The 119624-nt window shown below is 40.6% G+C and overlaps 1 protein-coding gene across 6 annotated transcripts; it reads left to right on the forward strand.

The window, feature by feature from the left end:
- Positions 1-15546: 15546 nt before the first annotated feature.
- On the forward strand, positions 15547-108570 carry PEX5L (peroxisomal biogenesis factor 5 like). Of its 6 annotated transcripts, none has more exons than XM_088523879.1 (14): positions 15547-15726; positions 73257-73361; positions 85128-85239; positions 87985-88194; positions 89514-89637; positions 90764-90860; positions 96897-96992; positions 102793-102909; positions 103970-104113; positions 104969-105039; positions 106248-106445; positions 106830-106995; positions 107319-107476; positions 108315-108570. In XM_088523879.1, the coding sequence occupies exons 1-14, from the start codon at positions 15706-15708 to the stop codon at positions 108517-108519; spliced, it is 1824 nt and encodes a 607-aa protein (XP_088380005.1). In that variant the 5' UTR covers positions 15547-15705; the 3' UTR covers positions 108520-108570. The 6 variants fall into 6 exon arrangements, with proteins under 6 accessions (XP_088380005.1, XP_088380009.1, XP_088380006.1 ...); XM_088523880.1 differs by lacking the exon at positions 15547-15726 and adding an exon at positions 46789-46904; XM_088523882.1 differs by lacking the exon at positions 15547-15726 and adding an exon at positions 71458-71506.
- Positions 108571-119624: the final 11054 nt, after the last annotated feature.

A 119624-nucleotide genomic window follows, 5' to 3' on the forward strand; every position in this document is an offset into this window, starting at 1 on the left:
ACAGACTTTATTAGGAAGGAACTTGCCTAGATCAAGCTACTCCCTAATTAGCCGCTATAATGTTCCTTGGACCCTTTGCCAAACCATCCAATAGAGCATTTTCAGATCCACTATACTGGACTGAAGAAAACACTAATGGGCTCTAGGCTGACAGCTCTTTACGTACCTTTTTTTCTCTTAATGTTGATAACAATAACATTTGCACTTTCTTAATGCAAGCCTGCCATATCCTGTTCCTGACACAGGGTGCCTTCAGTCTCTATGCTTCTCCATAAAAAATTAAGCAGTGAGGCAGATTAGAAAATAGACCTAATCATTCAAAGTAACACCTTCATTAATTGTTTTAGTCACAGCCTTCATAGAGCAACAGTCTATGAAACCTACTAGAACTTTTATGCTAGTAAGAGCAAGCTTCATAGTCTCTTTCCAGATTTTCTTTAGTTCAGAGCTATGATATTATTAGCTGTTTCCTACTGCACTTTTCAGCTGTACTGTCCTGTGTTCCCTGTCATGATCCTGTTACTCGCACTGCTTCATCTCTAATTCTCTTCCCAGCATTCATGGTCGAACTCTTCTCTCTCCTTATCCAAAATTGCTGCATGGCTCCTACTGTTTGTGGAGTGCTGAGTTACAATAGTGAATTAGCTTTCACCAAGATTCATGTTCATTTCTATTTGCTTGAAATAACAGGACTATCACTTAGCTTTGCTCTTGCGTTTCTCGTATCAAGGAGAACAATCTTCCATCAACAACATGGCTTCTTCTGCAAGTCTAGCCTTTTCCTATGAAGGACATCTATTTTCTTCCTAGATATTTAACAATCAGCTTCACTTTAAATGCACAAATATCTTCCAGTGTTTACACCTAAAAAGCACTTCCATACTGTATTCTAAGAGGTGTGTATAGGAAGCCCCTTTGGTTTGAGATTTCAGGTTGGAGACTCATTTAATTCCCTTCCTAGCTACTTTCAAAAGAAACCTCCCATAAGAAGGGAAGATTAGTTACTCTCTGCAACGCAAAATGAGATCATATAAAAACTGCTAGCTTTGATTTCATTAATTTATGTGGCCCTGCACTGTAAGAAAGAGAATAACACAAGAAACTTATTAAACAGCTACATAAGAAAAATCAGTCTTTTGGTTAAAATTGTTCTTAAGTCGCTTACCAATTTGGTTTAACTTGCTGTTTATATTTTTATTACTCATTCCTCTCACAGGCCAATGATCCCCCTGTCACAGCAAGCTAGGGGCTTGGCCTCGGCTCTGAGCCTAGGCAGGACTCACCCTTTTCCTGAACACCAGAAAAACAGACAAAGAGGACAGCCCTTCATCTCACCACCCAACTCAAATCTATTTTCTCCCTGGAACACACATACAGCTATTTTGGTAACAGTTCGGGGGCTGTAAAGCATAAAGGGCAAACTTGTCCATGACTGAGATGCTGTCACAGTGCCTCTTGCTAATTAGGCCTTCGCTGGATCACCAGCACATCCCGATGGCTCCTTTCAGCTTTCCTGCCGTCCCAGGTATTCTCTTTCTTTTTGGGATCTCCTGACAACTTTCCCAATACTGAGGAGAGCCAGAGGTCTGGCACTCATTATATGATTAAAAGTAGATGAGAACCAGGCAAATGATGACTGCAGATCAGCCACATGGCAGTACAGGCCGTGCGGCGCCGCTCATCTCTAGGAGCCTTCAGGAGCCTCCTGGCAGAGGCCGCCGCTGTCAGGGCACTCGCACGGCCGAGGAGCCGCGCGCGCCCAGCCTGGGCGGGAGGCCATGAAAGCCCTGGACATCCCCCTGCTCAAAGCTTTCACGGGCAGCGAGAGAAGAAGAAACCATCTTGATTGGGAATATCGATTATTTGAGGGAAAAAAACCACCCGATTCCTGCCTGGAATGGCGCTTTCCTAAAGCCCTGTCGAACACCCCTTTCTATTCCTCTGTACGCAGACAACCTCTTCATTATTTCTTACGCACTGCTCCAGTCGTCTGTTCTGCTCTTTCTCATTTTAATCCTCACTGAAGGGACTCAGCTAATAATTGCAAAAAATTTACTGTGCTGAAAATTGTTTCTGAATCATTGGAGTTGTCAGTCACTGAGCAAAGCCATTACCTGGAAGCACTTTGCATGGAGCAAGGCAGTTCTCTACCACTCACAGGGACTGGTCTGAGATAAACAGAGTCAATTCCTCGGCAATACTCTTAAAGCCACTGTTCTAAAAGTTGTATAGAGAGCTTCCACAGGAGGAAAAAAAAAAAAAAAAAAGAGGAAGGGTATCTTCTCCCCATTACAGGCTTTTATCAACATCAGATCCTTCAGGGTGTCTGCAGCCAGGATCCATTTGCAAGTACCCAACAGTTCTGGGGAAAGCTGCTACATACACCCTGATGGGTTTAACGGGGTAGATTGGCCTATAAATACGTACAAAACTTTGTCATTAAAATTAAATGAATTATCATTTCTCTATAAACACATATACACACACACACATATACACACATATCTCCTCAAGGGACATCCTTCTGTACATGGAATACATGTGTCACTGGCCTTTGAAGATAAATTTCTCAAGTAGCAGCTGGATGCAGCAAAATAATAAAATAATAAATAAAGGATGTATGTGAAGATCGCTTGAGACAACTAAGGTAGGTGCTATTGACAGAGCAGGCAGCCAAATTCATACTATTAAGAACTGTTACGTTATTTTTCTAAAACACAGAAAAATAAGCAGTGCAGAGAAGCCGGTCACAGGGTATCTATGTAGGTGTCTTCCTCCTGGGACCAAGCGCAGTCTGGAAATCAGGGCTGGGCTTGGAAGAACAAACTGGGTTTCCTATAGCGAAGGGATTATACAAGTATCCGGGTTTCCTCCTTACCGCATTATAATCTGATATGGAAAGTACATATTACCTACAGTGATATGTAAGGTCATGCACAGGTACAATCAGCTCTTCAGGTTATATGAAATATTCACAGAAAAAAATCTGAAAACTTTCAAACTGGCAGGCTTTGATTCTCGTCTTACAGTTGCCATATAAGGTGCAAACCCCATAAGGAATCTTGGTCTTGGTGAAGGAAAAAAGTAAAGTCCTCAAAACACAAGAATTATGTGGGGTTTTTTTCCCCCAAATTGCTTTTTACTTGATCAGTTGTTATATTTTTCCTCATTCCCTTCTTTCTAACTGTATTTTTTTTTGCCAAATCCTAACATTTTGCACCATAATTGTATCTTTTTTAAAACTAATTTTGCAACATTAGAGGGGCTGTTGCAACCTGTCCAAACTGCAAAGCTGAAGGATGAATTCAAATTAAAGCTCATGTCAAGTAAACCTGGTACTACAGTTTATATTTCGCAAAGCATCTCTTGTTCTCTTTTTATTACATGGCTCCTCAGCAGTATTTTTATCGTTTATTATTTAAAGAGTGCCACAGGTTCACCATTGTTGACAAAGGAGCAAATACTTGAGCTGCCTGCACAGAGAAACCTGGAATCTATGATCCAAAAGGTGTGTGTGGAATTCAGGCTTTGAAGCCTTCATGAATGTTACGTTGCAGAATAGAAACACTAACAGACTGTCACTGCTGACCAAGTCAGCTTAAGAGGCCTCATTTGCTGCTGGAAACCTCTAAATCCACTTTTCCTCCCCATTATTTCAGTACAGTGCAGCTGATGTTCACACTGCTATGCATTTATAATGCCTTTGTGGGAGCTGATGCTGATCTGCCCTTATAGCTGTTCACAGAAGCATGAATAGATAGAGAGCATGAAGCACAAGCATAAGAGAGTTATATTGAAAACATTAATTTCTTCTGTTCCTTTAAGGTGAAGTTCACCAGAACATACTGGATATATGACTTAAAAGGTCTGTAGGATTGTAAACATTACTTATAGATCCATAAATATAAGTTACTCATTCACTCCATTTCCTAGTGCCAGAAACATAATTAAATGCAAGTCAATAACCTTTCTTACTATTCCCTGATATGCCAATGAAATGCCTGAAAAAGTCAATAAAATGCAGAACAAGATATTGAACTTTGATTTTTCATCCAACGACCAGTTCATCCTGCACCAACAAAAGTTAAAACCATCTGACTCTCTGAACTGCCTTGGCCTCTGCGTGAGCATTTCAGACCCTCAGCAACGCCGGGTCTCCTGACTGCCCAGAGACACCGTTGCGAACACACAAAGCACGTGGGAACTTATTCAGAGTTTGAGTATTGGGTGCTTGATTTCCTGAACATTAAAATAGCCAGTCAAGTGACTCTCATTATAGCACTACTAGAGTCACAAGCATATAGGACCATAAGTAGAGCCAGCTTGCTTTTTTAATCAGACCAAACAGAATAGCTGGAAGAAAAACAGCTCATCAAACCCACAAGTGTTACCAGGGGGAGGAGGAGGGAAAGCTGCCAATCTGCCCCCAGAAACCACCAAAAAAGAAAGGGAAGCTGCGAGGAGAAGGGCAGAACTCAGCCGGACAAGTGGAAAGAAATTACCCTGGTGACAGTGTTTGGCTCCGGAGAAAATCCAAAGCTGAAGAAATACTGGAATATTGGATATAGTTCCTTCTTCTTGATACTCTTCTCACTTGGACATGGGAAAAGCACATGGCTGAGCCTAGACTAGTACAGTAACAAAATGGTGCAGGACACACAAATTGGTGGAGCAATGCAATCGACTTAAACTTGAGACCAAAAGAAGCTCCATTAAGTCTCTACAAGACTTGCAGTTGAATGAGGAAAAATACCTTTGGTGAGAAGCAAGGCATGTTTCTGCTGCTGGCTCCTCATCTTTGCATTTGTAAGCATGAGAGAAACAAAAACTTTCCACTCTCCAGTTTGGGAAACCTAGTTACAGACCAGAAACCCATTACACTAATCCATATATAAAACCCAAAATGAACAACAACAAAAAAAAGGCCACAGGAGGTAACAATCTAGATTCAATCTCTCTCTGTTTATGTGTTTATAGTAGCCAGGAAAGAGCTAATCATCCTTCAAATGAACAATTTCAAACAAGAGCTCAGTGGCTACAGGATGGCCAAGTGAGAATTGGTTGTAATTAGTGATTGCCGGAGGTGATTGCTCACTTCCCTGACCTGAGGAGATGGAGCTTCACCTGCAGCTAGCGCTGGATTGACGTTTCTGGGCTAGCACCAACACTTCCCTGACTCCCTTTGGAAGCTGAAAACCAAATGATCTCATATTTTAGAGAAAAGAAGACATCAGGATCAGAGTTGTCAGTACTTCAAAGTTTTCTCTCCACCTCATTTTAGTTTTCTCTGAGCTTTGGTACATTCCTCAGTGGAGTGAGGATGACAATTGTGACCTGTATCATCATGATATTTCAAGCCTAAATTCATTAATATCTGTGAAGTGTTTTGGCAAGGCTTAGAAAAAAATAATACATTGCAGAAACAGAAAACACTTCTGCTACATTAATTAATTGAAAAGTGAGACCTTTACAGAACAGTAACTCATGCTTTGGAGGGATTACATGTATCTTTTTAACCAGTAAATATTTTGATGTCTGGACACATTTTCTTTTATTTAGTGCAACTGAGACACATGTAAAAGCATAATGAGTGTATGGTCCCAACACAGCTCCTCAAAACATTGATTTAACTTGCCTTATTTCTTCAGCTTTACAGCTGAAATTACACAGCCCTCCTGGGAAGGAATAACTCATACGTTGCCTTTTATCCTAAGGAAGTGCTGTGAAAAATTACACATGGATTATACCAAAGAATTATGAGTTGAGCTTCACAGTCTTACAGCTCCCACTAACTTCCCAACAGGTTGCAAGGGATAACTGGGGGAGGCAACAGGAGTGCTGAGTGCATGGGAAGGAGCCAGAATTAAGGTGGGCAGAATATAACTATTTAAATTGAAATTTATACAAGATAGCAGAGCTAACATGCCAGTAATGTAAGAAAAGTGAGATGCAGGTACAGTACATATTTTGATCACTATAAACTCATTTCCCAATTCTCATAGGGTGGTAGCACTATCTGTTACCATGAAAAGAATTGTGAAGTTTTAATTGAGCACATTAAGGTCTCTTTCTCCATAACGTGAGCAGACACTTCAGCAATACACAGTCTAAATTGGTTCTCTGAATACCTAGCAGAAACTCTGCAAACTGCAATCTAGTTTGACTCGGTTTTGGAACCGAAGCTTGCAGGAGCAGAGCCTGAACAGCAACGTGCGTGTTTGAACTCAGGACGTGGCACCCAGGCTGGAACATGGGAAACAGCCCAAATCGGCTCATGGGAAGGAGACCCCATGTGAGGGCAGATACACACCAGGCAGGGCTTCTCCGGCAGCTGAAACATCACACCTCTGAAGAGCAAGAGCATCTTGTGTTGACAGTCGCTCCCTACTTCAGAGAAGAATCAGACTTTTGAGAGCTTCCAGGATAGAATGACTGGACACCGACTTTTCTCCAAATCTCTATCTATGCATTTGGTTACAGGGTGAAGTGAGATGATAAGCAGTAATTGAACTACATGGGAAAGCATTAAAAAATTAAGCAGTTCCCTCCTCCTTGTGCCTATGAAGTACTTTTTTTTTTCCCAAAGTGCAAATTATCTACATGTCTTCAAGACTCAAAATATCAGTAATGTTTTTGTTCTTCATCTATTGCACACGACAGGGGTTATTTCTCCAGGAACTTGCCTAACCTCAGCAATCTCTGAGCATGCACCGCATCTTTCTCTTCTCTTCTTTCTTCTCTGCCCTGTGAAAGGCCTCACAAGCTCCCTGTATTCTCCTCCATAAATAAGCAAACACACATCTACCACCAGCGATGTCTTAATCACTGGTACTTTCTGGAGGAAAGTTTCAGCATCTGCTGTGTCTTAATTAGAGCATCTCAAGGGACACCAGCCTCCTTTAACACTACTTAGGAAAGCTTTTCCTGTTACTAATTCTTTGGATCACCCCAAATTGCCGAAACACAGCAGGTGAAATTCGCGCCCGCGCACTGAAGCAGCACAACGACCTTCAGGTCAGGCGTACCCAGCTTACAGCATGAGAGGTAAATACCCTCTGCAAAAAAGGCAAATTCCTCCTAGAACGAGGTGGAGTTATTCAATAGATAGTAGGTCCTTGGCAGGTACAAACTATCACAACTCTGTTGTCGTGGAGCTGGGGGAATTTGCCCCTGCTGAGGATCTGCTCCAGGATTTTGCAGCTTTCATTGCTGTGTGCAAATCGGAGGAGTGAAAGGTTGCCTATCATGAGGAAAGCAAGCGTTTGTTTGCATTTATGACTGTTTTATAAGGGACTCTGTTTATCCTTTTATTTTTTTTTCCTAGTCACATCTGTTCCTGCTACTTGCTGAATCTGAAAACCACTATTAAAATGATTTGTCACTGACAGCCTTTATCACTTCATACTGGCCCTGTGACACATTGAGCTAATGCAGGATGTGTCCTCTGTACCAAGACACAACTGAGAAAATAGAAGTCAGGACATTGAGTTAGTGACAACTTCAGGAGCAGCAATGCAAGGAGAACATTAGAAGACACAAGTTCCTGGACTAAATTCTCTGTTTTCATGACTATGTAACAGTCTCTGAGGATGCAAGAAAGTGTTTCTGCCTGAAAATGGTGCAAAAGAGTTACGGAGAAACAGTAATTCACCTGCCAAGGGAAAGTGAACGGTGAAATCTTCTAACAGTTCGAAATAAAACCTTTGAAATGCTCTCCTTTAAAGTTTTATTTTTATACTTTATTCAGTTGCACAACTCTGAAGAATCACTTTGATATAGTTGGAATAAGGAGCCGGCTCTTACAGTTTCTGGGTGAGACTTGCAGAAGCATCGAGAAATTTCTGAGCACAAATCCCAGAAATTTCTTGTGCTCAGAGATTTCTGCTCAGAATTCATGTTCAGAAATTTCTGAACACAAATCCCACAGCTTTCTGACTAAACTAGAGTTAGGATATAAAGCATTTTTCCTCTATATGGACTAAGAATTAACAGCCCCATTACAAATACGTTGCTAACCCTTAAATCAGGAACCTGAAATATAAGTAATTTGTGAGTGATAGAGGAGCTAGAGGAAAGATTCAGCAGAATTGATTTGTGCTGGACTAGCCCTGTATGCTGGGTATCAGACTGAATGTGCTATTTAAAAATTATTTCCTGCTATTATTCACCGCAAGCCGTTCTAGGAGGGCAGGAGAAGAGCGGAGCTGCAGCGAGTACATTCACACAACTCGTGATCCTGCAGCGTTTCCCTTGGCGGGTGCCCGTCACCACCTGTGCCGGGCTGAAACGAGGCCCCGTCGCCTCAGGAGCTGGGGGCCGCGCGGCCTCCTCTGCGCGGCCCTCTTGCCTGCTCCGAGGCACTGCACAACGTACACGTCCCTCCACGTGACACTGCAGCAAGCACAAGAGCAAGTGACTCAAAGAGTGAGACTGAATCACTCAGAGATCAGCCCGGTTGGACTCGAGAACTTAAGAGCACCTCTTAGACGCAGGTACCTGAGCAAGGACACCAGGACTTGACCTACTGAGCTGGTCAGACAGGCTCGTGCTCAGGATTTCTCTTTCCTTTCATGTCGCCCTTTCCGTGGTGCACACGCTTTGGGTATCAGCAGCCAGTTCCTGCTCCTTGTGACAGGAACATGTTGACCCACACAGAGGGTCAACAGACCAAAAAAAGAAGGATTCATCATTATTATTTGTTTTACAGGCTGCATCCAGATACATACTATGTAAATCAAAATCTGAAACACAAACTTCCTGTTCAGTAGAAAAAAAAAAAAAAACACTTTGGGAGCTAGTGCAGCTTTAGAGGGCAAAAGATTTAAAGAAAAAAGGGTTGATGCTGATAAGGGTGCTGAGCAGAGCACGTTCTCCCGCGGACATGAAACCTGGGGGAAATTAGCTCAGAACAACCCTCCCAGCACGGCTGCCATGGGGGCAGTTTCACCCCTGCTGCACTTGCCCAAATTAAAAATCAAACTTTCCAGCTGCTCCTGGGCAAGGTGAGCAAGTGGGAAAAGAAGCTTCCTTTAATCTTCCACACTGAGCATGGAAGCAGGATTCATACACATGCGTGAACACACACATTTTAAAGAAACATAAGAAATCTCAGCTTTTCTGTTATTTGTAGGAAGCTATTTGATGTAATGGACAACACATCAGCCTGGGGATCCATAAAAGCAGGTTCTACCTAATGAGCCAGCATCCTATTAGGCAGCCTTCAATAAATCAATTTAGAGATTGTAAAAAACACTAAGTATAGTGATCACTGTCAGTTCTAGCACAAATATGGGATTTCTCTAAATCAATTCCTACTTCAAGTAGAGCATATTTTTCAGAAAAACAAACAATCTCAATTCTGAAATGTCCAGAGAATCCACAATAATCCTTTAAGAGCAATATGAATGTTTTATTACCTTCGCTGTGAAAACGTGCACCTAAAGTCCACAGGTGACTAGCTGCAGCTTTCAGCCATTTTGTTGCAGTATCACTGCTCTATTTATTTTCTACTACGAGTTTCCTGTGGCCTGTGTAAATGCAGCCCATGGTAAAGTCATCTCTGGTTAGGTTAAAGAGGTTGAGGCCCTTGAGCATCCTGCTGCTCAGTGTGTCCAATCCATTAACTGCTCTCTAAACCTTCACCAACTCTATTGCCTTTTCAGTCGCAAATTTGAATGTCACCTAGTTGGGTATTCAAGAAGTTATCACACCACTATTGATACAGAGGTTACATAATTTTACTATTCCTGCTTGAACTCCTGAAGAGTTCCTCCCTTCATATATTTAGGCCTTTGGCCACTATGTGTTACCTCAGTCGATTACCTATCACAACATCCCACCCTGCAAACTTCATCTGAATTATTTGTTTCTAAACATATATGGTTTTATCTTGAGTGGTACTGAAAAAAAATCATGATTTCTGGTTCACTCGATAAGCTACCTCTGTTTCTAAAGGGTCAGACTTTATGTCATCTCCATAAATTTACCATTAATGGCTTTATAATATCTTTTGTGTCTTTAAATAAAAAAGGAAACAGAGTACAGCCTAATAATTCCTATGGGATCCCATTAGATAATGATTCCCAGTTGGCATTTTAAGAGCATCAGATAAGCAGTTTTATGTCTTTTTAATGTGTTGCCCAGCTGATTTTGCATCATTCTCATTTCTTAATCAAAGATTGTGTGGTACCATAATGAATGGCTGAAGAAAGTCCATTACATCAGCACTACAACATTCATCGAGCAAACCTGATATATCAAAAGAAAGCTATTGAGTTACTCTGACAAGATATATTATCCATAAACCAAAGAGAACTGCCATGAATTACATTATTCGTAATTATTATTTTACTAATAAAGTCCCATATCAGTCTTCCATTATTTTGCCAAGGATTGGCATCAGGCTGGAAGGCCTATCATTACTAAGCCATCCCATTTAAAATTCTGGCACAGAATTTGCTTTCCCAGTGCTGTATCTATTAATGAAAAATAACATTAACAGTCCAGAGACATTCTTAAATGGTTCCTTGAAAACTCCCCGATGAACCTTATTGGAACTGCTGATCATAAAATGTCTTAACTTCCGCAGTGGCTGTTCAACAGCCTTCAGAGTTACCGATTAAATCAAAGTCCTTTTCCAATCTCTACCTCTACCCATAGAAAATGGAAATAACAGCTCTTACTCATGTGATGCTTTGAGATCAATAGCTTAAAAACCATTTATGACAGTCGGATATTTTAATTTTTTAACTGCTATGTGTTGTTATACCTCCCCAGTGGTTAAGAATATTCATACTTTAATAAAAATACTTCTGCTTAAGCAAATATATAGTTTCTTTTATACTGAGCAGGGCTGGAGGCACAAAGTACTCCTGCACCTTCTTCATGCTGGCCAGCCATAGAGCAACACTAAGTGTTTCACTGCCAGGAAATCCCTTATGTAACTGTGCAGAGTCACTTTAAATAGATGCTTCACTGAATCCAGTAAATTCTCAGGGTTTGTCAAGCACAACAAATGGAGATGTGGCTAATGTAATAAGAGGAAAATGTATCATCTGTATAATCAGTAATCACAAGTGGATAAAATCTAATTAAACAGCAAGACTTTCCAGTTTGAGTATTTTCAGATAAGCATTTTTGCATTCAACAAAAGAATTATCAGAAGAAAAGCCCTCGGAACCATCCTATCATTTGAGGTCTAACATATTTTAGGTGCTGCCTTTACAAGACATTTTAAGCAATATTAAATAATTTACACCAGAGTTTCATTAACTCTTTAAGGAAATCTCAAAAGAAAAGCAGCATGGATCCTGGCAGACATTTGGCCACGCAAGCCAGGAGCTCAAAGTAGGTAAATCCTGCATATTTTAGGCAGCTTCTAAAGCAATTTTTGGAGGATTTCTCCCCTTTTCTTTTGTTAGGATTTGCTTGGAGAGATACATGAGCAGATAACAATGATTTGTGCCCTCCGTCGAGTACGCCAGCTCTTGCAGCCCTCACTGCCTCTGAACTAGTACAATTTTCTGCAAAAAGGCACATGGGCCAGTGAGAGGCCGCTGCCCCCAGGTGAGTCAAAACCTGAAATCTGCAGCTGGGGGGCATGGGCTGAGGGGCTGAGGATTAATTTAGGACAGTGTACTGCTCCAATTTGGGATTCATTGCAGTATGTGGAGCCTCTCAACACCTCCTTTACATGCATTCCCTAAACACGTTTAACACACATATAAATAGTGGTAACACATGACTTACCACATACAAATAGTGGTAACATGTAAGAGCAACATATACTGATGATGAAATACTGATATGATGAAACTGATACTGATGATGAAACGAGCACCTTCATTGACCTGGAGTTGTAAAGTTGATACCTTATAACTGCAATTAGAAAGCAAGGAGTAAAGTGTAATTAAAATCTATCAAGCTAACAATCAATTCTTAGTTAAGAATTAATTCACAGTTAAATTAATATTAATAACCTTTAAAACTATAATTGATGATTCAGTTCAATTTCTGCAGCTTCCTTGGTTATGAGAATAAACTGGGTTATTTTCAGCAGTTAATCCCCAATCAGTGTTACTTCCATGTTTTCAAAAATTATGCCAATTATTTTCAGTAAGCAGAAAATAATATTAAATAATGAAAATATTTATTAGTATTAATGGTTTTAAAGAGATCTTTCTTAATAAAATGCTTGTATTAGGCCTAAGAGAACCCCAAGAGTTTCCATTTCTGCAAACTACTTATCTCCATGGATACATGAGCTCATAGACTATGTTTTATATACAGTATATACACCAGAACATGAATCTGCTATCAAATGAAACAGCCAATTTGCGTCTTTATGAACAAACATGATGTTTGCGACATAATCCAAGCTGAGGCCCAGATTGAGACAAGTCTCCTGTTAGGGAAGGGCACTTAAATAGGTGTTTCATGTTGAGTATGTATTTGCTCTCCTGACTTGCACTGTGCAGGTCTGTTTATCATTGCATGATTTCCCTAACGAAAATCATGGCTTGCCAATGCCATGTGGTTTCTTGGCATAGAAACCATGGACTTTGTTTATTCTGAACATTTTGTATATGAATTCTAGGATAACTACTATTCATTTGGAGTCTATATCTCATGCAGTTGGAGCCTCAGCAACTTAAAACTATTGATTACATTTGAAGGATGGCATAAATATTAGAAAAGCCTAAGGAATCAAATATCCAACTCCACTGAAAATCAATAGGCCTTTCGATGGGAACTAAATGACAGATTTTTGACAGTAACTAACTAGGTCACCAGCTTGCTACCAGAACCTCAAAAAACACCTTGTATTTCTGAAAATGCCCCAAAACTCCATTAACAGCTCTAGGCTTCCTAATAATCTTAATAGCCCCATAAGTGCTTCTGAAATCAAATTCTGAGCATTTATTTGTGAAATAAAGGATTTCTATTTGACTTTTTGCAGAATTTCCCCTGGCAATTTAATATTAATTAAAATCTGTTGAGCCATATGGTGACTCTTCTTTTTCTTACCAAACATTATGACTTTCACATTTTTTATCGTGACTTTTCCCATTTTTGCAATAACAAACAACCAGGCTCAGACAGCTCCTAGCACAGACATCACTGAGTCAAACAATAATGCAGCCACACAGGCAGACCAGAAATGATCACCATAGCAAAACATTTTTAAAACATTTTAGGCACACGAACCTTCTGTGGTTATATTCCCCATCCCAAAATGGAGCTTTATATTCACTTCTAGAGTACAGCCATAAGCAGTGTGGACTCTGGCACTCACCTTTATCTAAGCTGCACAAAATCTGCCTTTAAATTTAATTATATTTATATTTACATTTCAAAATGGCATGCTAATACTTGCTGCCCTCCCTGTCCATCATGCGTTTTTATAATGGACTTTACAACTAAACAACAGATATCACGCCCTGAGCCCCAGCTGGAAACAAGACGAAGGCAGAAACCATCTTGCTGAAGCTTCCCCTAGCAAAAAGCTGGAGCAACAGCACGTTTAAATTTGGGGAAGCGCAACACAGTGGGATGTGTGTGTGTGTGGTTTGCACTGAGAGATATTTAAAGAGCAGCTCCCCAAGAAGAGCAGCTCCTCTGCCACCCCTCTGCCTTGGCCTGCACCTCCCTCGCCTGCTTCGCCAGCCTCCGCGCCGAGCGGTGCCAAGGGATTTAGCCCCTGCTCAAGAGAAAGGCAAAAGCTGGACGTACCTGGTCTTAACGGGGTCTGCCAGCTCCTGCCAAGCTGTGGCACCAGCATGCTGCTGTATCAACAAAGGGAGAAATAAATGCACCTGTTTCTGTTGGACGAAGAAAAATACCTTTTGCAGCCAATGCTATACTGCAAAATCTCAGATCCAGCATTTCCAAGTCCTACCAGCTCACAGATAGCATGGCATGAATTCCTGTACTAGCAGGTCTTGTATTTTATGATATGTAGTGCACAGCAGACCTGCACAGATCCAAGCTAGAATCAGCTCAGCCTTTCTTGACACTTGGCCTTAAATGCAAGTTGTGTGATCTAAACAGTAAATAAGTGCTGCTGCTTCTACCCTGAAGGAAAAAAACAATCCTAGTATAAATGCCTAGCTATATATAAAAAAAAATAGATACTGCTACATACTGGCACTGACAAATTTACCCCAGCTTCCCCATGGAGGGGGAAAAAAAAAAGCACTGTACTTAAAAAAAGAATAAATTTTCACATGCCTCAAAATGATTCAACTCCTATAGAAAACTTGTGCAGTATCCCAGGGAAAAAAACGTACTCTGGATCTATTTGAGCAAGTGTGGGAAAGCGAAAGGCTGAGTCCACTAACAGCCTCGGTGCCTAACGCACCTGTGCTCGACAAAGAGCAAGGCATCACGGACCCCGGTTTAAACAGAGATCCACATTTAAGATGCCCCTTTTGTCACCTATATCTAAGTTTTCTTCCAAATGGCACACAAAAGTAGCCACATCTTTACATCTGAAAATTCTGTACTCATATTTTGCATTTTAAGTGAACCACTATATTGCAACCTCACTCTGTACCAGTGCAGCCAACTTCAGCACCACTCCAGCAGAGATTCACAGGGGGAAGTGTCTAACACATACGGATGCATCTAAAGAAGCTTTTGAGGTCCCCAGCTCTTAGCTGAGGTTTTCAAAGTGGCTTTAGCCCCCAGAACCACTTCTTCAGTGCTTCCTTTTATCAATGGCAGGTGCCTAAATGCTCCAAATAGCAAAGTTCCAAATACCTCAGTGAGCTGGATGAAAGACAACTGCAACTTTTGCTGCGTATCTAAAGAATAAAACTCTCATCTTTGAGTGAAAAAAAAAGGCTAAATATGCCTGGTACCCCTACTGAAAGACTTCTCAAACTCGTGCGCTGCAGCCCCTCCTTTCCCCTTTTAGCAGAACACTTCGAAACGGCACATTTAGACTGCTGCTTTCAGAGTTATCGTGATCCTAACGGTTTAGGGGCAAGAAACGCGTTTGCTGCTGTTCCGGCGCTGGGTGCCGTGCTCGGTCACAGGCACCGTGAAGTTTTGCGCAGCTTAGAAGCAAAGCCGGGAGCCTGGCGCTAGGACAGGGAACACGGAACTGGGGCGCGGGGTTTGCGGGGACACCGCAGGCGCCGCCGCTCTCTCCGGCCGGGCCGGATTAGGACCCAGGGGCGCTGAACGCCCCCCAACCCCGGGACCCCGCGGCGGCTCCGCCCGGCGGCCGCAGCGCCCCGGAGCCCGCGCGGCCGCGGCTGCCGCTGCGCGGGGAAGGCCGGGGGGAGGCGGCGAGCGGCTCGCGCGGCCGCCGGGCCGGGCCCGGCCCGAGGCCCCCGGGCGGCCCCGCTCCGCCCCGCGGCGCTCCCGGCCGCGCCGCCTCCCCCCGCGCCGCCGGCGCCGCTCGCAGCGCCGCATTAAAAGGAGGGCGAGCGGCGGCGAGCGGAGCCCAGCGGAGCGCAGGGCAGCGAGGGGAAGGGAAGGGAAGGAGGCGGCGGCGGCAGCAGCAGCAGCAGCAGCAGCAGCAGCAGCAGCCGCAGCGCGTGTGGGAGCCGCGCGGCAGCTCCCAGGACACACGGCTGCGCCCGCTGCAAAAATAGCTCCCCGCGCTGCCTTTCCCTGCTTCCTTTTTTATTTTTTTCCCCTTCCTCGCTCGCTCCTCGCCGCCGCCCCGGTCCGCGCAGCGCAGCCCGCAGCCGCAGCATGTACCAGGGCCACATGCAGGTAAGCCCGGGCCCCGCGGCCCGAGCGCGCGGTGAGGGGCGCGGGGCCGCGCGCAACAAGTGGCCGCGCTGCGAGCACGGGGGCTGCCCCGGGCGCCCCGCGAGGAGCGCGACGGGGGCTCCGCGACTCCGCAACTCGCGCAAGTTGCGCGGGGCCGTGCCCGCGGGCTGGGCGAGGAGCTCCGTGAGGACAAGGGTTTTTACGGCGTGTTTTAAGTGACATATGTCGCTCTGGGCGCAGCCCGTCGTGTATGTCAAGTGAAGGGCAAACTGTAAGGGGGAACACGGAGCACTCGGCGTTGCAAAATCCCTAAAAAAAAATCCTGCCCCGCTATGTGCAGTGTGCTGGGTGTAGAGGGGACAGGTTGCGATTTTGCCCCCAGCGTGGGCTGAGGATTCATTTTGCAGAGCCCCGGAATGACTTTGTGAAATGAATCTCAAATAAGCGCCCAGCGACCACCGGGCTCGGGGTAGGAATCTTGCCTCCCCATGCTGCTGGTCCTCATCACCGTAGCAGCAAATGCCTTTGCCGGATAAAAAGCTGCCACTGCTGTGGACGTGATGCCTTTAACCTTGACTCCCGCTCCCCTTCGCGTGGCTCTTCCTTAGAAAGCCAAGTGTGTTTGGAAGGAGGAGGAGGAGGTGCTGGAGGGGAGTTAAGGTTTGCACGGATCTCTCCCGTTCCTTTCTTTGCTTTTGGACCCAATCTGGCTTGGTGCTCCCTGCCAGCAATGACCGAGTGCTTTGGGCACGTACCGTGGCACAGCCCGGCGTGCGGCGCTTGCGAGCGCTCGGGCTGTTTACGCAGAACCCGCCGTTGGGGCAAGTGGCACCTGACCGCTTGTGCTGGCGCGATTCCACCCTTAAAACCAGCACTTAAAAACCTGCTGACCCGTCACCAGGGCTGTTAAAGTTAAGGCAGTGACAGCCCCGGGGCTGTGCACAGGATGCACAAGCCTGGCCAGGGCTCTGATTCAGCACCGGCTTCTCGGAGCTGAACCGGCTTCTCCTGCCCCTGTGCGTAGTCTGATCTCAACGCCGATAAACAGCATCTCATGGCACTGCTTGAGAGGAGACAGCAAGCAGCTCTGAACAAGAGAAGGAATCAGTGAAAGGAGTACAGAGATCGCTCCCTAATTATGATAATTAAAGTGTTCGTGTCTGACAGGAAAACAAGCATGTAACTGTTGTCACTGACTTGGGTGTTAGGAGATGCGTATTGATACCCTTCACACAGCACAAGTTCTTTGCCACTAGTTACATCACAAGGCTTCAAGTGATGCGTAACCCTTTTTAAAGGGAAGTGTAAGAGAGTGCTGAGTTGTAAGCTACTGTTAGTAAAAGATCGGATTTTTAGCAAATGACTCATATTTGAAATTAAATTTGTGGTAGAAAGATCAGTTCAAAACATACCAAGATGTTACTACTGGTGTTCTTTAAAATTTCTTATAAAATACATCTTTCTAGACCACACGTAATCTAGTTCCAATCACATTTACGTAAAAGTTTGCTAAATTGCAATACTCTTCAGTGCACCTGTCACAATCAAAAAAAAAAAAACTGACTTAATCAGCTGAACTTTTAAATGTATTTCTGTTCTAACAGGAGGCATTTTTGTTCTTCAGACAACTGAAAAAAAGCCTAAAGCATCACAGAAATGTTGATGTTTACTATATCCTTAATTAGAGTATTTGAGTCACACAAAAAGGGCAAATTACTTTTCAATGAAATACTCTAATATAATGTTTATTAAACCATCCTGGAGTACAAACTATCACAGGCTACAAGCACAGTACCACACCACACGCCAGGAGCAATGGAGACTCATGCTAAGCATTACAGACCTGCTCCGAATAGCTCTGTGACATATGTTAAGACTTAGCGACCAACTGGAGGGAAACTACTTGCAATTTCCTGCCAATCTTACCTCTCTCTAAAGACACTAAAAGCAGCTGCCCCTGTTTGTCAAGCAAAACCTGCTTTGTTTTCATAGGTATAACTAAAATCTGCAGAAATATTTCTTCGGTGCCATTACTTTAGAAGATGTTTACTGAGGCAAGGTTTTATTAATGACCTGCCGCAACTCACCCAGTAGAGGGGAGACGTTTGAAGGAGCACAACGTTAATGGCTTTAACATTTTAATGAATGTAATTAGGCAATCTGAGAACTTACCCATCTTGGCCAGGCATCAGCAGTCCGGGCTTCGGTGGGCATTCTCCGACTGAGCTCAATAAATCCTGCAAGAGTAGAAGAAACACACTTGGTGTTTAGGCCCTGTTGATGGCACTCAAAGTGCTTCCCTGTATCAGGCCTTACGAGCACCTCCTGTTAAGCCCGAGCTTATAGCACACATCCTACTTTATTTTTTTGAACCCCAGAAAAGCATGTAGTTTATTCCGAGCACCAAGCTTTTAGAGTTCCCTCTTGATGTTTTGCAAATGACTGCTCCCAACACAGAAATACTAAAATTCCCCAGCTAAAATTCCAACAACTATAAGGTTGTGCTTTACAGTACTGAACCAGTGCCAGGTTCAGCCACTATCTTTACATTTCCAGCACCGTTCTGTGAGACCAGCTTTGTGTTGCTTGTGCGCTGTACATCTTTATATAAAATAATTGGGGAAAGGCAAAACAGTCCTCAGGAGAGGCAGGACAGGAATGGGGTGCAACGCAGCACAGCGCTGCAGAAGTTTCTTCCAGTATGGCAGAAATACTGGTTCCAAATGCTGAGATGGCCAGGCGAAGGAGACGGGGTGCAGAGCAGTGTGAGCTGCTTCCTATCTTCTGTGAGGAAACAGTAGTAGGTCAGATGGAAGCGGCACAGGAGTTGAATTCATCCCACAGCCACTGTTCTCAAATGTCTACCATTTTAACAACCAACCACAAGCTGCTTCAGAGGTTTTTTCCAGTGTAGGATGTACCTGGAATCAGTCCTTCTAATGTGGAGACATTGACTTTATGAGAGTTTTATGGTGGCAGGTAAGTTTTAACTATAGAACGGGATTTTCGGCAGTATTCTGCCTCCCATTTAAATCTGTTAGAGAAAAAAAAAAAACTGACTTAATATAGAATAGAAGTAACTGAGTAATCCTTTGAAAAATCCTTGCCTTGGAGTCAGCTTTCTCCAACAGAAATGCTTGAACGGGAAGAGGTGCTTTGCCAAATATTGGTATGGGGATTTACGTGTGGCCGTGTCGTGTTGGGAGATGTCTTAATTCAGAGCAAGCAGAAATCCTGACCGCAGCGGCTATCAGATCCTCTGGCACTTTTTTGGTAAAAACAGGCTTATTAGTCACGATGCCTTGGCCAAATTCCAGATCAGATAGCTACAGGCTCCTAAACTTTTAACTGCACACTTCGTGCCCTTAACCACTGTGTTGTGGATTGCTAAAGATATTTAACATTCTGTTATGGGCATTTCACCTGCAAGTGAAATAATCCATGTTGCTCATGACTGTCCCAGTCTTCAAACACACACGTATGTGATCTCAGGGGGTCTAGAACAGGAATAATTCCGTGCACATGAAAATTCCTGCAAACCCCAAAGGCATCGCATGTTTTGCTAGGCCTGAAAAGCATTGGTAAATATTTTAAAAGTTCTGAAAAGCATTTTTGCCCTGATTTTTCCAGCGCTTAAGACACAGCTACTGTACTGGGAAAAGTGAAGCAGAATTGCCTCAAGATTAGCTGCTGCTGCACGCTGCATCCTATTAAAAATACTGCATCAGTGTTGGTTACACTAGTACTTAAAATACATAAAAAGCAAGCTATTAATCAATTATGACTACAGAATCGGAATCTCTCAGCTATGCATTTTAGCCGTGAGTAAAATGCCCTTTAATGAATAGGCGCAACACAAAACTGAATTGAATGTTAAACTGCATCTTTGTTCAGCTGTTAAGATCAAAAAAAAGTTAGTAACGCTGAGGTGCAAAATTCTCAAAAACTGGGCACCTCGCTGGAATGTTATTGGCTCCGCAGTGATGCTGGTGAATCACTGCTCCCAACCTTGCTGAAATGCCAATATGACAAACTGATAATTTTCATTATTACAAACATTTTCCAAAACTACTCACAATACCAGGGCCCCATATACGGCGGTACATTTTCCTTTTAGTTTTGTTCTTTTTCACTAGCTGCTTTTAGAAGTTTTGAGAAGCAGCTTATGAACTGCTTATAAGTGAAACAAGCTAAAAATAATGAGCTTGTTTTCACTGAAGAAATTCACTCAAAGAAAGTAGGTGAGCAACTGCTCTCGGCTAAGCAGCACACTGCGAGTGTACAATTTGTGAGGCTTTGCAATGCTGCTATAGACCAGCGTTTCTTGTTTTTATAAGGACCTAGGAGAAAATCTTGTGAAGGCTCAGAAACTGTCAGCAGCCAGCACATTTTTGCTGGATCTGAATTAAGAGCAATTCTTACTAAATAAATTAAATGCATTCAAAACAAAGGAATACAACAGGAAGAAAAAAAATAGCAACCCAGCAGTTTGATTCCCATGCTTAACTTTCACTTTTACTCCAGAAATCACACCTTGTTTTTTAAAGCCACCATTACTTTCACAATTTATGTCAATGTGCTGCAGCAGTAGTTCTTTAAACTAGACATCTAGGAACCTGGATTTTACCTCTAGCTCCATCATACAGCTAGACTAAGCTCAGTCATCTTTTCGTGTGTCCATTTTGCTTTGCGTACCTTGTCCACGCTGATTACCTGCCATGTCTGCTGTGCTTCAATAGTAGCTAATTTTGTAATCATATTCTCAATGTCATAAAATGCACCCACACAATTACTAAAATCAAGGTTTGATGATCAACAGTGAGTTGAGTGTTTACCTGGCAGTGTTCAGGTAAAACTACACAACTGCTTTGATTTTTTTCAGGTTCAAGCTTTGAATTTTTAAACTCTGATTTATTAATGTGGTCTTTATCTATATGCACAGATATTCTTGTCACATACAGTGATATCAACTGCCCATACATCAGGGCTGCCTGCTGTTATATAACTGACAGTCAGAATGAGCAGGGTTCGTGTTTGCATGTCTGTAATATATTGCTCTGCACACGTGTCTATTTCAGAGAGTCAGTCTATTTTTATTATTTAGCTGACACATCACATATTTCAAAACTAATTAGTTTAATAGGGCCTGCTGTTAATGTAACAGAGGGAGGCAAAGTGCTAAGTCCAAAGGCTTAGAATGGAAAAATCTAAGTGAAACTGCTTGTGCAAAGGATGGAGGCCAGAAGCAGGGAGGAAAAAAAAAAAAGCACTGAAACTAGATTAGGACAAAATATCCAAACAGGTCAAGGTGCATGAATGGAAGGTGTAGGGAAGATAACAACTTCCAGAAATTTAGAGTTCACTTAAGGACATGAAGTCTTCAAAAACATTCATCTTCAGAAGACAGTACATAATTTATAAAAATATTGTGTCTAAGCAAGCCCAGTCTCCTGAAACTTTAACCATGGTTTTCAATGCCTAAAACAGATCTAACTGCTTAAGACAAACTAATTTAATCTGCTACTGTTTTTGCAATAGTTAGTAAAGAAAATGGCTGAAATGTTAGGTTATTACCTAGAATGAATCTGAGTAGTTTGTTTTTCTTACATACCTAGCCCAGGGGCATCCACTAATTATTTGTATCAGAGAATATAAGCCTGCACTTTCTGAAAGTGCAAATTTTGCCTCTTTTGAAAAGAGCTGATACTGCAAACCAGACAGAAGTAGTTGTCTTCCAGATCAGGTGTCACGACATGTAAACTAGGAGGTGACTTTTATCATTGTCTGCTAACATTACTAACCAAATGCCTGGGGATCACAAAGACCATACTCAGCAAATTCTCCAACCAAGCTACAGTTGTGAGCACTGTGATATTTCATTGCTGTTCTTCTCAGACTTAAGAAATTCTGAGTCATTAGTACATGAGTTTCAGTTTGAACAGTTTATCTGCATATAAATAAAGTCTAAATATTAAGCATTCAAAACATTATACTGATGGGGAAAAAAAACCCTTATCTCATCATAAGCTGATGAGACTTTAATGAGGCAAAGAGACATTAGCTGCCACTGCATGTGATTTTTCCAAAGTTTGTATATTAGTCACATCTTACTATTACAGCAGTTGCTTCCAAACTTTGTTTAAACCTTCATTGGGTTGGTACATTAGATTTAAGTCCCCGGTTTGCTTCCTCCTCCTCTCTATGTCCCAATAAGACACTCAGAGTTGTCCTATTCGTTTCTTCTCTCCCTTTGTCCTAGTTGCTCATTTTCTCCTCTTTGCCCACTTTCAAGGGCTCTTCCCTAGGGGTCTGGCCTCCTGACATGTCTGCAGCCCAGTTCCCTGTAAGGTGCTCATGGCAGGGCAGCAGCTCCCCCAAGACATCACTGCACCCTGGGTACAAAGAGGGCATCATCAGGTTGCAAAGGCAAAAACAATCCACCCTGAAGTCCACTGTCACAAGCAGGAAGGAGCAAACTGAGCACTGAGGACTTTGCTGCCAGCAGCCCTCTGCCCACAAACTAAATCTGAACTAGGAGGCAAGAAAAGACCAACGAGAGGAAAGTAGCTGGCTTTAAAAGAGTCTACCTATAACCACTACAGCATGTTTGTAGGGTGGATCAGTGTCCACGAGTTCTCTTTTCTCATATGCTTGTCTCTAAATAACAAGCCCCAGACAAAAATCCCACACTACAGCCCGTTGACTTGCTGTGGAAAACATGGGAACACTTTGCTACTTCATGTCCACTTGGTCATCTGTTACCTTCCAGCTGCTCTTCACTTCCTGTCAGTCTTTCTTGTCCTAGCATGACAGCTGAATATAAAACAGCCTTCCTGATAAGTATCTTTGGGCACCATCGTTCAATTAGCACACAAAGTAACAGCTATACTCCTAGAGGCTGTCAGTATGATAACACAAACATATGTTGTATGTTGAATGAACTCAGACATGCAGTTCTTCTTGCCTATGTTAAGAATTTCTTTTCTGTTACAATCCGCAGAAAAGAACTATAAGTATTTTCATCCACTGACATTTCAAAACAACTTTAGGATGTATCTAACATCCTAACATTTATTTTAGGACTAGCCAAAATTTTCTTTGTAATTTTTTTTTACTGTCAATATTCTGGCTTCATACACTAGTATTCAAAAGCTGAAGCCTTTAACATTTTCCTTACCTGTCACACATTACTTAACTGAACACGTAGAAGTCATTGCCGTGAACAGATTAGCCGTGAACAACAGCAGAGCCAGCTGTGTCTTCATTTACATGAGTGAAACTGATGCAAATACAAGCATAATTGGTTTCCAAGCTTTTCACATTAATCCCTGCCTTCCTAATATCACCGAGTCAGTCCCAAAGTTACAGTGTCAAGTAGTGACTGCAGCATGTCCTGAACAGGGAGAGAAAAGCTGGTACTAATTGCATTTTCTAATCCAACATTATCTAAGTGGTGCTTGAATCAAGACAAAGGTTCAGGAACTCTTACCAAGTGCTCATGAAAAGCCAACTGAGAAATAATACTGTCTGTTTAGGCCCACCCTGGAATATAGAGTCCATCTCTCTCAAGAAGATATGAATAACACGGAGAATATTAGAGTTCAAGTTCACTGAATTTACTGTGTTCAATGTAACAAACATAAACATAGGAATAAGCAAAGACTATGATAAATCAAAGCTTTAGTATTTGAGGATATTAGGCAACATTGATAGAAAACATCACATTTTGACATGATGGTAATCTGCCAGCACCTTTGAAACTCTTCGGGAGAATCCTGTAATAGAAAGTTCTGAAAAAACTCAGTAATGATCTTACTCAAAAGAACAGATGAATATTATTTAAGTAAAGCAGGAGAATTGTCTTAGCCTCCACTACGACCTTGAGCACCACAGTAATAGAAATGATTCACAAAATAATGAGTGTAGCACAATATGTGTCTCATTGAAGTGAGAAGTTATTTCTACTGTCATTCACTGAAATTTAACAGGGAGGATAAATTTCCAGTTACAGGCTTCAAATGTAGATGCTGTTTACCATCCAACACTCCTTCCAACAACCAGGACAATTTTAAGGCTGTGAAGAAGAAATACAAGGAAGAATGACCAAGAAGTTACAAACACTTCTTGAAATAAAAATAACAGGAGGTTAGATAAGAGTCATTTTATCTCTAGGTTGCTGGTCAAAAGAAAGCAGGTAAATGGTGCTTGATTGCACCAGATGATGAAGGAAGGGCAGAGGAATGGGTGCGAGAAGGAAGGAAGGGCTGGTATTCTGGGCAACAGAATGCACTGTTCATGTTAGCAGAGCACTTAATGGGGCCAGCACATGCATAATGGAGCATACACTGAAAAGGGTGCAGGAACTTATCTGAAGCTCTGCAACAAAACAGCAGACTCAAATTATTGAAGACAGCTGGGGACTGTATGGAAGCTTAGTGGAAGAACCCTGGAGAACTCAGAATTAAGTATATGTGCTGCTGAGGAGAGACAGAAAGTCAACGATGCCAAGGTGCTGTCTATCACTGACGCATTAACTAGAAAGAAATAAAAAATGTGAACACTGATAATGGTAATGGAGGCAACATCAGTCTGGAGAAGGAACAGCAAATAAGTACTGGTGGAGTAATGTTAGACATCTGCTAAGTGAACAGTTTTGGCTATAGTTAGAGCTTTCCATAATGTAATTGTTAGGATTTCCCACATGTACATTAAGGAACAAATGACACCAACAGTGTTAAGACTCACGTATTCATGGATGTGAAATCAGATTTATCTTCGGATTGCCATAGAAGAAATGGTTTTGTATTAGCCTCAGACCTGGTAAACAGTAAAATATTAGAGAAGTGATGATGATTGACTTGATTGGTTATAAGTTGATCCTGTTCATATTAAATGCAAAATTAAATAAAAATGGTCTGTAAGCCAGGTTATTTTGCCTGCATCAGCGAAACATTTTGATAAAGTCAGGGAAGACATAACTGAAGACAACTGGAATGTGGGAGGTATGGAATTTCTCCAGGTCAGAGATGTAGGAGTATTAGAAACCTGCAGCTCAGGCAAGTGGCTGGGAACTGTGAAAGAAGCTTCAGAGCTAATAATCTCAATTATTAAGATGCTAAGACATCATCAGCACTGGTGATGATCATGATGACCATACAGGGAAAACTGTACTTCAAGATGGAACAATACCAATACAATGAAGTGTAAACAGTACGAGGTGAGTTTGAGCACCACAAACAACAAAAGAAGTTCACCCAAGGCTGTAAACTATTACTCAGAAGTGATTAGGAAGACCTAGACATACAAGATGACTATAAGCTATTAATATGATACAGACAGATGCAGTTCCAGTTCTAGCAGAGGTATTTCCAGAAGAGTCAGGAAAGCATCAATGCCAGTTTACAATACGTGAGCAGATTTTCAACCAGGCACCCTGTATTCTGTGTTCTTGACAGATCTGATCAAGAGAGCCACAGAAACGGGTCCAAAGAAGGATAATGGAGGGGAAGGAGAATCCATCTTATCAGAAGACCAAAAATTTTGGCTTATTTCATTTAGCAAAATGAGGGCTCAGCGGGAGCATAATCACAGCATGTAAATGCATCAGGGAGATAAACACCAGATAGGGAAAAACCTAAATTAGCTAAGGACAAAATTGGCATAAGAACAAATGGATGTTAACTGGCTGTGAATAAATTTAGGTTGGAAATTAGAAGAAGGTTTCTAATCATTACAGCAATCAAGTTTTGCTATAGCCTTCCAACTAGGATGGTGGAGGCAGAAAAACCTAATTACTTTAAAGATGAAGCACAATCAATTTATGGAAGAGTTTGTAGGACATACTGCCTATAAGAGCAGAGGACCGAAACTCAGTCACCAGCAACACCCGCTTTTTCTCCTGAAACTCCTCTGACTGCAGCAGAAGCAGACCTGACTCCTGCTCAGTAACAGGAAAATGCTCAGCTGCAAGAAGTCGGAAATCTTCCCCCTTTGGTTGTGGAGGGCTTGATGTGCTTCCCAGCTGCTGTAACCTCCTGCTCAGAGCCCACCATAGGAGCTGACAGATGGGTCCCAAGTCTCCTCCCATGGCCCCAGTCCAACGTCACGGACTACGTGGTGCTCCTGTGCCTACCCGCCGAGCCGAGCTCCCGGCTGAACGCTCTCAGCTGGCTCCCTAAAGCCTCGAGGCTCCCACTCGGCTGAATTGATGGCTTTGCTGCACGTAAAACGTTATTAACCAGAGGAAATGTATTTGCCCCTCACAGCTAAACTCAATGATTCACACTCAAAACACTGAAGCTTTTCCCCATCTGGTATTCTTGTTCCAGCAAGCAGGCACTGAGGGTCTGAAATCAGCAACTATTTTAATATTGCATAACAGTAAGCACAAGCTGATTTTAATAACAGCCAACCTACATGTGCATGAGCACCTAAACCAGAAGCCATTGGCATCAGCAGGGATATTTTCAGTGACCTGGGGAGAGGTAGGATAGGGAGGATTAGGAGAGCTCGTTCTCCCCGCTGTCACCACCTTCTGCCTCCGGAGGCTCCGAAGCCTCAGAAATGCAATGTTAATAGTAACAGTAGATGCTGCTTGTAAGTGTATTCCAGGAGCATCTCCCGGAACACAGGCCCCTTCTCACTGCAGCTGCCCTAGTAAAAATGGGAACTTAAATTCCTGCTCTGACACTTGTTTGCCCTTGTTTTCAGGGTACACCTAAGAGGAGCTAAAATTACCAAGCAAGCAAACAGCTGTAAAAAGTAAATGGAACTGAGGAGAGGAGACTTTATCTCTTGGAGTAAAGAGTCAATTCATGGCTTTGTATAAACAATGGGAGAGGAGCAACTAAACCGTCATCATAATAGCTTCAAGCTCTAAATAATTGTGTTTATGTTTATGTTCTTAAGTAAGAGAACTCTGTCCTTATCAGGGAAAATCTACTGAACTCACTTTGAACTGTTCTCTTTGAAGTGATCACAAAACCATGTCTTCAAGTCAGCTCCATTTCCCTTCTGATATGGTGAGTCAGAAACGGATTTGGGCTTCATAAATCAGGTTTCTAATTCAGGTTCATAAAACTACTCCAGGGCCTCATCACTCAGATCATGACAACTGCAATTTGCCTCCCTTCATGTATCAGACAGATGTTCCTCCTCACTCCACCACAGCTGGAGAAGAGCATTATACCCTTGCCAATCTCGAATGCTAGCAGTTGCTGTGAGCATCCTTCTGGTACCTGTATTTCAGAAATTCAGGAGCCAAGCCAGGAAAGATTTTCTAGATAGATGAGAACACTGGCTAATGGCTAGTCAAAAATGTACAAAAACATATTGCTAAATTTATGTAGCAAGGAAACAGGAGGGTAATTTGATAACTTAATTTCCTCACTTCCTACCTGTACACAAGAAACTAACAGTTATTTGCAAAGTATTTTTTGCTTTGGTTCGGACATTTGATCAGGTACTGATGAAGCACATACACGAGCCTAGTATGAATTGGTGAAAGAACAATTCTGAATTAAGTGTTTTATAGTTGTCTAAGAGAAGCAAAATTTTACTGCCCTTTACTCAATCATAGTTCAATAAATATCAGAAATAAAGTTTGAACTAAAATTCCAAGGAACTGAGTCAGCCTCATTAATCATTAGGAAGCAGCTGTGCATTCAGGTTGTTGCATACGTATTTTGTGTATTTGGGGAATAGCTAAAGCTTCAAGACAAGATTTTATGTAAATGCACAAATGAGAGTATTTTCCTTATTGCACACAAATGCACTAAATTGTGCTCCGCATCAGGCATGATTAACAGAATGAGGAGCAGAACTACTATGTACCAAGAGATGGCTATTGACTAGAAAACTGAATATATGAAGACATCGTTTGTCAAGTGGCTAGAATACATGTACATAATGTGCCCACTGAACAGTTTCAATTAGCTGAAAATTTGCAAATGGAAAATACAGGAATAATGAGTTTTCTATTGACTTTTGCATGGCTCCATTCTTAATGTAATGGAATGCTTGGCTTACACTAATACATATTTAAGTAATCAACTTTTTTTTTGGACTAGCCATCGCAAATGAGTTAAGCATCTGTATGATGCTTCAGAGATATCACTGCAGACAGACATCCTTTGATTTCTAGTCTTTATTCCTAGATCATCAGTTATAAAAATGAAACTCCTACCTAGCATTTCAGCAGCCAAGAAAGCTTCAGCTGCATAATCTTTTGGCCAGTGGTCAGCAGAGAGTGCAAAAGGAACACATTTACACACCTCTGCAAGCGGAAAATTAGAGCTATCACTGATAGTCATATAACGAATTATGGTTTACCTTTTATTTTGAAATCAAAGACATGATGGCTGGAATACCATTCCCACTTCAGCTGACAGCTAAATATATACCTACCAAACATCTGCTCACACTTTACAGAGTACTCTGATAAGTTTACTAGTCAAAGAGAATTATGCTTCTATATTTTTGTCATGCTCTCTTTCTTGATTCTTGATAAGTGACACTTCTTGAAATGCAATAGGAACACTACTTAGAAGTCCATCTCCACTCATCCTTAGTTTTTCGTTAAATCTTTTAATCCTTTCCATAAAGCACAAAATAAATATATTGCAGAAAGCAAATAAATTCTGTTCTCACTTATATTTGCATGTTCTCACTAAATAATAAGTGAAACTGTCATTTGGTATATACAGTTACCAGGTGTTTCTCTCTGGCAAGTTTTGGGCAATCCATCAGCATTTGTGTTGATGGGTTGTAAAATAACTGAGAAGAAAAATTCTGAATCATATATGAGAATCATATTATTCAAATATTAATTCAAAACAAGGCAGAAATCTATGACAAATTTTATGTCATCTTTTTATTAATACTTATTACTGCACGGGATCATGGCACCAGCTACTCATGTACTGCAAGATGCCTTTGAAAACAGTGCTGTCCTGTGAATGCCTCGTCTCCCTCAGTGAAATCCTGGTCTCAACAAAATCCGTGACAAACATACCATTAACTTCAATTGAAAGTGGCATTTTATATGGAGTATGTTGCAGTAGGAGATATTGCTTCATAGGCTCAAAATAACATAACCCTTAAAAGGGATATCTTAATTTTGTGACGACAGAGAAATAATTAGTATATAACTTGGCTAAATTTTGCTTCAGGGATTCATACCTGTATGCACCACATTTATACAAAATGCATTATCTACTTTTTGCATAAACAGCTGAAAGATTAAACTGCGTATTACATAATTTGAGGAGTATTAAATATGATCTATTCTATCTGTAAGAGAAGCAGGTGCCATTATTTTTAGGTCATTTCTCCCAATAGGTTAGTTGAGAAATATACTCAACCTCTGTTAGACAGTTTCAGGGAAACTGTTGTTAATAGGGCTTGGCAAAAGAAGCGCTGGGCTCAGATCTGGGGAGAGAGAGAGACATTTGGAGACTGAGCACAATCGTCTGTGTGGGAATAGAGGGATTCCCTTACCTGAGAGCTCCGCACTGGGGAAAGGTACTAAGCAGGACAGTTAGGGAAGCTGGAGTCTCTTTTGCCAGCAAAGATGAACTTCTTCCAGGTGCAAACGTGCCAGGTCTTAAGTTCTTCAACAAGTTGATTTTTTATTCTGATAACATTGAAAAGTCATCTTCAAAATCGTCTCCAGATTTGCATCTCATCTTTTTACCAGATTTCATATCAAAGTAATAGTGTAACAGCATGTTACAGAAGGCAGTCCCTTTCACTTAGCTGAATTCGTGCCAGAAGAGACTAGATGGATAATGGCAACCCAACGACCAGCAGCTGCATTCAAAGTGTGCACATCTGGCCAAGGAAATTTAACACTTCTTTCTGGGACACTGCTGATAAGAAGTAGTATAGAAACAGATGAGCATGACCATAACAGAGAACCATGAATGGGTAACTAAAAACTAAAACAACAACAGAACTACAAAACAGGAAAAAAAAAAAAAAAAAAAAAAAAAAAAAAGCATAGAAATGGTCTGGGATGAATACACAGAAAATTGGCTTTTGATTTGCACAGATCAATTTGCTGCACATATACATTCTGGCAAATTATACGGTCTTGCAGGAATAGGCTAGCATTTCTCAGTGCATTTTGAAAGTCTTGTTTACCTGTAGTTTACAGTGAAAGTTTTTTTTCCCTCATTTTTCATATATCATACAGAAAAATAGCAATGTAATGCAACAGATACACCTTGTACTTTTCTCAGATGGGATGCCCTGGTCTCATGATGACTCCTCTAAGGCTAATAACATATCATTTGATAATTTTAAGAGCATAAGGAACAAACTATTCCTGACACTGGGGCAACCGGGTGTAAAAAAATACAACTACTGTCCCAGTATATTTTCAAATGGACTTTCAAGATACAGAAAAGGTAGGAAATGAAAGAGTTTATCCAAGGGTGTAGATCCAGTGTGAAGGCATCTGAGAGAAGTGCAGGCAATGAGTGTGCTGTGAGAAATGACAGGAAATCATTGCAAGTGTGAAAGGAAAAGGCTGTTAATACAGAAATTAGGAGCCCTATTAAAGCATCTGGAAATTATGAAGACGAGAATGCATCAAATGCATCTACCTAGTCCATATAGCCATACCTGATGAAAGGGACAAAAGCCTTAAAAAAAGGCATTTTATAGATGACTAAGATGTCTCTGTCTCTAATTCAGGTAAACCACGTTAATAAACACTGGAGTTTAAGAATAAAATGTTTACATCACAAATGTTTACAATTATGGCTACTTTGCTGCGGTGTAAAAATGCCCAACTAGTGACCTATGGCACAGACAGCCCTACCACTAGAGCACGGCATAGGATGGCCCCAGGAGGAGGATGGCCCAGGTGTCCCAAATTTCACTGAGGTCCCCAGCAGCCTGGACAACTTGCGCCATTAACAGCATGAATCTCAGCCTGCCCTGTGGATAGGTGAGGAGAACATCCACACTGTCTTTCACCCTCACTCTGGAGCTATGCAAGGAAAAACAGTGTAAAAGAAGCCCACTGCTAAGGGCCTTAACTTTTACTTCAGGTTGCTCTTTGCAAATTCAAAGGCACCACTTGGTTGTTAGACCACAGAAGCCGCAGTCCTGAGCTGGCAGGAGCTCAGGCCAGCTCCCCAGGGGAGATCAGTCACCAGCCTCTCAGAAGAAAGGAGAAGGGAGATAATGGGGACCTCAGTTCCCTAGAGGTTCTTGGGGAGGAGGAGGAAGGAGCCCTATTCCCCCCATATGCTGCACTGCTCTTAGAGCTCTTAGCACTAATGATCATATCAAAAAGTTGTCCGTAGAAAAGCTTAGAGATGTAAAATAAAATAAAACTAGACAGATTCTGATACAAATGGAAGAGCCCACTGCAAGGTGCTGAGCTGGACCCTCACTGAGATTTGCACAGAGCCCTCAGAGTTGAAGGGGTGACTGGAAGAGAACCTAATGCAAGAAATAGCAGCTAAATAGCGCATGCCATGAAGTGATACGGAGACGTCATTTAGCAATAAAAGCAAAAGGCCTTTTTCACCAAATGCTGAAATACAGAACATACAGATATTATCCAGAAACCATTAAAGTCAATAATTTTAAAAGAAAACTGCATAGTTTTTAGAGAGGAAAAAAAAATAAAGATCAGAGGGCACTGCTGCCAGCTAGGTTTTTGTTAATTTTTCATGTGAATTTATTGCATAGGTAAGTGATTGAATTAGTAGCACTGACAGGAACCCAGGCGCAGTAAAAGCTTCCTGCTCCTGCCCCACGCTGCCAAAGCAGCACCGACCATTAGCAGGGCGGCCGCGGAGGCCGGAGCGCTGCTCGGCCGGGCCGCAGAGCGCCCTGCGACGGCGCCGAGGCGGCCGGGGCCGCGCGGGGCCGGCGCGAGCGGGAGACCGCGGCGCTCGCCCGGATTAATGACTGCGCTTGGACTCTGCTGCCGGGCTCCGGGGAGGACAGGCCAGTGCGGGATAATATCATGCTACCAAAATACTGCAAGGTAAGTTTGCAGGGAGGTGCGGGGGGGAAGAATGCTGGAAGGATTTTTGTGTTTTGCAGTTAAAAAAAAAAATAAAATAGAGCAAATCAGAAAGAGCCTGCTTGCAGAAAAGTCTGTAGAAAAGATACAGAAATTAGTATGATTTCCTGCCTTAGAGAAAATAGGGGCATTTCCAGAGGCTGAGCAGTGGCATCCTGTTCTCCTAGGACATCACGGAGGGACAGATGCTCCCGAGCAGTGAGGAGTCCGGAGCAAACCAGGGGAATGTAAAGTGCTCACCTACCAATTTAAGCCTGCAAGTCTATTGCCAAACATTACCTTCCAAAAGGACTGCAGGTGTTACGGCTGCCCTGAAGTCCTTAGGGAGATTCCCAATATTTTGGAGCCCTCTCCTTTCTCCCCGCTGCGTTAACCTCTGGACCGCATCGGTGTTTGAATCCGCATAGAGAAACTGTCTGGACAGACACTAATGCTGCTGCCGGGCAGGGCGAGCTGAACTGCGCATAGCGCCAGGCACTGCATGTTGCGTGGATTCTGTAAGGAACCTCGGAGCCAAGAATAGACACAAATCTAAAAAAAAAATTTCAGATGCATTATGAATGTGCAGAGCAGCATGCACGGGAAAATAGTTCATTGCTGCTAGGAACTTCATTCCTGTAGGGCCAGGTTGTGAGAACCTGCAAGAATGAAACATAGCCTGATTCTAAGGGTGACAGTGCTGGATTCAATGGCACTAGCGGTGGCATGGCGTGTTCCTTGGAGCAAGATCCACAAACCAGCCATCGGCCACCGCTTCCTGGTCACTTCTTGTGGTTGATTCTCTGGAGCAAATGTGTTTTTTTCAGTTTTGAAACTTTTGCTTGTTATAGAAAAAAAAAATAGCTGAGTATTCGCCTTTTCACACCATTCCTTCTCCTGGAAGGCATTTCTTCCTAAGTGAATCATCTTGCATGTAGAGGAGGGAAAGAATTACTGTTCTCTGAAGAGCCGGGGATAGAGCTTCACTAAATGCCTTCTTTCTTAGTAGGTCTAGACAGTCTCCTTTTAAATTTGATTTAGATATCATTTGTAATTCATTTGAACAATTTTAGTCACTTAGTAAAGTTATTTCAATATTTTCCTTTCTATTGAATGCTATTGCACTGCTGCAAGCAAGGCATTTTGTCTGATGAATTTCCACATTGATGTTCCTGAGAGACAGCACAAAACACAAAAGACCCCAAAATTACCTTCTAATGCAATTTAACAATAGCTGCAAGGAAAACAAGGAAAGGATACTTGCCTGAGAACCTCAGACTTCTGGAAACATGAAAAATGAAGTTGATACCCAGAAATTTTAGCTAGTTTATGTTTTCACATATGGACAAATGATACATGAGAGACTGAAGACTAACTGTGCAGAAGCTCCCATTGAGCAGTGACACTGAACCAACAACAAAACTCGTGTCAATTTTAATGAACTGGGATGGAGAGATTATGTGCATATATATATATATGTATGATAAAACTATCTGTTTTTAATGAGCAGAAGTTTGAAGTAAAAGGAGCATGTTTACTCCAGCAAACCAGCACACACTGAGGTGCTCAATTAATACTGAAAATCACAAATATTTGTGGTATTTAGGCCATATATAATATTACAAAAAAAAAAAGGCAGATTTTACAGTCCATAAGAACTGAAAGATAAACAGAAGATCTGTTTATTGTTATCTCATATGCACTGCAAAAAAAAATACAGGCTAATAAACTTCTTATTCTATCTTCAAAACTGTAGCTTAGATGAGAATCCTCTGCAAAAGGATCTAATTGCAGCTCTAAGGTTCAAGTGATGGAAAATCTGCTGCCACCTGCTCAAGCAGCTCCTATAGCGATTCTCCAGGACTCAAATGATTCCTAGCCAGTTGTAGCAACACATTATATCATTTCTTTCATAGCATACAAAATGAGTGAGAAAATATTTTATAAAATATTGTAAAACAGATAACTTTAGAACTGTGAAATAAGCTGCATTATAAGAAAAATGTTTAACTTAGATTTATAGGGCTGGGATGTGGCCCTAACTCAGGCAGCACCAGTGTGCGTAGGTCCTCAGAATGGTCAGGGAGGAATTTTCTCTGTTATCTTCTTCCCAGCACAATATTTCAGTTCACTTCCAGGAGTCCAGAGCAGCAGCTGGAGCAATGTGAGGAACAGCAGCTCCAGCTGCATGGATGCTGCGTGGCCCACACAGCTCCCTGCCACACGTGGCACAGAACGATGTTACCGCCTCCCTCTGCCTGAGCTTTCCGCTGCCTTTGGAGGAACAAGGATTTCAACTCTAGTGTTGTAGGGAGAAATTGCGATGAACTTTTAGAGGAAGGTTGGGCCTCTGAACAGGAGTCCTGCTTTGCAGAGTGAACTTCGAATCTATTTGCAAACATATATGTCAGAATTGCCTATTTCTGCACATTGTAGTCAGCAAAATGTGGTCTCCCTGCTCCTTGGAGGTTTAGTCAGATATCTATTTTAGAATTTTCTTACAAAGTTCCTGGCAAGAAGAGATATTTTTATAGTCCAATTAACAATATAGGAGTAACAGTCTCTTAGCCTGAAAAAGTTCCTCACTACCAATAATTTGGACAAGACTACAGGTAAACAGCTTTTCCCTTCCTCCTGCATGAAGGGAAACAAAATTATTTGTCTGCTGGAAAAATAGAAGAAACATTTTCACCCACACTGAAAAAAAGGCAAAGGAATCTGAACTCGACAGTAAAAGAAATATGTTAGTGTATGTTCAAATTTGGGAGAAAAACTTAATCAATATTTAAAGACATAAATGGACTATGGCTGGAGACAATCTTATAATCAAGAGAACCATATAAGCCAAGGAAAGATCAGAGGAAAACTGAAACGAGGCATTGAGTTGTGCTGGTAAATTGGAGAGCAATAAGGCCAGGTCTGAATAATGAATGTTTCAAACCAACTGCTAACCCCTTCCTTCCCGGGGAAGGCTCCGTGCAAAGCAGCCTCTCCCTGCGCCTTGCCGTGCCTCAGCTACCATGACCAAGGCAGCACTGAGCTGATCAAACCAAGCCACGCTTTCCAGTTACCTCCACGGGGTTCGTTTCTGTGCCCGTCACTTGAGGAAGACAGAAATTTCTCCATCTGTTTAACAGTAGTCATTTCTGGGGAAATAGCACCAAAATGAAGTGCGCTGCTTTGGAAACGTACTCTGTAAGGCGGGACAGGAATGAAATGACTTTGTTGGCAAAATAGAGTACCAAGTGCTCAAACCTTTTCCAGATCTAGTCAGACAGGGAACCAGAGAATCTTAAGTATATGCATATGTATTTTCAAAAGTAGGATATGTTATTTCATTTACAGAAAATATATGAAATCATTCATTCAAACCAAAGTTCAGCTACTATATATTTTTAATGCTGGATGAGGATTGAAGAGCTGTTTTCACTGTTCCCACGGGACAAGACAAAGACAACAAAACTCTCTGTAGGGACTAGGTGGCTCAGTCATCTTGTTTATGAAGCAAAGGCTATGCGTTTTATTTAGTAGAGCCTCAGCAGACTGAAACAGTGCAATGAATCCCTACCTGGATGTTGTCAGCCCTACTTAGCTAAAATATCTCCTCGCCTTCAATTTCTAACATTTTGGCCAATTATCCTTTATCTCCCAAGTACTTTAATCGTATTTATCCCGCAGCAAAAGTTGATACTTAATAAATCGCTGGCAATATTATGTGCCTGTACCTTTCCCTTCCTCTGCTTGCAGCTGTATTTACTCAAAACAAAGCTATTCAAACAAGCTTTAATCAAGCCATATCATTCTACAGCCCTGCATTTGTGCAAATCCACCTAATTCTCTTTAATTGGGAACAGCAGCAGCAGAGTCCAAGACTAGCAGGGCACTTGGCTTGGTTTGTTGTGATGAGGCACAATTAGCTGACTGTCACAATTAACTGACTTTAAAGCCACCGGCGTCCCCAAGTGCTTAGCAAAAGACGCACTTCTTTCTTCTGTGCTTGTCTAGGCACTGCTTAGAAAATTACATGGTATCTCCTGAAATATTAAAGCCCTGAGTTGCCTCTCTTGCCATGGCATGGCTGCAAATACACAGATAACTGTGATTTTCTAGAAAAGGAATAATTATTTGGTTGTTCAGCTACCAAAGTTCACATACATTCGGAACCTGAGGTGGCACAGGGAGGATTGCAGCGATCCCCTCCTCTGTTTTGGGCATCCTCTCTTCAGGGAATTGTAGCTTCTCTCTTGAAAATGCTCTTGTTTTTTCTATCTTGCTCTTCATTAGCTCCTTGCTGAAGCAGAGCATCATTTTGCTTTGTCTGTGAAGCACCCAGCCTTGGCTGACACCTGTTTTTGGTGATGGTTGTGCTGTGCTCCTACAGGAGCAGGAACAGCAGCCGAGAGGGACTCGCAGCTCCTCAGGAGGCTCCGCAACTGCTTCTCGTCATGGCCACAGGGGCTGAGATCGGGGCCTTTTCATAACAAACGACTGCTGGCAGTTATAGAAAAATTTCAGTTATTAACTCTGATTTTTCATACTTCAGCATGATTTAGGATATAAGTGGAATGCTTAATATTTATGCTTAGGAGATATACATATAAAAATCCTGAATAGACTTTTATCTTTGAAAATTATGGGGAAAAAAAAAAAAAATCAGAGAAGAGCATCCAGTCAGCTCATTCCAAACAAAACAAAACGAAATGTTCAAAAATCTTCTCAAGACAAGGTTGGATTTCTCGGAAGAAAGTGACTTTTAGAAAGCCAAGCAATCTTGACAGAAAAGTATCAAGAGATGGAAAAGCTCCTGCATTCCCCAGGGTATTCACAGTCAGGCAGTGAGCAGCAGTTACTCAAACATACACGGTAGATTTTCACAACTGTTACTGCTTTGTCTAATCACTGTTTTTCTTAATTGCGTAAACCCAGCTCTAACTTCATGGTAATAATTACTCTGGAAGAAACTTCTTACAGTCAGGAGAACAAAAAGGCATGTTGCTTTAAACTCTCCAAGTGAAAATGTATTATTAGAAATTATAACATGCACAGAATGCAAATCTGTGCAGAATTATCTGAAAATGAGCAGTCAGCAAAGGGCACGTAGACACTGCTGATGTCTCTGGGAGATGTTTGTGCTGTCTTAACCATTCTCAGCACTTTCCTATGTCAAAGAAATAAATCATGCTAACTGAAAAAATTCTCAGGCAATCTAATGCTTGTGGCATATTTGCAACTAGGAATTTGTTCCACATATCTTCTTCCAGCCCAGAATACAGTGAAGGTATATGCCTCATCTGGAAAGCCCAAATATGATGCAAGCATTATGGATTTAAGACAATGAATGTTTACAAAATGCATGTAGGTATTTGATTATTTTTATAAAAACGGATGGCATTTGTCTCTTAATATCTGCTTAAACTATACTAGTCAAAGACACTTGTTCTTACTCAAGATTAATTTATCTTTTCCATGCCAAAGTCCTGCTCTAAAGGCTTATAAGGGATAAACCATTTGGGATGCCTTCCTTAGGTGAGTGAATTTGACTCTCGTTAAACAGACAAGTCTAGCATCAACACACTCACCTTCTAGCAGCTGTCTGAGGGTCCAGTCTCTGGATCATAGGGAATACACAACTCCCAAAGCTGGTCCCAGGTCTGCTTCCTATCGCTGAAAGTGGTTGTGTTCTTTACATGCTGACACCATAAAATAACGTAACCATGTAACTACTCCAACACGGAGCATGACATCAGATTTGTCACCGCAAGCCAGAATGTCCATCAATTTGAGTTGCTTGTTCCCTCAAAGAGTCATTTACTGCAGCTCACAGAGCTGCTGATTTAATATTTATGCAAAGTCACAGTGCTATTGCACTGGGCCGTATATGAGAGAGACCCTTGGTAAAGATGACTCACATCCAAAGAGTGAATCCCTGCAAAATCCTGAGAATATACAGGAAAATGTGTATACACTTTTGTCATAAGACAAAATCAGACATAAAAGTTGCTTTTGAAAGCCCCCACAAGTGCTATTTTTGACGGCCTGCATGAACTCCAGAGGCTGCCACCCCTGTTATCGTCTAAACTGGCAGCTTTCGTGATGCCCTAGATGCGTCGGGCACTTCCCATCGGGGCAGCGTTGGAGGGCGTAGGAAAGGGCAGGATTCTTGCCCTTCGGAACTTCTAGTAGGTACCATATGTGCTGCCACACGCCAAGAACGGCTCTGCCTGGTTCTATACAGGGCGCAGCAGCTCAGCCTGGGCACAGCAAGCTGACAACAAGCCAAGTGCAGAATCTTAGCACTGATCAAGAGCATACACAGCAACTCGGATGCGTCCAGGCTGTGTGACAGGGCGCAAGAAAACGCAAAGGGAAGTCCTTTCTGTTGGTTTTCCCCTGTCCCCTTGGGGAAGATTGTCTGGATATATTGAAACACAGTCACCGAACTGCAGTGGCTCAATTACAGTTTTCTCTCCAGCACAATTCACCGGCAGATTTCTAAATTGGAAGTGCAGTACAAATCCAATTGGCTTCCAAATTGGTCTCCTTGGTAAAGCAATGAAAGATCTCGGACGCCACATCACTGTTTAACCTAGACCTTACACAACCATGTCACCGAGAGCTCCCGTCTTTCCAAACTATGAATGCCGTAATTAGTATTAGCTTAAATTATTTATGATGCCATAGAATCCGATCAAAATTAGTGCTATTTGATCACTTGGTTTTGATCAGAAACTTTTGGGAAAGGAAAAAAAATAAACAAATGAAAGGAAATTCACTTTGATCAGAACTCATTTCGCATAATCCTGATTACAGGATTTGATCAGAAATTGCAGACTGTAGCAGTGGTGACTGCCATCCACAGCAAATCATTAAGTAACACAAGCAAAAAGATAAAAATCACATTAAATCTTAAAATTTTAGAAGTATTTAGGACATAGAGTGTTTTACCAGCCCTTTCGCCCTTGGAGTTATGTTGATTTTATTATTCCTGTCATGTTCTGCCTGTTTAATTGGATAATAAGTGCAGTTCTATCATTGCCTTGTAAGTAGGCACAAGCACCGACGTGTTTCTGCGAAGCGCTCCCTCTGCCTCGCTCACGCTCAATGTGCAGCAGACGATGGCAAGTGGCTTCATGAGTGCTAATTATAAACGAATGAGCAAAACAGAAGGTGAATTAATGAGAAACTTAATATAAGGCCATCAAATTGCTGCTGCTAGTAACAGGGAGGATTAAAAGTTGACCGTAAAATAGCTTAATGCTTGTTCTCCTGGCCTCTCCTACAGTCTCTATCCATGCTCCATCTTCTTCCTTCTTTCCTTGCTCATGGGAATAAAATAATAGGCAGTAGAGAGGAATGAGTTATTTGAGTACAGGATACCAGTAGGTAGAGCTTTCAGAACTCAGTGTGCCTTTATTTATGCCACAGAGGGACTCCAAAAAGAGATTTCAAATAGGTCTTTTTTTATATGTTATCATTATGCCCTAGCAGAAGATCCACGGAATGTTAGTTATGGGAAACTCTGAAGACACAATTTTCATGGAGAATAATCCTCCTACTGTATACCTGGGCTGTGTGTGTGTGTGTGTGGCTGACACCATCTCAGCTTGTGTTTTCCCCTCTCAAGCTCATTCCACCTCACAAAACTTGCATATTTCAGGAGAAAAATGAGCATGCAGAAGACCACAGTCTTCTAGCAGCAATGCAAGTGTTCTGTCTCTCAGGAAGGCATGTCATCCTCCCTCCAAGCTGCCTGCTTTTCACACAGGCTATGAAGATTAAGCACATAGGATTGCTAAATTCATATAGAGAGGTGATAACCTGCCTTCCTAGAGAGGTTTATCTCAGAACACGTGAAAAGAAAAATTCACCAGGAAATTCCTGGAGAAGGTTGTTTTGTAAGAGGTTTCCTTCTTGCAATAGGAATATTGTTCAGGGAAGCAGTGATTCAGTCCCTTTCAAGGACAAAAGAAGGTATTTCCTTAAACTTCTATCAAAAAGGTAATTTCAATGGTCAATACAAAATGAAAAAAATAGAAAAACCTATTGATTTAATCCTGACTGCTTACATTCAAGTAATAACTCCGATAGATATGAGTTCTTAAGCATCAAGTAAAGACAAAGAAATAATTTCAGGATCTGGAACACCCTGTGTAAGGACAGTACTGCATCTTCATCCCATAAACAACAGTAAATCTCTGGATAATGGGGCAACCCACAACAGCAGCATGCTAGGGAGGTTCATAAAATCTTCCACCAGATATTTTGCAGAATACCTGAATAACTGACAATGTCATTAGATTCCTATCTCTATTTCTTTCACATGGCAACATTCTACCCCCCAGAATGTTTGTATCTCAGCCTTATGCAGTACTCATGATTTCTGGAGATGAAGAGCATCCCCAGTTCCCCACTGCTTTCATGTTTCCTAAAAGTAGTTTGATTCCAACATATGAAACTAAATCTGCTGGAGGACAAATCGTTTCAAAGAGAGATACCACTTTTGCTGTTCCCTTAGAAGGCCCTGCTTTGGTTAGGAAACTGTTTATGTGAAGAGGAAAAAAGTGTGCCTGAACTCATGATTTCTTTTCCATATGAAAAATGAGAATCAACCAAAGTAGGTTACATTGCTGCAAGGGAATCTTACATCTGTAAGACTATAACAACTTCTCAGACTCTAAAAAGCTTTGGATGGGGACAACATGGGCTGGATAAATATGAATATTTTCAATAAATGATATTAACAAACTCAGAGAAATACTACTTTACTAGCTGCAGGAGTATGATGTGGTAGATACTATCATTAAGCAGTATCTGTTTGAAACCTGTCAACCTACACCAAAGACTTAGGAATCTCTTTAACTGACAGATATTTCATCAACGTGCAGCAAAACTGAAGAATCCAATCAAATCAAACGCATAAGAAATAAATATACCAGCACTATTAGATGTCATCTGAAATTGGACTGTCCCAAGCAGCTATGTTTTTAGGAAAGGAATTACTTAACAACGAAACAACTTGCATATTTCATAGCTCTAGGATTCTCTAGACCCAACGTTTGTACATTGGTCTGTTATACAAAATGGGAAAATTCATATTCCCAAAAGAGTCGAATGCTCAAGCCTCACTTAATTTCTTACCCTCTCGCATCATTCTGAGCTCTCTTCCAGAAGAAATCATGCCAAGTAGTCACATAGCCAGATTCTTAAGATGTCTTGCATGTTATAGTTGGAAGCCTCTCACAAAAGAGCCCAGTTTATTTTTAGATTCCCTTAACTTTACTTATTGATTTAGGAGGAGCTGAAGAATGAGCCTAAGAGGAGGGTGTTTTGTAAAAAGGGTATCTTTTATTAGATTAGCTGAGATAGCTTAAAAAAGCAAGCATGCTTTTGGTACAGAGTGCCTTTTTCAGCAAAATCTAACTCAATACAGGTGATTTTAGTTTAATCTTATATTGATGACAATGCTGTAATGAAATAAGAGTGGAACTAGGTAGCAGAAGAGTTATGTGGAAGGCTACTTTATTTAATGAGAAATTCCAAAAATCCACATGAAGCCAAGGCCCTGGTCAAGACTGTGGAGAAAAGAACACAGAATTTCTTCTGACCCCCTTTGCCTTCCTTTCCCATGCTCATTGCTGCTTAGAAATCTGGTCAATCTGGTGCTGGCTAAGAGTCTTTAGGTGTTATAAAAACAATATTTGTTCTAAAGTTTCTGTACATCAGTAAAGGCTCTACCAGCAGTGATGTCCAGCACTTACCAGACCTTTAAAGAAAACTGTGAAGTTATATCATTTTTATAGAGTCTTGTAAAAGAACATGTAAAAGGCCCCTCTCATTCCTTTCCCAGTTTCTGCTAGAAACAAACTATAAAAACAGAACATGGGAGATATCTAAGTATCTATTGTTAGTGTGACTGTGACAGACAGCAGAAGAAAGTGCAGAGAATAAGAGGCCATCACGTAGCTTCACTATTTAAAGATCTAACAGAGAATCTGCACCATAAATGAAAAGGAGAGGAAGGAACCAAACCAAGTCCAGTAAGGGATGGGTCGCAAGAGGGGAAAAAAAGGACAGACTTAATGCTAAGACAAGTAAGGAAGAATTTTATAAAGTGATGAGTAGACAACTAGAAGAAAGCAACCCGCTTAATAAGTGCAGACCAGACTCCATGGTGATTCCTGCCATTGAGACTGAGTGTTTCCAATTAGGCTATTTCCACAGCAAAACAAAACTGCAGAACTAAGCAAAAGTCCACATGACTCCATAAGCCGCAGGAAAAACAAGTCAGCAGTGTCAGTCAAAACTAGGCTAATTAATTTACAGCTAATTAAACGTGAAAGTCATGAAGAACCAGGCATGTACTAGATGGCTGCAGCAGAAAGGCACCTGCAGCACTGATTATGGCAGCAACATGCAACATTTCTACTCGAGTAAAAGCATGAACTTCCTTTTCCTACTTTCTAGCTCCACTGCTAGAAGGCTCCTTCCTCAGAGTAGGACTGTGAAAACAGCATTTAGATGAAGAAAGACTGGTGGCTTTGCGGCCTACCCCAAAAAGATCATCCTAAGCACAAAGCTGCAGAAAAGAAAATGATGCAATTTGAAGAAGAAACAGTCTAAGGCATCAAAGCTGCCATCACAGGACTGCACGGCAGAACAGCGAGGGTGTCAGTGTGCGCTGAGGATGACACTGCACTCTGCTCTCAACACTTTCCATTTCTGTGAGGACTTGAGCTTCCATCAATGCTCATTAATAGAGAATGTTTCTATTCAATATTCATTAAGGAGAAAATGAATAGGGGATGATAATTTCTGGCTGGTTGTATTCCTATCTCTGGAATTACTTTGCAGCAGGAACCGCAGACAAGTTATTCATCACATTGTAACAATTAAGACACTGCTGACAGAGCTGAGGGGAAAGACCGTGCATTTCATGTGTCCCTACAGGCTACAGAGGAAAACAGAACAGCATTGCCTCTGCACTGGAATTCAGAGAAGGGTTCACACATCTCAGTTATTCCCAAAACCACCCCATAGTAATCACAGATAGAACCAGACCTGTGACCACGTTTCCAGTCTGTGATCTGCCCTCACTGCCATACATGTACTGGGACAAAAGACTGCCAGTGAGTTAAAAGACACCAAGGATATTTCTATATCATCTTTGCTTTTGTACTTTTAACTCCCTTTGCTTTGAATTATTTCACCTGTAAAGTAGGACTAAAATAGTTCTTTAGTTCTTCTAAATAGTTCTTCTCTTACAAATGTCACTGTGGGCTTTGTAATTCAAGACTGAAGCAGCAGCTCTTGCACTGCCTTTGAGCAGCCTACCAGGCTGTGCTTTGTGCAGGATCCTCCTTACTACGCTGATGTGTTTGTGCTTCGACATATGCTTTTCATGTGGTAGATTTAAAAACACAGCATGTCCCTTCCACATACTATTGGCACTAATTTTTGTCACTTAAGCGACCATATTATGTTACTGTAAATATTCTGAAAATATTCTGTACTTCAGCTTAAAGCATCCTTTATCTACAAGGAAAGATGAGATCTTTGCAAAATATTTCCTCATTATGATTCCTACCTTTCCAAGAAACACCTCAGTTGAGGCAGCAAAAGAAGAGAGGTGCCACAAAGCTGAAGAGGACATCGCCTTACCCACAAGAACCACACTGCGTCCTGGAACCGACAGCTCAGGCTGTGTCCCTCAAGCACCTGGGACGAGCGAGGGTCTAAAACTAGCATCCACAGTCACCACTCATCAGAGTGGGCGCTTAATCAATCAATTAAGCCATGGGGTGCTCAGGAAAGACTGATTTGGCTCAGTTGCTTGTTTCTAGGCTATAGGGAATCGTGTAGACATCATGGAAAGACGAAGGAATAAAATACGGGACAAACATCCCAACTGTGGCATTAGTGAAGGAAAGCCGAGAAAGACACCATGGTTGTGCGGACTTGGCAGGCTCTGGGAATCCTGCTGTAATGGAATTATGCCACGCGGGTAAAGCAGACACGGCAGCATTTATTCAGTGGGTTGTATAGACACTTCAATATCAGGTCACTTCATCTATCAAGATGGAGATGACCACAAGCAAAGGTTTAGGTAGCTGGGAAACCATAAGGAAACATTACGTGAACTTAAAAGAATAGCCCCTACCCATGTCCTCTCCCCTCCAAAAGTAATCAACACAAAAAAAGCTACTTAAGGAAGTCACCCTGACAAGACAATGCATTGGAGGACATGTATACAATATATAATTGATATTTAACAAGCTAAAAAAGCTATTAAAAAATCCCTGACTTATAAGACAAACCCTTTTACCATCTACAAAAGCAAACAAACAAAAAACACCCCTGACTCAATTTTCGAGACTGTGTAAAGCAGTGAGGAATAGGGACCATCTGCTGTGAGGCCTTGCAATAGAGCAGATCTCACAAGCACTCCGAGTCCTCCTGGATCCATTCCACACTTCTGCCCAAGGAGGGGAAATTTCTTCTTCAATTAACAAGAATCCTAGAGCATTCTAGCACAAACAGCATACGTCGCATGACATATGACACACACAATACATATGGAAAGCACAGAAACAAAGAAAGAGTAATGGATGTTCTTGGGGTCCAGCCTGAAATGGTGAGAAGTGGGTACAAATCCCTGTGAGCATTAATTACAGCTGTACCAGGGGAACAAAATAACCTCCTTCTGCACAGTTCACTACTCTGATTTTATGACTTTGGAAACCACTCACTATCAATTTAGTGAAAATACATTAACAATTGTGCAATGTCCCCAACAGTTTCAATAGATGATGCCATGTCCACAGAACAGCCTGTTATTGAGAGAAGAGATTTCAGGTGAAAATCAGGGAGTTATTTTAAAATAAACAGACACTCTAACATTAAATCCTCCACTCCAATAAATTAAATACAAGTTATTAGCCACCACTGTCACCTCCTCAGTCATACGGCTTGCACGACCTGCCTCCTGTGTTACACAAGCTGCGGATTTAATGAACAAACCAACCCCATACAATGAACTTCAGTAAACTTCAATCCAAGCTACTACCTACTGGGCAAAGCAGCTTTCTTCCATACCTCTCTTTTACAGTGTTACTGCATCGCTTCCACTTGTCTCCACTTGCCACTAGAGTCACATGTTTGTGTCAGCAGCTCACCTTTTATTTCAAAGCAATGTTTCTAGGTCTTACAGTTACAGAGAGAAACTTTATAAGAACATCAAACACCAGAAGACACAAAAGAATTGAAAAATATTGCCTCTAGCTTTGCACATGCAGCTTCTATCAGTACTAGCTGAGCACAAATAACTGCGTATGGCCCTTGGATATTTCTTTTTAAATATGTTTCAGTCTTTCAAGCAGTTTTCTCATAATCAGCTGCAGCTTCCATGGCATGTTTCAGCCTCCAGGCTGCAGAGCTTCAGTTCTTCTCCAGCTGCAGACATGGGCACGTGCCGCCACCTCCCTAGCAAAGCCTGGATCCCCCCACCAGTATTTGGCTGAAATCAACAGCCAGGTCGCAATGCAAATAGAGAAAACATCAAGTTCCTCTACGACGATTTGCAAAGATTGGGCGGCTTTAATTAGAATCCATACATTTCCTTTTCTGCAGCCAAACTATTCTCTCAGTGTCAGTAAAATTACTCCTCTGACCTAAGTTCTCATGGATAATGCTGTGTGGCCAAGTTTACACTGGGTGCATTAGTGCAATTTATTTAACAACCCTTTATGGCTGAAAATTAATGATAAACATGAAAGGTTGCTGTGCTTTTCTTTTAAGCAGAATGGATGTATTTCAGGCTGAAGGCTTCAGCTGGCTTAGGGAGTAAAGTCTGCAACTGTGGAAAATATGTTTCCGCAATGCTTTCTCCAACATAATAATGTGAAGTCTCAGCAGTTTCTTGTCCCCTTTGGGGAAAAACTGCAACGATTCAGTGTATTGTAATCTACTGTGAATTCAGCATCTGCTTATGATAGTCTCAACAGAAAAAGTTGTTTCTTTTCATCATCTGCAGATGTAACTATAACAGCAAGGCCTGCAAAATGTTCAGGGATAAGATGTTTAAGAAGAGCTAAAGAGCTAGAATGAAATATGTTATCTCTGCATTAAAATTAAAAAAGAGAAACTATCTCCCCATCCCCAATCATCCGTTCAGAGTCGTTCAGCTTGAGCATAAGTATCAGGTAATTACACTGCTCTGCACCTCCCTTTCACCTTCCATCTGCGTCTCTCAAACCACTTTGCAAACATTACTGAATTAAGTAGCACAACAGTCAGAGTGAAGCACTCTGCAAATTAAAAACGCAGAAGCACCCAGAGGTCTCACCCGCACCTTGAGCTCTGCACATGCAGATGCTCATTTGCGCACAAGCACATCTGAATCCCATGTACCAAATGTCAATATGCACATTTTCAAAATAAACAAACATGAGAATGTCAAGATTTTTTACCTGCTAATCACAGGGAGTTGGAGTGTCTATTCTATGCGCAGCTCAGAGAAAGGTCAGAGCTCTGTTTCCCAAGGAATAAGACAAAAGCAGTCCCATGCTAAAGTACCTATATGACAAAGGACACTATAGGCTTAGAGACATTGCAGAGCTTAGAGAATCACAAAACAGGCTCAGTCTGCAACTTCTAGTGCATAGTGAGCCCTGGATCTCTTTCTGCAACCTTACACAAGTAAAAATCTAACAGGAACCATGTTGCAAATGATAGCCCAACTGTTAAGTATTTTGTAAATTTGAAGTTTTTATTTTCACTTCCTAAACAGCCAGTTACCCTCACTTTGATCTTAGAGAGGAAGAATTGAAAAAAATAAATTTGGGCAAAGAGTCAAAAATTGTAGCTGAGCCAGGAGCTGAATCTAATCACATTACTTTTATCATCATGCCTTTTGTAATTAAGTTGTGATAGAGTAGCTGAAAAATATGAGGAAGCTGTGCATACATAACCACTCTCATCACAAATAAAGGACAAGTTCTTTCTGATTGAAATAATATTTCTGTTCCATCTTAGATTCCTCCTTGCTGCTAATTTTCTCCAACTCTGCCTCATGTTTCTCATACCGACATTGCTGTCTGGTTCACAAGTCTACCACGAGCGAGAGTAGGAGGCTGACAGAAGGAGCAATCAGAAGAAGGTGGGCAGCAAAGCAGGAGACATTTCCTTTGTTTTTCACTTGCTTGGTGCTGAGCTGATACGGCTCCAGACCGAACAAGACACTAGCAGGTGGAACAGAGGCAACTAAGTTTGTAAGAGCAGTCTTTAAACTACTGAACTGGATGGAAATTTTTGTGTGCATGGCAGGCTACCGTTGCACTTCCAGCTTATTCAGTTTAGGTGGATCTTTGTAAAAGGGCAGGTTTCAATCACCAATTAAAGCTACCCAGTCTTCCTCTGACAGTTTTCAGTGAGCTGATTCTGCAAAGATGAGTAAGTGTGAAGTTATGGGACCTGTGGTGGTTTATGATTAGCTATCCCCCCTAAAAGAGGGAAGATTTATTGGAAAGACTTAGTCTCATTTTTTTTTTTTTTGGTCACATAGTAGTGACCAGATTTAGAAAGCAAATGGGGTATCCATATGGATGTCCCTGCAAGGGAGCACTGTAAAGGTGAGGGATTGAATAACCATTTAATGCAAAGCAATAAGTGAATCAAAGCCAAAATCTGATCCAAATGTCCAAGTGATTACAGAACTATTCAAAGATAGTAGTAAAATACAAAACCCAGGCAAAAAGACTTGTGTCATCCTTGGCAAATCAGTCGCATCGTGCCCAGGTCTATCTGCAAGACAGGGTATGCCTGTCCTTATCTGTTGAAATCCTTGTGAGAAGAGCTCCATTAAGGACATGTACTGCAAATGCATTAATGCCGATGAATGTCTTGGGATGAGGGAATGACTCCTGATTGAATTATTTCTGCAACATGCTGAAGAGCAGCTGCCTGCAGTTATTAATGAATTGACTGGCTTTCCCATACTGTGGCAGCAGGAATGTTGCAGCGTCTAGTGAATTTTGGAGGCACTGAATATTCAGCCATGAATAAATGAAAGATCTGGGGAGGCTGTGGGACCATAAAATCAAGCCCCCAGAATATCTGACTCTACTGCATGAGTTTACCCCACAGGATAAGAACAGTCACACTCCACTCAGTTCCTAAACTATTATATTAATCTGAAAAGCCTACAGGAAGCAAGAGAAACAATCAGTAGCTTGAAACGATTTGAGATATGCTCAACCACAGCATAAGAGCATTTCACACTTGCAAGGAAGAAAGTGCTTATGTAGGAGTCTGTTGTTTCCCTGTTTCTAGATACTGAAGAATGACACTAAAATGCCTTCCATATCTATTTTATAAGTTCAAAGACAGTGAAGCCTTCCAGTATTTTAAAGTTAGCCTTCTACTGCTGTTTCTGGGTATTATATAGTGTATATTTTTAAAAAAATAAGCCTATATAAGCAACATATAATAAATGTTCTACAAATGCTATGAATAATGCTGAGTATTCCAAGGACTTTGGTCAATACAGATGCTTTGAAAGGACAACTAGTCATTGAGACATTCAAGATTGATAATGATTAAGAAAAAAAAAAAGAAAAAAGAAAAGCCTTAATCTCCCTGTGCATCTTGCAAAATGCATCAAATACTTGCAAAAACTCTCCAGTCTCTTGGCTGCACCTCAGATACCCATGTCAGAACAGGACACTTCAGACTCTAGAGGGGGTGCTATAATGCACAACCTTCATCATTAAAACAAAATTCAAAAGGCTGTGCCTCTCAGCACACACGTAGGACAGCTCCCAAGCCCAGCCCCATATGCTCCTAGGGCCAGTGCTGACACCGTCTTTGCTAGGGTCAAGACAGACCCAGCAGGTCTAGGCCAAGAACAACATTTGGGACGCAGATAGTGGGATAACCATAAATAAGGGGAAATGGATGAAACGTTGCCTCATTTTTGAAACACCCTCAGAAGCCAAAAGTCGTTAGACATGATTGTGATTTACACCAAAAAATGTGATATTATGTAAAACATGCTTAAGAGAAGTAAAAACATCATTGAAAACCATAAAATATTGCAGTATATCCTATTCAATCAGCACCTTTTATCTAAAATCTTTTGTAGCTAACTCGCTTGCTTGTGGCTACATTTCTGAAGTGGAATCACACAGGTTTTCTGCAGTGCAGGTTTCCCGAGGTAGAGCTTTGAAAAATAATATACGCAATCACTGATAAATTTCTCACAAAACTGCTCTCTGCATTTCAGGCAACACTATTAGCTTCTGATTCGATTGCAAATCACATAATATATGCTGTCTTTAGTAAGATGATGAGTCTGGGAATAACAATTTTCTCCAGGAAAAAAGAGGAAGAATATGAAAAGTCTGTAATAGTAGAAGGTAATAAAGAGAACTTCACATGCAGTATCTGTAAGATTTCAAGGCTTTTAAAGGCAATTTTGTTTTTTTGAAGCTCAACATTTTACCATTTAAGCTAAACAGCTTTGATTTTGTCTGCCTCAGGGTGATGCTTTTAACATTATATATGTAAATGAACAGTATATATAAAAAAGGCACATATGTGGTCAATCAAATCTCATTCTAACCCACTGGAAATGCACCCGCTGGTGCATTTATCACAATCTCACTACTCAAAAATTCCCCTTCAATGGAATAAGATTGACAAGTTTGTTACTGACTTGCAAATTGCTTCAATTCTGATCTAGTTAATAATTTTAATCTACTGCAACATCTTAAAATCCTTAGCTCCACTCTGCATTTAAAGGTCTGGTTTTCTGCATTATATAACTCTAGCATTTTCTATTTTATTCAAGCACTAGAAAGTAATTATAATCCATCCAGTGTGCCATACAGTGCTTTTCTAGAACATCTGGTGGGGGAAAGGAGGAGTTTGAGGATTAAATATTTCCTCTTTTTATACTAGCAATAAACTTTGCCTGATAAAACTGTCCTACATGGTTGCGTGCTGCTCAGCACCATAAACTAGAAGGCAAAATGCATTTTAGATTCTGCTACATTTCCGTGATGAATACAGCAACAGATTTATAACAGTAACATTCAGCAACCTCTCTAGGAAAAAAAAAAAAAAAGCATAAATAAATTAATTTTTAGGACATTTACTAGCTGCTTAGAACTTTCTTAAATAAATGTCTATATCTGATCTTCATTACAAGTGTTTTTAGAAGTATGCTGCACAGCCTGGCTAAAGGCACAGTAATAATCCTGAATGTCTTCAAGAAAATAGCTGATCATGTGCCCAAGATATAAAATCCTATTGAAATTTCATTCTTCTACAGTTGGAGACAGACAAGTGCTTAAGAATGTTTTAGGCAAGTGGAGAAAAAAAAAGACATTTGCAAATGGAAAAAGCATATTCTGTTTTACTTGAAGGAGTTAAAGAATACAGCTATTCTCAGTATCAATACAGAACAGAAAAAAATAATTGAGAGCTTGGAAGGAATGGAATTTGCATTAAGAACATTAGTAAGCATTTTTTTTTCCCCCAAATACTACTAAGTAAATAAATAGAAGGGTAGACAAATACACAAAATCTAGAGGCCTTGTACATCTCTTTCTCTCTACTTTTGGCAAGGTCATGGAATTATAGAATCATTATGGTTGGAAATAACCAATGATATCCAAATTTCTGTGCATATATACAACCAAAAGAACGCTATGTTGTATCTCTGACATGAGGCAAGAGCTATAACCATGGAGTTAAATTTATTTCCCCAGCAAAGTCTTTCCTCCTTTGTGTGTTATCGGCCTTAGCTTACCCAGTTTGGTGATGATCAAAACAGTTCTTGAGACACCAATGGAACAGAAGGGCTTGGCAAAGTATCCACAATGGTTGAAGCTTAAGTTCACAGAAAAAAACATACATATGCTTTAAGTTTCACCACATTAAATATTACACAGACTATTTTTCCTTTGTAACAATGTCTCTAGCAAGGTTGAGCTCAAAAAACCCAGAACAGTGTGTGTAAAATCGCTTACTCAGCCAACCTTCTTTCTCTGTTAGCTTTAAAAAACCACACGGTGTTACCTCTGATTATGCTTCTGTAGTATTTGCCAAAGCTACATTGATCCAAACAAGAAATAAAAGCACAGTACCAGGTCTTCAAGACAAAAAGTCACCCAGAAGCTCTGTACTGAAAGCACATCCACAGTCCTTCAGTAGGTAGAGGCTGAAATGGGTTTACGTGAGACTCAATACTTCTGAATACTCAATAATTCTGAATAAAAAGTATGTAATTGAGAATCAGGAAGCATTTGCATTCATCTCTCAAGAAATAAAGAAAGACTGAATACTTAATCCAGTTCTAATAACATTTATGATGTAGCCCAGGATTCGTTATTGCACCAAAGATGCACTACGGAGAAAATGCCTGCACTCCAAATCCTTAGGCTTTCAGTCACGTTTTATTTTCTAGATACACTTTAACTTAGGGGCTATGCAAGTAACGTACTAGTTGGCCAAAAGATTATCCAAACTTTACAACCTAATACCAAAACTGGTTAGATAAGAACATACTTACGCACACATTTCAAATACGGATGCAAAGAGAGACCAGCACCAAGGAATATGAGTGCTAAGAACATGGAACTCAGCAGACCAGGCAAGGCGCTACCTGCTCCAGGCGCATGAGAACTCTTTAGTTTCATATAACACCCAGAGAAAGCAATAAGCACAGTCATTGCTGACGCTGAGGGCTGTGCAACTCTACTGATCCCGCACTCAAATTCAAGTGGAACATGGGGAGAGGTGAAAATAAGTGAGGGGCAATGGGTCTTGTTAAAGGTTACATGCGAGAACAGGAAGCCAGTGTAGATGTCAATACTCAAAGGGCTACAAAGTGTCAATGCTCAAAGGGACGACAGCGAGTCTAGAGAAATGTTTGTTCTTCTAGAAGTAATGGAAATTAATTTATGAGTCCAGTGAATCTGTAAGATACAAAGCATTTCTTGGAGGGTGAAAAAGAGAATGGTCAATATCTCTTAGGCAACATTAGTCTACAGCAGAACTATCTTCCTAAATATATTTAGCAGCTCTGTAGGGTTAAATTGCTTTGAATGAAGAATTCGAGGTTTATATATGCTTTAAAATGTTTCTGAAGAGAGGACAGCAATTCACATTTTTCTATCGCTTTTGCTAAGTCACAAGTAAAGTATAGTTTTGAAGGGGTACCAATATAATTTACAATTATTCTATGTTTACTGTCTCCTGACATTACTTAGTAGTAATGTAGCAATAGGTATTTCTTCAGAAACCTCATTTCCATGGTGAGATTTTGTATTTTAGTCTTTAGAATCATCCTCTCCATCAATTCCATGGAAAATTGTGTAATGAGATCTCTTCTTAAAACAAAAATACACACTCAAAACTCCAACAAAAATCTAAAGGTCAGGCATTTACATTTTCATCAGTTAATACCTTTCCAGCGAAAAAGTCGTGTGCCAATTCAGCATATTCTTCTTCATTATTATAATTTTATTTTTACCCTTTAGGGAAGAAGGTGACATATCCTCTTTTAATAGGAACACTGGCAAAAAACAGCCATTAAATAGAGTCATTTTCTCTTAATACTGAGACAAATCGTTTATACCTTTAAAATAATTGCCTCCTATAGCAAACAGGAGGCAATGTTTCCTTCCAGGGAAATGTACTAATGAACCCGCCTCCTCTGCACAAGCAGAGAGCTCGTATGTGTCAATCTCTAGAAGTGTCAGAGACTTTTATTTCCTTGACCCAGGCTATCCTTAAATCACTAGTGTCTACTCTGGAGAACATCCAGATCAAAATGGATCAAAGTGACAGCCCAGGAAAGAGGAGCCGCTCAGACAGGAAAGGACCAGCAGGGATGAGAGGGTGTCTCTGAGGCCAGGGCACCCTCTTCCCGAGCGGAGCAGGCTCCGAGCAGCCTGAGCGGGCTCCCAGCAGCAGCGTTTCCCGATTACTCCTCTCCGCGATCCCTAATTACTCAGGCTATCAGTTTGAGCTGGTTTTCCCATGGGTCAGGATCCAGTTCGCTGCAGTTCACTTTTCAGAATTACCACCCAGCACATGCTTTATATGACATATTGAAGATGACATATTCCCACTGCTTGTAAGATACTCATTTCCCAGATGACTTCTACTGAACAAGAACCTGGGACAATTTCTTAAACACTATCTCATATTTCTAACCTAACTAAAGAATCATTCACAGGCATAAATGCATCATCAGCCACTCTGTGTTTTCTCACTCTGGGCCTGCTACTAAGAAACAAAGAGAGAGAGAAAGATTAAAATTGAAATAAACTAATAATTTGTTTTAGAAGAGACCTCTGGAAATCATCTGATCATCTAGAATTATTTATAGCACCCAAAAAGAAAGAATTTATAAGCCTGCAGAAGATTACAGTATGGGACTCTGTATAAAATTATGTTTTTCATAGCACAATTTAATTGATCTTATAAGAAGGTCAACAAAAGTGGCAGTTTCTGATACCCAGGAGCTGATCTAAACATAGCCCTGAGCTGGGAAAAGCATTCAAGCACTATGATAAGAGTAATTAACTGTTTTCCCCAACAGGAATGATTTCCTGCCTCACACACAGTCACCTGTCCCACACACTGAAGAACTGAGCAGTTACAATAAAGGAACGAGGACGGCAAATTGTATTCTATGCCTTTCTTCTTGTAAAAAGGGGAAAAAAGAAAAAAAAGGCATTGAGTGACCCCGTAAGAGAGCAGAAGTAGCCAAGAAACCGTATCATCCCACTCTTCTGCACAGAGACAGCAGGAGTCAAGTGCAAAAGAAATTTTAATTAAAACTCTGAAGGCAGTGCAAAGTTTTGAGCACTTCTACTGAAATAACTTTGCTCACATAAAAGGAAATTATATTTAGGCCGCACTGTGGAGCCAACTGACAAGAGGATCAATGGGCTTTCTGATGCTGCTTGAAAATAAGAACAGTTATTAGTCTTCTACAATAGAAGCTACTTTAAAATAGTTGTTTTAATGACAGCAATATAAGAAAGCCAAAATATGAGACAGGCACACTGTTTATCAAAATTCCCACGCAGCTCCAACATTTGAATAAAGTGTGGAGTTTAGAGAATTTTGCTATAATTAACCATATAACTTGAAACATTCTTAATTAAATGCTACGAGCCCAGTAAGCCTAATATAAAGATCCAAGCCTAGAGGCAGTCGAGATCATCCCTTCCTTCCAGTGTAAATGAGGAGTTAAATCAGACTCAGACTAGATATTAGGACCTGGTTTTAGCACTTCAGCTAATTGCAAATAGCATCTGCCATCTGTGTCTGCAAAGCACAGCTATTATATTGCCAGCAATATTCATAGAACTGTATGTAACAATTTCCAAGGAAAGCCCTGTAGAAAGGTGCACCCCAGTAGAGCCGTCAGTGCCAGCTCCTGGGATGCCTTTTCGGCACCTACATGCCCTGTGATGTGTTGGGAAATAGATGTGCTCCCTAGTTAGATGCCTTCAGGGATCAAGGATGTCTCTATGGTCAAAGAGATGTGATTCCTTCTTCTAAGGAGGTAACTCCTGAGGAGGTTAGAAAGCCCAACTACACTGTCCTGGCAAAGATGTCACGGACACATGGGAGCTGCTAGCTCGGAGAGTGGCGTGTTTGAAATTACAACAACAGAATTAGGAGGAACAAGGCAGCCGGCCTTGCCAGGAGGCAGCTGATCCCCAGGAGGGGTCCCCAAGCACCAGCAGCCTTCAGAAGGAGCACATTGGGTTCCTTGCACACAGAGGCTGCAGAGCTGCTCAGCGTGAGGTGCCGGGAGACCCAATTACCTTCACAAGGTGCCAAAGATCTGCAGACACCCAGGCCTAGGCGAGGAGGAAAGGAAAAAAAAAGAAGGAAGGAAAAAAGAAAAAAGCTCTTTACTTTTCAGAATGCAACTGTGTTGCTCTAAAATTAATCTTTGTCAATATATTGTCCTCTGAAATATATATAAAAAAAAAAACCCTTAGGATTATAATTCTAGACTTTCTGGGACAGCATCAAAGGTAGCAGTATAGCAGTGGCCTGCCAAAAAGCTCCTCCAGTGCTAAGGTGTAGGTAGGGACTATATATAGTTAATTCATTGCATCACACTAGAAAAAGGGGGAGGAGGGGAGGCAAGGAGATATATTCCTCATAGCTGGACAGCTAAAAACATCCCTTTCATTTGCACAAAATCCCATGAAAAGGAGATGAATTGAGCAAGCACTGTAGAAAAAGCTCCACTAGAGCAAACAGCACTTCTCAGAAACCCACATTTTATTAAACCTGCCCCTAGACAAAGGCGGTATCAGAAAACGACTTCCCTCTTACTCATTAGGCAACAGGACACACCAGTCACTTGAGCTCTAGGATGGTCCCTGGTGCAGATTACAAAACCTCCAGTTTTTGGCATTCTCTTCCAGGGCTTTTCTGCCCAGCAGCTACATCTCCCCGTAGCCACCTGCTCCCAGGCACTTGCCCAGGCAGCCTGCACACTGCGAGCTGGCAACCCTTGCACAGAGCAAAACTCCACGGGCTGCTTGGAAACCTGATCAGGACACTAGAGATTAATAATTTAATTCCAGTTTTCACTCTTTCATGTTGGCATTTGATAACAGCGTGCTCTCTGAAACTTGGCACTCTTTGATATCTTACCTATGTGATGGGTATAATGACATGGCAGCTCATGTCCTGCACACTGGACAAATAGTGTCACATTTCAGCTGAGATCTTCTTACTGATTTACATCCTTGTGTCCATTAAAGAAAGCATGAGGGATAAGCTGATTAATTGAAAAGAAGTGCACACTGCTAAATACGGCCATCCTACCAACAAAGCTTTAAGACTTCTATATTCATGTTTCTGCAGGTTCTGATTCTTGTTCCTAAACGGTCTTAAAATAAATAAATAAATAAATAAGAGAGAGAGATTTCACTCTGGAGAAATGAAATGCCTCACTTCACTGAGCCTTTTTACTAAACTTCATTATGTCAGGTAGATCATGCGTGTTTAAAACCTTAATTCTCTGGATTACACCTCTTAACAGAGGATGTACAGGCGCTTCAGATAATGTATCCCTGCAGAAAAATGTTACGCCTCAGAATATGAGAATGCCTTTTATAGCAGCAGCTGGAGCAGGTATTTTCTATCCAGGTGCAGTGCCGGGAGATGGAGAACTATATGGCTACTGCCACTAGTATTTGTGCAAAACATTTCCAGGATTTAAGAAAATCAACTTTCGCTAATTACTGCCAAATTGAACTTCGTATCTCAGTAGGAAATCCAGCTTTATTTCAAATCTACAAACTGCTGAAGACTACAGAAAAGATGACATTAAGCTTTAGTAAATCACAGCAATTTTCTCTTCAAAATGGGCTGATACTGAAAGCTGTAAAGATACCTTAAAATTTTTGTACAAAATGCACATGACCCTGCACAAAACCCATCCTTCCATTATAACTTTTCTTTTTGGTAGAGCAGATCTAGGGGGACTGGTGCCTGTTGTGCCAGTGCTTTATGGCCACATACATCTTGTGAGCTGTCAAACATACATGACGAGCAACCTCTCTCTCTAAGACCCAACAAAAGAGGAAAAAAAAAATACAGTAATGTCTCCAAAAGTAACACACCTGGCACTGGGAGATGCAATCTAAGTTGTGCTAGCACATCTGCACTGCCTGCCCACCTTAACACCACTATTACTTATCATTTCATATTATAAGTACATTATTAAGGTTGCATGCCCAGTTCAAAGGGTTACTGTTTACAAAGCCAAGCAGAAGGTATCAGGCAGTGCTGCCAGCCACGCACATGGTAATTCCAAAGCAATCCAGCTCTATTCCACCTTTCCTCAACATAAGTGCATGGGTCCAGTTGCAGGTGTAAGATGGTGGAGCTCGGGCAAGCTCTGCTCTGCTGGTATCTGCATTTCATAGCTGCTGCAAAACAGCTTTAACTTGAGTGAACACCTGAGCACACCAGCTACAGCTGCCCCAGGGCTCTCCCATTTCTAAATATGAATGATGTTTCATGAACATAATTCCCTATCAGTCATATAATATATTTGCGAGCTCCACTCTCCATGCAGAATTAAGCTAAGAGCAAGTCTGAAGTTTCAGAACACATGTGGTTTTATGCTGTGTGAAGGAAGAATTATTCTGCTAAAAGTAATTCCTGCCTGCATGGCTTGCTGGGTGCCCCTTAGAGCTGGAGAGGGCAATGGGATTGTGAGCACTTCACATCTTCGAGGGTCAGGCTGTAACTACTGTCTAAATTCGACCAGGTTAATGCTCTAAGGGCAGGAATCAATGCTGGCTTGTGCCAGATCCCCAACTACAAACAGGGCATTAGATTTAGTATTTAGGTGTCAGATTTAGTATTATACGTATAAAAATAGATTTTCACATTTAGATCTTAGACAAGTGCCTAAGATAGAAGTGTCACATGAAGTTACAACTAGGTGCCAAGGTGAAGCTTTTGTTTCTACAACTGCATTACTCAGAACTTAGGAAAGGTTGTGCAGAGCTACCTGCTCCTGCTGGGAGCTACCGAAACTGCTCAGCCCTGGGAAACACTCAATAAACACGGAAAATTCACTTCCTCTTGCACCGACAACAAACACAGCAAAGTTAGAGGAAGGCATCAGTATGAAACCTTACAACAGATGTATTTGTAAGTATTTTTACATGGCTTCTAGGATTATTTTAATTGCTAGCTTTGCACTACAAAAGCTACATAACCATTCTAGATTTCTCTGAGCAAAAGCAGTATTATCATTTTCAGTAACTTATTTTGCAGCTTAAGTTTCCAGCAGTGTAGATGAGATATGGCGCCAGGATAATTTCCTGTTGCTCTTTTCTCTTATTTCAACAGTTTAACATTTCAAAGAAGACAGCAGACATTTTTTACTGTAAGAAGTTTGATTTTAATGGCACATGAGTAGCTGTCATTTGTTTAGAAAAGTAGACTACACTGAGTTGCCTCTCCCTTTCTCCTCCAAGTGAGGGGAGCAGGGCTTATCCATTTTCCTTTTTCTCATGGGCATCTTCTTTGCCACTCTGCTGCTGTGTGGCCTCTAGCCTTGGTTCACAAATGTGAACAATTTTTAGAGAGCAAATCCTCCATTACAGAAGTGCTTCTTCACATCCATCCACCTACCAAGACCCCTGGGGAAAAAAAATTCCAACTCTCAGAAGTTGTTCTGTTCTGCCATAGAGCTGACAATCGCACTGCAAAGATTTCCTGGGGAGTGCTAAGCCTTGTCAGAAAATTCAGAAATTCCTTTACATCCCTGTGGTCCTGCTGTTTTTATTCGGCTTGCTGCTAACACTGAGTAGTTCTTAAGAAATGAACAACAGAGAAAGGAGATCGGCTTTAAAGAAAGGGTGCAGAGGGGCAGGAAAAAAAACCTTATTTTTCTCCTTTGAGGTTCACTCCTGGAAACAGTGAGATCAACCAAAAAAAAAAAGTCTAATACAGAAAGCTCTGAAGTAGCATTAGAAAAAAACAACAACCAAAAAAACACTATTGATTGAACAAATATAAATCTGCTTTATAAAAAGTCAGCGATCAGATTTTTGACAAAAAAATATAGCAGAGTGACCAGCTGCTGGCATCTGTGGAACAGATGAAGGGAATCATTTGCATAATAAAGGTGCCAGGTTTGGACAGGGTCAAGTCTGTCTAGACATTTTGGTTTCAAAGAACTATTCATTAATGCTATGAATTAAGGTGTACCTCAGCACTAAATATTGCAATCTCATGACTTGCATAACTGAACCACGGGCTGAGACAGAAGAATAATAAAGCATTTGTTTTCTCTTGAGGAGATTAATGCAGATAGATCCTGCTGTGTTCAAGTTTTATAGAAAGAAGAAGCAGCATTAGAAATGTCAGCACCACATTCAGGGTACAGTTACCTGCTCTGGAGAGTTTTACCTGAAGAAAAGTAAAATAACCCCGCAGTAGCTGTTCTATTCCTTTGAAAAATAACTAATGTTGTCACGTGGTTTCTAGGTGCAATAAAGCATCCTTCCTCGTTTATCAGAGCTGCGTTGCAGAAACATTTAGAACATGAATCAGTAAGTCAGAGAAAGTCTTTTTATAGATCCTTAAACCTAGGAATCCTGCTGACTCTGCAGCTTGCAAGTCTCCTACTGCGAGAAAGAAAATGTAGAGCTCAAGTTAGAACAAAGTTTGTAGTGGGTAGGTCATTCACTGAAAAATTCTGGAAGTCAACTCTGCAAAGGTGCAGTATATTCAGCCAACAGAAATCAAACAATTTAGTTTGCAAGTTGGTTGGAATTTTGATCTTCATTTTGAATGCTGTTCTGTTCCGAACTGACGTGCACTTGCATTAAAAATAAAAATAAGAATCTAGGAACAGAGAATCAATCCCTTATTGTCACAGGTCACTGTCCTCTCCCGCATACAGAGATCCACCTTAAAAACAAGCTTATTCCCCTTGTTATTTCTTTTAGCAAAACCTTAGGAGTTACAACTCAAGGCACAATGAGCAGAAGTGCCAGAGCCCTCCTGCTCAGACTATTCTTGGACATGACTATTACATGAGTATCTTGCAAGGGGCTCAGCCTATTTTCAGAGTTACTTCTAAATAATGATATTAAATCAACGCAAACAATCCCAAGAAATGTCAGCACTGTAGCAGGTGCTACAGGGTAAGCTCAGTTCCTGAAGCCACAGCTGTGCTTTATTGGCCCACACTGTAATCCTAACCTGGCAGTTTTATTAGCAAATATTTCATGTCCTATTTTACACATGTCCTATTTACTTCCTATTACTTCTAGGCATTATATTCTGTATAAAAACCAGCAAAATGTGCAACACATTTCAGGCCAAAGTTCCTGTTAGTCAATAAGCGAAACAAAAATATCTTATTTCAGCTCTGTAAAAGAGTTTGTGACTCACTGAACAGGTACTTCTAAGGCAACGCATTTCAAGTGTTGATACATTGTAAAGTAAAAATATGGGTTGAAAACCAACCCTCATTACTATTTTACAGATAATTTACTAGCAGCATTAGAATAACTAGAATTAGACAGAAATTAAGGATCTAACATGGAAATTCAACTATCTACATCAAACAGCACACGGTTAGGACGACGTGAACAGGCTCTCTGCTATCTTGTATGCCATACTATAAAAGAAAAACAGCAATAAATATAGAAGGCTGGAGGAGAATCCTAAGGCCATGGAAGGGACACACAGAATTGAAATGGAAATTGTTGCAGTCTGCACAACATCACACCTCCCTTGAAGTGCCTGACCTGGGAGAAGAAAGGTAGCAGCTTTGCAAAATAAGATATTGCCCCTCCTTATCCAGCAAATGCATCTGAACAGGCTGCTAAAGTCTGTGCTTGTAGCAGCAGTGTTAACCTTCGCCCTCGGGCATCTAGTGCCCTTGCAGAAGTGAAGCACAGACAGGAGGGAGGGGAACAACAGGCTGGTGCGAGCTCTCAGGATGGGTGTCACAAGGTGGGATCAGGCAGCAAGGCAGTCCCTCAGCCTGGGCTTGTTTCTCCTCTCAACAGAGAGGACAAATTGTAAGTCAACAAAATATTCCTCCCACTTGAGCACTAGAGTGACCGTCTTGAGGAGAACCTAACAAATTCTGTGAACTGACTTTTCTCACAATAAGAATGCATATTATATTTTTGAATATAAACCCTGGGACACACAAGTGCCATACAAAACTGGCAGAAAAGTTTTGATTCTGTTTTTTATACAGTCAAGTAAGGTGATTATGTTAATTCTTTTAATGTTAATCTGTGGATTACTAGGACAGTCTCATGCTAAAAGCTCTTTTCTTACTGCTACAAAAGCCTTACCAGCAAACCTTCCAAAGCAAGAATTTCTGTCTGTAGCTTCTGTAGTACCTGCAGCAACTGAAAGTCACCTGTTAATTTGTTGTTGTGGTAATACCTAATACTTCTCATTAGCCTTAAGCAGCAAGCTAGAAATAGGCATAAACAAATCAGGCCTGGTAATAGGTGTTCTACGTTAGGGTAGCTGCAATTACAAAAGCTGCAGTATTGTCCTTGATCTTTCTCTTGTGCGTGGGAAAAAAAAAAAGAGAGATGTGCAGCCATTGATTGAGAAATAAACATGGGAACATTTTGTACAAAAATCTGAAAATGCCTCTGGGAAGACGTGCTCATACTTGCTGTACGTTTATCTATGCTTACTGTTGGGAGCAAATTCTGCATTGAAAACAAGGTGTTATTTCTGCTACTAACCACCAATTCCCCAAGCACGCTCTATATGGAAACCAACATGCATGTTTTTAAATTTGCAACTAGGTGTTGAGAGGTGGGGATTTTTTTCTTTCTTTTTAAGAGAAATTCACTACAGCCCCATGTATTGTCAGGATGCTTGCAGAATACAGAAATAAATCAAAGTCCTGATCCACAAATAACACACAGAGCTGGTAATATTGTTCTCTCTCAATAATTATTATTTTTGCCTATGACAATATTGCTTATAGAAGTAAACTGTCAGCATTGGTCCTGAAATTTGAACAAGTCCTAGGGGAAAACAAACTCCATAACAAAAAAAAAAAAAACCCTTTGGAAACCTTTGAAAAAATACAGCCTCAGCAGGCATTCGGGGAGTTATCCATCTATTTATGAGGGCATGGGCCCATGAAAGACAGTTTTGTTTTTCAGCCCCAGATATTTCAGACGGTCACATTTGAAAGGGGATGGCCTTTCATGTACTGGGAAGTGAGAATGAGTTTTTGCTCTACTGTAGCCAAGCTGTCCTCAATCACTGACACCGTTAGTGACCAAAGAAACCTCCTCTATAAATGAAATGAGACAGGACGTGTGCACACCAGGGGCACGACCAGCGAGAGCACGCTGCAGTCCCAAAAGCAATGTGTGAAATAGCTCCAAGCAGCCCTTTTCACTTCACTGATCTTGAATCGGCTCCTTGAATTTTATACTGTGCTGTTAACGATGCCACGGGCCCTGCACATTAAGGCGCGAGGAGGGGCCGCGCCGCGCGCTCCCCGCTCGGCCTCCAGCGCTCCCGCGCAGCTCGGCAGCGTTGCCAGCAGCCCTGGTGACCGCAGCACTCTGCGACTCTCCGAGGCCTTTTCCACAGTTACAGGTAGCCACCCCCGACCCTGGCCACACACTGGGTACATGGTGCCAATGCCACAGGCTGTCGCCCGCGTGGAAATCCCCATTCGCCCATCTGAGCCGGATGCTTTCACATACCTTGGGACCTACCCAACACCAAGCACATTTTCCAGTTAACTTTTCTACTAATGGACCTCCCTCCGTAAGGAAGAATGATTCAATTCATTGTCTTTACAAATACACCACTTTGGTTAATAAGTGTGTTTCTTAGGGCTCGAGGTTTTGGCACTTGTTCTCGGGTGTTATGCCATCTCAGTAGCTCTGCTGCAGCAAACTTGGGGTTGAAACACATGTCATTGGGCCTCTCACTGCTCTCACCATCTGTGGCAGCTTCTTCCTTCCTCAATTTTGTTCATGCTATCTGGGCTGAAAAAATAATCTTCCAGTCCTTGCCAGTCTGAGCATATGCCTAAGTATTGGTTCATGTAAGTCTTCTAGATCTGAGCTGACAATGCCATCATGCACATCATTGCACCAGGGTTTGTATTAATGAGGTGTATCCAAAAACTTAATGAAAAAGAGTCTAAGTAGGATCAAGTCTGCCTTATTTACAAGCTTTGCAGAGTGGAGCAGAGTGGCAATGTGTTTCAGCGAATATAAAATTATATATATACATAATACTAGCTGGTAGACAGACTTTTAGCGTTGTCATTAGGAAAGATATCTCCAAGGCCACTCAGCCTCCTTCCTGAGCCCACCAGGGAACAATACAGTCATTCACTGCTCGACTATGCCAACAGCAAATACATTTTTCCTTTTCTGCGCTGGCTCTGCTGCTCTATCCAGTAAGAAGAGAAGTCAAGATTCATATATTCAACACTCCTGAATTTATCACAAATAAAGGCCTCTATGCTGGGGCCTTACACACCCCAGCAGTGCTTAGGTGGCAGGAATACAGCTACTCCCTTCCCCGTGTGGGTCAGCAACATCGCAGGCTGCTCCTCAGGATGCAGAGCAAGCTCACCGCCTCGGCCCCTCTCCCTGGCACTAGCTTGCACAGTCTCTGATAACAAGCACGGATATTGAGCTGTCTGCAAGCACTTCAGAAAGTGGTTAACTCATCTCTACTTTGCCTCTTGCTTGATCAAGATTTATCTTGATGTCCAAGAACAAACGAATCTGCACTGGTGAAAGGGTTCACAAGCAGTGTGCAGCACTGGGCTCCAAGATTAATGCAGATCATTTTTTCCCCAGAACCTCTGAAGAGAAATCATTCTGACAAGAGCTGTCACACAGCTTAACCTCCAAGGCTTTAGGTTACAGGGCCTTGAACTACTAGGGAGGTTTAGTTTAGCCTGAGCCGCCCAGGACGGCGCTGTTGCTTGGAGCGCGCGGGGCAGCGCTGGGTTTGACAGCCCAGCTGAGGAGGCGGAATTAGCGCTAATTAGTGCTGCACCCATGCACCAAAAGCCCATTTGTAAATACAAAGAGTAGTATTTATGTCCCAAGAAAGTAAGCATTAAAGAAGTTTCAGAGCAAGCATAATTGCTGATATAAAAAATAACAGTATGCACATATAAAATGAACCTAAGAGGTTTGGAGAATCAAGAACAATAATCTATACAGATTTTGTCTTTATCAGCTTCTTTCTGTACCTGGTCCCAGATTTCATGCCATTTGTACTTAAAAATTTGTATTATATCAAAGTACTGTCTTACCAGTAAAAACAAGCTAATTTAAAAAGCTGTTAAGACATGTGAACTTGCTATCTTTTAATTATACTGCAGACAAATGAGCAGAAATTAAGTGAAATCTGAAAAAAATATGAACTACAAAAGAAAACAAGGCAGTAGACCTTCCTTTTGTGAAGGATTTGTCAACCTAAACACATCTGTGAAAAACCGTCTGCTTCTTAAGATTGTGTAACACAAAAGCGTAAGTTTTAGAAAAAGTATCAAGTTAATGAGTAACTAGATTTTTTCAGCTTTTTTATTAAAATATTTCCTTCAAATGAATTTTATAGACATTTTGTACATACAGGTATGTAAAAATAATTAAGGAGGTAGAAAAATAAACTTATGGGAAAATAGTAGTTTTACTGCATTACCAGAAGTTGATACAGGAGAGGGTGAAAGTCTGCTTAAACAAACCAACACAAAGCAAATCTTATATCAATGATGTGCTGACTCCAGGAAATATAGATATTGCTTTCAGCTCCTCGCAGCATAGGCCTAATGCTCATCTCCTTCATTGGTATAAAGCTAGAATAAATCAACTGCAGCCAGAACTATACATGGCACTTGTACCCATACCCCAAGGAGAGCATTTATACCACTGTAACCGATACAGGCAACTATGCCAAAGACTTTCTGGAACACAAAAAATAGAAGAATAATCTTTTAATTGCCCAAGACACAGTTAAGCCTCTGTTTGGGGCTAGAAGAAATCATCTGATACTGCACCTATATTTTTCACTTTTGTAATTGTGGTATCTTTGCAGTATTAGGATAGAAAGGTTAATTTGCCACACTAGCAGTACACATAGGAGAATTAAGAACACTTAAGAATACTTCATTTTTAAGAACTTGCTTCCTGAAAGATCCACACTGTGTGAAAAACAAGGGGCTAAATGAAGGGATAGCAGCATAATCCTCTCCAAATGGGCTTAGATGCTGTTAATGCTGCTTTTGCAGCATTACTAAATTCAGGTCTTCAGATGGGTTCATTCCAAAGCAGGAGCTAAGAGCAGAAGCCACCTCTGGGTCAGGGCCTGCAGGATATTCTGCAGACCATACTGCTATTTGACTGCCTCATCCACTCCTGCTACTCCCAAAAAATGGTAATCTGCGATTTCTAGGGAATAAAAATGGGGAGAAGGAGAAGGGAATCCTACCACATTGGGCTAAAATACAGCTTTATTCTGGAAAGTAAATATAATAAACTAAGATGCAAATCTTTGGAGACAAAAAGCACATGGGACATAAGACGCAATGACGACTTTCAGGTCAAGGACAGAGCACAGGCCCCTTTTCTTACCCAAGTGCTATTACAAGCGTTCTGCTTTAGTCTACTTGTACAAGGGACTCACATTTAAAGTCCAGACAGGAAGGAATGTAATAAGTTTAAAGATAGCTAATGTTTATATTATGGAAAGCTACCCTGGCAGCATTCAGAATGGCACCTCAAGGAACCTCAGTCCTTCAAAAATTCAGTTTTAGAATCCTTTTCCAAAAACAGGTAGTTTTGTCCTATGATTTTCAAACCTTCCATCTAATGCCATGTTCTTACTATTTAAATGTACAGGTCTAATCAGTTCTGACTAGAAAAACAATGTTTCAAAGCAAATGCAGCTCATACTCCTTCACCCCCCATCTTTTCCCTTCATCCTCTAACCATTTTCTATCCTTTCGTGCAGTTTAATCACATGTATTGTTGTTATTTGGGGATTAAATGGGTTTTATCGTCTCATATGAAGAATGTTTTTGATTCTTTTTGCATAGCATTTCAACAAACCTTTTTACAAAATCAAAGAAAACCTAAAAAAAAAAATAAAACTGAATCATTTACTGTGATTGCCAGCCACAAACAACTAATGAATTCACACGAAACAGTTAAACTGAAAGCAATGATTTATCACACAGTGTTTACCCTAGATTTATAGAACTCAAATCCTGAGATTTTCATCCCAATCTTCAATAAGAGTTAATACATACTGAGGAGAAAATATTACAAGCTGGATTCTGTATCCAAGCTGTCTTCCTTTTAAACAAAATCAAAACACCTAAGAAATAATGGCCATTTTAGAGGCAATGTGTCTTTAAAAGTCTTGAAATGAGACCTCTAGCAATGGACATAGCAGTTTGTTTATTTAAAGACAGTCAAAAACAGATGCAGAATTTTATCAGACATTTGAAGCGAGAGGGCATCTCACAGGTACCCTGCTAGTTGCCTAACATTGCTCTTACCTCCCCTAAATAATAATTCCTTATCTAATGGCTTTAAAAGCAAGATTAAAATCATCTCTGTGGGGACAGTAAACAACACAGACTGTGTTAATCTGTTAATATGAAATCCAGAGAAAGCATGGAAAAAGTATAGGCTCTGATAAAAATTCCAGTTACGTTTTCTACACACTTACCAGTACATTTCTTTGCAGAAAACCACATTTTCAGGACTTAGATTATTTTAAGACTCCCATAGAATTGCAAGCATAAAATGGGACCTGCAGGCATACAGGTCCCAGCTCTGCAACTGCTTTAATTTTCGTCTTTTAAATTGTCTTCTCATCTTTTTGTCTTGTCCTAAATGGCTGATGAGTCTTTGCCCTACACAAGTAACCACCAAAAAGAAATATGGGCTAATGGGACCTAATTCCATTCTCAGTTACACAGGTAAATGAATAGATTTATAATGATATCAAACTGGAACAAGAAGAACAAAGTGTTTAAGCTTGTAAAGAGAGAAAGTTAAAGAAACTTCCCCTACATTTCAGGGGAAGGTAGAGCAGATATTATACAATTCTAGCTTTAGAATCTACATCAGGTCATTCTTTTGAAGAACTTGTATTGTACTCCAGGCACAGGTGTATTTCTTGTTTTTTGACACATATTTAAAATATTGTCATATACTTTTGAGAGTCTTGTTGCTCGGAAGTCAAGAAGTAATAACACTAAAAAAAAAAAATAAAGACATAATAAAACCACAGACCTTTTCTTTTGCAAAGTCTAGAGCCTGAGATCAAGGATGAAGTGCTATTATATAGCTGCAGCTCATCTTTTATGGGAAGCTAAAACACTTGTGTTGCCACATTAGCTGCATTTTCTATTGAAAGGTAACAATGCTATTAAAATAAAACAATGAAGATGCAAAAGCTTCTGGTAGCAGCTGACTGTCTTCCCTGGAATAAACAGCATGAACATTTAGCTGTGCCCTGCCTTTGTACACACCTGGCTCTAGACAATACTTCTTTTTTTTAAAAAAAAAAAAAAGAAAAAGAAAAAGAAAAAAAAAATCATTGAAGTTTTCGTTCTCAGGACCCAAAGCTGAGGGTCCTCTTCCTAAGAGCACCAAAGGCCAAAGCTGAGATAATGCAAAGCAAAAGCCATGGAAAAAAAGGAAATACCTCAACATCTTCTACATAGAATCATGACAGGCATACAAAAACCTAGATATTCTTTCCAAGCTTTGAAGCCCAAGCCACTGTCCAAGGTTAAATAAGGAAAAACAAATATTAGTTTCCCTGTGGACTGTCCTACCATTACACTAAATCTATTTTTAACCTATAAAACACTGTATGCAAGACAGGCTCAAAACCAGCTAGACTTGTAATCATCAAATAGCTAAGAACAAATATGCTATATCCTGAAACACCTATCAAGACTATTTTGCATTCCTCCTAACTGGTAAGCCTCTGATTTTTCTACACACACAGACACAAAAAAAAAAAAAAAAAAAAAAAAAACACCCACTCTTAGGCCTTTTTTACTCCTTGTCTTCTTTTCTTTTTTCCAAAATAATTCTTTAATATGTAACTAGTATTTTATTTAAGCTGTCACTGCTACTCAACTGCAGCATCAATTCAACCTAGCTAGGGCATTACATCTTGAACAGCATTAGCACTAATACAAAGTTCTAAATCTCTGCAGATTACTTATAATCCAAATTGATTTTAGCAGTATTAAGTGGTTTACTCATCATTCTGGGCTAACATCGTCTGTGTGCATGTAAAAGAACTGAAACATAATTTTGACTTCTAGCCAAAAATACAGTTAGAGATTTTTAAAGAAATATATGCAATGGTTCCGAATGACTCTCAATACAGTTTTAAAATTGAATGCTGCTATTTTAAAAAGCAATAAAAGATACTTCAGGCACTAGACAGATTACTTCAAAAGTGATCAGACTACCTTAAATTTCACCTTGAACTAAGACTAGAGGCTCTTATTCTAATTTAATACATCGATGACTGTAGTAATACACATAATAGCAACAAATGGAGTTTACATTATGGTTGGGATTGTGACCCAGGACACTCAATTCACTGAAGTGAATGCCAAAGAGAATACAAGAATACTAAAAAGACAAAATATTTCTTATATCTACCCACCCTGCTGAAAAACATGAAATCGTTTTTTCCGATGACTAACTTCACAATATTCCTATCCTATAGAGATAGATAAATAAGGGGAGAAATACTGCTATTCCCTAATATTTACGGAAATACTACTGTGTAGTCAATAGTTAAGTTATCATGAAGTCAAAATCAAATGAATTAAAGCAATGAAGAGTTTCTGCATTTTCGCAGTAACTATAAATACACAGAAGCAAAGAACTGGAAGACACCTGGTTCAAAGATGCCATCACAAGCACAGCTGCATTATATAACTTCTTTCATCACAGGACCAAAAACTGAAAGTATGTTTTGGTTAGTTCTCTTCCACACTTCACTCTTCACATAGCAACCTTGCTCTAAATTCCAGGCTGAATTTACCACTTACAGTTGGGGCAACACTGTAGTTCAAATATTAGAAAACATCATCCTGACATTTTTTGATGCTAGAAAATAAAAATTTAATTGCATCTTCCTCCTACTAGCCTGCATCAATAAGCATGATTTATAGAGAATTAGTTAGACTTAATAGAGTCATTTCTATGTTCCAGTCATAATTTCTGTTCAGATGTATTAAGAACAACAACTTTGCCTAAAATTGGAAGACTGAAGGGGTTTTGCTGAACTTTGCTGGAGATGCTCTGGAAGCCTTGGCTTCCCAGGGGAACGTGTAGGTAGCAAAACTTCTATAGGAAGCACATGTGTCACAGCAGTTACTGAGGGACAGCAAACAAAAACCGTAACAATGTTTCAAAGCACTTCCCCACAATATTGACATTGAAATGGACATAAGTGACAGTCCAAACAAGGCAGATGTAAACACTTATGCTGATTCCTTTCTCTCTGCTGTTATCTCCTTCTCTGCCAATTGTCTTTGTAGGCAGTGAAAGTGTCTTCCAAACTAATGTTGAAATTTCAAGAGCTCAGTATAATCTTGTAGACAGAAAACTCCTGCAGTACCACTCTCTAGCTATGCATGCTCATTTTGAGAGGTAAAACTGTTGGCACAGCAGAATTTTGACAATTAAGCCATGTGTGTCCCTTCATTTTTATTTTTAAATTGCACAGAATACGAAGATTTGCGTTGCATAAATCCAATCTGAATAGGCTACTTAATTGGTGCTGTAGGTCTAATGTATCAGCTGCCTGGGGGCCTGGGCAACAGCCAAGCAGCACAAGTCCAACAAGGCTGTTCTTTCTCCTGGCATAAAGAGACTTCAGCTGCTATACCTTAAAGACACGACTAACACACCTGCTGCGAAATTTGCCTTATAAAACCCTTCCCCGGCCCATTAAACCATTTACTAACATAAGAATCAGCCTTAAGACTCAAAATTACAGGTTAATACTTCACCAAGTTCTGGACAGAAAAGTTACATGTACAAAACCTTGTTTCCTTTCTAAGCAAAAAAAGCACAAGTCCAGTGACTACTGAAATGACTTATGACAAGGCAGAATTTCATCCTTTGTGTGCATATATATTTAAAAACAAGCAAACAACCCACATCTGATCACAACAACCACCTCTTCCTATTCTGTTTCTCACAGACTTTAAATATTTGTCACAGGGCACTTCTAATTATATTAAGGACGTGTGTGAAATATTTGGCTTCCATTGAAGAGGACAAACAGCATTTTCTGCAATTAATCATTATAGTTTAAAAAATAATGTCAGAATATTATATATTTACAAGGCACCGGTCATTGACTTTCAAATACAAGAATAAATTTGCAAAATTTAAATGAAGAAATAAAGCTCAGAATTATGTAGTATTTCACAGTAATGCCTTCAAAGTAGGACCATGTATTTGTAAAAAAACTTTTTAATATAACTGATGACATTAGGACTTTAAAGTGACCCACTGGCAAAAGGTGCAGGTGCTTGAATATTAAGTACTGGGAGAAGGCTTTATAAAACATGAATATGACTACAAAGCTCTATGTTTAAAAACTGTAAGCTGTCCTAGAATTTACATTAATACAGTAGCTTAATTAAAGCCTCATTAACAAGTATCACATGCAAGTACTGTGACTTGTAGTGAATTTAATTTGGAGCTATTCAGAAATACCAGCTGCAAGAAACAGTGTATTTTCTTACAAATTCCTGCTAAAGGGCTTCTAAGAAAATCTGTGTACACTTACAGATAGTAATAGACATTTCTGAACCAAAAGGATGAACCTGCAGAAACTGTTGATAAGTCTTTTACCCAATCCTATTACAAATACTTCTCATCATGTGCATACTCTGAACTCTACTTAGTTTGCTTTTGGAACACCTACAAATGAACTGTTCAGTTTTAAATGTATCAAATAGCAAAATGCCATGTTCCTCAATTTTACTTGAGCAGTGTATTTTATGGGAACAAATATTTTTGCTGCAGCAATTCAAGTTTTTCTTAGTTTTTATAGAGGTTGTCATAATCTGCATCACAACAGTTTCAATCCACGTGTTATAGACAAGCAGGAAACCATGAAATTCACTTAGTAAATTATCAAACCGTTGTTTATATAGGAAAATAACTTACCTTGCAAGCCTGAATAAGAACAACTGTTCATTTTAGAGATCTGGCATGTGTAAAATTGCTGTTGTAGAACTGCAGGGTTTGAGCAGCAAGCTGCTGTTACAGATATATATATAAATACGGCAAGACAAAATACCAAGAAACAACACTTCAATATTAAAGGAAGACACGTAAAGAAGCAAATCTTATTTTAAAATAGCAATTCTTCTATGATCATTAATGGTGTCTTAGAGTACTTACAATACTGTAACAAACACCCTACATATTATCATTTCACTGTAGTTCAACACAGTAGTAAGTTTGTTCTGGCCATAGAAAAACCAGTCTTAATCTTCTCCAATTCTTCTGCCTAATCTCCTCACATGTATGGATTGAATACAGTAATATTCACCATAGTTAACACAACTATCTCAATTTTCAAGCTCAGACACCTACACTAGACAACAAAAATACATTTTCAGGCAACAGATTAAACAACTGCATCTTGCAGTGATTTGGTCCCCTGCACATTTTCCCACCAAAATCCATGAACTTAAGCTACTTAAGCACTCTCTTTCTCTTTGGTATCCAGTAAATTTGTAGTTTCAACATAATGTTTTTCATATCATATGCTGAGGAGCCAAAAATGAATCAGCCTGACTTACAAGTAGGCTTTTAGGAAGGCAACTAGCGGAAAAAAATTACAAAAAAATAATTACAAAAAATATATCTTGCTTTGACTAGAAAATACACGAAGTCCACTAACAAAAGAGAAAGAGTTAACAGAGGTATTCATAAAGCAACTATCCTACATTGTGTTGTAGGCACTTTAAACTGATGAGACTGATGGCATATGGTATCAACCATTCCCAGGGTTTTGCAGTTATGTTTATGAAAGGTTAACAGCAGGCACTAATATGAGTATCATGACTCTTTTCAGGCAGTAGGTGAAACCTTGAAGAAAAAGTGGCTCTGTCTTCAAAAAAGTGACCTGACCTTTGCTTTGGTGGGTTTTTACTCTGCAAGAAAAAAAGCACTGCATGCTTTCCTATGCATCCTTTCTAGCTGAGAAACTATTTTGTTCTAGCATTCAGCACGGAAGGACTACATTTTATAAAAGTCAAGTAGCATGTTATTAGTGCTAGCTAATGATAGCTCCACACCTCATACAAGTAACAAGCCTCAGCTGTGTAATATGTCACATGAATCATGAAAAGAAAAAAAAAACAGCTATTTGGCCGAGAACCTTTGATATGCTTAGCAATTAGAAACAACTTCTCCCCAAATAAGATATATTTAAATGAATTTCACAGTCCATTGCAGTCTTTGGATATCAAAGGAATCACAAATCCAGCATGCTTATGATTTATGACACTTTTGCTATGAAAACTTCCTGCAGCATGCAAAGAACTCTTTGTAGGGTAACTGTGATGTGTTGCACAAATAAACTAACATAACACTGACCTGACAACTGAAAAAAAAATCCATTCTAAAAATGCAATAGTAAGTACATGTTTTAACCTGCAATTGAAATGTTTCTGAAACTTAGATTATGGTAAGCAAGTGTTTTCTGTTGGACATAGAATACAGTGCTAGTCAGCGTAATTCTTAACACACAATGCAGCAGTTTAAAAAAAATAAAAAAAATAATAAAAAAAGAACACTTTTCTTTATATGCTTTTAAGTATTTTTATATGTTTAGGTCTAGTGTAAAATGCTGCTTTCATGGAGCCAGATCCTGCAGTCGTTGCACAGGTAAAACTTGGACAGCCTTGCGAGCATCGCAGGACAAACGTGCCCAGGATCCTGTCACCTCACCCTTCTGCTATTACGCTTCACTATACACTCAGATACGCTCTGCCACTCGTGTAAGGGATTACAAAAAACCTGTGTGCACTTGGGAAGATAAATACCCTTTTTTAAAAAATAAAGGGAGGGTGGCTGTGAAGAGAACATGGCACATTAGGCTGGTGCCTTTTGTGCTGGGCTCACACATTACAAGTAAATGATGTGAAATATTCAACCTTCTCGTGAATAATTTCCATGAATTACCAAGTGAATTTTAAGAAAGTGAAGCTCAAAAAAAGAAAACACAAGGTAATTTTAATAATAATTACCTTTTTCAGAAGACCTGTGGCAATGTCTACGATGGCAGTATTTGGCTCCTTATAGTCTGTAAGTGAAAGAAATTGTTTAGATAATATGAATGGCTTATTTATTTATTTACTAAGCGTTACTAGAGCTATCAGTGCTTTGGGCCCAAACCCTACAGCTTACTTCCCAAATTTAACTCCAGGGAGAGCTTGCCTCAGGGGATAACCCGCAAGGATCTGCGCTTCATTTGCCAAAACGGCTTGAATTTCCTTTTCCACGGGGAGGGAAAAAAAAAAAAAAAAAGGCGCGGGGGGGGGATTCAGATGTAAACTTTTGCTTTCAGATGCAAACTTTTGGGGTAACTAAAATTACCTCCCTGCTGAACGCAGGGAGGGGGCTCCCGCCCGCGTGGAGAGCCCAACGGTCACCCCTTCCCTTGGCACCTCCCGCCTGCACTTACACCCCGCGGGGGTGGGAGGGGGCACTGCCCATCCACGGCTTCGCAGCCTCTCATTTGACTTTATTTTCCACGTATGTCAACGCAGAGCGCGGGGGCGGCGCCCTCGCGGGGCAGCCCGCTCCGCACGGCCTCCGCGGGCGCGGCGCGGCGCGGGCTCCCACGCGCGTCCTGACCCGCGCCCTGTTGGTTTCGCTTGTTGTAGGGCAAAGGCGCTAGGGCGGCCGATAAGGCCGTTGCCATGGTGATGAAGGAGCTCCCCAGGGAGGAGTCCGCGGAAGAAAAGCCCCTCCTCACCATGACCTCACAGGTGGGCGGAACCGCCGCGCTCTGAGGCGGCACCTGGCGCATGTGGGCGCTGGCGGGGAGCGCTAACGGTCGTAACGGCTCCTAACGGCTCCGGGCCGAGCGAGCGGCTGCCGCTCGAGCAAAGGAAAAACAAAACCAAAATCAAAAGTCAAAAAAAAGTTTCTCCCCCCGCCCAAAATGGCCCCCACGAAAAATTGAGAGGGGGAAAACAATAAAAACAAACTCATCTCCTCTTTAGCTTTCCAGTTTTGTTTTAGTGATTCTGCCTGAGTTTTTTTTCTGCTGGACCTCAATTGTATTTCTCCATTGAGTAAGATGGGAGAAAAAATAGCTTGTGGTAAATAAACTCATCGTATGTTTTGATCTGAAAAATTTAACAAAAATACATTTCTTTTTCTAAAGTGGTTTGTAGAAAGCACAGTATACATATGTCAATTACCAGGTTATCTAAAAGCCAATTTAAAGTGTCAGTTCACACTGTTAAGCTTGGTGCTACTTAAGTATTTATTTGTAATGCATATAGAAAATAAGAAACTGTACTTTGGAAGCCAGTTTGACCCCTCTTTGACCCCTGTTGGACACCATGTTTCACTTGTGGGGAACTCTAACACCTCTAAAGTCATTGCCCAAAGGACAAAGATACTCCCTTCAATGAATCGTTTATGATGTACATTAAGTGGTTGATGAGCAATTAGAAACTAGCCCCTTGCCCCTAAAATATTTACAGAACTTCCATTGGCTTCCACAGGGCCAGGAGTTCAGCCTAGGCTCATCAAGTGCTTGATGCACCATTCATATTGGTTGTCTATCAGTTAACTCATCAATATCCTATGATCTCGGGGGGGAAAAAAAGTAAAATGCTTGTGTCCCTTAGTGTATTTTCTGCTCCTAAACACAAGTATCTACTTCCTTGCTATGTACCAAAGGGGTGCAGAAGCCAAAAGCAAGCAAAATCAAGCGAAAAAGTGAGTATATTCCATAGCCATCTCTGCATCATGTATGTGTGATGTGCAGACCATCTTGCATATGTCATCCATACCCCAACTGTCTGAATACTTTGCTCTAAGATGCCATTTCCTTAGAATGTCTGTGCAAACCTCTTGTTGAGACCATCCATTCGGCATAGTGCGCTGCTCTGTCGTGATACATATTTAGTCACGACCAAAGAGCGTGCCTGGGTTGTTTACATGATGAAACAGATGGATGTGGTTGCAGCTCACAAACACCCAAGTTCCAAATTGGCTAGAAACCAGCTTCCCAAGCCTGATCAAATTAGGTCATCCGAGTAAGGCCTGGTCTTTCCAAAGTGATCACCACCACTGACGCCAGTGGAGACATGCAATATTTAGACAGAAATTACATCCCTTTGAAAGTAATTAAATACATGAGGCATCCGTGCTGTGTCACCTCTCGGAGCACAGCTAACAAAGCCTTTTGCAAGTGAAATGCAAGGAGCAAGCCTCAAGAGAAAAGTTTGGGCTTTTCTGAAAATAAACAAAATCTCCCATTAGCAAAGTCTTTGATGAATGGAGGACTTAAAGCATCTGAGTACGGAGCCAGCCTCCGCAGGAAACATAAGTGGAACATGAGGTATAAAGAATAGAAGCTAAATCTTTATTTTCTGTGAATAATAGTCATAATGTATGGAGGCCCCTGCAGTCAAAATTTAAGTGATGTCTTTCTCTTCCTCTGTTAGATATTGTAAATATATCCAACACAGAACAAGTCAGATACACATATACTCACATTTTATTATGCTTCTAGCTGAGCTCCACTTGTAAAATGACTTATTCATTGACACAAATAAACCCTATCAATTTAGCTTTCATGAAATTCCCAATTCACAGGTTATTTGATATCGTCTGGAGTTATTCTATGTCATCATATATAGATGGAAATATTAGACAGCACAAGCCAAAAAAGCCCCGGAGGCTCCAGTGGGGTTACGCTGATATATGGCAACTGGAAACCTTGACCATTACTCCAACGTTAACAAGTATATTGCAATAAGCAGAGGCCTATTCTTAGTAATTTAATATGCTGTTCAGCATCTATTTTCTGTGACTATTTCAATTATTTTCAATGAAAGTCACTTTATTGGTATGAAAAAGGCATTCAGTAGTTGCCAAATTTAATGCATCAAGCATTAATACAGAGAGTGGGCTTTGAGTACCACTAGGATTTTGTAGAACATAGCTCTACATTATGTTGCTGTCTCCCTTCATCCTCTTAAGATAATTCAGAAGAGACTGAGACAAATGAGAGAGGAGAAAAAAAAAAAAGGTATTTTGATATGAATTGAACCTAGAAAAAGAGGAAGTTTATCAAAACTTCAAAGAGTAACATAAAGCTAATACGTAGAAAAAATGCTGCTAACTGAATCTATGGTTTGAGAAAATCGTGCATGAAAGGACTATGAATTCCAAAGTAAGATTTCTTTGTAACCCTCTTCACGTCTTCTCTGCACTTCTCAGCAGGAAAAAGGCTCACTTGAGAGTTATTATCTAATATGAATTTTAGACCTAAATACTCCCCAAAGTCAAAGTTTAATTGTACAGTCAACTACAAAATTGCCATTTTACTACAGGTCAGTGAACTTCAAAAGATCTGATTCAGTGCAGTACTTTGATGTGCACTTAAAGTTTAAAATATGACAAACTGCTTTATTGAATAGGGTTTAAAAAAAAGGGCAACTTTAAGTGCTTGGCCCACCTGAATTTAAACAAATAAATTTCACAGTGTCACAGGATTTATTTGTCCCAGATTCATCAAACCTAATCCAGATGTTTCAGAGAACATAAGTAGCTTGGTCGTGGTAGGATCCCTGTAAAGGTAACAGAAAGACACAAGAGCTGCGAAGGGCGATTCCTACCCAACATGCTTACCCTTTGGGATAAGAAGTATGTGAAAAATGGACCAAGAGGAAAAAGAAATGTGAATTACTCCTTGAAAGCTATCCCCTCCCTTCCCATCTGAAAAATACGAGAACTGCCTAAACTTTATACGAAATGCACAGATGTTGCTCAGAATATTAATTTGATGCTCATTGCATAAAGTTTAAGAAGTCAAAATAATAATTTTAGAATTTGAACCGGAGAACAGAAACTAAGGAAGTCAAAATTAAGTTATTAGTAAAAACATTTGTATTCTTTCCCATGAAAAATGGGAATATTTATTCCCATGTAAAATACGAGTTTTCCCATAAAGATGTTCCATGATTATGTCCCAAATAATTCCATCAGTTACTCTTTTTTTTTTCCCATATTAAAAGAGCAAGATGATGCATCATCCCTCCATTATCATTAATGGGAACAACTTTTTTTGAAAAAAAGCTCCATTTACATTGGTTGATCCCAGCACACTTACATTTGCCAAGGCTTATAAGTAAAAAACAAACATTTTCAGGGCTCAAACTCCAGTGTTTATTCCCTGTGAGACGCAGGTGATCTGGTTAAACCTTTTCTTTCAGCATCATTAAGGAAACAGAATGAGGTGCCCAAGCTTCAGCTCCCAATGACACCAGCAGATTTCGTGTGTCAAGGGCTCACTCTCTGAATTTGATCACACATTCATGTTTTTCTATCTCAAAGTTAATATTTTATTTGTTTTGAATCAATCTTGTCCTCAACAAGCTTCTTAGTGTTAGACTTAGAGTCCACCCTGTCTATGTTGACTAAATAACATTAGAACAGAACAGCAGAAATAGTTAATATGGCAGTTACAGTTAATATAGTTGCTTCCCTTCTCTTTTGTACCAATATAAATCAAAGGTAACTCCATTTCATCTAATGGATGCACATTATAGCTTTCTTAAAAAAAAAAAAATATATATATATATAAAAAATCATGCCTAATGTCCAATTAACTTTGGACTATACCAATTCACTCTACATCCCACTAAGCTCTTCATGGACAGTGATAATTTCTCCACTGATTTCTGCAGGACTACTCCTATGTTCATATTTTTATATGCTTTTCAAGGTTTAATTATTATAGAAAATACTGAAAATACTTCTGATGATTTTTTCAAGTCAGTCAACTTCTGTTTGTTATAAAGGTTTAATTAGTTGAAGCAGTGACCAATAAGCACTAGTTAAGTCTGTGAATTAAAAATGGGTGAATACAAAGAGAATTAAAAAAAAAATGCTTGTCCGAATCTTTCTAACACATTATGGTGACTTAACCCTGGTTTTTATTCAGTAATTTTTCACAAATAGTAATTTAATTTCATGGAGACTGTAGATTTTTCATGTGTAAGAAATACTTGGGCTATGTAGCACAGTATCCCTTAAAAGATTTGCAACCCGCATACCCACGAATGTTCTGTTCAACAAACCGTGCTATTTGTGCTGTGCAACTCTTCTACTGCCCTTAAAGTTCTACAGATGCACATGCCACTTCCCACTTTCAAGGTTTTCAAGCTGCAAAAACATGTAAAAGCAAACAGGTGTGCAGTGACATTACCCTATGGAGAAGGGCTGCAGAACTTCACACCTTATGACTTGGCTCCTATGGTTGCTCACAGTAATGTAACCAAAAGTGTAGCTTTATTCTAGATACACGGTGTTCTGAAAGAAAACTCTCAGAAAGGGCAAGAGAGCCAAGGTGATTCCAAAGGAATCGCAGCCTATGGGTACAGTACAAGTTGACTTTGGTTGCATGGAAAGCTGGCATAAGACATTTTCAACACAGCTGTAAATTAGTAGGAATGACATGAGCTTTACAAAAGTGACATTTCGTGATAATCCATGGTATTTTTGATTGTTTAATTCTCCATCTTTACAGTCTGGATATAAAGATCTGGACTTAAAAATAAGAAGCACTAGTGCATCTTCCTATAAATGTCATTTGCTTACAAACCATGCTTTAAATAGTACATAAAGCTATGGATAATCCACTACTATAGAAATTCTCAAATTTATCTATGGATCACTACTAGTTGACACTGCCCATTTACGTGCAACTCAGGTCTTCGTGCTGTCTGTCTTTTTACTTACAGCTAAGGAAAAATATTAGCAGATTCTAAAAGTATTTTTTTGCTATTTTATGAACAATAATTACAGTGGCTAATGAGATTATAAAATAAGTATTTGCAACATGAGCAAAGAAAAGGACTCCTCTGGTTTATATGCTCTGAACCTTACTTAAATCAGCTAAGAGCTGTGGTTCTCCAACTTACGCTGCCTCTTCAGTGGGAGTTTCCACAGTGATGCAGACACTCGATGATGCAGTTACACGATGCAGACAGCAGAATCTATCCACACGAGCAACCGCTTGCCCTCGATACCAAGAGGTTTGTGACTCTCCAGCTCTCCTTCAGTTTAAGCAACTCCGGTTCAGGGCTTTCTCAGCAGACAATACTGGTTTCTGTAGCATAAGTGTCAAATTCATTACTCAGTTAACTAGTAGGTGATTTTAGGAGATTAGGTATTAGCAGAACAGGTATTTTCATAAACTACTTTATTAGTATTGCAAAAATGACTTCTTTATTTTGCCATTTTTTAGTGACTATATTCAAGGATATCTACAAGGCCTAGTTAATTTTGTTTTTGAACACCCTTGTAGGGTAATTCTCCTGTTTAGATAAAGGAAAGGAATAAGGCTAATACAAAATCCACATGATGATACCACAGAAGCAATATATGACCTCATTAGACAAAGGGAGAAAGGAAAAAAAGCAGGACTTTTGATAAGCAGCTTCTTTTAATTCAAACGTGCGTAAAACATGTAGATGTTAATGCAAAAGAAGGATTGATTTACAGTAAGTCATGCTTTCATCTGACTAGTAAAGGCTGGACTGACAGTCACTGTTTTATCAAAAATATGACAGCAAGAGCAACTTCTCCCATGGCTCTGCTCCAGCGAGGCACTCGAGCAGATGCTCAACCTTGAGTTTTGCAGGACGTGCCTAAGTGCTCTGCTGGAGTGAGGCCAAAAGGCAGGAGACAAATGCAGCAGCAGCTTCTGGGCCCGGATGCTGCTCCCTTTTCATTTCCATAGTCAGAGCAAGAGTAACAGAGGGGAAAGAGTTGGTGACCTGGGAGATACTTAGTTGCCTGTCGCAGCTTCACACCATAACATGCAGTTACAGGCGTGGGATGCCCCTGTAACACCACAATCATGGCAACAGTTCTGCTATCAGTGGAGATACAGCCTAAGCACATTATCATTTACTGACCTGGATGGTAAACAGACTTTGGCAACACAGCTGGCATATGAATTTAAATGTTCACTATAGTGCCTCTAGTAATCCTCCCTCGGCTTCTCTGCCTTCATCCATGTAATTGGTCAGCTGTTAAGATTAAGCCTCAGGAAATCCCTTACCTCGTGTGATTCTAGGTATGATATTGTCACCTCTGATTCATCGGAGACTAGTCCAGCTGCAGCAACACAACCCTGCTCTTTGCAGGAGAGTGAAATGAGTTGTCTCAATTTTAGAGCCTCCTATAACTCATGTTGGTGGAAGTCACTTACACACTGTGCCTTCTATTCCCTCTGTGTTCTCAGGAGAGGCAAATATTTGCCTGGCAGATCAGTTTTGTTTGGACATAAATTCACATTAGCATGACAGCAAGGAATTATGACCCTGGCACAAGGAGGATGCAAAAAGCCAAGTAGTGATCACACTAAACAGCAGACACTAATGGTCCTACCTCAGTGAGCAGGAGAGAAGCTCTTCCAATTCTTACCCTGCCAAGAGAGCAATCCATAGCTGCAACTGAAAGCATGTCCAGAAGCAGCTATACTTTACAGAACAACAACCTCAAGTCTGTCCTTGTGGCTCCCATTTATCAGTTTCCAGAAATGGTCATTAGTGGGAATTCATTCACCTGTGTCCTCTCATCCTGGTGAAGCCCATTAGTGATCACTATGGGCTGGATACGTGAAACCAGAAACCATTACTCTATCTCATACAAATCAGCTGCTGCTTGAAGTTACTTCATGCTTCAGGAGCTTCCCCCCGACTCAGTTAGAAGAGCCCTATAGCATCGACAAACCAGACAAACTAATGAACTTACCTGTTTGTCACATGTTAGTGACACACAACCTTCTTTCAGAGCGAGGTTCAGAGATGCAATCGTTTCTCCAGAAAAATCAGAGTTAACACCTTCCTGCTTGCTCCCATGCTGGCAACTCGTTACTGCACCAGGAACTGTTTCGACCAGCTCAGGCACCTGAGGGATTTGCAGCCGGGCTGCAGAGCCGCTCCGCTCCGCGCGCCGTGGGGTAGGGGCAGCGCCGCCAGCCGTGTCCCGGCGCAGCTTTGCTACTCGGCTGCGTGGGCATTGCCCCGTAGTAGCACAAGGTTTCCTCAATTAATTCCTTGAGCAGCTCAGCCAGCTTCAGTGATAAAATGGGTGCACTCCAATCCAGCTAGCTTGCATACCTAATTACATCTAAACTTTAGGTGCCCGTTGAATCAGCCTTACTAAAGTAAGTTCCCTAATAGCCAGTGGGGAAGCTAGGTGCCTTTGAAAACCTCCTCAGGGAATGCCCTAAATTAGAAAGGCAGGATCTCCCCTCGGAGCTGCTTTTACAGGCACCTACCTCTGTACTGACAACGGAAGGAGTTTAGGCACTTAATTCCAGAGAACTAGTTCACTGTGCTCAAAACACAGGTGCTAATTAGCTGCCTATGTCTGCCTGAACCTTCCCCTCTAGCTTCTGAGTCATGTGTCCTAAAATTATGTGATATCCTACTAACATTTTTTTAAAAAATGTATTCTGCACTGCAAGCAGATCAAAAATTAGGAATAGTGTAAGAGAGGATTTAAAATGGTAATGCCAGGACCACACCTTCCTGGGAGCTTCAGCATCATCCCACGTTCACCACAGCATAACCTCAGTGTTAGAGGGAAAGCAGGGCACTTTTTTGACCCAAACCAGTCATTCCAGCCCCATTCCCTGGACTGGCACCTCCTCTAGAGCTCTTCTCTGTCCAGGCACCGGAGGGGAAACCGTGGAGAGGCTCTTCCCTTGGCAGCAGCAGCCCCACGGCCAGGGCTCGGCCTTGGGAAGGCGGAAGCAGTGGGGAACGGTTAGATAAAATAATAGCAGAAACCAGTTACAAATATTTATTTGAATCTTTTATACTACTGTGGAGACTTGGCATCTGAAATAGTAGCAGCATCACTCCCTACAAATTTTCAATGCCCTTCAGGTAAAGGAGCCCATTCTAATTAAAATAGATTTTACAAGGAGAAAATAAGTTCTTAGAGGCTACACGAGGCTTTTCGGCGCTTGAGAACTGGAATTTATGACTTCATAGATTATAGTTTTCATCCCATCAATGTTTTATAATGCTGCTCCAAGTTCATGCCTGACACAGCCCTAAATAATTTAAGCAGAGTTAAAGTGGGGATAAATTTGTCCCAGTGGATGAGACGGTGAGATGGCATTTGGAGCACAAGTGTAGGCCTCCCCGATGGCACCACATACACCCTGAAGCCAGAAACCAGCCCCACCGCCCGCTCACCTACACAAGATTGATCAGTCCGTGGCTTTCCTGAAACTCTCTGAGGTCTGATACACCATGAAATGCCTCCCTCATGTCAAAAATACGTACTTAGTATGTTGTATTACTCTATATATGCAGGCCGTATTTACTTAAAATGAGTACACTTGAGCTACTCTAGTCATCAAGGTTGATGGCTGAATGCTTTTTTTATATTTTTTACCCAGATATTTTAATTGAAAGCAGATTATTTTTCCCAGGAATAATCCCTATAGCAAGATATTCCTGTGGCTTTGATCTGTTGGTCATAGGAGAGTAGCAGAGAGGATTGGGAGGGATCCTCTGGGCCACAGTCTGTGTCTTAGAGGCAACCAGGTCACAAAAACCCATGCGGAAAGGGTAGCAACCTCCATTTCACCCCGTTAGGCTTTCTGACCCTCTACCCTAAGCAGGTTCACACACCCGCTAGGGAAGTTAGACAGACTCGTCTAATTCCCAGTCAGGGCCAGTCTGTATGGTTTTGTTCCTGTTCTAGATTCATCGTTAGTTGAAAAAGCTTCTCTGAAATGTTGCTAAACCCCCACTGTCCTCTTACGTATACGTGAAGAAGAATTATACTCCTACTCGGTCTTCATTTTGTTAGCATTAGCAAGTCCACCTGTTTCAGCTTTCTATTCATCTCATCATCTGGGCAGCCCATCTCCAAGGAGTTTATTCACAGAACGAGCTCTCGGAGAGAACCTATCGGCTTTCTAATTAAACAAAACTGCTGCAAATGCAGCAGAAAGATGAAACAATTTAGTGAAAATTAAATCTTGGCATTTGCTGGCAAAACTTATAATGAAGAAGTGGAAAACACCATCAATCTTCCAGTTTGATGGGGGCAACATTTTATCAAGGGACTGTGAGCAATGCACATCTCGCACCCAACTAATGAAGGCCTGTTGCTGATCAGATTTGCCTTATAAGCACAATAAACACAACACCATAAGTAAATGACTGGGGATGTGGTAGCCAGCTGTGAGAAAAAAAAAAAGAAATATTTAGCAGATATCTGCTACTTAATGCTAAGGTGAACCTTGGAGAAATTCAGATCTATTTGGGTTATAGTCCTCTCTCAATCCATGGTTGTGTTCCTCAGCATTACTGCTGCTCTTACCCACTCAATAGATTTGCAGTAAATTGCTTCTCCACTTGGTCTTCAGCTCTTCTTTGCTGTCTCCAATTAGTGACCTTGGCTGTTTTGGTTCTCATAATCTTTCTTCCCTTCTTTCTCCCTCCATTCTTTCTTATTAAAGAAAAGTCCCATGGAATGTAATGGGAAACTTGATAAGCATTCAGGTCCTACCTGATAATGTATCCTACAGCACCCTTCAAGACACAGAAAGAACAGCAGTATTTACTATGAAGTTTTTATGTTTACAATGATTTCTATAAAATTTCTGCTTCTATTCCTCCCAAATGGCAGAGGACTTTTCTTTAATATCACAAAATAAAACGCTGAAGATCCAGCTGATCTACTGGCTCTCACAATATTTCTGCTGGATGTTACATTCACTTTGCCATTGCAAAAGCCCAGCACCTGGTCCTGGTGCTAGCTCCTACAATATGATGAGTAAATGCAAGAAAGAGAATGTACTGGAGCAATTTTGGCTTATTTATGATGCTGATCACAAAGAAAAAAAAAACTTAAATTATTAAGAGTAATTTAGATAAAGATTATCTAAGCACATTCACTTTTTTCACCAATAGAAATGATTAAAATACTGTCACCAAATTGTAGTTAGAAAAATATAAATACGAAGTATGCAGAAACATACTAGGTCCTCATAAGTCTTAAATATCAATATTAGATAAACGTATACCTCTGGGAATAATGCAGGCAAGTAGAGCTGCTTTTCCATTCAAACATTGATATTTTACTAAATTTAGTGAGCAACTTCTGAGGTTTGAATGAGAGAGGAGGTTGAGTGGTTAATTTGGAAAGAGCTAAAACCCACAAGAACCCTTGCAATGTGCATCTGCATTCTGATTTTAGCATCTGCAGAGCTAGAGTTTGGGAAGCTGCATCATTGCCACATTTCTGACAGAAGTGCCCACGTTTGCACGTTCTGCTACCACCCTTGGGCGAGCAATCACTCATCTGTCTTCCATGTAACTCATGTAAATCTCTCTTTCAGTGCAAAAATGTAAAGTTCTGGGCATCTGAATGACTGCACATACTGTACCATCAGCTGGCTTTAGGTATCATCATAAATGTTTGACACACCAAAATAACGAACATGTTCTTTTTTACTTCAAGAGCTCCACTATTTACTAGATAGTTTGTAATATCAGGTGAGCTCAAGCCCCTAACAGCACCGACTGCAGTAAGTTTAGTGGCATAACTAGATCCCTATTAATGGAGATCGAATGAGGATGAGCTTTGCCAGCACCCTAAATTTAAAAGTTCAACTGATAGAAAATTTTGAAAATTCAGCAAAGGAAAAGCAGAGCGAAGCGAAGGGAGGAAGAGGAGAGGAGAGAAGATGAAAGTGAAGCTCAGGCAGTTTCTCAGACTGCAGAGAGGCTGCTTTTACTTTTGAGACTATTTTGCCTTTTTAATCCCTAAAATGTGAAATTAGCCTGTAGTAGAGAGATTCCTTGCGGGTAGCACAAAAACAGCACATTCGTCCAATTACAATAAAAAGGAAACCTGCTCATAAACGCAAAGTCTTCACGCAGTCAGAACTCATCCAGAAAGTTCATGAATTCACCCGTTTCCATCCGCTGTCATTCATATGTCTTTGCATTGCAGAGAGGTGTCTTATGTCTCAGTGGGTTATTGTTTAATGGGCTAATGCACATTTTCTGCATGAAATGGTGCTGTGGAAGTTCTGTGGAGGAGTATGTTACTGGTGGGAAAAAAAAAAAAAAAAGAGTACTTCCAAATACTAAAAAAACCCCTTCTTGGTCTCTTGGTGATAGAGAAGGTCAATTTCATGCATTGATTTGAAGGGAGTTGCATCAGGCCTTGAATAATTTATCTCACAAGAAATAAAATATAACACGTGCTATAGAACAACCAGCTTGCTGCTTTATTTTTGTGTTGTTTGTAAACTTGGAATAAAATTTTGCGCTGAAAGAGCAAATGAAGTTTTTAATTTTGAGCACAGAGCTGTTTGTACATCTCCTAACTGATGCAACCTCTTTCTCTCACAACCAAAATTAAAGCACATCATATTGTAAGAAAATGATTTATTTTTTAAAAAACATTGCTTTAAATGCTGCATCCCAGCAATGCTCTTTGACTCTGTAATTTTTTGTTGCTAGCTGGTGAATGAGCAACAAGAAAGCAGACCCCTTCTGAGCCCCTCCATTGACGACTTTCTCTGTGAAACTAAACCAGAAGCTGTTGCAAGGCCTGTAACCTCCAATACAGCAGGTAACCAAAACTCTGCATTATCCTGCAGTAAGCAGAAATAATTTCAGTTTCATTTTAACTCTGGTGTTTTTTGTCAAGTGATTTCTTTTGGTCTCTTAGAAAAAAAATGTTACTATTTTCACAAAATTACAAGCTTTTCTTTAATTATGAATTGACTAATCTGTCACTAGAAAAACTTAATTAATAATGTTTGAATGCAAATCTGCTGAGATCTCCATCGCATTTTCTAGCAGATTTCAGTGCTGAGGAAAAGGGAACCTGTTTGAGTTCAGCAGGGAGAACATACAAGCTCAGCAAATCCTCAGTCTGTTGTTTTCACAAAATTTTAACCAATGGGGAAGCTACATTTAGGTCAGTTTTTAACTGGACCCATTCCTTATTTTAGAAAGACTTGCTTTAATAAAAAAAAAAAATGGATGAGAAATGAGGGGGCAAAGAGCTACCAGAACAATTTATTCAGGTTACATTCCCTTCTGCACTGAAAAGAATACATTTACTCCTGGTTTCAGAGGTTTTAATTGTGAAAGGATCTAACAGATTTCTTAGCATCTTTGTGTTTTGGTGGGATAACAAAACAGTTATAAAGAGGAAGAGAAAATCCTGAATGCAATCTGGATTAAGCAAGGAGTATTGCTTTTTAGAAGTGTTTTTAGAAATGGGCTTGCTCCTATTGGGTGTTTGTGCAAAGGTTATCAAAGCAGTTGAGCTGATCAACTGAGAAACAATCTGTTTAATAGCACTATTCTATTGCTATCTCATAAAACTTGACTTGTTAGAAGCCATTTAATTAAAGTCTATATACATGCAAATTATGAAAATGAATAATTATCAGTGGCATGATTATCTTCACATCTAATTAATGTGTCACACAAAATGCAGGTTTTACTGACAGAAAGTGGAACATTGAATTAAATGAAAAATTGTCAATACTATTTTTTTCTTTGTATATAGGCAAAGACACTACAGAAATGAATATAAATATTTCAAGTCACATAAGACTTGTATTGTTGTAAAAAAAAAATATCTGTAGCTCCTGTATCTGCCTTCGATATCTATCTGATTTGGGCGTGGTTAATCGTGTTCTTAATAACAATATTAAACTTTGTTGCACTGGGAAGATTGGTGAAGTTCAGTGATTTCCCAAGAACACAGCCAAAGCATTCAAGTGATTGTACAAAATGATCTGTCAAAAACACCCATCCTATAGGCTGATAAAAAAGGGAAAGAGCTTGGCTGTTGTAAGAGCTAAATCATTTAAAATATTACTTTCTAAACAACTAGCAAATGAAAAAACAAATCAGACTGAAGCATGCCTTATATATTGGTATAGTCCTATATTAGAGATATCAATAGAGTTTATTACCACATCTGTCAATGTTCATCCCCCCAAAGACCAAAAGCCACAAGCAACAACAGTAGAAGCAATTACTAAGCATACTGTTATGGACCTAAAACCAGGCAAATCTGGGGCAATTTGGGTTGTTTCTGGGAGGAGAAAATCATGTTAGTCTTCTGTGCTATGTCCGTTTGTTATTTCTTGGGATGTCCTGTTAATTTTAAAAATATTTAGTGTCCTGTTTCTTTCAATACAGCAAAAATCTTTACTGCCACAATCTCCAGCCCCGTCCGGGCAGGCTGTGGAGCCACAGCTCTCTCTTTCCAAGGCTCACTTGGGAGCACTAGGTTTGCCTGTGTTTGCAGCTTTTCTAGCATGACTGCTTCTTCCTCACCTTGCACAAATCTTCTGGCTCATACAGACATGGCCTTCAGAAAAGGGTGACATCTGTTCTTCTTTGCCACCTTTTAACTCATGGGCAAATGCTATTTAGCTCTTGTTTTCTCCACATCCTTTCTTAACTATAGAAGCATTAATTTTCATTAACTCTGTAATTACTCAGTTTCGTTCTCATATTTGTGATGGAGTCTGCTTCAATACACAGTTCAGTTACATTAAGGACAGAAAGCACATTTCGGACTATGATTTTTAGAGCAGTGTGAAAGAGGCCAATCTCTCATTGAACTAATGAGAGTTAAACATGCAGATCTCCTCTGTAGTTTTAAAACTTCATGCAGAAACATTGAGAATACAAATATCATATAATATTTTACCATAAATGAATAGTTCTAGGAAACTAAGATGAGTTGCATAAGTATGAAAAAAAAAAAGATTAGTTCAGAGTATCATTTTTTCAGGAAGATTTTTTTAGAGAAAGATATTTAAAATGTTGTTTAATGAAAATAAACATAACTTAGCACCACCGAAAAGCATTTCTGAATGTGAGGTGTTAGAGTCCATTTCTCAATTTTGTGATGTGCCTGTGGCATATCAGTCACGTCCTAAGCAGCTATTAGCACTACCTGGTAATCTATTAACACTAAGTCACATTTTATTTGCAATCTCAATTTTACCAGAAATACTCCCATCAAAAGAAAAGCTGTGGACTAAGATTTTCAAAAGTGACTAATATCCATAGCTAAAGAAGATGTTTTAAGAGAGGCTGATTTTCAGAGGGAAAGCCTTTTATGCAAATCAAGCTATCTTAAACTCTGAATCAAGTTAAGCACCTAAAATTATTAACCATATTTGAACATGCTAGCCATCATCTTTCGTAAGGAAATAAACACTTACTATAGTCAAATGCACATGCATTAACTTAGTAATTTTTTTTCCAATTAAAATAGAGATTAACAAATGTGAGCTACTTGAATTAAAACAATATTGAATTCTAACATTTTGTCTCTAAGTGTTATCAACAGCTTTGGATCTCTTGGATCTTAGTGAACCTGTGTTACAAACTCAAAACAAAGCAAAGAAATCAGAGAATGCATCAAGAGGTGAAGGCTTAAAAGCTTCAACCCACAGAAAGAAGACAGACAATTCTGACCCTGTCAATGCGGATACTGAGCAGAAAGTCCAGACTGTTAGAGTTTCAGACAAGTCTTCACTAGATTTAGGTAAGAGTGTAGTTGTTTTATCAGTGCTACACAGCCTTGCTTAGCACCAATTTCTCCTTGTTATTATCACAAAGTAACAAAAAAGCGCAGAATTTTCATTTCATCACACTTTAGCAGGGAGTGTAAACTTTGCTCCACCTTGTAAAACCACTGTCATTGTGAGCACGTTTTGCCAATGACTTGAAGATGCTACTGCTGAGGGTAATGTAAAGGATACTTGGGGAAGAATATCTATTTCCTATTTTTGATACATTTTACTACAAATTTAATACACTTCTCTCCTGAAGATATATCTTCTTTCATCATTTCTATGCTATTAAGATTTCAGTAAATAAAGATTTGCATCCCACCTGAATAGATTATTTCAAAAAAAGAATATATCATGGTCAATAAAACAGTAGAAGAATCTGTAGAGGTATGAGAAGCTGGAAAAGGGCCCAAGCCAGAGGCAACTCACATTGGGTGTCCTTTACAGAACTGCAGGTGTCAAAAATACACATTGTATTTGTAATATAGTGCTTTAGACATACTGGAGGAAAAAGTTCCATTCTTGACAGAAGAGCTATGTTCATACAGATAGAAAGAAAGAAAGAAAGAAAGAGAGAGGGAGAGAGAGAAAGAAAAAAAGAAAGAGAAAGAAAGTCAGCACAACTCAATATCCTGCCAAGCATGATCCACAGATGAGCTTTGGAAAAGATGAATTTAATTCAGTTACATCCAAACTGAATTACTTGCATTCCAAGTGCAAAATTTGCAAGATAAATATGATTGATATCAAAGTAGCAAAATGTCCATTCATCAGCACAGAAATTCTATTGAGAACTTCATTGTCAGACAGGAGCTGTACATCTGATTTTTGCAAACCAAGGCAGATATATGACTGAATAATATCAGCTAGCTACACAGTCACTCGCAGTCATTAGCAAAGCTACATTTTTACAAATTGACCTATTTTTTAATTAGGAAAATAAAAATATCAAATATTATCACAGAGCTATTATAATTTTATCAACAGATATAAATTATATAGAAATCACTGGCTTTGAGTCAAGAGCTCCAGTCACATTCTGACTGACTATGAATGCTTTATTTTCTGGCCATTAAAATCTACATTTAGAAAAATGATGTTAATTCTCAATCATTTTCAGAGCATTTATGCTAGAAAGCTGTACAACGTTCTTATGGATTAGACCTTAATTAAAACATTCTTTCATTACTTAATTTCACAATTTCCTCTACAACCTACATTTAACAGAAGAGAAAAAAAAATCAGCGCTAGATTCTTTAACAGATTTATGTTTTCTTTTCCTGTTTTTCAGTTGATATTCAGACACAGCTAGAGAAATGGGATGAGGTGAATTTTCATGGAGACAGGAGCAGCAAGGGTCACCCATCTACAGAACGGACATCATCATCCAGAGCTCCATCAAAAGAGCTTTTGTGGTAAAACGTTTTGCTTTCCTTACAAAAATACTTCTAGTCCAGCTCTCAGTTCACAGAAATGATAACTTTATGGCAAGTCATAGCGTTATTAAATCTGTTGTCATTATACTAAGAGTCTTCAGGCAGACATTTTAGACTGTGTTATAAAATGACCTTTTCCCAGCAATTTTAGCCTTTGGAAAAGTAACAAATGGTGGTGAGAATTCTATAGACAGATACAATGATCTATAAACAACCAGAAAAATGTGAATAAAATGGGTAAAATAGGATATTTTGCAGTGATTTGTCCATCACTGGCTGCCCAGTTCCAATTCTTTGACAACAAGAGGGCAGAAGTTGTGAGGCACAAGAAAACATCCAAGCCAAGTATTACCTCTCGTGCGCTGTTGAGCTGAAGTTTGAGATGCTATAAATGAGGAAGAAATGGGCTTTGCCTTTCAGAACAGTCCAGCACTGTTCAATTCTGCTGCCTGCTTTGTGTGTAAGCTACAGTTGTTCAGTGCATCATGCATGCACAGACTTGCCATTAGCATTGTCACACACCTGGAGCAGGTTTCTCACCAGCTGATGGGGAGCCTGTACCTCACCTTGCCTCTTACCTGAGTGTTTCCTTAGCTTTGAGCTCTGCACAAAAGTTTTGGTCAGTTAACCTGGTTGTTCCACAGGGTTTCAGTTTCCAGGACGGAAGGTCGCTGGGATCTTGTGCCACAAAAAAAGAAGTGTGTGAACCAAGTTGAAGTCCTGTGTTATGGTGGTTGGTTCTCAGACACTGCATCTTGTCACGGCCTGGTGATGCTGCCTAACCCTCGTGTGTCTCATTTTCCTGCGCTGTGAAGTTGAAGTATAGGGGCACAAGCAAAGTCTCTAACCCATCTTACTAGTTTCATACCAATCCAGGGCTCTACTGCTGAATCAGGCCCAACTGTTCTTCGCATTGACTAGTGTCTGCATGGCACTGAAAAACAGAGCAGTGGGAATTCTGAGAAGGGTGCAGGCACTTTTGGTATCAGCGAGTTAAAGAATGCGGCTAAAAAATAGCCCAATTAGTCAGTGTATACTTATGAAACTGGCAGACAGAAGGCAGCGTTTATAGTGTGCAATGATGAATATGTAATGTTATTTATAGGTCCACGGAAAACAGATCACAGTCTGAGCTGACTAATGTCAAGAGTGCCTTGGATTCCGATTCAACATCAGATTTAGAACTAGCACCTGCAACACAGGTAAGAGAACTTAGCAGATTCAGTAATATTTTTTTTAGCAAAAAGGAACTGTCCCACTGGGTAACATTCTGGAAGAAATATTTAAGGGAAATTTCAGGATCATCAGTTAAAAGACACACACAGCTGAATCTTCACACAACTTCCAAATTAAGATTTTAAGAAACTGAAATAACTGTGTCACCATCTCAACATTCAGTATTTAATGTTGCGGTGAGCTGTGATCCTCCTGTACAGAGAGAAAGATTTCAATCTAGAATTTGCTGCAGTGTCATCTTTCCCTTCCTCCAGTTCTGAAATTCTAACTTCTCATGGTTCCCTTAATTTGTTAGATACATTTTGCCAAGGTCTCTTGGTCAGGCAGGAATCCCCAGCATTGGGAAACTGCTAGGGAATGCAGGAAGGAATCCCTGGGCCCATGTTCATTCGTGGTTCCTCTCCACAAATGGGGGGCAGTGTGGTCACATGAATTTCTCCTGCTGCAAAAAGCAGCTCTTGTAGGATGGGCTGCAGGCTGAAGGTGTGTAGATTTTGTCAATTCTGGTGTTATATGGCATATTGGACAGGTTTTTCTAGAAGTGATTACTTAAAGATATATGGTGATACATATATATATATATGCACACATAAATACTTACACATGTATGTGTTTATACAAACATACATTTATATATACATTCACATACTTCAAGTTGCTTATACACCCTCTTTTCTGGCATATCCTGCTTTTCATTTCTTAGCTGAACAACTTCAAGTTCAGTCTATGCCACTGGTGAGGGAAGGAGAAATCTGTTTGGTGGATTCAGTTTTAGCTGAAAATAATTTTCTTCTCTTCCACTGCTCTTTTTAGGCCTGGCCTTTCTGTCAGATGAAAACTTGGGACATTAATGGAAATTAATAGCCTTGTTTTCAAAACAGAAGAATGAGAGACCAATATACTGAGTGTCTTTACTAAGATCATGTGGCAGGTTTTGTAGAGACAGAAAATAAAATCCAGTTCTCAGGATCCATTCCTATGTTTTCATAGGGGAATTATCCTCCTTTCCTTCTCTGCTGTCTGTACGTTACAAACAAGATTCTTTTTCTCCCTTTGGAAATCCTAACACTGATTCTAATGCATGAAATGTCCCCTTTCTTTACTATAAAATTATATATCTTAGTAATGGAGAAAAACGTATTTCCAAGCACAGTCCATTTCCATGAACTTTAGTTCACATGCTTTATCCTCCTTTTTAGGAGGATATTCCTTAGCCTAAGAAATCCAAATGTCAGGAAGGGCTGATTCTAAATACTCATTCTAAATGTGTGTAAATCAGACACTCATTGCAAATCTCTACTACGTCTCTACTTTATAGGGTGTCTTACCAATTTATCTTCCCGTAAAGTAATTGTGGAAGCAAAAATCTCCATTTTTAATTCAGTACAGGCTCAGTCAGTTCAGACTCCATACTCTTTTGTACAATGGCTAGTATATCAAGATGAAAAAAATGCTAAATTGAATTGACCAACCTGAAACAGTTTCTCATAACCATCACTTTTTTTTCCATCCTGTGATCCACTCCAGGCATGAAACATTGTTGAACTGTTAATTAGGTGTGCAAATACAGGTAACTGACCTGAAGACCACCTTCTGAGACCACGTGTTTATTCTTGATAGTTTACCAAGAAATGTAGTATTTTCAACCAGCTTCGATTATCCCTGCTGTTGGTTCCCAACCACCAGGCTCATCTCTCCTACAGAATTCTTAATCCCTTGCTTATGAAAGAAATCACATTCAAGCTTCTATCGAAGTATATATTCCCCAAATTGTGTCCTCTGCAGATCTTGTCTACCTCATCTAAGGGTAATCTTCACACACGCAACTATCCTGCCATACCCTAGAGCTTTCCTCTTGCAAAACTTGTTGCCGTTTGCCATCAGCAGTTTATGAGACAATCACCTTCATCATTCATCTTCGACACATTAACTTTAGTTCCTCAAAGGGAAATGCTAAATAAATGGTTCAGATTTTCATATTAGCATTTAAGTTACGCAATTTTCTTAATGAAATCCTGTGTTTACCCGCACTTATGCCAATGCAGAATTACAAAGGTAAGCTTTGAATTAATAAGGAAAAAATGTATTTCAAGACAAAGTAGCTACCACTGAATGTGGCCTTCTTCCTTCTCAATATTTTCCCCATAGCATATACTATCTAATAGTAACTTTTAATGTTTTTCCCCAAGCATCTTTGTTGCTCCTGTTATTGGCCACCCTGGCAAGTTACTTGTTATGGTTTTATTGGCATTGAGATATCCTGCAGTTTCTTGAAGATTTATTTTCTCTTTTATAATTAGAAACTGCAGTGGTAGATAATATTTTTAATGTGTTCAACTGTGCATGTGTAACGTCTGCTCATGTTGGCAAACACTAAATACAATTTCAGACCTGGGCCCCTCATTTGGGGCATTCCAGATATTTCCCTGTGCACTCAGAGTGCATCTGTGGACACTCTGACATACTAAAAAAACTGTACCTAGTTCTGGTATCTCACACTCCTAGGCCAAGATATAGCCCATACCTTACACACCTTGGAAATTTCTAGTTTTGCACAGCAATATTTAGACTGCATAATTTATTCTCCACTTTTCCCAAATACCTATGATAAGACTAATGAGCCATTCTCTTCTTGGATATGCCATTTACGCTAATGAAATGAAGGAGTTACCAGGGAGAGATTTAGCTCATTATTTGAAAACCTGCTCAAAAATTAAGACTACAATTTAAGCCTCTCACCAACAGTTAAGGTCCAACAGCACATAAGCAGACAACAAGTGCAGGAAAGTGTGCGCAAATGCATTGGAATGGAAGATTTTGTCCCTGAAGACAGCAGCCAGTGATGAGCTACAGCAGCTCCGCTGTAGAGTGGTGAGCATAACAACCCACAGTGTTTGCGGCCTGTCCATGCCTCAGACATCCCCATTCCACCCTGCCCCATACCCACCTTGGGCTCCGCGGCGAGGACGTGGCTGCAGAGCCACCGGCTGCAGATACGAAGTTCCTCAGTGCTGGCCCTCCATTCCCATCCCCTCTCCTCCTGCACCAGTGACAGGCAGCACGGCTGGGATTTAGGGGGTGTCTCATTCCTGGATAATATCACAGCTCAGAAAACAACCCTGCATTGTCTATATGTGAATGCAGCTTATTGGGGGGGTGTCCATAACACCTTTTCCCTCTGGCTGAGGGCAGCTGTGCATTCGGTGGAGGAGAAGGTGTGTTTGTGTGGGGGCCATGGGGGGAGAAGGTGTGTGCCCCAGTATATGGCAGAGGGAAGGAGCTCTGCACTTCTTTCTCATCCCCTTTTCCCTTCCGCTGCCTCAACAAGGTCACCCTCCTCTTCTAGAGACTAATCAGGCTGAAAGCAGTGATTTACAGTATTGTCTTTGACCTAAGGAAATTACAGCCATTGCAAACAAAAGGTTCACAAGCTGAGGTAACCAAACATTTTACAAGAGTCAACTCACAAATAATGAAAAGGCAAGGAACATAATTAATGTCTGTCAACATAGTTTTGTGTCAAGAAACCTCAAATTCATTCTTTGGTCGGATTACCAGTTCCGTTGGTAAATGTTGCTGTGTGATCTTCTGCAAGATGTTTGACTTAGCACACCATATTCTGATTTAAAAATTAGCACCATGCAGTATGAATAATGCAGTGTTAAATAGATTAAAACTGGCTAGCTTATGTTCTCAAGAAAAGCAGTGATTTACCAGGTGTCTTAATAATAATAATTCTGTGACTCAAGAGAGAAACCCCAATCTTCACTATTAGTTGTCTGAAAGTAAATATGTCAAGGAAAATTTAAGTCATTCCTGATAAAATCTGCACAGAGGTTGAATGAAGAATTGTACACCAGAGAGTCATAAAATGACCTGGTGATCCAGAGACCTGCATAAATACATATTTTAATACAATCACTTGAAGAGTCATGCATTTCAGAGCGAGAATGCTGGCTCTACATACGAGAGGGAGCTGGAAGGCAGTTCTAGACAGGATTTATGGCTCATACCCCTGTGTAATATATCCCTATATATCTTTATAGGAGATTTCTCTGTACACCATGGACAAGATGGATATTGGAATCCACTTTATTGTGTGTATTGTAAAATGGCTTTAAAAAAATTCTCATAATGAGATATTTAAGATCTCAGCTTCTTTAGGTCATTAAAAGGCAACTAAAAGCTGATTTCAGTCATTCATGAATGAATTAACACAGAGAAAATAATAGTTACTAAAATTACTTTAAACTATCGAAGAAAGGAGAGTTGATAGCTGGAAATGGAAGTCAGAGAAGTTAAAAGTAATAAGGGAAGCAAGGAGGGCAATTAAACAAATTTCCAAGCAAGGTGTTAAGATTATGGCCTCTTGATAATTTAAAATTAAACCCAGGCACATCTCCCATTGACATATATTACAGACAACCTCAACATATTCCCTGAGGAATTTCAGTTTCCTCTTATGGACGTGTGAGTGACACGGTGGTGTGACACACAGACAAATTGACTGTTTGAACCAGACATTTCTTTTGCCCTAAATTCTATTAATCACTAAATTATGGCTTTTGTGTACAGGGATTGTTTTTGATACATTTTCAATGGCAACCTGAAATCTCCTACTGCCCACTTCAACAGCGAAATATGTATATTTGTCAAAACAAAACAAAACCAAAAAAAAGCCCATAGAACACTGACGGTAGATATGAAAACAGAAACAATCTACCCTGACTCCTCAGTGTGGACCTTCCCTCCAGCCCTATGTTTCCTGCCGCTCGGCAAGTCCAGAAGCCAGGACAGACCATGAAACAATGTGTGGGGTGCCCCTCTTTACCAAACACTTCCCACAGAATTAGAACTAGTGCTAGGCTGTTCTATACTAACTGTATGTTTTCTTAACCCAATATGCACTTCAGTCATTAATGTCTATCTGAGAACCCAGAGATTCAGGAATAAAACACACTTTAAGCCTAGCCTGAGAAAGGAAAGTCATCTTCTAGTCCAATAAAGTGTCTGTACACACAGACATGCCTGCTCTGACCACGCACTGTACATTATTTATACGAACGCCTAGGAATTCACAACAGGGCCATTCCAACACTTGCAGATACAGCCCGGTGAATTTGAAGTGAAAAAAAATATTCCTTATAGGAATATGGTTTGTTGTAATTGAGTCTTACACTTAAGAGTCATCAGAAATATAATCACGTAAATTAATGAGATTGAAACCATGAGCAAGCAAATGGCTAATGAGTTTAACCTCTGACAAACACAAGGGAAGAGATTAGCAGTCAGACTGTATTTCACCAGGCTGGGTCGCTTTGTGCTGTTCCTTGCCTGCACTGAACACTGCTTGGTTTTGTACTGAGCCTTTTGTGCAAAAAGCATAAATAAAATGCTTTAAATAAAAGAGTAGGATGAAACTAGTTACGTGCTTCCAATGGGAATGACTGAAAGCGAGGCACAGAAAAGACAGTTACCAATTGTAAAAAAAGAGTGTTTTGTCAATTCATAACAAATGTGGCTCCCTGATGTGATCTCAAACTAGAATCTGAAAGGGAAATGCAAAACGTACAGGGGAAATGAGATGCCTTCTTCTTGGAGCTTAGTGAATGGATTGCATTGCCACGGCCAAAATACAGTAGTAGAAATAGTGAAGGGTAAATTCTTCACAAAATAGCCAGCTATTCCTTTTTTTTAGCCAAACTCCCACAGTCTTTCCTCGGAAATCTCTTCAGCTGCCCTTGACACATCTAAATTTTGAGGGAGAAGTCTAGAGAAGATAATTTACTTTGCTGACCATGAGGAATGATCTCTGCTCTGCTACAATGTGAAAGATGATTCAGAGGAATTCATGCAGGGACAGAGCTAGCTTTGCCCAAGATAAGAGCCCTTTTGGCTCTAGACAATTAGAGGTAGGAAATAACTCAGAAATTCGGAATAGAGTATATCATCCTCTCCTGATTTATTCTTTCCTTTCTTTCTTTCTTTCTTTTTTTTTTTAGGCACGGTCAACTAAAGAGCAGCGTTGGGGAGGGCCTCTCCTCTCCAGAAATCACTCCTTGGAGGAGGAATTTGAAAGAGCAAAGGCTGCTGTGGAGGTATTGCTTTGTTTGTTTGTTTTTTTTTCATTTTCAGCTACTATTCAATGGATTTCATATTCATCTTGCAGCTCAAGCAGAAGAGAAACTGAATCTAGATTATTCAAAGCAGAGAAAAAGATACATATCAAACAGTTATTCATTTAAAACAGCACCTTCTCTGTTAACAAAAAATAGAACCTCAGCTATAAATATAGATGATCCAGAACCAATTCCATAAGCTAGATTTTGTCTTGCTATAGTAGGTGAAAATTCCCCATAAAGATAAGTACATCCAAACTTGGTATGTGAAACAATTTCCCAGTGATTGAATATGCAGAGTCAGTTGTTTCAGCTCAGGATAAGTAGGACTGAAATCTGAATTCAGACAGAAGCTAAGTCTTTCCATCCACACTGAAACTGGAAATCAGAATCATTTACAAACAGAATACTTGTTGCAATGGCTGAGTATTTGCAGCTATTCCCGGAACCATGCAGCAATGCATTTTGATAAGTAATATTTGTTTACTGACAACAAAAATGGGTCCAAGTCATATGCTGGCTTCTAACTAGAAATGGAACTCCTCATTTAAGAAATAAAGAAAAGACTGTAGGGTTTTACTGTTATTTCACAGCATCCTGCTACTTGTAAAGCAGCTCTTGTCTTGGCTTATGGGGCTAAAATGAACACAAAATGAACGCTGAAGGCGTTTCTCCTGTATTTTTGGAGTGCATTGGTTTTCTTGGTCAAGCAGGTTCCTTATAAACAGTGCACAATAGGTTTTATGTTGCACATCATATACATTTCTCACTGGCAAGAAGGAGGGAATTGCTTTGAGATTGGCACTGTTTAAAATTCTCTGGATGTTCCTCATTACACTGCAGACTCATCCTTCAGGTAGGACACGCTGTGCTGTGATCTGTGGTTCAGGCACAGGCAGTTTGGTTTGAACATCATCTGCATTACGGCTAGGAGTCAAGCAAGTGGTGTCAGTACTCCTGCAATGGGCAGGAACTACACGTAATAATGCAAAGTTCCTAGACATTCAACAGAAGGGAAAATATGCTAAGGCTAATAACAGATTACAAGACTTTATTCAATTTCTTTACCGAGTAAAGTAAGGAGAGGAATATATTGTAAAACGAGCCTGCACATTAAAAAGGTCACTCCAAGGCAACAAAGAAAGATTATTAAAATGCTTTAATGCAGCCTGGAAAACAGCTATTAAAAAGAATCTCATTAAATGTTTCCCTAACTGTGTAGCTGGAAGTCTAAGTAATTCCTCTGCTTAAAATAGAAACTGGTACCAGGTAGTTAAAATGTAAAGGAAAGGATGCTGCAAGACCTTGTAGAGCAGGCATTTTCATCTGCATATGAAAAGAACTGAATTTTCATCCTAGCCAAAATGAAGTGGTAAGAAAGCCAGAGTGATTGAAATAAATTGCAGCCCATCTCAGAAAGATTAGTGCTTTCTTAAGAAGAGAATAGATACAGTTCAGAAATTCATCTTTTAGGCTTTGCATGTTTTTGTAATATTTTTCAATTGAGAAAGTTCCAAGTGGCAATATTAGCCAGAAAACTGATCATGAAAAGGAAGCAAATCTCAAGTTCTTTATGGCCTATTTTGAAAGGAATTAATTAACAATTCAGTAAATTAAGATGCCAAACTATCCTCTACCCAATATTCCCTTTAGAGCTTTGGGAATGGTCTTAAGATGTCAAACCCTGAGATTAATGAAGATCCGTGAGGTAATTTTTTCTTAAGAAGGTTTAAAGATATTTATGCCTTTGGGGAATCCTTAAAGAATAAAGAGGTAAGTAAATTAGCTTTATTACTAGAGAGGGTCCAGATTCATTTGCACTGGGGTCCTCACAGACTGGGCTTTTTTTTCTGTCATGATAGAAACTAAATTTCATTATTGCATTGTCCAGTTGCTCTATGTGTGAGAAAAGCACAAACAGCCTAAAATCTTCATGTTTTCCAAGCACCATAACAAACATGTCTTAAAATAATCTTTATAATAATAGGCTGCATTTTTACCTCTACAATCGTTATTTCTGAGTTTTTAAAACTCGCCATGACAGGGAATAAGATCCACAACAACCTGATCTATATTCTGTTAAAATGATTGCTTTAGCCTCCTTGCTTTAGTATCCAATTGCTAAGAGTTAGAAAAAATAAAAATGAAAAGCCGTGCAAAAACTTCTAAATGAAAAATATCTTAGATCTGGGCAAAAAGTAACCTTGAAATTTCTTACATCGCATGTCTCTGCTGTAGAAATTTGCTCATACATGCCACACAGTGTTGCAGGTTTATATAAAAGAAACTTCAAGCTTTCCGTCTTTATCTTATTTTATATACAAAGCAATGTCACTTGAGCCCTCTGCAGTTTAATGTACTGTAATGAAGCATCAAAACGTGTTACAGCTAAATTATGTGACAATAGTAGCAGAAAAATAGGATTGGATTTTTCTAGCCTACGGAAACACAGTCCAGAGCCATCAGCTTTGTGGTTTACATGAATACTGGTTAAAATCCTTTACATGATTTTACAGGATCCAGTCTCACTATTTCTACCTGCTTGTTGGATCCTCTCAGGATTGCCTAAACCAGACCAACCTATGCATCTTAACTGGAATCACAGCAGGGAACTTTGTCTTGATATCAATTTGTTACATAAATTTTACTGAAAATGAATACTTCAGATTACGTTTTGAGAAATTATCAGCTAAGGAAACTTCATGTAGCTAGCACACAAATGTAATTCTTTTGTGTCCTCCACATGAAGGAGTATGTTGATGCAGTAATTCACAGAAAAAAAAATATAACAATCACAAAGCCTTTGTTTTTATGCACTCATAAAGAAGGAACATTGCAAATTACTTTCTGGCAATACAGGACTGACAAAACTCTAATCTAAAAATGATGGAAACCAGAGGTAAGTTTAGAAATTGCCTACCAATATTAAGAAAGTGCCGCCTCTTCATTGCATCCTAGGAAATAAACAGGCTGGGAATATTTTGCCTGCCTTTTGTTTAATTCTTTCAGCATATTTTTCAGTGCTAACAAGAGTAAAAATATCCTCTTTGACAAAATGCAGAAAATTATGCATGTAAGGAGTCAGATGGTAAAAAACATTTTTCCTAGTTGTCATTTCATGTAAATGCTGCTGATGATCTGAGAATGTGTTAAATGTGTTCAACTGCACTGAAACCTTTTGGTATGTCCAAAGAAATTCACCACCATTAAGACAGCTGAAATATTGAAATGAAGTAATTGGCACCAGTCACATAGCAAAAAAGAGCCAGAATTAGATCTAGGAGTCTTGATCCAGAGCCAGATTTTCAGAAGTACTCAAAATTAATTTAACCCACTTGTTACTGGAGTCAACAGCAAAACTGCCATCAAGGTCAGTTGAAAAAGACTAGCTCTTTACAAGATGATGACATTGATGGTCCTCTTCTTCATGAGCATTAAAAGCTCTGCTATTAACATTGTTAACTGGCATGGAAATATTACGGCGTTTTATCAGGTGCTGTAACTGAGCAGGATGCAGCTCTTGGATGCAGCTTTGCCTAACCGGTTTGAGGACCCGTATCCTGGCACAGTAGAAGCTGGAACTTCCCCTCCCCTCCCAGGTGCCAGGACCCCAAATGCCACAAGCGTTTCAGAAGCAGCAGCTGGTGCAGGAATCCTGCACTGGAGGAGAAGCTGCAGCCCCCTCTGCACGTTGGCAGAGCCTCTTCTGATCAGAAACCACAGCCCCTCACAGCAGGTCCTGCCCTGCCAGGGCCCTGGACACACACAGCATCTTCCAGGTCCTGTACATGGGAACCTGTGATCACACAGGATCTTCCACATCACGCCTACAGAAAATAGAGGCATGAATACAAGCCTATTTGTGCCAGAATCACAGATACATTCATTTCTCCAGTAGTTCTATGATTTACTCCATTTAAAATGGCATTTTAAGACATTCTTAGTTTTGTTAATCTGTGGGAAAGGGAAATTTCCATTCCCTTACCTCATCCTGAATGTCAGAATTACTCCTAGTAAAAACACAGTCAAATAAACTTTTTTCAACATAGTAAAGATTTTCACTGAAAGCAAAATAATTCATGGAGACATTTGTTGGACAAGACAGTCTGAGGGATTCAAACGCCTCTAGTCATGGCTGATAAGACTGAAAGGGAGCAAACTGAATGACGATCCAGGTCTTTTCAGTCTCCAAATGGAAGTTTCATGACAACCTCAGAACTATTCAATAGGTTGCAGTTTTGAAACCTCAGAAGCTGTTGTGCAGCAGAGTCATTATCTTCTGCTCACTTCTACTCACAGTAGAGAGGAGAGGAGGAGAGAACACAGGAGCACAAGCTCCTCTCCGGAGTGAGGGATTCGCAGCAGTTTCTGAGTCACTGAGGAACAGAGCAGGTACCTTCACGTACCCAGTAACTGCACAACGCGGAGAAGTCGCAGTGTCCTAGAAGGAAGTGCGGGATTTCAGCAGGATGGCACAGTGAGAGCACAGGAGAAATGCTTGTTAGATTCCTGAAGAGGGGATGCACATTGTCATCTTTAAACAGATTTATAACAACTGCCCCTAATGTTAGTGAGTGTAAGTCCTCCTAGCCCTTTACATTAAGTCTCAAATACTCTCCTTGCTGACTTGAAGGTCTTTTCCAACCATAATGATTCTATGGGTTGTTCATTCCTTTCCCTGAGCGCCTAGCAAGGAGAGTTGTGGCAAGCCAGGGAACTGCAGAAAAGTTCTGTTCTTAAAATGATGCTGGGCTGGGAAATAATAGCACAGGGGGATCAGGCTTGCAGTGAAGATTCAGACGAATCCATCTGGACCTTTTTCTAATACCTTTAAATCACTTTGATTAGTATCTCTGTCTCAGTAGTTCTGCCTAAGCCTCATTTGTTTGTGCTAGTGTCTTTGCTATACGTAGGCTGAGATCCTCCAGCTCACCGATGTCTTGGCCATCCCCTTGGAGGCCCTTGCAGAGACCTGTGGCACTCAGAACACAGAACTTGGGTCCTACAGGCAGCTGCAGAATGACTTTCCTGTGCTTGTGCCCAGGACACGGAGGCTGAAAAGGAGCAGCTGAACTTGCACTGCCCCGTCTTTTCTGCTGCCTTGTTGCTGTTTCTTGTCATCATTTTCTAGCACACACTGTGGTTCCCGCATTCTGGGTGATACATACTCTAATTCTCATTGTTATTTCATTATTTCTGTCTTTCATGTGTATATTTTTCCCTTTTTGTCCTTGAGCTCATTGGTATCGTTACTGGACTGTTTATGAGCTCTTAGTTTCCTCTCACCATTGTGCCGTATAGGATGCAATGTTAGGATTTCTCCGTTCTGTCAAAAGGCCATCAGTGTTCTGACATTTCTTTTTCACATGGCTGAAAATGATGCTGAGTCTATCAAAGTGGGATACTTGTTCTCTTTTAAACTGTTTTATCTGTTGTTATTCCTTGGCATGTCTGCTTAGTTGATTTTTCTTTTTTGGAAGGGAACTAGCTGCATTCATTTCCTTCAAATTTTATGTAACAATTTACTGCTAGAGTGAATGAGATGCAGTGTAAGCTGTTGTAAATCCTGCTTCGTGTAGAGCATATGCTCTCTCTGAGATAAAGGGCTTTATGTTGAAGAAACACACAACAACGTAAAAGACAAAATTTAGCCATGCGGAATACCAAGTTTGTGCTGTAGTATCTCAGAATGAGACCACCAATACAAATAAGATAAAAGCTTACTAGGTTTTTGAAGTTTCATTGTTAATTTTCTTCCTCTTTTCTCTATTTCTTCTAGTCAGACACAGAATTTTGGGATAAGATGCAAGCAGAATGGGAAGAAATGGCTCGCAGGAATTGGATTTCAGAGAACCAGGAAACACCAGGGCAAGTCACCATCTCAACCATTGAGAAGGTAACAGAGCTTTTTAATCCAGCACATCCTTGCCATAGTTGGATGAGCCTCTCAGCTATTCAAGGACACCCAGAAAAGTCTTCCCAGACACGGCAGCTAACTTGTACCCAAGGGCTCAGCCTCCTTACAAGTGCATGAGAAGGGCAAATTCAGAAGGCTTTACCACAGTGCAGATGCTTTTGGACTTGTTCTGTGCCTGACCGAATGTGGCCATAAGGATCCCTCAGCAAAATGCTGGATACTGGGCACTTTTGAAGACAGACACTTAAGTAAGAGGATCAAATACTAAAAAATCTAGTCAGGAAAGTTCAAACACGGCCAAGGAGAAAAACGATGGAGATTCCGTATCTCTCCTTCATTCCCTCTATTGTACATTTTAATTTGACTTATATTAGGTAGCTGATATTAACATACACCCTTCATTCTGCAGTGCCAGAAAGGAAGCTTTGCTGTTCTAATAGATATTTTGACCTAGGAGCCATTTTTAGGCTAACATTTGTATTGATTTCTGTTCCAAAAACACAGTGTCTGAAAGCTGATCCTTCCCAGACATTTCTGACTGGGCCTCTTTATCCAACCCAAAATGTAGTAGGAGCTCACAACTAGGTAAAATTTAAAATGACCCTAAAAGAAATTCTGGGGCTTGCAAAACCCTTCTATATTTTGGAAGTGAAGGTTGCAGGTTAGTGACTGAACAGGCAGTAGGCTACGAGCCCCATTCGTGAACCCCTCGATGACTGTTTTTCGCCTGCAAATTCAGTCCTCAGGGCTCATGCAGTCAGTGTGAGTTGTTGCCGCTAGATTTGATCGGAGAAGCAGAGCCCGATACATGAGGATCAGCAAGTGTAACTCCAGAGCGAAGTTAAAGAAACCAGTAATATAAACATCCAGTAATGTCCAGGACATGAATTATTAAGAAAAGTAACAATTTAAACTTCACAGGGTAGTTCATACTTTCCACATACAATGGATCTTCATATCCAGGGAGTCACGTAGTTCTGCGGTGTTGTCATTCCTTGCTAGAGCGCTTCCTCACGGCTCTGCTCCCTCTCCTCTCCAGGGCTATTATTTTCATACTGAAAACCCTTTCAAAGACTGGCCGGGGGCTTTTGAGGAAGGACTGAAAAGGATGAAGGAAGGCGACCTGCCTGTCACCATCTTGTACCTGGAGGCTGCTATCCTGCAGGAGCCCAACGACGCGGAGGTAGCGGCGCCGGGCCCTGCACTCGCGGAGGGAAGGGGCCTCCCTGGCGCGCGGGGCCGCGACGGCTCCGCGGCCCAGCCCGGCGGCACTCGGGTGCGCGTGAGCAGCAGCGGGTCTGGAAGAGCAAACACCTTGATGTAAATTAAGGGGAGCTCCTAATGGGATGAGAACTCTCTTTTTGAAACTGTGGCCTTCCCAAACTTTCATTTGGAAGCTTTCGAAATTGACAATATTTCAAACTTTTCACATTTTTCCCCTGATGTTTTCAAACTATTAAACACTTACTGAAAGGATGAAAATCTTTGATGATGTCAACAAGGATGTTGACTCATTTTTAAAGTTGCACCAGTTTCCAATACTCCTATTTTCAGTGGCTTTATATTTACAGTCTGTCCTCTTTGAAACCTTAAATATATTTTCAGTATGTGTAGCTAGACTTCTTTGAGCCTATTGCTAGACTAAAATAAGCAGCAGTATTTTGAAAAGCAGATCAAATTCTCAGACCCTGTAGAATCCCTTTGACCCATACAACAAAACAGTTTTTCATCATTTTCTGCAAATGTCTAGCAACAGCAGAATCCATTTTAAATGTACAGCACCACTTTTGAGAAACCAGTATGTGTCCTTACACTGACAGGATGCCTTTGCATCCATTGCTTATAAATGCGGGGAGGCCCAAAGATACTCAAAACTGCATTAATTTGTACTGGCGGTGTGCTCGCAGTAGAAAAATCTCTGTTTAGCCAATGCTGGACACATCTGCTGTTTTATTCACCCACTATTTAATGGCGATGTAAGCTGGTAACTCTGCTTGCACTTGGGTACATACGATAACAGTGACGATTATTTTGGCAGGCCTGGCAGTTCCTGGGCATAACGCAGGCGGAGAACGAAAATGAGCAGGCAGCCATTGTCGCCCTCCAAAGGTAGATGGAGTTAATTGCTAAATAACTGGTCTGATCAGTAATTAGGTGATGGAAGCCTATGTATATTTAACCTCACACACGCCTTGGAACTTCAAGCATTTACTCAGCTAAGGAAAGTATTGACGCACGTACAGAAATCTTCATAGTGCATTTGGAAGCACAAGTTGGGATTAATGTTTCCATTTTAAAGAATAACTGAAGTATTTAATCTAAAAATTCAATTAGATGCACAAAAGAAAAGTTATATGGCCTGGCAAACATGAATTAGGCATAATGCAAACAAAGTGCCTTTTTAATATTCCAGCCACTCAGCATATTTCCCATACTCTGTCCTTTAGTGAAGAGGTTTCTTAATTGGAATGAACTCCTTTCAGCTGCTGAATACTATATTGAGAACATTTTAGATTGATAACGATGTAAAGAAGATGGCAGGCTTGTATGTAAAACATCAATTGCAAAATAACTGTATTATTATTACCTTACTGTAGTGGGTGTTCATGTTTCCACTTGAACAAAGTACCCTCTTCAAATTTAATTGCATTAGCAATTTAACCATCGAGTCATTTCGCCTAAGGATACTTCAATTACCCTTACTCATTTATATGTAACTTATTAGTGTACCTGGATAGAAAATCCAAGGGATTGTCTGATACAGGCCTTGCTCATCCCCACCGTTTTAAAACAAGCAACAGTAACGTTGATGAATTAGGCTAGGTTCTGTTCTCAGTTAATGGTGTGTAGCTAGAGGAAGAATATGGGAGCTGACTGGCTCTAGCTGTACCAGCGTATAACTCAGAATCCCTCATGACTGAGAAGATCAAAAGAGGGGAAGAGATTGTGTCTTCAAAATACTTTTTTGTAGTTGAAAGTTTTTAATTAAATTGCTTCACTTGAGTTTACAGAAAGCAGCTCTTTGTCTACTGACGGGGCAGATACCACAGAAATGAATCTACTCATGTTTGCTATAAAGAATAATCTACACAACCAGCAGGATGAGCAGAAAGCCTGTGTGCAGGGTTATGCATGGGTGTGTTTCCGCACAAGCACGCGCGTGTCAGGGTGTAATGCATTTCCCACGTAAAAATAAGACTAAGTCCCTTCTTTGAAAGCATGACTCGGTAGATGTTACCTGTGTGAGCGATTTCTGACATTATTTGGAGTTGAGTCTGGCAAAAAAAAAGCTCAAAGCATTTTTATTTTCTGTCTAGGTGCTTGGAGTTACAGCCCAACAACCTGAAAGCTCTGATGGCCCTGGCTGTGAGTTACACTAACACTGGCCATCAACAAGAGGCCTATCAAGCTCTGCGAAATTGGATAAAGCAAAATCCCAAATACAAGTATATAGTGAAAAGCAAAAAAGGGTCCCCAGCACTTACCAGGAGAATGTCTAAGACATCAGATGAAAGGTAAGAGAAATGTAAATCCTAATGATGGAAACTGTAATGACAACTTTATGTGCTGTGCCCTTATTCCACAGAGGTTCTGCCTGCTTCCTTTGGCAGAAACTCAGACTCAGTCTGTAGCCAATACATTATCTCAACTGGATTCATAGTTGTGCTTTGACTTTACTATATAGGTAAACTCAGATACTCTGCAAATGACTTTACAACAGCAGCTGAAAATAAATCTGCATCATACCGATAATGAAGAAGCTTATTTTAAATTTTAAGAGTGTATCACTGCTGATATATCCAGTGCAAGGATTTTAAATTCAGGCTATGCATTCAATATTGCAATGTTTGCAAAGCAGGGCAAGATGCAGCTTGATGCTATTTTTCACCCTTATCTAGCTCTCTACTTGAAGAAGTAAAGGATTTGTACCTGGAGGCAGCTCACCAGAATGGTGATATGATAGACCCTGACTTGCAGACAGGACTTGGAGTCCTTTTCCACCTGAATGGAGAATTCAACAGAGCAATAGATGCATTTAGTGCTGCTTTAACTGTTCGGCCAGAGGTAATTTTCTGCCTTTATGTTCTTAAGAGTTTAGTTCTACAGGCCCTTTTCTTTCTCCCCTCTTGAACAGGCCAATATTAATGAGATGCCACTTCAGCCATTAAAATTTTAACGCCCGAAATAGAAATGTTAATTACAAGACAGTGCCATTTGTAACAGATTTATGCGTGTCCAAGGTTTAGCTGTGTACTGATTAATCATGCTCGTTACGTGGCTCTGTCTATAGCCATGAATCAGACCTTCCCACTCCATGCCAATTAGCAGAAGACTCTGTTGTGTCCCTGCTTGACACCTGCAGTAGAAAACCCGCGTTTTCTCACCAGGACTACACATTATGGAACCGTCTTGGAGCAACTCTGGCAAATGGGGATCGAAGTGAGGAAGCTGTTGAGGCCTATACACGTGCTTTAGAAATACAACCCGGCTTCATTAGGTCCAGATACAATTTAGGAATAAGCTGCATCAACCTAGGAGCATACAGGTAAGTTACATAAATGTACAGACAAAAGTGTCAGGGGCCATATAAACAGTTACCAGGGGGGTTGGACTAGATGATCCCTAGAGGACCCTTCCAACCTTAAGCATTCTGTGATTCTGTGAAAGCTCATTTTCTAGCTGGAATTATCTATGTGGCTACATTCTGACTTTCTGTCTTCATCTCAACTATTGCAAACATTTTGAATAGTGTTTTCCAAAGCATTGATGCTTTTCTCAAATCCACCAAGAAAGCAACGATACTTTTTTTTCTCAGATCCACATATTCTGTTTAACAGAACTATAGCATTTCGATTAAAACCAGATGCATTCAGGAAGCTAAATAAGCAGGCTTTTTTAGCCCTAATTGCATGTAATGTTATTATAAATCAGTGGGATTACTCTCACGCTTAAAGTTAGTCCTATGTTTAAGCGCTTTTCCAAAAGGAAATTGAAGCGCCTGTCCCTAGGAGGGAAGTGTCAGTTAAATGACTTGCAGAACCTAATCCTGTAAAAGACGCTTCTGAAACCTCCTTCAGGAAGCAAGGGTGATATTCCAGGCCTCCATAAGAAGGGTCCCAGGTGTCAGCTTAAGACAGTTAAGATGAAGGGGAACTACACAACAGACTCCCCACACGTAGGGTCTGGCTGAGCCCTTTTTCTAACAAACAATAAGCAATATGTTTACCTGTTTGTTTAAGGCAAATCAAACAAGAATAGCACAAAGAGACTGTAATGAACTGTCTTGTAAAATAACATATATGATTTTAGCATGATGTTTTAGAAAGCTTTACGCTAGTCTTTAGGCATATTATCTTGCATGTTTCTTTTCTTCTTCCCTGCAGAGAGGCTGTCAGCAATTTTCTCACTGCTCTCAGTTTGCAAAGGAAGAGCAGGAACCAACAGCAGGTTCCCCATCCTGCTCTGTCAGGCAATATTTGGGCAGCGCTCCGAATTGCTCTGTCTATGATGGACCAACCAGAACTCTTCCAAGCTGCCAATGTGGGTGATCTAGACATTCTGCTAAGAGCTTTTAACCTAGAGCCATAAAAAAAAAATCCACAAAGCGATTAAGCTGCATTAGGAACTAGAGAACTCTTCTATGACTTATTTCAAAATGACCATGTTTTCCAAAAGATCGTGGCTGAGCATCAGTAGGGAAACTCTCCTGGACATGACTCCAAAAAGAGAAGTTCGAAAGCACAAAGAAAAAAAAAAAGGTAAATAAGTTCTAAATCAAATGATTAAAATGGACTGCAGCTAACCTGACAAAGCCCTGAACTAGACCAAGCAGACCAAGAAAACTAGAATAGGAACCAACCTAGATAATCCTTATTGCACATTAGAACGGTGAGCAACGCACCCAAGGAATCTGCTTAGCAGCTCATTGCATGATGCTGACGCCACTTTTCCCTACAACAGGAATTCCCTATCCTTTGGTTTCTTTGTTGAAAAGTTGTCTCAAGATCCATCAATAAGTAAGCTCTGATAGAGATGCATGTAAAATGGATGTATTTTGTTTTGACTCTGTTTATCGGTCGGCAGTCAACAAGAGCTTTGCTTCTGAAGGTTCCCTGGTTGAATTTGGGCCTAATTCTACAGGCTCATAGAGTTGCAAACTTCGTGGGATGTAACAAGGACATTGTGCAAGAGGGCTCGTGGGATTAGGCCATTTACTTAACCAAAAGGACAAGTATTACAAATGGAAGCAGTGATTTGCACTAGAATTGTTGTTTAAACCAGCTATCCCTGATCGTGGAATGAGCCAATCTTCTACAGAGGCGCTTGCAGCAGGATCTGCACCAGTCTATGTATCATGCACTTTAATCTTTCTTTTTGTAAATCAGTGCTATGCTTTTATTTCGATTAGTAACAACAAAACATACAAGATAGCCTTGTCAACATAGAGGACCAAATATCCTTTCCTGTAATGTGATAAGGTTTTCAATGTCTAAAGAAATGCAAATACAAATAATATCTACCAAAAAGACTATTTAATTACACATCTTACAGGTACTACCCACATACATGTTGTATGTGGATTATGTCAATTGGCCTGCAGATTTCTATTACAAATAAAGAAAAACTTCATAAGAGTTAATGTCTGCAGACCATGCTCAAGGGAAAAATCTCCCTGAGAAAATCAGTCTATCTAGGGATTGTAGAGTTGGGGCTAAAATTTGATCCTTTTTACTCTTGTGGCAAGGAAAATCCTCAGTGACCTCCATGACTGCAGGCCAAATCCTTATATAATATTAAAAAAACAAGGATTTTAGGTGGGTTGGATGAAAGGGAAACAATATTTGGGTGAGAGATTGGGGGTGCTGAATGCACTGCTGAAGGATGAATGAATCATTCTGGGTGTTGTGCAAATATGTTTAGTTCAAGGTGAACACGTCAACCAAAGAAAGGAATAGAAAATTTTCAGGAACTAACTTTAAGTTGCTGATATTTTAATAAGTTGCTGATATCATTCCAAAATAGTGAAAGAAAAAAAATTAATTGAACAGCTAATGCTATGGTACGCAGTCAGGGATGTAACAAGCAGGGTATGCACTGGAATGCATTGAACTGGGAAAAACAGTGTACTTCCCATAAGTAGCATAGAAGAAAAAAAATCATCCCAATTGGCTGTATTAAAAAAAAAAATTCCCAATGCACAGATCAGAGAAAAATTCTGGGGGAATTTGGCAGCTTAGCCAGTACAAATCTGAAGTTTCTTGCAGCTGTGTGTTATTTTGAGCAACCACTTAAAGGAAACATCCATGTAAGACAATCTAATCACAGCATCTAATCATCAAGCGTAATTTGTTAAATAAAAATAATCGATTCTCATTAGAATAAAAGGCCTACCCATCACTCCCTTCCACAGAACCAAGGTGCTGAAACAGCTCCAAGGCTTTCTGAAAAGTGCTTTATTAATTCACTGCCAATATATAGTTCTCCTTATCTATGAAGCAGGCAATGGATCCCTGCAGTTTTCCTCTAAATCCTGTTTATCAGGGCCCGGGATGGGGAATGTCCTTTCGGCTGCGGCGGGCTCGCTGTCGGTATCTGCTGACAACAGTTTGCTCTTTTGCTGCGACAGCGACGTGTGATGACAGCCCGGTACTGATAAGGCAGAGCAGAAGGTGCCGCGCAGCTGAGTCCGGAAAGCGCCAAGGGGAAGGGAGGCAGCCTCACGGCGAGGCTGCGGAACAGGGGCACGTGTGCCTGATGCTTCATGCCCTGCCGGGGCAAATGTTCTTCTAGGATATTCCCTGTGCTACGGTGAAGGATAATTAGTGCTTATACAGAGGATTTATATGTTCAGGAGCTTCATTTGTGTGCCTCTCAACTCAGCGAACCTCACTGCTTGACTCGGCAGAGTGACAGTGAATACGCGCAATACTGGTTTTCACTAAGCCTATTTTTCTCCTGATGTGCATGAGTAATGCAGCAATTTTGTTAGAAAACACTCAGAGCCTGTGTTTAAACCTAGAGCAACTCCTGGGCCTCCAAACAGCACAGACGAAGCGGGCATCTCTGCTCATCCTGGGGTGCTCTGCTCAGAACTGCATCTGCTAACACGCGTGCCCCAGCATGATCAGTACCAGGAGAATTGGCTGCATTAACCGAGGAAAAAGGGGCTAACCTCCACCTCCCGAGGTATGCTCAGGCCTCCCGATCTACCACACGCATGGCAGGTCTGCCATACAGGCGCCAGCCTGTGCAAAGCTTGTCAAAATGCCTGTGCAAAAGCCCCCCTTTCTCTCCTGTTTCAGATGGTCTCTAGCCAGTCAAGCACATGGCACTGACCGACACGTTGCCCAAGGGCAGGTAGGCTTCAATATCCTGGGTTTTATCTTTTTCCTTAGGGCCCTACTGCCAAGCCCTGCCAGATGGAAGGCAGGATGAGATGCTGCTGTGGACTTGCCCCCTCATGGTGTTTCTCACGTATGGCAAGCACGTGCGTTTGCCGGCAGGAGCAAGAGGAAACGTGGGGAGGCTGTAGCCTGTTAACACCCTGGAGAGGAAAAGCATCTACTTGGGCTTCTAGCCAGGCACGAGGCAGGATAAATAAGAAGGCTGCTGAACTGCAGCAGGTTGAGCCTGTGAGTGAGAGACAGGAAACCTGGGTCCTCTTCTCAGTGCTCCCTGCGAGCTCGACCAAGGGACATTCCCCCTCCACCCCGGCTTGCCCCATGCGCAAGGGAGCAGCAAGGGAAACCGCAGCCCCACGTGCGATGCTCCTGCGTGAGAGCAGAGCGCTGCTGCTACGGCACAGACCGTGCGTGCGGCGAGGCTGCCGCTCCAGAGCGGGCAAACACAACCGATATCCTCGGGGGTAAGGAAGGAAGCAGACCTACACAGAGACCAGCAATTTCAGCAGAAAAGAGGGCCTAGGATACTTCAGGATTAGGGATGTACAATGTGTCCCCTTCTCGTCACTCCCCTCCATCTCTACAAGTGACTTATCACTTCCAGGTAATTGGTTCCAGGTTGTTGAGTCTTTCTTCTATTTTATACATTTAATGCAGCTAAAAATGCTTTGCTAATCCTCTCCTTTGCAAAGCTGTGTGAACATGTATGACCCGTAAGCCTGATCCGTCAGGCTGCTGCCCCCTCAACCGCTGCAGCCTCCCTGGAGCGCTGGGCGCGCTGCACGCCCGGACCACGCGTCCCCATCCAGTCCCTGGGCAGGGCTCTCCCCTCTCCACGCTGCTCCTGCGGAACAGCCTCTACACAGGGAGCAGGACCTCGCAATGAAAGCAATGAGCGAAGCTCGTTTCTTGCAGATCAACTGCAGTGACTAATACCCTTGTTGCAAGAAACCGGTTTATGTCAGATTAAAATATTAATTTGATTTTTAGGTAAACACATACATATATCTGTATCTGATGGCATTGTCTTAATATCTGCTAAATCACAGCATTTGTAAAAACATTGAGGAAGGGATTGAAATAATACAAAACCTCACATATGATAATATTGCATGCAACTATATTAACAAATAACCCTATTGAAATGCTAACCCAAAGCATGGTGTGACACTACTTGCATATACTCTTGCAGAATGCATGCATAAGGCCCACACAGGGTATTCTTAAACCATTGACTGGTATCTTCTATGGGCTATTTAAAAAGCACGTTGCATCTTCTAAACACAAAACTGGAATAGTTCATGTTATGTGGAACAGATTAGATCAACACAGACCACTTTTTAAATCCCATCATTCTGTTGTGGATTTCATGTTTTCTTCAAGTGTTTAATTAGTGATGGAAAACCCATAGTAATAGCTTTTGCAGACATGTTTTTATATCCTCTTAAGAAATAAAACAATTAATACACACAGCTTTTGCAACAAAGCTGTTTTGAGGCTTTTCACGCTTTCTTCACAAGCCTAAACCAGGTATCACCAGGCCAGAAACAAAGACAGCTATTGATGTGGCCTACCCGGAGCACAACCAAGCTTCCCAAATTCACCCGCTAACTCAGGAGGTGGCAGGTGTCCTGCTTGAGCTGTGTGATCTTCAGCGTCACGGGGTCCGAACGACCTCTGGTCATTCTGCTGGTGACAGCCCAGCTGAAGGCTCAGAGCACCAGGTGAGGCCCTAGGAGCTCAGGTGGCACTAGGCACTAGGTGAGGCCCTAGGAGCTCAGGCCTACCCAGGAGGTGGAAAGGAGGCCCCTGCCAAGGCCAGCAGTTCAGCCCCAAGGAGATGTGGAGGCGAAGGCCTCCAGGACACCAAAGTACAGGGGTAACAACTTACGGCGTTACTGGCAACACAGAAGCAGAGACTGAGGCCTAAATCACCGCCCGCTGGAGCCAGTGCGACCTGGGCTGGGCCCCAGCCTGGCTGCAGATCGGTCTCTTCCCAATGCGCATCTGCAAAATGACACAGTAGTTACTTAGCACGAATAACCCGCAGAGCCGACAAGCGCAGACTCTAGTCACCCGTGTTATCAGTTTAGCAGTCTGTACAGTGAATTTATAGAATAAATGTTTATAAAATACTGAATATTCACAGATAAAAACGTATACAAAATGCACTGCACGTTGTGGAAAAAAACCTGGTGGGTATGCAATACAGTATTATCACTACTCAGACCTCAGCTAGACTAGAAATCAGATTCCTGTATCTAGAATCCTGTAGTGTTCTATTACTGGACTGGTAAAATATATCAAAAAAAGAAAAAAAAAAAAGAAAAAAAAATAGTGCCACGCATGAAGAGACCACTGATGCTTTGAACAAACCTAAACAAAATGAGAAAGGATCCGGAGAAAGATTCAGACTCTCGACACACAAAGCAATAGGTGCTAGGCCTGGGCAAGAGACAGTCAGAAGGAACCTGAAGTTTCCTAAAATCAGCTGTAATTTTATAAGTGCTTGCAAATGTGACATCCCATTGAGCAAGCTTGCATGGTCAAGACTTAATGTGCTTTGATCTTTTTTTTCCCCTTTCCACATTTATAGAACGACCCTGTCATTGGCTAAATCTTTCATTTAAATAGCCTTTTTAATATCAGTAACCTATTGTAAATTCAAAAACCCAGAACATTTATATATATTTTATATATCAGAGTATAACATATCTAGAGTAAACTAATATATCCAGCCTGGAAAGGCAGTCTGTGCTGTAAACTGTTGGAAAGCTACATTGCATCGGTGTCTTTGGCTTTATTTTTAAGCCAATTTATGGGAAAGAGGAGATGCGAGGGTTGGCAAAGACTTTGGACCGGGCCATCCGAGAAGGCCTTTCCTGCAGAGCTGCCCTCTGGCCTCCACGGGCTGGAGTTTGGGGCCGGGTTTAGGGCTGGAGTTAGGGCCAGGGCTCCGGGACGAGCCGGCAGCGGGACGGGCGGGAGGTCAGCCCTGCACTCGGGTGTTTGCACCCCGTTTCCAAGGCTCCTACGGGCCCAGGTGGAGAACCCGGGCCTGTAAGAACACACGGAGTAGAAGAGCGGTGTCTTACAACCGGTGACTTCCCCCCTGTATACTCAGTGCATTGCGGCTGTACATAGTGTCAAACACAGACTTGCAGATGACCGATGCTTTAATTTGATGCTTCCTTGCACTGCTCTTGAAAATTACCTATTTCCTCAGAAATTAACTATGTGCATATTGGATGTGTTAAATTGATTAAGCTTAGAGATGACTATTTGCAGAGCACCACAGTTAATGTAGTATTTTTGTACTGTAATGGCGGCATGCCTTCCTCGGGACTCCCAATGTGGGTTCTTTTCCACATATTAAACTGTATTTATTAACTTGTATTTATAATTGTGTAATTTTTAAATATGTTTTGAAAATAAACTTTGTCTGTGGCTTCAAATATTTCAAAATTTCTTTTGGATTTATAGATGGTTTTGACTATAATTACTTAAAATGAAAGAAGGGACCTACATCTGTAAGTGAAATAAAGGATTTTTTTTACATGATCTTCTTTCCTATTCTTTTTAAAATAGATATGCTTCTGTGCTTAAAAAATAAATCCATAAGAAACTTTTTCCTTATCAGCAGATTTTTTTTAATAAATCCATCAAAGTACTCTGAGGTGGTTCCCTTTTTAATCATTTACTTTTATTCCAACAGCAAATTGATTAATTATGCTTACAGCTGCAATTTATACCAGCTGAGCTCAAACAATTTTGCACACACTCCATAGAAGGAAAAAGGAAAAGCCTAGCAGACTTCTTTTGTCTGGAGATCAGGTTACTGCGCACTGAAAAGAAGTTAAAACAAAAGTAATAATATTACAACAAATCTTTCTGGAAAAAAGTCAAATTTCAGTGACCAACAGACTCGCAAAGGAAAGTCCAATGTAAAATTAGAAATGCAAAATGTGAAGTTTGAATTTTGCATCCTGATTCAAGGAAGTTCCCGTAACCCGTGGCGGGAGCTGGGCAGGGGTGACTTGTGCCTTGGTCCCCGTGCACAGACGGGCAGGTGCTGAGAGGGTGAGTGGTGGGAACGGGTGTTCAGGGCCGGCGCTCCGGACACCGGGAGCACCGACCAAGCCGGGGAATGCGGGAGATGGAGACGCGTCGCTGCGGGTGGAGCGGGACCTGAGCAGCGAGGGGCTGCGGCAGCTCCCACGGGGGCCATGCAGAAAGCAAGCGAGGACCTGAGGGGCCTGAGGCCAACGTGGCTCTGAGCAGAGGAAAGTAAATAGAAGAGAGAGTCACACGGTGCCTACAGAGGGCAAGCCAGAAAAGCTACCAGGAATGGCTGTCAATGGCTTTAACCAAAACAGCCTTCTCCTGAAGAAGGAAAGGCAACAGGAATGAAAAACACACCAAGCCCCAGGAATCAAGTAACGGCACGGGCGTGTTTTGCCCAGAGATGTTAAGGTTAGTTTAGCTCATGCTGCTCAAATGTGCCAATAAAGAAGTAGCAATAACGTCCATTACCAGGAACGCGGCACGCTGTCCTTAAGGCAAGGGAATGGAGTGGTTGGGAGGAAAGCATTAGTGCCGAATGCTACACACAAAGCTCTGCTCAAATCCCTGGGAAGCAGAGGCAAATAAGTCTGAAAACACAATCACCCCTGCACACATGCTGCCAGGTGTACACTGCCTTTCTGCGCTACTTCACGGCACCCATCTCATCCTAGCACCAACGCCTCCCTTATGCACACTGCTGCCCACCTGAGAGCTGTTATTTTCTGTTTTAGTGAGGGGAAACAGCAAAAAGCTGGATGAAAACTGACAACTCTTCTGCATTAACACTGTCAACTTCTGTTTTTCAAAGAACATCAACTGGCAATCCTATGTTATACTTCTGCCATTCACTTAGTATTCACATATAGTTTTATATATATATATATATATATATATATATATATATATATTTGGCATCTACAGAGTTGCCACGAGTCACAAGAAACCATGAATCTCACAAAACTTTACACTCCCTGTGCAGGTGTTTTATTAAAATACCAAATACCAAAACAACAACTTAAAGTAAGAAAAAAAGGCAGCATCAAAACATTCTCCCCCCGCTCTTCTTAAGGTCAAAGAGAAAAGAGAGAGGCAAAAATCTGCACAATCACAGGATGTGTGAATTTTCTTTTTTTAATTTAAAACAGTTGCAACAATGTCATTCACAACCTTTCTCATCTCAAACACTCTCCAAATTGTTAACAGTGATTCAAGCAAACAATTCTGAATGGTGCAAAATCAACCCGTACAGACACTTCCAGGATACAACAGTAAAACCTCAGAAAACTGAATGGAAATCAGAAACTCCTCTCAGTCATTAATGGAAGAGGGAGGGTGGAAAGAGAATAAAAAGTTCTATCCAGTTACTCATTTTGCATAGGCTTTCAATGCAGGAAAACAGCAAAGAAAATACAGATGGCTGCCACCAGGAGAGAAAACAAAAGGAATGAATTGGAGATGCTTCTAAACACTCGCACAAGCTCCAGTTGTATCCAGATTTAGAACTTGCAAGACAACTCAGGGAGGCTGCCTGAACTCAAGAAACTAGCCAAATTCTGCTTTAAGTTATACCGATGTAAGTCAGGAGTAATACTACTGAACCCAGCAGAACTGCAAGCAATAGGAGTCTGTAAACAGCTGGATTTGGTTTAAACCATAGCTTTGAATAAATTCAATATGACTCTAGTTATATTTTAGCTAGGAGGATTAAAAAGGACTCGGTTACAGGAGTTCTGAAGAGCAGAGATTGTGACTCAGAATTAGGCTCTATTGGAAATCCAGTGTACTGTGAGAAATGGGAAATGGAAAAATGGAGGACATGGTGCTGAGTTTTCCTTCCTTCCACACTCCTAATCTAAAACACCTCATACAGAAATGTGAATCAAGCCCAGAAATAAGAGCAAAATTTGCAGTCAACCCTTGGATTGCCATAGTTTCCAGGTTGGACTTCAGGCTGATCTTTCTCTCTCATCTTTTGCAGGGAAGCAGCTCACAGTCTACCCCAAACCCTCTTACACTCCTTGCAGTAGCCAGACACATAGAGATTCCCATCAGCTACGGCTCAGGTTGTGCACCAAGACCTGGCCCAGCAGTCAGGCACGCACATAGTTTACATAGAGAGTAATTCCACCCTCAGATATGACTGTTGTTATTATTATTACTACTCTATTTATTCATTGCAGCCTCTTTTGTTGTGTATTCTGGAGGCACAACCTGCTCCCCCAGAGCTGCTTCTGTTCTTCACCCATATCCCATGGCAAGAGTGAAATGACTCAACTGGTCAATTGTTAAAGAAGGGAAACTACAACTTTGGGAGATTAAAAAGAGAGGCCTCAAGCAGATGATTTTCAAGTCGACATTTAAAAGAAATGCTCTAAGCCTTTCCTCTGGGTTGCTCCCTGGGCTTCTGACCCTCCTGCAGCTGAGGCTGGTGGTACTCCAGAGCACTGACCTGCAAAGATTCCAAAGCACCACTGCCAGCTAACAGCCTTCCCCTTTAGTTTACCTTTTTTTCCCAGCTTATCACCTGCCAGTTTTCTAAACATGCCTGGCATTAACCGAAATCAATCTCCGGCCCACAGACATTTCAGTTTTAGTCTGTACCAGACTCTGTTTGTAAGAGTCCAAGTTCCATCCTCAATGCTGGGAGACCAGCCATGTTTCCAGGTGAATAATGAACCCATGTACAACTCTGCTGCTTTTTACTTACCCACGGACTATGAATAAAGGCTGACCAGATAGTTCCTAAATAGCCCTTTAAGGTCACGATGCAAGGAGGAGGCAGGTGTGTTGAACTTCCTTGAAATATAACTGGGCATTTAAAAAAAAAAAAAAAAAAAAAAAAGAGGAGCCTTTGAACTGCTTCACTGCCACAAAGAAAATGTACAAATAAAGCTACATAAAAGTCTTTCTCTTCATTTTAAATCCAAGTGTCACCACATAATTTGCTAAGCCCGCTTTCTCAAATGTGGCACTTCTTGATTCAATACACAAGTAGTAAAAAAAATAGCTGGAAGAAAGAGAAAATTTGCTAACAGCTTTTACTCTACCCAGAACTGGTGGCTCAGTAATTTCAAGGCAGCTGAATCTCACGAGAGCCACTTGTCAACGTGCTTGACCTCCATCCCGTGTGTCGGTGAGGGGGCTGCAGGGAGGAAGCGCTCCCAGGAATGAGGCACCACTTACACTCTACAGAATTACTGCACTTGAATTTCTCGCTTCATCTTTTAAGATCAAAATCCAATATTTTAAAAACATGCTTTGTTTCTTTGCTCTACATGAGGCTATACAAGAAGAGGGAGAACTTTTTGCCCCTACTCCTCAAAGTTGGAAAAAATAAAATGCCTTACTCATAACCAGGACTTTGAGTTCTCTTCTGTAGTGTGTAGCTGCCTGGAGTTTGCTATTAAACTTGCAGGCTTTCACTGCAGAGAAAATAACCTCCCTGCCTCTCACACACTCTGTTTTTTTTCCCCCAGAATAAATGTTTTTATTTACAATTTAAAAACCCTCAGGTATACTCTTCCCTGTGATGCCAACCAAAAGAAAAAATATGAAAAAAGTAGGGCAGGAAAGGCCAGCTCCTACCTACCTATCCCTTCATCCCCACCAAAGAAAATATAAAACCCCTTATAAAAGGTGCCTGTTGAAGAGATCATATTATTGGTGCGTTTGCAAGTTTCCACATAGGTGAAATATCATTACGGGGCATAGATTTTTTTCTTTAGAAGGGGGAGAGGGTGGAGAATCAATAAATCAGTAATTTTATTGAGCAATATTCTCTTATTCATGGATGAAACTTTGGTGGAAAGCCAAATTATACTGCAAATACTTTGCCAGGAAGTTAATTTCAGTAGGAGTGTCAATATTTTGGATGCATATTTCCCCACAATAAATAGTGGGACATAAACACCATCCTTAGCTCCTTCAGCAGAAACTAAGTTTACACAATAGTCTTGCTCTCCCTGAGCTGTATGGATTTACTTTTAAAGTTAGTGCTTCTTTTAGCCATATGTAGGAAGAAGTTACAAAAGCAAAACAAACATTCAAGAGAAGATGGAGAAACCTCCCTCTGTAAAAAATTAAATCCAACATTTCTCTTTGGCAGAAGATATACATGACACTGACAGGAGACCTCCTCCATCTCCATTTTGTTGTTAAGTTCAGGCATCAAAAATGCAAAAGAAAATACCATGTGACTGAATTCCAACAGATAAGAGTTATAGTCAA

This window comes from Tinamus guttatus, unplaced genomic scaffold (genome assembly GCF_059628265.1).
Source record: "Tinamus guttatus ecotype Peru unplaced genomic scaffold, ASM5962826v1 Tinamus_guttatus_pri_ptg000198l, whole genome shotgun sequence".
NCBI lineage: Eukaryota > Metazoa > Chordata > Aves > Tinamiformes > Tinamidae > Tinamus > Tinamus guttatus.

Coding starts and splice junctions, on each gene's coding strand:
- PEX5L (XM_088523879.1), top strand. CDS start 15,706: ATGTACCAGGGCCACATGCAG. Junction 96,993..102,792: donor GAGCAAAGGCTGCTGTGGAG/GTATTGCTTTGT, acceptor TATTTCTTCTAG/TCAGACACAGAATTTTGGGA. Junction 105,040..106,247: donor GCCATTGTCGCCCTCCAAAG/GTAGATGGAGTT, acceptor TTTTCTGTCTAG/GTGCTTGGAGTTACAGCCCA.